Here is a 132,789-nt window from a genome sequence, read left to right as displayed (position 1 = left end):
TGGATTTTAAGTTTTAACAGTTCATCGAGAAAGGCAATTGTAAAGAAAGCAGGGGGAATTGGAAGGGCCACAGGGAATTCCTAGTCTCAGATGAGATGATGTGGTGGAGTCCTTGTTGTACTTGTTGATTTTTCTCAAGGTGGTTTTAGGTGATCATCTGGAAAGTTTCCCAGCAAAATTTTTTACTAAGAATCTTTGTTGTCAGGTGAGTTGTCTTCCTTACCTCGGACGCCCGAGAAGCAACCTGAGAAAAGATGACGAACCCCTTGAAAAATCTATCTTGAAGATATATTTATGCGGCCTAGAGGGTGATAGGGTTCCCATCTTCTTTGATTTTCCAAGAAAATTTGTCCTGTGAATTTGCTCTTTATTTTTTTGCCTTTTTCTGGGTCTCTTCTTTCTTGGTTAAATCATTGAAAATCAAACAGAATTCATCTCAACCATCTCAGATAAATAGAAAGAACCAGATATTAACAATCGAAACCAATCAAAGAATGGAAAATCATTTGAATCATCGTATTCTATAATATATCTATGATTCCAGTATACAAACAATAAATCAATCGACTTCTATATTTCCCCAAATCCATCGAATTGGGAGCAAAGAATTCCAAAGTAGGACGGTTATTGGTTAGAAAGAGACGAGGGTCTCGAAGCAGTGCAGTCCATCCAACTCTGGTGCGAACCGGGGCACCCTTTCCTTCCGAGGCTTCCCAACAGACGCCGGCGGCGATGGGTTCCCCAACTTTTCCGTGCTTTGCTGCGACTCCATCTTGTTACCAGACGGCAAAGACGACTTCAGCTTTTGGCTCAAGAATTCGAAACAAACCGCATCAAAAGAACTGAAGATGGAATTCATGCTGGGCTTGATAGCAAGAGAAGAGAAGATTGACTGAGTTGTTGTTTGAGCTGATGATGAGGAGGGAGGTGTGGAAGAAGGGTTTATATAGGAGGGAATTGAAAACACGGAAAGGTGGGAATGTTAATCCCCTTGGAGTAAGGATCAGATTGCGGACCAAGGCAGGAAGCATCGCGCCGACAGCGTGTTGGACTCCTTCGGTGGACCACCTCAGCAGTTGACAGCCAACCCCCACAACAAAGAATGGAAAAATCCCACGACTGAAACTCATACATGGCCATTGGTCAACTTTCAAGTCGTAACAGCTCGACCACGGAAGTTGCTGATGGGCTCCATCTCATTGCACGAGACGTGTTGGCTTCTTTAAATACAGCCCACATGCGCCAAGACTCCTCCATTGGGGAATTGGGACATGGACTAGGCAAAGGTGGAGGAACCTGCATGGTATATTGTCTTTGATTAATTGCAAGGATCCAGTCGTTCTTCCCATTCTTCCCATTTCTGATTAATCAAATTGGGAAAGGTCGAGTCAATTTCTGAGTTGAAATCACCTTGAAATTTTGTCTATGACATGGTGGGCAAGAGGGGCTGCACCCTCTAATGCTTTTCACGAGCTCATGTCATAACATCAACTTTATGTCAGTCAATCTTTATTTTTAAATCTACGAGGATCATTGTCTTTGCTTATGGAATTTTGGATCAAATTGACTTCTTTTACCAGGAGGGGCTGCACCCTCTAATTTTTTTCAATACAAGAAGAAGTTTCTCACTGATGAAAAACAATGGAGAAGAAGATAAATAATTAAATAATAATAAAAAAAACAAATTCAAGCCAATTGTTATAAATCATGAAGCCACAATTTGTTTTGTTTTATTTTAATTTCCCAAACTCTTTCGCAACGGTACAAAATAAATGGAAGGCATGTAACACTTTATTTATACCATATTGTATAATAATAAATATATATTATAAAGTTCTTGGACAGTGATGAAAATAAATTCAGTAGAAAACAAGCGTTTCAAAAGATTCCAATCCATCAAAGGCAGGCGCAGAGGCCCACTACATCTACAAGATCCTGCGATTTCACGCTGCCAATCTTCTTTTTACTTTCCAACTCATGAATGGGCATGGTCTTTGAGTCCAGTTGTTCCGCACCTTTCCAGGGGAGGCGGAGGCAACCCCAGCTCGTCTCCGAAATAGTCGGCACAGATGTCCCCACCAGAGGACCTGAAAAAGGACATTGTCGATCCTTGATCGCAGGAGAGACGGGGAGAGAGAGCTAAAGAGAGTGGGGACACGATGAGGAAGAGAATAATGACTATCGGAGCCCGTGTAAACTTTATATAAAGGAAGATCACAGTCTAATCCTATGAGGACTAGGATGTGAATGTGCAATCCTATGACGACTAGGTTCCATTTCATTCACTTATTCTCAGGCTAAATACATCTTATCTCAATAATTTTAAAATTTTATTAAATACCTTTATTATTTTGAGTAGGGGAAGTGTTCAATAAAAACAATAAAAAAAATATTTAATAAAATTTCAAAATTTTCATAACTCAAAATTTTTAACAATTTTTAAAATCATTATTTCTTTTTATTATTATTATTTAATTTTAAAAATAAAAAATATATTCAAATGGACACTAAAGTATTTGTTTTGAAATTGTTGGTTCCAATTTTCCACCTTACCCATTTTAGAAAATTTCCTTTAATTATCTATTTTGAGAATTTTTTATTTAAAGAATTAATTTATATTTATACTTATACAACGTTAGTAAAATTTTAATATAAAACAGAAAAATAATAGTCAATCACAAATTATCACACATTAAAGTGGTTCAATTTGTTAATGATTTGGATTATGTTTCCTTGGTTTATGATCAAATCCTATTTATCTTTTCAATTTGGAGGTGCGCATTATTCTTATAATTTATAAGTTTAAATTGACGACATCACTACTTATCTTTAAAAAAAGAATGAATTTACGGGCATACGTGGGACCGCATGTGTATACATCCATACATTTCCAACGTGAAGTTTTTCTTTATTCAATATGATTACACATGGGAATACTGTCCCTTTCCAACCTTTAGCATCAAAATGAGGACTCTAGACGAGACGTTACGGAATTGATCACGTTAAGGAAATTTTTCCGGTATTACATGGCACATCAAAAAGGACCAATTTGGAAATATTAAGATTCTCAGTCGTAAAATTTGAATTCTCAAATTGTTAAAAAAATAATAAATAAATAAAATAAGTAATAATCCAAGTCAGATGGCATCAATTCATTTACTTTTCTAGTAAAATATGCGGTAGATGACATCGACTAGACCCCTAGTCCCCTAGTCCCCTAGTTGAATGAGTGAAGGAGGCGGGGCAGATGCTACTCTTCTTTTAAAGCAGCGCACCAGAATCAAAGGCACGCCTGCCAAGATTGACTCGAAACGGCATCGAGTTTGAGCAAACGACCAAAAGCCCACCCACATTTCAAACCACCGCCCCACCACCCAGCTTCCCACCTCTTACTAGTCACTGACCATTCGCTTTCTCTTCAATCGAGGCATCACTGCATTTACTCCCTAAGGATTTTTATTTTTATTTTTATTTTTTATTTTATAAAATAAGATAATTTAAAACTTATTTTTAAATTTACAAAAAGAGAAATCAAATAAAAATAGGGAGAATTACATATTAAATCTGAATTTTAAAATTGTGTTTAGAATAAATTATTTTAAACGTTAGAATTTACACTAAAAATATTTAAAAAAAATTATTACAATGTCTTTAAAGAAAAAACCTTTTTTTATCGATACTTCATAAATTATATTTGAGTTTTGAGCAAAAATAATGAATTTAAAAAAAAATCACAAATCAAAACTTCTATTTATCATTTGATAAATAAGACTTTAAATTTAAGCCTAAAATCATATTATCAATTATGATTTTAAATTTAAATTTAAAATAAAATAAAATTATAATTATCAATTAATGCTAGACGTAATTAATAAAATTGTTTAAAAAAAATTATTTTTAACCAAAACTCTATCTGAATTTTATTTCTTTTTGGTCATATCTCTTTTAATTGTACTTGTAAGTCTCTTTTTTTCTCTTTTTTTATTTTTTATTTTTTTTATTTAAGAAGGAAATAGTCAAATTCCTTAACCAATTCTAATAGAAATAGCTATGATTGCCACGCTGGCATATGAAAATATTACGTTGTTACCTTTGTTAAACAGTTGGGTCGAGGTGCCGTAGAAGCCACGTGGGAGGGACGGTATCTAACAAAAGCCAGCCCCGGATCTTAAATTAGAATTAAATTCCATTTAATGATGAGCCGTGGAAAGGTACTCCTGGTATAAATACAGTTACAGGGTTTTACAGTGAACGCTGCGATGCGATAAACGAAGAGGAAGAAGGAACAGTTGCAGCGGTGGTCGGGATCCGGCGTCGTTCGTCGGATTTCGTCCATTTTCAACCGGAGATCTTTCCTCGCTAGCTGAAATCTTTGGATTGAGAGATGAAGGGGTCTTGCAGTCTCGTGGCCTCGGTTTTCGCTGCTTCAACCGTGGCTCTTACTTCCTCGTCCTCTTCGGGAGGCCGCGACGGTGCTTTCAATCCTTGCTGCAAAGAGGTGAGCCTTTCGAGTTTTTATTGTTTTTCCAGTGAATAATTGGTTTGTGACTCGGCCTTTAAATTAAGATCTATTTCCTAGATTTCGTGATATTTGTCGAGCATGTTGGTTTCTGATTCTGATTTTGGTGGATCTTGTTTGAAATAAATCTTTTGATTGGGCCTTTTCTGTGTTATTAAATCTGGTATCGATTCCCTGTTTTTCCTCGTTTGGTTTGTGTTTTTCCCTCAAATACTTCATCGCCTTTCTAGTTGTGATTTAGGTTTAGTCTTTGCATTTGTAAAGCCGTGTTATGTCTTGTTTATGTCGGATTATTATTTTATCACCTTTTTCTACTACTTATGATTGAGGTTAGGGCTTTGCATTTGTAAAACTTCTTTCTTTCCTATTTATTCAGAGTTTCACGATCTCTTACACTCGTGTCTTATTCTCTTTAGGGCTTGCCACTGTCTTTGGGGAAAAATAACACTGAGATTTCCCATACATCCTCATCAGCTGATAAGGAAAAATTCGCGCCCCGATTCGACGGCTTAAGGTTTATAGAAACCCTGGTGACAGCACACAGATGAAAGTTCCCTTGGGTTACGGAGCATCTTCTAATTAACGTGCCAGATTGGTTGTGAGACGTGAATGACACCTCTTTTAATATCCAATTAGGCGAGCAATGCTTCGCGTGATTGGGACAAGATTTTATTGTTTCGTTTTATATCTTTCGTATCTCAAACTTTACGGTCACGATTTAGTCCAATTGTAGAAATTCTTGGCGTGTTATTGTTTATTACCTACTTGTATGTAAAGAATTTGCATATGGTAGTGAGTCCATGGATGTATCCCGTGATTCAGTAAAATGCATTGATCTGACTTTAGATTATCTAAGGATCGTTGTCTTCTGGGAAAGAGACAGAGAATTTGTGCATGCGTCTCTGTTTCGAATTGTGGGGTTAAATTCTTTGTAAACAATCATTATATTAATTATTTCAACAGAAAGGAAGAATGTGCTGAAAGAATATGCCCTTCTTTGAATTGGACCATCGATGCCAGTTTCTTTTAAGTGAATGATACTCCAAGGCAAATTTTAAAAATATCTCCCAACTAATCTTCTCACCGTTTACATCTCTTACCTTCCTGAGCACTCTACCCAATTCCCATCTATTAGTCTTTATATCTAAATTCCCCTTTTTTGTTGGTTAATCATAATCAATGAGAATGTATGTATAAATGGTAAAGTGCATGCCCAAAACTCTATTCCCCCATTTCTTTCCCGTTTCAGAGCCTTAGTTTGTTTGTCTTGTCGTCCCTTCCGATTTTTAGGTACCAGTTGCAGTCCTTATTTTGCTTCTCTTCCGGTTTTTGAGTGCTCTATAAGTACTGATCAGCAATCTTTTTTCATCAGCACCGCTTTGGAATGATTATGCTTTGCTGGAAAGTTGTGGTAGGTTTTGGTTGGGGTAGAGAGACGCATTTTTTTTTTGTGTTTTTTGTGGGTAGGTTGTGGCATATGAAGAGAAAGGCATGAATGGCTTAGGTGGAAGTAGCAAAATACGCAATTCAAAATTTCTATCAAGAAGAAGATCACCTATCCCGCTTCCATGTTCTTGAAACCATGCGTCATGCTTAGGAGTATTGCTGGGAAGTGCCATTTTCTTTAACCTTTTGAGGGTGTCTCCCCACCTCGATAGGAGGTGCAGAAATTGTTGTAATCTTAATTTTAATTTTAATTTTGATTTTGATTTTGTGTGAAATACGCGTGTGGGTTGAATATTTTGAAGGAGATACATCGACATTCATCATATAGACTTGGACGAAGCGGCCCATGGTGATCCTTTTCATTCCCTTTTTGTGGGGTTTAAACTCAATTCTTTTAATTTCACGCCCTTCCCGTTGAACTTCAAAGTAAGAGGCATGCTACTTGCCCGAGCATACCCACCACTCAATCGTCTTCACTCTTTCACAGCTCAAATTGTGGTCCTGAATCCATATAGTGTTAAAATCTTCTTCAACTGGGATTCGATTCTCTTCACATTGGATGTAATTTTAAGCCTCACGTTCAGATTTTTGCAACGACAACGATATGACAAGAGGGCATTGAGGGTCCCTCATACAAAACTTGTGACAAGCATTGCGCCACAACATTCTCACTACAAGTAGTTCATGTGCTTCTCACCTTTCCTCCTAATTGAAGAGTCAGACTTGCAGTCATGTGAAGAGAGTTTAATTAAAGCCGTCTGGAATCCCACATCCCGTAGGTCTAGTTTTATTTGGTGGTGCTGGTTTTGACTTAATTTTGTTATATTTTCCTGACACACGAGGTTGGAAAAAAAAAGAAAAAAAAAAAAGGGAGAATTGTGTAGTTGGGCCAAAAATTGATTAAAGATTCATATATCATGCATATTTAATCCCAAGATTTAAATAAAATGTAAAAATTAAGTTGAAGGATATTATCCTTCGTTAATGCCTAAAATACCAATGTAAATTTTATTTTTTTATTCATAATTAAGTATTACTAATTTCTAACTTTTTGTTTTTTTTTTGTTTTTAAAGATATTGAATCTTTTTACTTTTATTATAAGTAAGGATAAAAATTTTTTATATAAAATTTAATGAATAATTAATTTCTTTATTTATAATTTAAAATAGAAAATAGTGCTGATTTTTAATTATTTATAAAAAAAAAGTTTTAAAAAACAATAAAAAATCCAAATAATTAAAATAAAATTATTATGGTTGTATAAATAGTGTACAATAAAGATAAAAAAAGTTTATGTGAAAGATCAATGAATATTTTAGATCAAAGGTTGCCCAAAACATAATCGTCCAAAAAAAAAAGAGGGCAAAAACAAAGACAAGGAGGAAAACGAAGGGCGGGTGAAAAACGCACGTGAATTATGGATTCATCGCATTGTCTTTTTCTAGGCCAGCGCCTGCTTCGTCGATTTGGTTTGTTGAATAGTGGGAAAGCAGGGTCCCTAATTTCCATCGCCACAGTCTCTGTCTCTGTAGCTTTGCATAATGGAGAATGGAGCATTCTGAAACCCTGAACCCATCTTATCTTTGACCACACAATACATTAAACATAACCATGTTTCAGCGATATTACATTATGTTGGGCTTTCTTTTTCAGAATTGTTCATTAATTTTATAAAAATAGCTTGTGACGAAAAACAGAGTTTAAGTATGAAAATTAAGAAAGTATTATTATTGTATAAGGTCTTTTTAGGTTCTCTTTTGGTTCTTGGATGCCAAGAGAAAATTAACAAGTGCTGAACAAGAACAAAATGCAAAAAAAAAATTTATCCTCATTTTTCTTCAAGAAAAAAAAAAAGGATTAAGAAAGTTATGAGAAAATCTAAAATTTTAATCATTTAAAATTTTTCTTCCGTTTTTTTTATATGCAATTAAAAATTATATCTTTTTTCCTTTTCTTTTGTTTTTCATCCTTTCTCAAACGATCTAAAATTAAACATAACATTAAAACCTATTATTTTGGTTCCATACTATACTACTTGCACCTAGAAAAATAAAATTAATTAAAAATGAATATTAATACAAAATAATGAAAATAAACAACAAGAAACAACACCAACACATGTATTTACGTGAAAAACCCTAGTAAAAAAATACTACAGACAAAAGAGAAGAATATCCATGTTAAAAATTAGTACAAGAGGCAAGATATATGACATAAATATAAACATCATAATTCTAAATTCTATATATGTCATCGCATATATATAGGGAGAGAAATTAACTTCATACAAAAATTCTCAAAAATTTAGTTTCATATCATATGTTGTACTACGAATTTTTCTTTTCGAATCAGATAAAATAAAATTCAGATTACCAAATTCTAACAAATATAATTGGAAGTTGTGAAATTTTTAGTTATTGTCCGTATCTATCTCCTTGTTAATTGAGTGATGGTTACAGGGAAATTTTTTGAATGATACCACTTCAATGCTGCACAATTTTCATAACTAATTGAAAATAGTTTGCTTTCCAATTTGACCTAGATTACGATTCCCGATTGCTTAGCAGATTGTGGGTCAGGCTTTAAAAGGCCCAATAATCATATTCATTAGGTATTTCACTATCGGGACAAGGGCAGCCCAGCCCAGCCCAGCCCACAATGTAAAAGGACAAAACATGAAATCTCCGTCTAACCGAAGGTGACGCCGCCGTTTTCCAAGAAAAATCTTCCACTTGAAGAGCTCCAGGTGTGCGGTGTTCGTCGGTTAGACGACAGAGATGTTACTTTCACCGCGGTCTATTCAGGAAATCAACTCAAAAATGTAATCAAAGATTGGCCCGAAACCCAAGTGGAAATTTCATCTGAATCAGGCCGTCCAAATAATTTATAAAATTGAAAAAATAAATAAATAATTCCAGCATGTCCCCAATTCTCACATGTACCGAGGACCCACTTCAACGATCCTGAGACGTCCAGCTGGAGAGAGAAACCTCAACCACTAACCTGAAGCCACGTGTCATTTACTGCTAACCTGGACTCACCTCCTACATATGACAGGTCCCCGGGACTCCCAGAGATCACCCCCACCACGTTTCCCTGTGGCCTCTCCACTCTTTCGACTACTTTCTTTCTTCCTTGTCTTCTAGCCCTAGCCCGCTTTTTCAGCATCACTGTAAGTACTAACTGGTAAGTGCTTTTCGGAATTTGAGATATATTTCCAGTCCGTTTTGAATTTCTCGGATTTGAGTTTGGTTTGTGGTAGCTGTAGAATTTGTGGGGTAATTTGAGAAGTTTTGGTTTCAGAAAAATGGCGACTCTGACTGCTTCTCACTTCGTATCAAGAACATCGCATGTCAACGGCACCCAGGAAAGCTCGGGCTCGGAGACGAAGTCGTTGGCGCAGATTGGGCTGAGGGGCCAGCGCGCCACGCACAATGGCTTGAGGCGGTTGAGTGCGAGGACAACTGTGGGGAGGAGCAAGGGGTATAAGTCTGAGAATGGCAAGGGTTTGCCTTCCGGAGCTATTGTATGTCGAAGTGGGATGAACTTGGTGTTTGTGGGATGCGAGGTTGGTCCCTGGAGCAAAACCGGTGGTCTTGGTGATGTTCTCGGTGGTCTGCCGCCGGCCATGGCGGTGAGTGTAGACGATTTCTTTTTTCTTATTTTTTTTTCACTTCAAGAGTGTGTTGCAGGGTTATGATTGTGTATGGTGGTTGTGTAGGCTCGTGGGCACAGGGTTATGTCTGTGAGTCCACGCTATGACCAGTACAAAGATGCATGGGATACCTGTGTGGTTGTTGAGGTAAAGTTTTCTTGCATGATTCCTCGTTTTCTTTGTGGATCAGTGAGGATTTTAAACTTAAAAATCATCATTTTTTTTATTTTTTTTCATGCAGATTCCAGTTGGGGACAGAATTGAAACTGTTCGCTTTTTCCACTGCTACAAAAGAGGAGTTGATCGTGTCTTCGTGGATCATCCCTGGTTCCTTGAGAAGGTATATATATATATGCTGCAGATTTGGTAATAGGCGTTTGGGTGGTCTGACTCTAATATTCTTATTCTGATGCTCAACTTTCTGAATTCCCAAGGTATGGGGAAAAACTGGATCCAAAATTTATGGCCCTAGCGCAGGAGTAGACTACATCGACAATCAAATGCGATTCAGCTTGTTTTGCCAGGTAAATTTTCTATAATCTGCTGATTTTTTTCAGCAAAATCCATGGAAAAGGAAAACAAACGGGAAACTTGGGTTGTCAAACACTATTGACATTCATTATACATTTCCTATGTATAATCATGAATGTCTGAAAACAGCAAAAATTAATATCCAAATCTTTCTTAGAGTGCGTTTGAAAGTGATTTTAGAAAGGTGCTTCCATGAATCGAATCACTACCAATCGGACTCTTAATCATGCCCTACCTTAAAGTAATGAGTTGGCTTTCTTTCTATTGCACAATGTAAAAGGAAATTGGCGGAATTTTCTGTTCTTCTTTTCTTACTTTCCTGAGACTAGCAGATTGGGATGGTCTGCTTTTCACATGTGGTACTGTTATAAGTTGTGGGAGCTTTTGCTTAACTTTGTTCCGCCTAGTTGCATGATCAAAAGTACATATATTTGGTGCTTGTAGCAAATAGTTAGTATTTCTTTCTTGTTTAGCAACTTAAGTGAGTAAACAGTGCACACCATCCACTTCTATTCTCACCTTATTGCTGGTTCAGGGTGTCACACTGTGCCAGAATAGCCAATTGCCCCACAAAATTCCCAGATGTTTTTATTTCTTTTATTTTATATAGCCGTCCCGTATAACTCATTCGATTTTGATGCTTTTAGGCTGTTCTGGAGGCACCACGGATTCTGAATCTAAACAGCAGCAAATATTTCTCAGGACCATATGGTGTGGACCCTTTTCCTCTGCATCATGTAACTTTGGCCATAGTTGCTAATTAAGATATAGCTTTTATTTAAGTGCATGTGCTTTTCTTACTGATGTAGGAGAGGATGTTGTCTTCATTGCTAATGACTGGCACACTGCTATTCTTCCATGCTACCTCAAATCAATGTACCAATCTAGTGGAATTTACAGAAATGCCAAGGTAAAAGGGTGTTTGATTTTACTTGAGAGTGTAGCATTTAGAATTCTAGCCAACTCAGAAGTCCCATTTCTTGAGGGCTGAGGTTTTGCTTGGTAAACTATGCCAGGTAGTGTTTTGCATCCACAACATTGCCTACCAAGGAAGATTTGCCTTTTCTGATTTCGGATTCCTCAATCTGCCAGATAGATTCAAGAGCTCTTTTGATTTTATGGATGGGTATGTGTTATCAAACATTCCATATTATATGAATTTCATGAACTTTTCTTTGCTCTTCCAAATTTATAGCATTTCAATTCTGCAGGTATAAAAAGCCTGTGAAAGGAAGGAAAATCAACTGGATGAAGGCTGGAATACTAGAAGCAGACAGAGTTGTAACTGTGAGCCCATACTACGCCGAGGAACTTGTTTCTGGTGAAGCCAAAGGTGTGGAATTGGACAACATCATTCGGAAGGCTACCATTACTGGAATTGTGAATGGTATGGATGTCCAGGAGTGGAATCCATCCACAGACAAACACATTGGCATTCATTACAATGCCACAACTGTAAGCTCCCTAAGATTTTTTTTTCTTTTTTTAATTCGCCAAATATTTATGGCTGTAGAAACCTGAACTTTGGGTCCCTTTTAGGTGATGGATGCAAAAGCTCTACTGAAGGAAGCTCTTCAGGCAGAAGTTGGGTTGCCCGTGGACAGGAATATCCCACTGATAGGCTTTATTGGTAGACTAGAAGAGCAGAAAGGTTCAGATATTCTAGCAGCAGCCATTCCAAAATTCATTGATGAGGATGTTCAGATTGTTGTCCTTGTAAATACCTGACTTGGAACTTTAAAATTCATTCAGTTTTGCTTCTGTTGTAACTAAAAACCAAACTGAATTTGATGTTCTTTGCATCAGGGAACTGGCAAAAAGGCCATGGAGAAACAGATCGAACAGCTGGAGATTAAATATCCTAACAAGGCCATAGGAGTAGCGAAATTTAATGTTTCATTGGCCCATATGATCACTGCTGGGGCTGATTTCATGTTGATCCCAAGTAGATTTGAACCATGTGGTCTCATTCAGTTGCATGCTATGAGATATGGAACGGTAAAGGAGTTGGACCTTTATTTTTCCCAATTTGTCCAAAATTTGATCTGCTACCTCACTCTCAAGGATTTGGATGAACTAACTCTGCAAAAACTGTCAACTTTGCCACAGGTGCCTATTTGTGCCGCAACTGGTGGGCTTGTCGACACTGTTAAAGAGGGTTTTACAGGATTCCATATGGGACCCTTCAATGTTGAAGTAAGTTTATGCTTCCCTTTTTTACTTCTCCTTAGAAATAAGGAATCATGTTCATAAATACTGAATCATGTCCATGGTATATTTTTAGTGTGATAGGATTGACCCAGCTGATGTAGATGCAGTAGCAATAACCGTAAAGAGAGCTCTTGCTACTTATGGCACTGCTGCTTTGGGAGAGATGATACAAAACTGCATGGCCCTAGATCTTTCCTGGAAGGTCAGTATAAATCCCAGACTAGTTTTTCTAGCTTCTTCCTGTTTGAACTTGAAATCCATAAGGGAACATCTTGTTTCTGGCTACTGGGACTGAATGATTGTGCCTTGGCTGTGGTTCAGGGACCATCCAAGAACTGGGAAGAGCTGCTACTCAGCCTGGGGCCTGCTGGTTGCCAACCTGGTATAGAAGGGGAGGAGATTGCGCCTCTCGCCAAGGAAAATGTTGCCACTCCTTGAGGGCAGGCCGCCCTTAATGCCGCTAATGCTATCCATTGACTACCTCATCCATGTACCAGCAAATAGCCCTTAGCTGTGTTGATAAGCTCCAGTTTCACACGAGCTACGGATCTGTTAAAAACTTGGTTTGCAGGAGTTAGGGTGTGTTGAAGGTGGATGATAGCGGGGGTGCAAGTAAATAATGCATTGAAAATAGTATGTGGCTACGCTATCTTTGTGTTGGAGTTGAGAAAGCTCTCACTTCAGAAGCAGAGTAAATAAAAATATGTAGTTCTTTCTTCCATTTGAAGCTCCTCTAGGTATGCTAACAGCCTAGCCCATGTATAATACTTCAGTTTGTAATGCGAGTTTTCAAAAATCTTTTGCCGCAATGTTTCTGCTGTTCGATGGCAAAAAGAATGGTTATTTTCATAGAAAAGAAATCTGTTTGGAGAAGAACGCCTCTCTGTAAGTTCTGCTTGAAGCAGAACTACCACTGAAATTTAATTGTGGCCCAAAATTTGGGTCCCCATATGATAAAATCTGTAAGCCTCTTCTGGCCAGCTTTCTTCAAATTTCTGCCTCGTTTCAAGAAATCACATTAATAACTTTAATGTAATTATTATCGAGACTACTTAAAAGATGGCTTTTAACTTCCCATACCATCTACCCTACTGAGATTTAGAAAGAAGTCTCTTTATTGAGAACAAGTAAATGGATGATGTCAGCATATTACAATAGAGTCTATTTTGTAATTGAAAAATTACAGTTGTATTGCTTTTTTGACTGAATAAAAAAAGTTAAAATATTTGATTTTTTTTATTCAATTAAAAATAACTTGTTGACATCGTCTAACATAATTAAAATGAATCTGTCATACAAACACCACCTAAATAAAACCTATGCAGAAGTAAATAAAACCTATGCAGAAGCAATTGAGACGTGAGTACCATTCCATCTACATTTAAAAAAAAAAGAACAAGCAAAAAATACAACAAAAGTCGATCACCCAGTGGATACTTTCTCTACCATACATTTGAGGTGAAATAAGGGGACTAAATTTGATGATTTTACTTTCTCGTTCCGCAAATTCCTTTTTTTTTTAGTTCATTAAATTCTCTTGAACATAGTATTTACCCTAATGAAACCTTCTAGCACTTTAAAATCGACATGCTGGTATTGTATCCCTTCTTATCTTATAAATGCTTTCAACATCCTTGTTCCCAGAAGGGCATAAAAGATCTCACCATTCACTGGTGCCTAGAATGTGGCCCATAAGACAGGAATGAGGTGAGTGGCCAAAAGCAAAGCTGCAAAAATGGTAGAAACTCTCGGAAATGAATGCAACTTCACACAGTACAGTATCCTAAAAGCAAATCTACGGTTCCACTATTGTTAGTGAGCAATAATGGAAATATAGATAGGAGACATAGCGCACATGGACATTGTAAGGCTTGGGCTGCTTTGATGGTAGTCTTTACACATATTTTCTATTTTCACCTGTGGTATGGGGAAGCAGTGGGGACTGTAGAGGTACTCGTGATTCAATTGAGGAATCAAACTCTACCATTTACCCCCATCAATTGACCAAACTCTACCATTTCCCTAAAAGCTCTTAGGGATTTATATATTGTATTTAATAATGATTTTTTTTTTTTTTTGGATAGGCAAAAGAGAAAATATATATTAAAAGCACCTAAGGGAGGCATAACATAGTACACACTAAGTACACAAAAATACCTCTCCTTATTTTAAGTTCAACCAATTTACAAAATCTAACATAGACATTGTGTAGCCCTCAATATAACCCCAACCCCAATCTACAAAAGTATACATAAAACTGGATTTGATTGCTTAGTTAAACTGCTCAACATCATTAAAAGCCTTCCTATATTCATTTCTTTCCAAAGAGTCCACAACAAGCATTCTGCACAAGGGATAGGCCCTCCACAATTTTTTTCCCACAAAAGAGTCATGCCAAACCCAATAGGTTTCTTCTAACAGCATAATCCATAACCCATTCCACCCCAAAAAGAGTTTGTCGATTCCTCCTTACCCTTGCATAAGCAACACCTATTTGGGAGAATCCAACCCCTCCTCCTTTTGAGCTGGTCAAGAGTTGGAATTCCACCCCAAGACACTTCCCCAACAAAAAAACCGACTTTCACCGGTGCCCAAGTCCACATTATAATAGGAACGAAGAGATCCAACTGAAAACTTCCAGCTCTTGTATTCAATAATGATATACCCAAAAGGCCGAAGGCCACCCAAAAACTCTATGTATGCATTATTGTGTTCATCAAACTAAACAATGACTCATCACCTGACCTTGTTGTGTCCCAGTAAAGTTACATTCCACTATGATGAGCACGAATCTAGAAAACATGACAAGCCTAAATATAAAAAAATCCCTAAACCCTAAGTGTAGCCCTAATATTATATGAAATTGACAAGCAACAAAAATGAATGAGCTAGACTGAAGATCATTGACTACCTCAGATGAACACAAATCTAACAAGCAAGAATTTCTGAGATATGGTATAGTATGTTCCACATATAAACCAAAAAAATAAGCACATGATATAAAGACCATTCATGAGTGGAATCACATTTAGGAAGCCATTATCTCAATGCTTGACAAGTTTCACCCATCCGCATATTTTGTTTGAAATACTAACATTAAGAAACAATCCAACCCAAACATCGAAAATTTTCCAGCTAGTGTCTGCTGTGCTGGTAACATCACATAAAAATACGACAGCTTCAAATTTACTGAGCAACTACAAATGAAGTCATAAAATTGCAAAATACTATTCATACTGAAAGGAGCTCCTAATCAAACAAACTGAATCCCATGTCCTCATCACTCTCTTCCTTTGGTTCCTCCTGTAGTATTTTGGCAACCCAGAACAAACCAAACACATTAGGCAAAAAAAAAAAAAAAAATGAAACCATAATCAAAACATGTATGTATTACTCAAATAAAATTAAAGGAATAGCTCCTACCTTCTTCTCCTCAGGTGGAGGTGCAGCTGCACCTGCAGCATCACCGCCTCCAGCCATGGTAGCAACAGCCATGGGTGCGCCACCACCACCAGAACCAACATTCATGATTAGATCATCTACACTCTTCTTCTCTACAAGCTTAGCAAACAGACCCGGCCAGTATGATTCTACTGACACATTGGCCGCTTTAAGCAAGGTGCTGATCTTCTCGGCCTAGCAAATATCAGTCAAAGAAAACCCCAATTCCCAAGATAGCATATATATATATATATAAACTTTTCTAACATTATAAAATCAATTACAGGACACCACCACATAAAACAAAAAAAAAATCCCAGTGAAAGTAAGAAAAAATGGGACAAAACATTATAGGCTGTGTTTGGTGGCACAGAATTGGAATTCCAAGCCCGCTGATGAACTGGGCAACCAAACACAGCCTTGGGGGACCCAATAAATCAAACATCTCCCCCCTAGCGCTCAAATTGGATTTAGTTAAGGTGAATTTCTCTAATTCCTTCCGTTTTCATAAAATTTCTGCGCAACCAAACTGGTGGATGCAGATAAAATAAATGGTAAGGATACAGTAACGGGAATCCCATCGTCGTGGAGAATCAATATAGCGAGAGTGCAAGCCTGCTCTCCAATAGACATTCTTCCTAGCAGAAAATTACTTGATCTACATGTATTTACAACAGATTGAAATCACTAGTAAATCCCATAGCATCAAATGGAGCAAGAATATACAAAATGAAACGAAAAAGAAAAGAATTCAGTAGAATCAGAGAGAAAAGGAGAAATATGAAAATGAACTTACGGATGTGGAGAGGAGAGAGGATCGTTTGTGCCTCGAAGCCGCTCCGGCGCTAGGGTTTCAGGGTTTCGATATGGATGATTTTTAAGGTATACGCTTGGAGGCTTCGCTAATCTACACCCACCTAAATATGGTGAGTTCCACAGCCCAATTATATCTCTCCACGTAAACAAAGAAAAATTTTCAAAACTAGGCTTCGTTTTTGTCAGTCACTTAAAGGTGGGACGGGCCGGGGATGATCGAGCTTTTGTTCCTCTTGATTGGGGCTCGGGGACAAGCTCAGACCAGGGGGAATTCAACTCTAAGCCCAAGACCCGACCTAAGCCCGGGCTTTAATATATAATTATCTTTCCAAATAAAAATAATACTAAGGTTAATTTGGTAATTAGGATGTCAACATTTTGATCTTTTACCCGTTCTACTTCTATGTATGCTATTGATAGATTTTTTTTAGCTTAAATCGTGTCACATGTATAATATTCATGGATTTTTTTGGGTTTAGATTATTGCTCGGACTAGGCGCACATTGGGCTTAAAAAATCAGCCCAAGCTCAACCTTACACAGATTGGGTTCGGCTCGAGCCAATATGGGCTTTGGCCTGACATGTCCAGACAACCTAATCCATATACCTAGTTCTACAGTAACTAGGATAGGCCTAAATATGGTTGAGTCGGGCTTCAAAAACCAGCCTAAGCCTGACCTTAGATGGATCGGGCTACACTTGGGCCAAGCTGGGCTTCAAACATTAGATATATATATTCACTGCATTCCTACTTGGTCACTTATTTCATATTTGAATTGCATTCTTCTTACTTCATGAGGTTACTATTTTACACGTATTGAAGTCACATTGGGAGTAGCTTTGGAGAAGGAGAAGAGGAGATTAAACATAGAAATTGAAAATGATGTAGAGTATAAAAATTTGTGTTGGGGGAAGAAGATGAATGGGGGGCGCGAGTCATGAGTTTGATGCAAACCATGGTTAGGAGGAATCACCCAACGTTGGCTTTGCATGTATCCTACGTCTCTTTACCTGTCTTCACTGTCGTTTCATTTCCCCTTTCTGAAAAATAGAAAATGGGGAATTAGAGGAGAAAGAAGAAATTAAAGGGATGCCCAGAAAAAAAGGTGGCCGGTTGGGAATGGTGTCCATGTGAAGAGTGTCGGACAAAGCTGCTGACGCTGGTCGTAGGCGGTTCCGGGGCCCCACAAATCATCGGCTTGAACGACCTCTGAACCAAGTATTGAAGCTTTCAATCAAATCACGGGCAAAGCATTTCTTTTTCTTGGTTCAGAATTAGACAAAAGGCATCTCCATGGCTTAATCTAATCTAAGCTGAAATTAAAGGAGAGCATCACTCACAGTCACTCGCCTATATATCCGGAACTCATTCCCCACTCTCCTCCTTTTCACCCTACTTACATTGATCCAGAGGAGGAAAATCAGACCTGGGATTTTCCTTCTTTTGTTTTTCTGGTTGAGGCGGTGGAGTGGGTTCAGGCTTGACGGCACATTCTTCCTCGTTTTGAGTCCCAGTTCCCAGTTCTAGCTGCGTACTACTGAGTACGGATTGGTTACTTCTCTAGTAAGGAATTCATGGAGTTGAGTAAATTCTGCTACTCTTCTTTAGTTTTTCTCATCTCAGGTATGCTCGGAATCTCTTTTAAGTTTTTTTGTGTACTTTTTGGTTTCATTGCGTTTGGGTCTCGCTGTTACTTTTTGAGTAGGGATTGTACTGCCGGCGGTGGTGGTTGCTGTCGGCATCAATTACGGCCAGATCGCGAACAATCTGCCTTCGCCGGACGATGTGGTTCCACTGGTACGGTCAATTGGTGCGAGCAGAGTGAAGCTCTACGACGCAGATCCGAAGGTGCTGCGCGCATTTGCCAACACTGGAGTTGAGTTCATTGTTGGGCTGGGAAACGAGTACTTGTCGAAGATGAGAGATCCGGACAAAGCGCTGGCCTGGGTGAAAGCGAACGTTCAGGCGCACTTGCCTGATACCAATATCACCTGCATCACCGTCGGGAACGAGATTTTGACATACAATGACACTTCTCTCAATGATAACCTGCTGCCGGCGATGCAGGGCGTACACGCAGTTCTGGTTAACCTAGGGTTAGACAAGCAAGTCAGTGTCACCACAGCGCACTCGCTCGCCATTCTCGAAACCTCCTATCCGCCATCGGCCGGAGCTTTCCGGCAAGATCTGATAGAGTGCATTACTCCGATTCTGAACTTCAATGTCAAAACCGGATCACCATTTCTCATCAACGCCTACCCATTCTTCGCGTACAAAGCTAATCCGAAGCAAGTCCCCATCGATTTCGTCCTCTTTCAGCCGAACCAAGGGGTTGTCGATCCTGACACGAATCTCCACTATGACAACATGCTGTTCGCACAGATCGACGCCGTTTACTCCGCCCTGGCTTCCCTCGGCTTCAAGAAGATTCCCGTTCAGATCTCCGAAACTGGTTGGCCTTCCAAGGGCGACGAGGATGAGACCGGGGCCACAATTGAGAACGCAAAGAAGTACAACGGAAACCTGATAAAGCTGATGTCTCAGAAGAGAGGAACGCCCATGAGGCCAAACTCTGATTTGAACATTTACGTTTTTGCTCTGTTCAACGAAAACATGAAGCCCGGGCCCACGTCGGAGAGGAACTATGGGCTGTTCAAACCCGATGGAACCCCAGCCTATCCGCTCGGATTCAGCGGAATCGAAGTCAGCAGCAACACAACCACCCCTGGGTACGGCGGAAACGTCAGTGTCACGCAGCCGGCTACTTCTTCCACCGGTTATCTTTCCATTTCATCTGCCACGGTAAAGTTTAGTTCAACCGTTATCTAATATACGCCTATTATGCCATGCGCATCTTAGCTATCTAATTCATCGTAGAAAAATAATATAGAAAAAAAAAAAAAAAAAAAGGCCACATCCTAAAAACTCTATTTTAAATTTATTACTTATTTTAAAATGCCATTCCAAACGAGTCCTTGTGTTATTATTTTGTATATGAATGATGGTTTTGGACTGAAATTTTAGCCAAACCAAAATGGAGAAATGGACGCATAAATGGTGGGGATAGGGGTTTTGCATGTCAAACCGAAATGGACAGGTGTTGAATTGTTGAATGTAAAAGGTATAGAAAGATCAAATAGCTTGAATAGATTGCTTTACTGGATAATTGGCATCTAGTTCTTTTTTTTAAGAAAGATATTGGGTGGTATAGATTCCTTTACTGTATGTTGAAAGCATCATGTTGACAATGATCTATTTTATTGACCATGACAACACGTAGCGTTGCATTTTGGGAATCAATAATTGAGGAAGTGGTTGTCTCTAACGGTGTTCTGATTTCAGGAAAGATTAGGTTCCCGTGGCATTCTATCCTGTGTGTGCTTGAGCTGGATTGCACTGGCCCTTAGGAGTTGAAATGTGATTGAGAATTTGAAGTCCTTTACAGCCTCATCGGCTAGCTGTAAAAAAAAGGGAACAGGAAGGGGAAAAGGAATCAGGGAGATTGGGGGTTGGGGAAAGGTAAAATTCTGTTCCTTTGCCTGTACGCGATTATGTGTTGTGGGAATCATCATCATCTTTATCTTTTGGACTAACGAAAGTTTGCATCTTCATGGAAATGGAATTCCCAATGAGCCATACACCCCTGTTATCCTAGTGGCCTTAAACAGTAAACAGTAAACGCAGAGATTAATGCTTTTGCTGGTGGAGCCACTTTTCCGGTAGAGGGTGTAGGGGCCACTGAGAATTGAAAATGATGAATGACCGTTGCTTTTTGCTTTTGAGTTGGCACTTGATGTTGAGTTGCTGCTTTTCCTATTTTTGGTTTTTTTTGTTGCTGTTTCATTCTTTTTCTTTCTTTTTGCAGGGGCTATGTATCAGATATTAATAACGGTACGCCTGAGGAGATTAGGGAGATAATTCTTAGTTTTAGTATTGATTTACGCATATAGGACAATTAGATGAGTGATATTTGATGGTGTCTTGTATCACATTTGTTTCAGCCCATAAAGAAATGTTCATCATTTTCTGTCTTTGATTTCATTGTGCAGTTCCGGAATTTTTTATTTTGTTTTTGGTAAGCTTCGTTGCACAGTTCTGAAATCAAGCAAACAATACTACATCAATTCTAATTAAAGATGAGAAGGAAACTGGAAGGAAAGAACCTGGATGAAGCCATTTCAAATTTGGAGAGGAAAAAGTAAAAAAGAAAAAATAAATAAATAAATTTTAAGTCAATAAATATTTCTGAACACTTAAATTTATTTCAATTATTTTTTTCCATTATGTAAAAATTGTATAATTTTAAAATATATAAATTTCTAACTAATATTAATTATATTTACTATTGTTCCGTCTCCTCCATGGTGATAACATTTTTTCTTTCCGTCCGGTGACCAATGTAAGCCTAAATGATGCTCCCAGAATTGGATTGTAAAATGTTTCTTTCACGTTGGATTCTGCGCTGAAAGCAATGACCTTCGGTGTAAAAAAGATCTTTTCCTTGATATCTCCGCCACCTTTTACAATCCCCCCTGCCTTTTTGCCTTCTGACCTAAATTAATAGACACCTCCAATGGTCAAAACCGGTAATCCAAGGCCCCATACATTTTTCGACCAAACCAGCAGTTGAGCCATAACCATATATGCCATATAAGACTCAAATAATTATTGGAAATCTGATTTAAGAAAGGAGTAGGGACACAACATGATAACAATTTCAACTCTTTTATCTGACTAGCAGAGGGGGAGGAAGTAAAGAACAAGATTTGGCAAGAAGGTCAAGGTAATGAGGAAAGTGCTCACTATTTCTCTCCATTTGAAAGCCTACAGATCACAGATTAACCGGAATCTATAATAAGCCTATCTGATTGGCAACCAAAATTTCCTTTTTAAAAAAGCGTCATCAACATAAGATAAGCTATAGCTACTTCCACCTACCATCCTAACCGAATACAGCCCCTCATATTTCCATTATACCCATATTCCAACCTTGGTGTTGCTTCTTAAACCCTTAGCCTGTGCAGATTGGTCTGAAAGGCGCATCATCATCCTGTGGACTCAATTTTTTTTGGACCAAATCAGCTTTTCAGGTAAAAGAGGGACCATTAGAGCCACAACACTTCGAAATGCAACTGCATGCTACATACACAGCCCTCAAGAACTTGTATGACCCAGAGAAGGCTCCCCTGTTCCAATCTTTGGAGCTGCTTTAACTCGTTGATAGAATAACACATATGCAGCTGATGTCTTGATCTCGCTCTCGCCAACGGGAGAAACATGGCTGTCATCGAAATGGTACCATCTGTTTTCATCAATCAACTGCACAGTGGTAAAGTAAGCCCCTTAGTTCCTCAAAAGAAACCAATGTCCTCTGGAAGGATCATATAAATTCAGTTAGGCAATTTTGAATTACAGTAGGCAAGAGTGTGGCAACTACTTCTACATGATTGACTAGATGTAATATACTTGATAACACGCTAAAGCCTAGTAATTATTAGCTGAGATATGTTTGGTCACACAGCAGAACCACTTCAATCCCTTGAGACCTGGCTCAAGTGGCAATGGTTGGATGGGGGAGTAGAAGATCCCAGGTTGGATTCCCAACATCAATAATAATAGTTCATCCAGCTGGTACTCCCATTGAAGAAGACGAGAAAAACTTGGGGATTGTGTAATTTAGAAGACAAAAGAAAGAAACCTGGATTATGTAATTTACCTTTGCATAGGCAGAGTAGTGCCCACCGCCTAGGCCACCATAATGGTTGCTGATGGCATATAGCTCATAAACATGAGATTGTGAAGATGCATCCTTGCATTTCACATATTGGCTCAAGTCAAGACTATGAATGGGAAAATTTACAAGGGTATCAAGTTTGTTCTTCAGGTATCGGCTGTATGAAAATCGTTTCAAGTGAAACACAAGAATATCTGGCAACCTCCACAAGTCCAATTTCTTGGTGGCTTGTCTATGTTCCTTGCAATTAGGGCAATACCTGCATTGAAAATTTGGAACAAAAAGTATTGCATTATAACAGATATGAAGTGCATTAGCTTGAAATTACACAACTATGCACTGAAAAGGGCTTAAGAATACTCTTACCACATGTCTTGAGGTCCTAGAGGTTCTTCTTTCAGGAATGCCTCCAAGCATGAAAACAGGGTGATAGCTTCTGGCCTGGTCTTCTTTGCGGTGAACCCATTCTTATGAACCTCAGGAAGATCCCTGAGGTAGCTGGCATCATATAATTCATGTTCTTTGTCAGTCCAGTCCAACATAACCCGTATAAATTGACCAGGTCTTATGAGAGAATCCTTTTCAATAGGCTTGCAGCTCAAACCCCTTTCATCAGTAATGGAAAGCTGGAAGGACAACTCCCATCTGGACATTTCTTCTAGTTCTGTGCCATCTGTCGACTGGTTCCCAGATCCAGATTGAGTATTGCAGCTGTTTGTAGGATTATCAGTAGCTTCTGAAACGGAGCCATTTTCCTTGCCACTATGAACATTAGACGAAGAGGGATATGTTTTCCTTCTCAATGGAGAGAGCAATCTAGAAACGGCAATGTCAATATCAGCTCCAGTTTGAGCATCCTCTCCTAAATAAGTAACTAGTGGTGCTCCCAAAAGCTTCCTCTCACCACCCTTCAGACTGTCTGGTGTACATCTGCAATACCGGGGTGCTTTGATTATTAAAATATCAATGGGGGAAGAATAGGCAATACCTAAGTAATTAGACCAGCCTAGGAAAGATGAATCCTGTCAAGCATGAACACATTTGCCGGCAAACAGAGACAACAAACCTACCTGTCCATCGCACCACATACATTTGTTGTAAAAGGTTGTATTTACAATTTGTGTAATAAATTGTTAGTCTTTCATGGCAATGAAAGCACAATACATTGAATAGGATTATGTGAAAATCGATACATGCATTCTCATGCAACATTAAATAGCCAGTATCATTATAACCATCGGAACACTGCCATGGCCCCTTTGTTTTCAAGCAATCTAAGAATTAAAAGCAAGCATCAGATAAAAATTGACAAGCATGTACAATTATGTCACTAGAAGCCTTTAGGCCACCTGCAATTGAAGAACCGAATAGATACATATTTAAAGAAGAAAACGTACTGTTGCTGACACCTATGAATTATCTCCAGTCTTGTTAATCCTGCTCGTTTCTTAGGAAGACGGTAAGCCACAATATGTTCCTCATCCTTTATATTAGTCAATAACTCCGAAGGATTCTCTATGTATCGATATATCCGATGTTCGTAGACCTGGAAATTGAAAATTGTGCTTCAGCACTGCAACTTAAAATAAATAAGCAAAACAGCTATAAATAATAATTGAAATCTGAATGTTAATATCTACCTCAGCAAGCAGTAGATTTTCATCACTCTTCAAGCAGCATGCAGCAGCCAATGCCTGGCTAAGATCTTTACAGTAACCATGTTTTAGCACTGTCACAGTGTAGGGCATTGGAAGGCCACTTCCATCACCATAGAACACAGTCACCGTCATTATCCGAGTGACCGTTGAAGGCAGCGGCAATGACAAATACATGAACGGATCAAATGTTATTGAAATTTTGCTGCAAACTGGGCAAACCAGAGTTGACTTATATTGACCCTGAGTGTTTGGTTATAGACTGTTAGTGACCATATTATTATGCCTAATTCCAAGTTTCTGTACTCCATATTTTAAGTAAAGAAAAGAAATACTTTAAAACTCTACATCATAAGCATCAAGATATTATAAAATTGGACATCTGAACTATATTCCCAGGATGAACCATAGGTATTGTGAATCCAGTGCAATTTTAGAAGAAATCCCAGTGTGCGATTCAAACTAAAATCTAACAAGGTTGTACATATGATGACATTCTCGAGGGTGCCAGTGATATTAAGAAATTGAGTTAATTGACAGTCATGTCAACAAAAGGTTTTCTAAGATGAGAAATGAAATTGAAAAATCATATAAGACACTATGTAAGTACTAGTTAGAAAGCAGGGAATTGATTCCAGTAGACAAAATAGGGAAACAGTAATGAGCATTTTGGAATACTGTTGCACAGCCCATGAAACTAATTCTAGAGACCCCTCACAGGTATGCCTCATCAAAGAACTTGGTTTCAAATACAGGACAGCATGCCTATCAGACATGCCAGTTATAGTCCACCCGAAGACACGATTCCAAATTTCTAACCAGAATTTAGGGAAAAAAAAATTATACAAATCAAGGCCTCAGACAAAGCACGATTTAGTTTTTGACTTGGCACTGCAGGTCATGATAGAAATTCAGCACATATACAATGTGCAGACTGTGTTTTCCTTGTAACTTGCCGCAACAAACTTTTAATGTTCTGGCACTAAATTTTCTAAAGGAAGAAAAATTGCGATTTCTGAAGCTAAAAGAGAAGTGAACAAACTGATAAACCTTTGAAAAGGTTAAAGGTTTGAATCACAGAAACTTGAGTAGATGCTCAAGGAAGCCACTAGAAACTTCCCATTGTGTAACTAGAACAAACTCCATATGATATGGTAGCACAGTTTGCTTGTCCTCATTTACATATAAATAGAGAAAGCATCTTCTGTCTTCATTGCATCCTTGGTCATCTATTGCATATAAAGTACCTGCTATATCAACTTTTTGACACTAGGCACAGCAAGGAGCTTTCCTTTTTTTCTTTATCGGGGGTCGGGGAATACATATAATAGAACCTGGAACCCATCCCACTCATGGCTTTCTTGCAGCATACTTTTACATACTTTTTTTTTTATGGGTAACAGCATACTTTTAGATACTATTGATCTACATGTTAAAATGAACCTGGTATAAAGTTCTAAACCATCATTGTAGATTATGATAAACGGCCCACATGATGAAATGCATACATAGGAATTAGAATCTTTGTGATATGATATCTTACATGGGCTGGAATTTGAGTCTCTGGGATATGATAAATTCGGTTAGGTTAACCATGTATATGTTTGATGCTCCCAAAACCAATCATTATAGATGAATTTTTTATTTTTTTATTTTTTTTTATTTTTTTATTTTATAGATAAGGAGAATAATATTAAATAGGAAGAGGAAACACCAAACTAGTGCCCTCTAGGTATATAGGGAATATACAAAAGCAGCCCACAGACTAATCATTATAGATGAAATTGGACAATTGTAGATGGACAGTTTAACATTATTGGTATCAATTTTAAGCAAACAAGCAGCAACCTCGTACTTGCAAAATTTAAAAATACAACACAACAGTGTAAAAGGAATAAATTAAATTAAACAAAATTGCTCACCTGGCAAACATCCACAATTAATGAATCATTCCGAGCTTTATGATTCCTCCAACACTCGTCAGCAACTTCCTCATCTGGGCGACCATTTGAATCCTTTGTTTCAATATATGGCTTTTGTTTTACACGATTCAAATCTTCATGCAGTCCATCCAGTAAGAAAGCAAGAAGTTCCTAGAGAGAAGAATTTGTTATTCAGGGGAAACAAATTGATTATGTAGACAAATGAAGTATACTAAAAGTATTTACAAGAAGAGACTGTAATTGGGTTTTCAACATTTGAAGCAAAGAGTAGTGAACAACCAAACAACAATTAACCACAGAGAGGGCATAAGGCAGTACTAACTTGAGAATCGTGCTGATTATACCCACTGAACTGAGGAGCAAATCGAGCAAGTTTTCCCTTAAATGCACGAGGTGCAACTGGTGTCCGGCCAGAGGACCATAATTTCCTCAACAATTCACCAAAAGCAAATGCAAGCTCACCCTGCACAGCTACAATGGATATTAGAAACTTTACGCGAAGGGATTAAGAAGTAAAGGATTCCCCTCTGGTCATACAAGAAAAAAAAAACCTGGACAGAATAGTAGAAAGGATGAAAAATAAGGATAGCCTCATACATTCATTCCTAATGGATTTTGTTTGTTGATCTCCTCGGTGTAGTCTTGCAAGAAATACTCAAATATGGGGGGTGTATGTACTAAACACTGAATAGCACTGTTCATAAAGCAAGTGTTTCCTAGATTCTGCAATCCTGCCAAACCTCCCCTATCTCCTTTTGCTACACTCCTCAAAACATCATATCCATCCTCCATATCTGTAAATGTTGAACCTAAAGGACTTCCCTGATACAAATTGGAGGTATGAACTTTGGAATAACCATTTGAGAGGGTTGGGCCTCCTGCAATTGATACAGAGGATCTTGGAGGTTCCATTGGTACCAAAGCCAGTTCATTTCCGGTTGAATCCATGCCAAATCCAGAGGGCCAATATCCATCAAGTTGCACCTCCAAAAGAATCTGCAGTGGCGAGATGCATAAATAGACAGACTACAGATAAATCAAAACAAAAAACCAAACAACAAATTTGATGATGTTTTTGAAACTTAAAGGAGAACTACCCAGCCAGGAAAACAGAGTATACTAACTAACATTTTAGAATTACACACAGCCTTTATGTTGAATCAGAATATACAATGAGAGCACAAATTTCATTTAGAAAATGTGAAAAAAATTTATAAGCTCTTTTATAATCTATGACATGAGATTATCACAATCATTAACGCCTAAAACAGCCTTTGCTGAGGCTGGAGCTAGTCTCCTATATAATTCAGATAGGAAAAAATTATCAATCATGAAAATGATAGTAAACAAGGCAAAGCAATTCTATGGAAAACCAAATCCTAGATAGATGGCTTTGGGTGAAAACCAAATTAGAATAAATAAACAATATATATATATATATATATATATATATATATTTGTGTGGCATACTGACATAAAAACATAACTGCCGCCACAATGTATTCATCTTTGGCAGGGCAAGGTTGTGATACAAATAAAAATCACCTTATTCTCAGAGCCTATTCCAGTTTTTCTTATCTTTTCTTTCTTTTTCTTTTTCTTTTTTTTTTGATAAGAATATTCCAGTTAACTCTCTGCTCAACTAATCTCTAACTCCATAAAAACCTTACCCAAGTAATGATGTGTGCTTACATATATGCATAACCACATTGAAGCAATTTTTCATTTAATTACTGTAGAAAATAGCATTCCATTGATGATGCCCAAGATAAACTAGGTAAATTATGTGCCATTTGGGGCTCCATGGGACAGATGTAATGTCTAATTGTAGGAAACACAACATTTTGGCATTGACAGAGTTAAAAGTAGCACCTTGCAACAAAAATAGAAAATTTAATAAGCTAAAGCACTTCCATATGCATAAAAATAAGGTAAAGACATGTCTTTTCATTCTAGAAATCAAAGAAACGAATATAATCATCTAAAGATGGTATAATCCATGCAATTTCTTTCTAATACCAATTATTCACAGATAGATGCATTTTCCAGAGTACTTACATCTTGGTCCATCTGCAAGTTAGATTCCTCAAGAGTTTGGTTTGAAGCAACTAATATTGCTTGTTTCCGCTTATTGAAATAGTCCCATATGCGGGCCTGTTGATATTTTAAACCAAAAAAGGAATTGAACTTCTTCTCAGTAAAAGAATATAAAGGTAAGGAAACCAAAAGAAAACCCATACTCAAGGCTAAGTCACACAACACACCTTTTCCTGCTCTACCACTTTAAGTGTACACACCCTCTCATAAAGCTCATGCACAGAAGCCTGGAACAAATTATACAAGTTAGAAAATGAATGTTCTACAATAAAATATTGATCTTCATCCACCAATAACAAACCTAACAGGTCATACATTCAAGGTCAAGAAACCCAAAACCTAAACAGTATCCATTTACAGGGGAAAGCCCCTCCAGTATAAGCATAGAAATTCAGGAAGACTCCATAAGAAGCATATTGAACAAAAGAAGGCTCCACAAGACAACTGTTCCTAAATTTCTTGATGCTACTATAAGAAACAGAACAGTTACAAGCCTGAGTTAAGAAAATGACTTGCGAATGAAAGTTTCATTTTTCTTCTTTTTTTTTTCCTTTCTTTTTTCTTTGTTTTGTTTTCCTTTTTTGGAGCACAAATAAGAAATTCATGAGGAGGATTTCCATGCATCACTTCTCTCAAAACCTCACATCATTCAACCCAACTAAGCTAGAGTTCCTTGGTTGAGTGAAAACATTCTAGGATACATTAAAAAGTTTTTTTCCAACCCATTTTTAATGGGCAAGGAGATGAAGAAGGAATTCAAACCCATGAGAAGTCTGCAGTACAGACTTAACCAACTAAGCCAGTCTTTAACATAAAATTAAACATCAAATGACATGGGAGAAAGAAAAAGAAACTTAAGGGTAAAACACACACACACACACTAGGAAACATGGTAATTTTCAGGCCCCAGAAGCTCCAAATATTGCTCAACATAAGATTAGCTATGATGAACAGTCTCCATGATGTGTGAAAAAATTGTAGTTGTACCAAGGTTAATATAGAGGTTAAATGTAATGTCTCTACAACTAATAAAATGGTAAAAATGAAAGTTCCAAGGAGCAACTTCAACCAAAATTTAACCGTAAAGGCAAAATTAACAGTTCATAGAAAGTAGCCATTTCCATACATCATTAACTCTTAAGGTGAGAGATAACCATATAGGTCTATTTTGAGAGAAGAAAAAGAGGCAAAAGAAAGGAGTACCTTTTTACTCAACCTTATAACTGATTGACTGTTGTCTCTGGAATCAGTTAACTTAAGGCATAGTCGGTAAATCTCCACCATGAATTTCTTGTGAGTAATACCTTGAGAAATCATCTTTCTGGGTAATGCCGGTCCTCCTTTATACCTAAGTCAATGTAATGAAAAGATACATAAACATATGCAGCATCCCAAACAATTATAAGGAATAAAGCTTGTGCCTCAAAATTCAAAAGGAAGAACCAAAAAAGATCTTCCAAATAATATTGGAGCATATCCCCATATAAAATCAGAAATACCAATCCATAAATCACCTTTCAAGAACTGAGCAACAGGAGTAAAAATGAATGTCTGCTTTCACTGCTTACGCATTTATTATGGTATATCAAGGAATGCACTCCTACAGGGAGTCACATCCCAGACAACCCACATAACCAACAAGCCAAAGTGATATTTGACATGATCATGAAGCACCTAAAAACCCCATTAGAGTGAATGGATGTTATGCCCATCACTGTTGATAATGCATTAGAAGCAGAATTGGAAAAATAGGTCATAACAGAAATAATAAGTTGCCTTACTTCATAGTCAACCAATCCAGATATTATCAAGCTTTTACCTAAGTGATGGCACCGACAAGTGAATCAAATACAAGGAGAGTTTGCAACTAAGAGAGATGATTTGTGATTCACCAAGTTGAACCAGTAACCTACTCAAGGCTACAAAGAAGTGATCACAATCTCATGCCACTAAGAAGTTGGCTTCCCAAAAGAACATTGATAGATGACCATAAAAGACATGCCTACCCAAATTTTATATTGAAATTGATGACTCTGCATTAACCAAAAGAATCCACTTCCTCACTCTCCAGGTGTAACAACAAATCTGAAAATCTTAAAGCTTTCAAAAGGGTTCATCCCTTGCTATCTGGTGCCTTGGAAACCAAATAGGATCAGGAAAAGAACAATAAATTCAGAGGGTCATCCACAAATTCTCTAAAAACATTTCACACAATGCACCTGTGCACATAGCCTGATCATCTCTAAGCGTTTATAATGCCTCCCCATGGTTATATCCTACAGGCTCATCTCTATACCTTCCCTTCTTAGTTTGATCATTAATTTACTTCAACATCAATTTACTGGAACTTTAGGCCCACACATTAATTGTCATTTGTCACTCTGCTCAATAAATAATGGCACAACCTTATGGTTTAAGTACCAGTATACATGTTTGTCACATAGAACAGTAATGCACATCTCAATGCCAGCCATTCAACCCTAATTCTATGGGAAACAATTAAACAATAAAGGAACTCAAAAGGAAAGAAACTACCAATCAAAAACTCCTTTATAAAGGAAAAGATGTCAAGTATCACATGGTAAAGCTGTCTCAGCTAGAAAGGAATTAGAATGAAAATTTCCTACCAGTCAAAAAGCTTCTCCCAAACTTCTTGAGGAACTAAAACATAATCACGTCCCTCCTCTAGCGTTCTAAGAATCTCCAGATCATCAAGTTCACATTCATTTCCATTTAAAACAATATCAGAATTATCAATAGGTCCAGGTCTCTCTGCTGTCTTTGATGGAACCGCATCCAAACGCTGTGAATCAGACAAATGCCCATTAATTGGATATTCACCATTGCCCTGTCCAATGTATCTCTGCCAACTTGTAAACCATCTGAATAAATGGAAGAAAAAAAACCTAGTTACAACCGTGTGAACAATGTAAAATTGAAACAACAATCAATAAAAGAACCAAATAAAAAAAAAAAAATATCAGAGAAAAGCCATCATAGGACAGGTTATTCCATCATAGGGCATGTTATTCCATCAAACAAGCCTGTTAAAGACATTTAAACCTTAATTTCAAAATAGGGCTTGACAATTACAGCAAGTAAAAATGATGGAAAACAATTCAGGAAATTACAGTACACCTTTAACATGGATGAAACATGTTTGCAAATTTTGGCCTTACCATGAAGGTTTGCAATTGGAACACATAATCAAGCAAAGTTGGGTAATCCAAAATCTCACAACAAAGCCTTAAAGGCTTAAACATATTTTCGTGTCCTCAAGGATAAACATAAGATTTTGCTTGTCCCCATTAACAAGAAATCCTATTTTCTTAAATTATATTCTATAATTGCTTTTATTGAGTATTAATGTACAATTGCTGAATCACAAGTCAATTCAGATCAGGAATGGAAAAAACATTGATTTTATATCAGAAATAGGATTTATTTATTCATTTATTCATTTATTTTGGCGAGCACGGAAAAAATTGAAGGATGTACAAAAGAGGTTGATGATTCAAATGATTTTTGTAGTGTGAGAACTGTAGAGCTCCTGAATCAACATTAATGTTCAAAAAAGGAACGAGCAAAAATGATGGCTGGATCTCCTTGAAAATACCAATCAAGCTAAAACAAAACAAGTAACCCAATCAAATCGATAAATTTTTCCATAAACGGTATAAAAACGCAGCATGCAAAGTGAATTCTAATAGCACAACAGAACCGAAAAAGGGCAAGTGAGATTGCCTATTGGAAACAACGTAGTACAAGTTGCCTTCTTTCAAACTGGACTCTGATTTATTCATCAAATCATCAACAATCTGTTTCTCTTGCTCCGGTGTGTAAGGTAAGCAACTTCCTCCATTTTCCATCATAAAACCCGAATCAGCAATAGTCATAATCGATTTCAACCTGAAAATTTTCTGAAAACAGATAAATTTCCGTCAAAAACCGATTAAGATCTCAAGTTCAGCGGTCAAATCTAAACATCAAACCAAAATTTCAGAAAAAAAAAGGGCGAAAATGCATGGATTTGCTCACACTGAATTTGAATTGGCGGAAGAGATCGGAGCACAGAGAGAAAACACAATTGCGAAGAATGTCTGCAGTGAATGATTGAGATTCGTTGAAAATTTTGCTAGAGGAATTGAAGAGATGGAACCCTAGATTGCAGGGGAAGAAAGGCTGTGATCCGTCTTTCTCAACGATCTGTGCTTTTTATTCACTCGAGTCACGGTCCTTATATAGCCCAAAGCCAAAAACGTGCAAAAGGCGAAAACCCATTTATTTATTCGTAGCCTTCATTTTTTTTTTCTTTCTAATTATAAAAAATATACTTTTTATAAGAAGTTGTGAGGACAAAGGTACTTCAATGTAAATCAATTTTCATCATCAACTACAGGTAATCTTATGTGACACTGGAATTTGAATCTAAAATAAATTTACCTTTTTAACCCTAAAAGGATTGTTTTAAAAAATATATATTAGAAATGATTATTAGAATATAAATATATTAATTTGACTTTATTATTATTAAAATTGTTGCACTTGCACACTATTATAGAAATGGTTGTCTTCTAAAACGATTTCATTGCTTCATACCTTACAAATATTCTTGTTACTTAATAAATAAATTTTATTATTTTACATTGGAGTCACATTTCTTTGTATCCACTCATCAATTAATGGATGTAACCATAGCCTTCTAAAAGCAGCCGGGTTGAATGGATGTCATCAAATCACACATTCTGCCCCATTATCCCATGAATTGACGAGGCTAAACTGATATTTGCCAAATCAAATGAAAAATAAAATTATTTTCCTCATACAGGAGATGTGTGATAATGAAGTCTGAAGTATGCCAATGGAGATGGCTACTCCTCCTTACAACTAGGCCGTTTAGGTTAAAAAGGAAAAGGTCTTTTCCTTGCATGCCACTCCGGGAAGAGGATCACGCTCTTCAGCTGTAAATTCTTAAGCAGATTCCTTGCTTTAAGGCAATCAGCATCTCCGCAGATTGGGGCAAGGAGTCAGCTTTTGAGGTCTTGGTCAAGACACATGCACAGAGCACAGGTGGATCTTGGCAGGTAACTGGCTTGGTAGGAGGAACGTAAACGCGGGGCTATGAAAACCCCCGTTTTAAGATGTACAGAAAATGCATTGAAACGGGTTCACATTATAAACAACCGTACTCATCCACTTACACCGCGTCTTTTATCTCATTGACTTGGCCATCTTCTAGAAACTCTTTGCTGTGTCCAATCAAGAAAGCATTTTTCTGGTCATATTTCAAATAGCACGTAGATTTAGGAACTCCCTCCACAAAGCAACCAACCAGCAGAACGAATAAATCATTCTCATGCTGCTTTCCTAAATATTACAATCTAAAAAGAAAAACAACAAAAAAAACAAAACAGAACGGAGTTATTGACATCTCATTCTCCAAAAAAATAAAATTTATATGTACACTAATGCTACATCTTTTTGGCCTTCAGAAGCTCCAGCAATTCAGAAGCAATATTGAATCCCCATGCCAATCATGCCCCAGATGAGGTTGGCAACAAAAAGATGGCCGAAAAATGGAAGTATGCACCAATCTGATGTGACCCCAATAACAAATCTAGGACGACTTAAAGGCATCTAGCCAACTTCCTTGCTAATTTTTTTTTTTTACGTTTAAGGAGCTGGCCATTTTCGCTGAAACATAAGTTGCAAACCATCCAAGAGGGACAACATTTAACCATAGAACCCAGCTGCCCCCCCAGAATTAGGATATTGAATCACAAACCAAAGAAATCAGCCATCATGAACTCCAAGTCTATAGCCTGGTTCCCACCTCATCTGAGCTAGCTGAAGCCTCACTTCCAACAGGACATGTTCCACCTCCCTGAATCTCATCCTCACTGAATATGCTCTCATCGCTAGAATTAGAAAATGGTTCAATGTCATCATCACTGATGATAGCTGCCTTTCGTCTTTTCCTGACATCTTTTATTCCTCGGCCTTGCAGAGCCAGTCGTCTGCGTCGTGCTTTCCGCTTGCCCTTTGGAAACTCTTCTCTGTGTGATTCAAGACTCTTGCTTTCTACCTCCTTTGCCATTTTGCCCTTGCCATATTCATTATCATCCAATTCAAAGCTTGATGGTTCAGCATCAAGCTTGCGTCTCTTCCTGCTCGCATTGGTCTGATACAGAATTATTCACACTTCAGATTTGGATAATGTTGTTATAGGGGACAGTTAAATCCAAAAAAAAAAAAAAAAAGTCAAAGACACTGCAGCCAAATCCAACACTTGAACAAATGAGAGCACAAGTTTTCTACTTAAAACTCTACTTCATGATAACAGGTAAAGCGAATGGAACTACTGATAGATGATGCCAATGGAGACTCCACCTCCAGGTTGTATGTGTGTCCCACAAAGATGAAACTTATTCAAAGACTGATCAAATGCAATCAGCCTTCAGTGGATAAAAGAACATTTGCACAGAAGGACTATGATAGCATTCGATGGCTACAATAAATAACATTCACTAATTTGTTAAAAAAAAATAAAAAAACCCAATGAAGACCAACTGTGAAGATGTTACATGGTGCATCTAGTGGTAGATAGGTAATTCAATCTAATAATCAGGGCTGTCAATCAAAATAGCAGTCTATCCACCAAGCTAATGGAGGTTTCAAGTCTCAACACATAATAATATCATGCATACAGAAGACAAATTTTTTTAATAATGATCATATGATGTACCTTGGGACCACGATCAATCAACCGTGCCCATTCATTCCGGTTCCTCAGGCAATCAAGAACAGCCTGCGAATGACTTGAATATGCATAACGCTCTCCATTATGCTTCCTCAAGTTATGCCAGTGCTGCAAAGGAACAAAAAGAGAAGAGAAGAAACAAGCGAGTTTATTCCCTTGTTTACAAAGAAGGCAACCAACTAATATACAGAAGATATCAAGCACTCTATCTAACAGAAGCAACCATACCGGCAAGACTGCATTACAGAGTTCTTCATATGTCATGCGCCTGCCTTTGCTCATAATATCATTGATCAAACCTATGAATTAAAAAGGTAAAGTCTTAGACAGTGAAGAGCTCAGTAATACTTCTTTCTATTCTAATTTGATCACATTTCAGGAAAAACATCTAGAATTTTATGAAACTATAATTTTTATGAAGCAACTACCTGGTAAAGTGCGATGTGCAGGAACCCGTACAGTGCCCGCATCATCATCAGACATATTCCTTGGTGAATTACGTACAGATGCTAAATTTTGATCATTAACCTCATTTGAGGAGGATGGACCACTATTTGCAGTTGTGTTGGAGGCAAGGGGAATATTCTTCTTGACAGAATGTTCTGCTTTCGGAAACCCATCGTCTGCTTCCCTCTTCGTAGAAGCATCTGCTGCATGCACTGGATCATGTCTCCTCTGATCAGGTGAAGGCACTCTGTCCATTTTCTTGGCTTCATCATCACGCTCCCGAAAACCTCGAGACCCATCTTTGGAAATATCCTTGCTTTTTCTTCTAGGAATCTATAAAACAGAACAATATTAGCGACCTATGTTGTTGAAGGCTGCAAATATTCAAAAGGGGACAGCGACTTAATCTACACAGCAAAGTAAGACATCTTACCAAACCATGATCCTTTCCTCCAGAAGATGATGTTCGCTTTATCAGCATGCTTGTAGGAGTTGGAGAAGTCAACTGAGGTAAGCTACCCGCATGGCGCACACGTGGTACCCGAGGCACTCTAGGAGAACTATTAAGTTCTTGATGCAAAAGTAAAGCAAGCTACCAAAAACCAAAATAGGAGACCATGTCAAAGATAAACTTTCAGAAAAGAAATTTAATAAAATAAATGGCAATTCTGCTCTCACCTCTTCATCGCTTAGTGTTGCAGGAGAATTTGAAGGTGCAGTAGGATGCATAGATGACATATTATTCACCTTAGATGATGACTGGGAATTTGAAGTGCTAAACTTTTCACCTCTTTGTGACAAACTTGGGGCTGGTACTTTATTTTGTACAAGCACAGCACTCTGAGTTTGCAGTGAACCAGCAGAGTCACCAGAACCTGAAGGAACAGCAGTATTCTGGGCTGAAGATGCCTTAGAGGACGAGTGCAACACAGGATCTTTTGAATCTTTTGAATCTGACAGGGGTCTCTTGGAAACAGAAGAATGGGAAATCCTGTTTGAGTGTGATGCTTTCAAAGCAGGATTGATGGATGATTTTGGACGCTCTTTAACTGTTTTCCTTGGCATTTCATGCCTGTCTTCATCCCTGACCACATCACTTGCAGCATGATCTTTCTTACTGTTAGTATTGCAGTTAGAAACTATTCGTTCTTTAGCAATAGGATTAGAGTTCTGAGTATTCATGGGTTTACAGTTATCAGAAACAGATGACTTGGAGATCACAACAGTAGATGAACTCGGAGAAGATTTTCCTACACATACTACCATTTTACGCTGACTAGATAGTGCTTGAGAGCTAAATACAGTTCCATCTAATTTTGGTGGCTCTTCAGCTAGTTTTGAACCATGTTTGGGTTCTGAAGTACTTTTCTGCACTATCATGGAACCATCTGAGACATCTAATTCCTGCTTATGCAGACGAGTGCCACCAGATAATTGATCAGCTTTATCTGCATGAGGGTCACTGGCTACTTCTGCACTTTTGTCAACATCTTGTGCCTTATGGTCACTGCATTGCGAAAAGCTTAGAGCCACTAAATCATTCAATTTAGAATTTTCGGACATCTGATCTGCAGATATCCCTGGAATTTGAGATAGGTGCTCAGTGCCAATGGGCTTTACATCAACAAGTGCAGAAGACTGAGAATCCAAGATCCTTCCAGAATTATCATCATCCACATCTGCTTTCACTTTTAAATCAGGCTTTACAGAATTTAGCAACATGTCACCATTTGAATCCAGAAGAACTTGACTTTCTTTCAAATTTGATGCTACACTAGGCACCTCTTCGAAAGGAGGGTTTGATTTCTGTACATCGATTTCCATATTTTTATAGGAACCTCCATTATCATCTAAATTAGCAGCAGCCATGTTAACCACCTAACATAATATTAGAAAATGTCATTCCAATACAACAAGTAAAATCTAAAGCATATAAGAAAAGCAATTCCTAAGATCACAAATAAGTCAGCAACAAGATAAATTAAACAATCCTTTGTTAAATAACATATGCATACACTGCATGTAAAACCACTTGGTTTCAAGAAGCAAACCGATAGCAAAAATATCCACCATAAATTTGCAACTCTTCCATGGAGGAAAGGCTTTTAACAGGATACTTCCACAGAACAATGCCAAGTAAACGACCTACAAGTTTCTAGTATGGGAAATCTTCAACAAATAGTTCTGAACTCCTAAACCACATCAATGCATCTAGTATAATTCTGGATGGGGTGCTGCAGTTGACTAACAACAGCCAATTTTCTCTGTTTCCAAACCTCCCCAATGCAGAGATGATTTTTGCTGCTACTTAAGAACAATTTAGGGTGGGGAATTCAACACGATATCTGGCTTCCACCAATGAGGCCTGTTTTGATCTGACCAATGGAATTATAAGTGTAAACTTTTACCTATCAAAAAGCGTTTATGGTTGTCTAATTCAAGTTGAATAGTCACAGTTGATGTTCCCCACCATGTTATTTTTTGGGAAACCCGGAAGAGGGGGGGAAGCGTGGCAGGGTGCAAGGATAGAAAATTGGCTTCAAAGCAATAAAAATGCAAAACTAAATATTATTGACCAAGCATCTTGTTTCAAAGAGATACCACTTTGAATTTGCGCTCTTTTCGTTTTTTCCTTCTTTTTATAGGCAAACAAGAATATTATTAGTAACAACTAAAAAAAAGGGTGCATCAGAGATCAAAGTACAAACAGGGTAAACGGAGGCACCAAATTGGCAAAGAAAAGGATAAAGAGAGAAAAAAACCCTCTGTCCCATCAAAGCGTCCAACCAATCAACAAAATCTAATATAGACATTGAGGCTCCATCTAAAAACTTCCTAGCCCAAAGCCAAAGCAAACTCAAGAATGCCTTCCTGCACTTCTTGCACACAAAGGTCCCTTGCCAAATTAAAAGAATCTAACAGACCATAGAAGACAACACCCACCCAGTCAACATTAAATAAAGAGAATAGAAAATGCCACAAGATCCTCATTTTAGCACAATAAAGAAGTATATGAATTGTATGATCAACCGATTCTTCTTCAACTTTGCAAAGATGACATCTATTTTCCAAAGTTCATCCTCTCTTTTAAATTTTCTCTAGTCAAAATTATCCCCTAAACTGCTTCTAAGCAAAGAATCCAACTTTTTTTCTTTTGATAGACAATAAGAGAATGAATGAAAAAAGTGCCACACAGATGGGGTACCCTATGTATATAGGTAGTCTACACAAAACATCATAAGCATGAATGACAAAAGACAAATACAACAACAGCCTACAAAAAAGCCAAGCTATCCACAAGGAAGAATATCTAAGAAATCTATAATGGAGAAGCTCTCCATTTCGAATGAAGCATGAGACCACTCCAATAGGGATTTAACGACAAACTCCTTCAACCTTTGATCTAAGAACTTCTCTTTATTGAAAGCCTCCGCTTACACTCTTTCCATATACACCAAAGCAAGCAAATTCATATGCCAACCAGTTCTTTTCTTCTTATCCAACTCCTTAAATTTCCACTCAATGAGTAGATTTCTCACAGAAGCTAGAAACACCCATTTCAGCTGAAGACTGCTAAGAGAAATGATCATAGCACTTTTGTCTTTCCACAATGAATTAAAATGTGATCAAATAATTCTTCATTGTATTTACAAAGGCTGCATCTATTGGCCATTGTCCATCCCCTCTTCATTAAAATATCTACAATTAAGATCTTCTCCCAAACCCATGCAAAAAAAGAACAGATCTCAGGGGAGCTTGGGATTCCCAAAGCTCTTCAACTGGGAATACTATATTACTCTAAGCACATTAAGATTTGTAGTACAACTTGATACTGAAACCACCCCTCCTATCCTTTTTCCAAAATAAAGTGATCTCTACTTCTTGCACTTTCAAAGGTTAGATAAGATCCAGAAATTAGGTCACCACCTCCATCTCCCAATCTTAGAAGGGCTTTCTAGATTGAACCACCCAATGGTCTCCACCTCTTCCCTCCCATAAATGTGCAATTGTAGCATTCTTGGAAGAATATTTTGAAAAGCATAGGGAATGCATCTTTTAACCTAATTTCCTTTACACATATGTCCCATTTTGTTCGTCTACCATTTTTTAATTGGATAGCTAGCCGAAGACTAAAGTCTTCCCATCCTTTTCTAATGTCTTTCCAGAAGCTCATACCAAAGAAGTCCTTCACCCCTCGAGCTCTGCCACCCCTCCAATCCCCTGAATTTTTCATGGATAATCTTCCTCCACAAGCTCACCCGATCAAAAGCAAACCTCCACGACCATTTGCCTAGCAAAGCCTAATTAAGGACCTCCAATCTTCTTATTCCCAACCCTTGATGCTTCTTATCCTTGCTCACATCTAACCAACTCACTAGATGAATCTTCTTTCCTAAATATCCCCCCACAAAAAGTCTCTAAATTTCCTTTAACCTGATCCTCACATTTTTAAGAATTGAAAAGAAGGGAATAAAATGAATTGGGAGATTCAATAGGATATTCTTTATAAGGACTAGTCTTCCTCCTTTGGATGAGTACTACTTTTTCCAAGAAGTCAATCTCCTTTTGAACCTCTCCTCAATTGTATCTCACCCAACACAAGACTTATAAGGGGCCCTAAGAGGTAAACCAAGATGAGAAGTAGGAAATCCCCTCACCTTGAAATCACAAAGAGAATCCAATCTGTCCAATCCTCCACCTCCTTGACTAGAATAATTTCACTCTTTTGCATATCTATTTTCAAACATGAGACAACCTCAAAACAAGTGACAATCCACTTCCAGTATCTCAATTTTCAACTGATCCATATTAACCTCAAAGAATAGAAGACTATTGTCACAAAATAAAACCGTTCCATCTGCAAATAATAGGTGCAAGATGTGTATTCCTTCTCCTCCTTTGCCCTCAACATTGAAGTCAATAATGAAACCTCCCTTCTTAGCCCTTTTAATTAGCCAACTAAGGACTTCCATGACTAGCACAAAAAGATAGAGAGAAAGAAAATCCCCTTACCTCAAGCCTTTGCAAGTTGGGAAAAAAATCTATAGGGGAACCATTCACCAAAACTGTCATTCTTGCAGAGGATATGCAGAAGTGGATCAGCTCTCTCCATCTATAATCAAAACCTATCTTGTCCGACACCAAAAGGACAAACTTCTAGTTCACATGGTCATAAGCTTCTTCCACATCCAATTTGCAAATTATGTCCACATTGGAACTTCTCTTCCTTGAATCAACACCCTCATTTGCAATTAGAACTACATCAAGAATTTATTTACCCTCCACAAAAAACATTTTGATTGTTTGAAATCACATTGATAACAACCCTTTTCAAACTGCCCACAAGACTGATTGGCCTAAAATCCTTAACATCTTCCATTCTTCCCTTTTTATAGATAAGAACCAGAAATCTCGCATTGAGGCTACAGAAAAAAGAATCCAAATTTTTATACACCCAATAGTTCCAAACTACATTTATCGGAGAAACCCAAACAAGAGCAAAAGACTTTAACTAAGAAATTTCTGCCTTTTGATACCCCCCTCAATCAATCTCTCTTCCCCATTCCTTTTCATTGAATGTTTTTACGACTTCAAGATAAAGGCCTCAAGACTTTCCAGCTTCCAATCATTGCACTATCTTGAGAAGCAGGAACTCCAATGCCTTATAATTTTGTTTATGAAATTAGGAAACGTCGAGACACTTTCCACCTAAACCAAAGTGACCCACTTGGCCCTACTTCTCCTAACCTAAAAAGAAAGAGGGGAAAAAAAAAAAAAACTCACTGCCATCTTACTTTTTTTTTACCACTTGTTCTGTCTTACTTTTTTTTTTTACCACTTGTTTATGGCATTAAGTGATGTCTGAGGATTACCTTTTCAAGCAAATTCTTACTTTAAATAGAGAATCTACTAGGAGTGAAGGACAAAAAGATCAAAGGGAACTCTAGAATCATGTGTGCAAATCCAAATGGGTACCCATCTTTGCCATCCAAGTGGGTGAAGATACACCTAGAGAATCACTAAAAGTAGTGGAGAAGATGACGAAACAAAATGAAAATATATGAATATAGCTTGGAAAATATGAACAATAAAATGGCTTATGCAAATCAAGCCACTCTAAACGCAAATATACTTAAATCAATCACAAAAATATGTAAATTAACCATGCAAAATCAGGTTTAAATCAGATTGGAATAATAATAAAATAAATAAATACCAAACAAGCATCATTCGATATATCCACAACCTATTCATGCATTCCCGTCCATTCAAGTCTGGCTTTAAGCCAATTACAACTCAAAAGCAAATCAAAATCTCATGACTTAGTATATATACATACAAAACAGGCATTAGGCAACCTTGAAAAAGCAAGAATCAAAGCTAAAAAAAATGAAAATGGAGAAACCTAGGTGAACCGGTTCATTGAATGATGTCAACTAATACAAAACAATTATTTACAGTAAGAAAATAGTATCACACAAATCAAAATAGCTTAAAAATGCATAACAAGGTTATGGGATGAGCTAGTCAAAGACAGACATGCCTACTAGTTGATACATGCCCAACAAGTATGTCCAAAAAAGGAGGAAAATGATTCTTAATTTGCTGAAGTTCCTCTAAAACAATTTCTTACTTCATTTGAAATCTTTAAAAAAAATAAAAAAAATGTCCCATGCCTTAAGATTACGTGCTTAGACAACACAAGTGTCCACCTAAGTGGGACCATGCAACATGGCGACTAATAACAAGTGGCATCTTAAAATGCAACGATGAATCTTTAACTGTAAGTTTAAAATTTTCACGCTTCCAGCCAGTCCAGTATTTGTTCATTATTGAGTTCCTATATGTTGATTAAACAGGTAAGTCCATACTAAGATGCCCATCAATTATTTGTGAATATAAATAAAAGAGTTGCTATAGGTCTTGAAACTAAATGCCTTGTATCTTAATTATGAATCTAACAACTCAACAGCATAACAACACTCCCTGCTGAAACCAACCCGAGACTGGAAAGGTAAAAATACAGAAACAAGACAAACACACACATAAAACTATAAAAATGGTGTTGTGGGGGGAGGGTGGGGGGGAGAGAGGAATAAAAGGCAGGGATTACTATTTCTGCACCTAATTGCAAAGGATAGCAGCCATATCAAAGCATACCTCTTCCTTCATAGGAACACTCTCAACTGTGTTGTTTTCTAATGTTGATGATACGATGTCAGTTTTAGGAGAACTTTCAGATCTTGCAGGAACTTGATGCTCGGTCTTATCTTCATCTAGACCAGCTCCAATGGGAAAATCGTGTCTAGATGCATCAGCAGGAAAAGATTCCGAATGGTGCTCAGCAGCCACTAAGCTGTCATTCGACTTGTCAACATTACTGTCCACTACATGAAAAACATCAGATGCAGGCTCTGTGGGCAGAGTGCCCCTCAAATTCCCTTTATTGTTACTCTGATTATTAGTCTTGGGAAGCTTGGAACTTCTGTCTTCGTGATATTCCAACTGTTTTGCATCACTAGAGGATGTAAACCCTGTAAATGAAAAACCAAAAAGACCAAAAAACAAAAAACATAACAACAAAAAAACTGGTGTCAATGAGCCAGTAATGAAAATTCCAACCATTTTGCATCACGAGTAAATGAAAGCCCTAGTAAAGAAAATTAATGACCAAATGATTGGAGCCAACATGTGCATATTACTTACTACAACAAATGCTCCACCATTTACATTCTTATTGAAACACAGCAGACAGTAAAAAATAAAAAGCAAGAGTCTATAGAAAAGATTAAATAGCCATAGTACCAGCATCATATGTATTGGAAACTCCATCAACTCACCTGTTTTGGAAGAATGTGAACCTCTTCTTTTAGTATCCTCTTTTTCAGCAGTCCTAATCCTCTTCTTTCCACTGCGATCCTTTGATGGGCCGAAATCTTCTTTCTTCCTCTTACTCGGATGAACCACAAATGGACGGAGTAAGCTTCTCTCCTTCTTCACGCCATTCTGAGCAGGCCTAACATCAGAATCCCCAGCCTCCCACGTCTTCAGCTCTTTTGTGGCTGGTTTTCTGTCAAACCCACCTTCCTCAGTTTGGCCTCTCATATTAACCAAAGCTGCTGGAGCAGCCAAAACAGCCTCCTTTGACAGTGAAAACAGAACCCCGGCTCCTTTGTCCACAGGATTTTCATTTTCTTCCTCAATTTTAGAATCAGCCTCTTCCTTCTCATCCCAACAGGGGAACTCTCTATACTGGAAATTGAACTTCTTGGGCACGTAACCAGTGCACTTCCACAACTCCGGCGTGAAAACGGAGGACAGACCTTCAAACAGGCCAGGTTCGCCTCCCGGAATGCCCTGAACATGTACCCTCTCCTCAATTGGTATATCCGTCCACAGCCTAAAAGGCCGTCTAGCAGGAATATTCGATCCATACGAACTCTCCATCCTCATTGTCTTAGTGGGCAGCTCAACCAGCAATTGAGCAACCTCCGTCTCCTCGCTATCATTCCTATTATTCTTGCTCTTGCATTTATCGCAAGCAAACAACTTCTCCCCCTTCACATAGCGCGAGCACCGCGTATGCACCCACACGCCACATTCATCGCAGTTCACCATCTCTTCCCCATCATCAAAATTCACACCACAGACGCAATCCACCGTCCAAGAACCATCCACCCAGTCCTCGGGAGGATCTGAGCTAGGAAGGCGGTGCGACCTTCCCTTCATAGCTCCCTACTCTGTGCCCTAATCACAACAACCCTACCGCTCCTCCAATTCCCCAACACCACAAACCCTAGCCCTAATCCTGATTCTCATACTCGTCCGTCGAATCGAATGGTTCAATAACCTACCCCCAAATGCTTCCCCTAAAATCCATCCCGCCCAAAATTACATAACAAAAACCTATTTCATAGATTACAGTACCTCGAAACCAGAATCTATGATCGATTTTGACCGAGTTCAGAGCTTGTTTTTGATGGACTCGCTCTCAGATTCTCCTATTTCTCTGGGCAAAGCTGTAGGCGATGTGTTGAAGAGCTTGAGATGCGAAGAACGCTGAGGAAAGCTGAAAATCTGAAAAGCTGAAAAGCAGAGTCTGGTTTCTCACGATCTCTATCCCGAATCCTCACAGAAATGGCTTCTCTCCAACGAAGAAGCGGAACCCAAGACAACGTCGAAATTGGCATTATCAACTGACTGGCGTCCGTATCTGTTGAGTTGCCTTGGGCCCTCGGCTTGCCTCCAAAATATCCAAGCCCAATGAAAGGGTTGGCCAATGGGCCCACAACCCATAAGGCTCCGTTTGGAAAACGCTAAACCGGAGACTAAGCCACCAAAAGAAAAATGAAAAAAAAAAAAAACTGCAAAAAATGAATTTTCTTATTTGATTTATCACAACAATAAAATAAAATAAAATCTTATATAATTAAAATATTTAAATATTTATATATTTTCAAATTCTTGAATTCTTTATACACCACACGAAAAGAGAGAGATATATTTTAAAAAATTTAAAGTTGTTGAAAAAAAGAAAAAAGAAAAAAGAAAAAAGAGATGAATTTTAAAATCTTTTATTATAATTGTTTTTAAGAACAATTTTATATTTTTCAAATAAAAGCACATTTGATAAAATAAAAAAACACTATTTTCTAAGTTTTGTTTTAAAAATAAAAAATATGATATTTTTATAAAATATCTTTTAAACGTTTATAATTATTTTCATTTGTTTACTAAATGTTTTTTTTCTAAATAATTATATAAATATATAAAATGATTGAAAATAAAATATTAAATATAAAAATTATTTTTAAAAATGTTAACAACATATTAAAAATATTTGGATTTCTAAACCATAGCATCTCAATGATTGCATTTCCAAAATTTTGAAGTGACATTATAGGGAATATTATTATAAACTTTAAAACCAAAGAGAAGACATGTAAAAATCAAACATATTTAACAAGAATCCAAATTTATTTTTATTTTTAAAAATTAAAATTAAAATTCTCATTAAAATTACTAATGAAAAGCTAAAAGTAATAGTTTAAATGATATTTAATTTTCCTTCTCCATATGAAATCAAATATCACAATTACATCACCTCATAAGGAAAATGGAATATTTTTATAAATTTTTTTTTCCTATTTTTAATATAAATTAAAATTGGATGATAATAAAAAAGAATTTATTAAATTTAATTTAATTTTTATTCATTTTATTTTTGTCAATTAATTAATTATTTTTTATTACAGTCAATGATTACGATATGATTAACACGAGACATTTGCGTAATTTCGTATTAACATCCCGGCTAATCAGACAGCACTCATTGAGAGTACAGCTTAGAACACAAAGATACTCGCTTCCGATACAAGCCACATGCCGATGCAAAACGCCATCCGATCTGGACACTGAGTCCGAGGACTCCAACGAAAACACGAAACTACCCTCACAGCGACTGGTCTTCGTTACCAGCGTCTCAGTGTGTGTTGGCTCTACTACGCCTCTACCCAGGTACGCAGTACGGTGAGGGAGTTGGTGAGCAGCATCATCGCGCATGCAGATTTGGATATATCCACCAATAATTACTCGCCACGTCATGTGTGGACACATGACATGCATGCCATATGGCACATAGAAGTCACACCCCAGGGCATACGCCCAACATATGGGTCGAACCCCGATCATCGCCATCATATGACGATGTGAAGCTGGTTTACACATTCGATCCGAAGAGCTTATTCGCTCTCTCGTCGAATCACTGAAAAATTTAAATAAAATCAAACAAAAATTAAAAGTAAGAAAGAAGAATGTTTTTTTTAATACTTGTTCTCCAGTTTTATTTGTTGGGTTGAGTTGTGATTAATTTTTTTTTTTCTTTTGTTTCGTATAGTTTTATCCGTAGCGATCTCGATGCGTTTTTGGAATCCATCAATGGAGACGATTTGGAGTGGTGGTAGAGGTACGGCTTGATTTAGGAATGCATTGTGTGGTGTTTTCTACTTGATTTTAGGGCATTTTGGTTTTGATCGATGAATCGTGGAGTCAGGTGTTAAGGAGTTGTCGAGATAAATATTTTTTTTTGTTTGGGGGATTCGATCATGGCCGTTGTTGAGAATGGTGGAGTGGATTTGGGGATCAGCGTTGGCTCGTCGAATAGGAACTTCGACGCGGCGGCACCGGAGCAGAATGTAAGCGGCGATCAAGAGCATCTGGTGAGGGCTCGGATGGTTGATCCGAGTTTACATCAGAACAACAACGGTAACGGTCCGATCCTGAGGCCGCACGATCAGGGCCTATACATGAAGGTACAACAGTTTCAGGAGAGGGGGGCTGCGCCCCCTGCCCACGTTAGCAGTCACAAGGCTCAGGTGGCGTCGGTTCAGCACAACCTTGACCGCTCGCAGAAGATCGGCGTTCAGAATATGCAGGTGGGGCCGGTAGCTGCGCAGCATCGCTCCAATGGTGGTCATTTGCAGAGGAATGGGGACTCTGGTGTGGATATGAGAGAGTTGCAGGAGCTATTCTCTAAGCTGAACCCCATGGCTGAAGAGTTTGTTCCTCCATCGCTTGCTAACAATGGATTGAACGGTGGTTTTTACTCTAACGGCTCTGAGACGCATAACAATACAAGAAATGGACAAGTTAATGGTCGACGGGTATAACCTACCTCTGATTCCTTATTTTCTGTAATTATGTGGTGAGGGAAAAAAATGGAATGCTTAAGAAACTAACCCATTTTTAGCATTTCCATCCATTTCTTCCTTTTCAACAAATGGAACCTGTTCATAATACCATCTTTAATCCTGGTGTGCTTTTGGTTTTGTCTAGAAGAAAAATAATTTCGGACAAGGCAAACGGAGGATGAATAGTCGAACAAGTATGGCACAACGGGAAGAAATCATCCGGAGGACTGTGTATGTGTCCGATATTGATCAGCAGGTATATAATTGTTCTGGGTTGCCGCTACTATTCTCTTTTACTGGTTTTAGCGTGCATCAAATGTTTGACCTAATTATTGGTAATTATGCCAATAGGTTACTGAAGAGAAGCTTGCAGCTCTATTTATAACTTGTGGGCAGGTATTGATGCTTTTTGCTGCTTTTGGGTGGAGATTATTTCATTACTTTAAACAGAATTAGGTTACTGAAAAAGGATTTACATATGAAGGTTGTTGACTGCCGTGTATGCGGTGACCCTAACTCAGTTCTGCGTTTTGCTTTTGTTGAGTTTACTGATGAAGGTAAGTAATTAACTTACCTAAATTCTATATGGTGCATAATTCACAGGTTTTTGGTTGTTTATTTGACTCTGGGTATTTTGGTTATGCAGAAGGTGCACGGGCTGCTTTGAGTCTGGCAGGGACAATGCTTGGATACTACCCTGTGAGGGTGCTGCCATCTAAAACAGCCATTGCACCAGTTAACCCTACATTTTTGCCTAGGGTGAGAAACTTTGCCATTATGATCGTTTTCATTTTCCAAAATTTGAAAATTGGAGTTTTGGTGAAGTTTCTCTCCTAATAACATGATGTTGGTACTTTGGACTTCAGAATGAAGATGAACGCGAGATGTGTGCAAGAACAATTTACTGTACAAATATTGATAAGAAGGTACTTTTTATGTTTCTTTATATTGAATGTGCTCCGGTGTAGGACTAGGAAACACTTTTTCTTTTCAAATCAATGTTGTATTTGTTTGTTTAATGCAGGTCTCTCAAGCTGATGTTAAACTCTTTTTTGAATCGGTCTGTGGAGAGGTTTGTAATCATGCCTGTCTTGAAAATGAAGTTATGTTTCTTAACATTGGGCTGTTTTGGTTGAGAAGCATAATTTAAGAAAACATTTTGTATGGTGCAGGTTTATCGTTTGAGGCTTCTTGGAGACTATCATCATTCTACTCGCATCGCATTTGTTGAGTTTATAATGGTAATTGGCTGTTTCTCTTTATCTATTTACTTTAAGATTGTTGTTGGATCATTAAGATGACATGCTGATAATTTTACTGGATGTATAGATTTCCATTTCTATGTTCAGTATTTTGCGGTAGGTTTAATAATCATTGTCCCTTAAGTTCTGTTATCCTTTTGTGTGCAATTGACATGTGATTGTTGCTAGCTTCAACCTGGTTGAATAAGAATTGAGGACAACTTGTTTTTTGGCAGTCATGATTCCTCTATCCTGGTAGTTTTTCAAAAAAGACCACTAATGGGTATGGCGATAGCTAGAATGTATATAGGAGAAAATATGGTGGTGAAAATGGGCTTTTAAGGACTGTAATTGTCATGATATGAATTGCTTGGAGTATTTGGCCATAACCATGGTCCAATTTTTGATGCAGAAATTAGATTGAAGTTATCTCCCCAGTTGGCTATGCTAGATTTGTTTATAGCATAATAAGGGTCTGTAAATGCTCTTGTGTGTATTTTTCAGGAGTTTCCATATACCCATCATTATCATAGTGTCCTTTGTAGAGCTGAAAGGGTATGGATATATAGGGACTTGGGTTGATGAGGCAAGTTTGAGCTTTCGCATTGCGGTTTGTGTGTGACTGTGACACCATTGTCTCCTCCTAGGCCAATGAATACTTTTCAAGCAATATCAAGGGGATTTTTTTGGGGTCTTTAAGAGTTGAGACAATGAAGATCAAGTTGATTAGGTTTTTTTTAGGGGAATAATGCTTATGCAAGTATATTGGAATTTATAGCTAGTAGGCTAAAGCCTTAACAAAGCTCTTTTTAGATTGTCATTTTTCTTCATATCTTTTTGTCATCTCTAGAAAGATTTGTTTATGGTTGGAAAATATTCGAAGAGATTTCCATTTTTGTTTTAGGGTGGGTGGGGGTGGTTAGGGTTGGGGGAGGAGACAAAGCTGCAGTTGGTGAATTGGTTTCAGTAAATGGTGTTGGAGATTTGGAGCATTTGCTAATGAGAGTGACTCCCTTTGGAAGTGGGTTGTTTTCCCTTGTTATTCTCAATAGCCATTGCCAAGGATGCATGGCTAATCAAGGGGTGGGAGTAGGAAGGGGAGGGTGGATGTTGGAACCCCATGGTCACAAGATAGATCCATGATCAGGAGCTAGAAGGGGTGGAAGCCTTTTCCAGAAGATTGCAAGGGTAGGCAATTTGTAGGGATATAGTAAATAAGATGATTTGGTTGAACTCAAAATGTGGCAATTTCTCAATTAAATCTCTTTGTTCCTTATCTAATGAAAGATTAAAGGCATCCCCTACAAGCATGATTTGGAATCCTTGGGTCTTGTTGAGGGCTGGCTTTTTTGCTTGGAAAGCTACATGGGAAAAGATTTTGATGTTGAGACAGGAAAGATTGGAGAATTCTGAATGGATACTATTTGTGTAAAGGAGAAGAAGAAATGGTTGATACATTTTTCTTCATATTTCGAAAGCAATCATGCCATGACAACTAATTTATGCACTATTTGGGATAGAAAAGGTGATGCACTCCTTAGTAAGAGATGTTTTTTTTTGAGTTGGTATGGATTTTTTGTCTGGAAGAAAATGGAGAAAGTTTAGAAAGTTGCTCCTTTGTGCTTATTTTTGGACCATTTGGAAGGAATGAAATATGAGAGTTTTTTATAACAATGAAAAAGCATATCAAACTAACAAATAATCCTTTATGTACAATTTTTCAAAGTGGATTAGAGTATACATAGTTGCTTCTTATTTGTAATGGATTTTATTGATTGACTAAACTCTAAGTAAGACACGAATTATTTTTTGTTTATCCTTTCACTTTGGTTGGCCTTTTGGCACTTTTCTATAAGCTCTAATAGGAGTTCCTTTAGTCAGGTTGGAAAGATTTTTACTAAATAATAGATACCTTGATCCTCTAAGCTACTACTACCAATGATCTCAATGGGATTTGTCTTATGGATGCTGTAAGGAATTGTCGTTGTATGTTTCCATACTCTATCTAGGCCATGGGTTGACCCTAAATTGATTCTTTCCATTCTTAGTGATGTGAAATTCGATTTATATATGTGCTTCCTTGGAAATTGGGGTAATTATTACAAGTATATCATGCTGATGTTGCCTTTTCATTGACCATAAGAGAATAACTTGTTTTTGTCAAACTTTTTGCCATTTGTCTTTTCATTTGATGTCAATTGGAGGTTATATATGGTCTTGGGTTCGAATCCTTCTATTAATGATACCCTAAATTTACAAAAAAGGCAATATTTGATGAAGGCAGTTCCTAGGGGTGGAAGAGTTCGGTTTGCTGTGGAGTCAAAATCTTTTGAGATTTTGATTGATGAGTCAGGTGATAAATTGAGAGGGTGCATTTGGGAGAGATGCAAAGGTATAACATCTTGGATCAGATTTGGGGACGTTAGTCTAAGTAGGAGTTACAGGCTGGTCCCATGCATGGGAGGAGGAGGGTAGGAGTTACAGGCTGGAGAAACGTTTAAATGAGGCGGGAAGATTTATCTTTTGCTCGGTCCGTGATGTAGAGGCAAAACGTTTTTGCTTAATCTTCCTAGAAGGGAAGGGGCTGTCAGGTGGGTGGAATATTTTGGCAGAGAAGCTGAGAGTGTTGGGAGTAGTCCCCATTGGAAGCTTAAAGACTCCTCTGTTTAGAGAGGTGCAGAAGAAGGAATTGGAACTAGAAACAAGGACCTATGCGGATGTAACAAAATCTAGAGCGGGTAAAATAGGAGATAAGGTCTGGTTGGAGGTGGGAAGGAGGGTGAAGCCAGAAAGAGTTGAGCTATTGGATCGATGTTTAGTGGGCAGGTGGGAAAATGGAGTGAATCCATCACTAGAGCTGGATTTTCTGAAGCATTGGGCTGGTCAAGCTTGGCTCCTAAAAGGTAATTTGAACATAGATGTTTTGGGAGGAGGGTTCTTGCTCTTTGAGTTTGAATGTTCAAGTGAGGCTGAGTGTGTCTTGTCGAGAGGGAAGAGAAGGGTGAAAGACAATGAATTAATTCTGGAAAAATGGCATCCGGAGGTGGGTTGCTTGGGTAATAAAGTCATGGTTAAAGAGGCTTGGGTGAGAGTGGTGGGCCTTCCCCTTCATCTATGGAGTTGAGAGATGTTTAAATTGATTGGGGATGGCTGTGGTGGTCTGATTAAAGTGGATGAAAAAACGGTTTCTATGGCCAATCTTCAATGGGCTAGATTGTTGGTGAGGGTGGAAGGAAGGGATTTCCCTTCCTCAGTTCAACTGGTGGAGGGATCGGGATGTTATTCAATCCAGTTGTGGTGGGAAGTTCAGCCCTGGTATTCTCAGGTGATGCCGGCGGGAAGCGGGTGCCGGAAAGGTGATACAGAGATTGAAGATGAGGAAGGGAGTGGTTTAGGTGACGTGTGCAGAGGAAACGTGTTGGAGAAGGAGGCGCAGCTTGTGGAGCAGATGGGAATTCAGAGTGAGCCGCCCTGTGGAAGCTCCTCGAAAGGAGCTACAATCTTCTCTATGGAGCCAGCTGCAAGGGGGCCTAGTGTGGAGGAGACTGATGGAGAGGATAGGCTAGAGAATAGGGGTCAAGGAGCAGGTAAAGTGGCCATAAGGGGTGGTGTTGGGTTGGGGCTTGCCGCCATTAAGGTTGGGCCTGATATTGGGGAGGCCCAGATTAGAAGCAGGCTTGGGGTAACGAAGAGCAGTCTAGATTGTGAGGAAGCCCAGTTGTTTGGGCCGGAGGAAGCAAAGCCCATTATATTAAAAGGATGGCAGATGGGCTGTGAGGAGAAGCCCTTTTATATCAAGGGCTCCTTAGTGGGCTGGGAAGGTTTGGCCGAGATGGGCTGTGGGCTCGTGGAAGAGGGTTTAAAAGGTATTAGGGCTTTCTCTCTCGTTGACGAAGTGGAAATGGGAGCTAGGGCTATTGAGGAGGATTCGCGGGCTGGTGTTAGAGATGACGAGGGAGTCGCCTGCTGTCACAGAGGGGATTAGAGGGCTTTTGAAGATTTTTCAATGGTGTTTAAGGTATGGTTAACCAACGACGCTCTAGCAGCCGAGGCATCCAGGTACGAGTCAAATTTTGTGGAGGTTGGGGGGGTTCGGGATTTCATCTCTTCTTCTTCTTCTTCTGGGTGTGAGAGGGCTTTGGTGGTGAGGGGCTCTTCGGGATTAGACGAGACTGTTGTTGGTGTTAGGTATCAAACTCCGTTGTGTGCAATGATGAAAGATGGCAGCCCGTGGATGATGGACTCGGTGAAAGAAAATTCTAAGGGCAATAATATGTCAGATGTTGTTGAGGTGATGCAAGAAAGGGTGGATCTTGGGAATAAGTGGGATGAATGTAGTTTGGTGAAATTCAGTAAGGCATTGGGGTTCTCGACTGAAGGTGTTGAGGGGGAAATCCTACAGTTATTGCTAAAACTAAAAACTAGAAGAGACCAAGGCAAGAAAAAGGGAACTTTAGGATTGACAAGGTTTGATCGGGAAGTAAAAAAGCTAGAATGTTCGATTAATTATGATGGTGAGAGCAGAAAAAAAGGGTCGGTTAGAAGAGGAGGGGACAGAGCTTTGTGTATTAAATGAAATTAAAAATTCTATCATGGAATGTCCGTGGGGTGAATGACAGAAATAAGAGGAAACTAATTAAAGCCTTAATTAGATCCCAAAATGTGGATTTAGTCTGCCTTCAGGAGACTAAAATGATTGAGATGTCATTAGGGGTAGTTCGGAGCCTAGGGGTGGGGAGATTTTTGGAGTGGGGAGATTTGGATGCTAGGGGAGCAGCTAGAGAGGTGGTAGTATTCTGGGATAACAGGGTGCTAGAGCTAATGGGATTGGAAGTGGGACTCTTTTCCATTTCCTGTCGTTTTAAGAATGTGGAAGATGGATTTAGATGGACTTTCTCAAGAGTGTATGGCCCTACGCTAAAAAGATACAGAGAAGCATTTTGGGAAGAATTAAGGGCCATCCGTGGGCTATGGACTGATCCATGGTGTATTGGAGGTGACTTTAATATGATCAGGTTTCCGAATGAGAGAATAAGAGGAGGTAGAGTGTCTTCTTCAATGAGAAGATTCTCGGAGGTGATTGATGAGCTGGAGTTGAGGGACCTCCCCCTTCAGGGGGGGCCATTTACCTGGAGTGGAGGTTTGAACAACCAAACTATGTCAAGAATTGATCGTTTTTTGGTGACGGAGGACTAGGAGAGCTACTTTAGCGGGGTGGTGCAGAGTACACTGTCCAGGCCAGTGTCGGATCATTTTCCCATCCTCTTGGACGGGGGAGGGGTGAGGAGGGGGCCTGTCCCCTTTAGGTTTGAAAATATGTGGCTTCAGGAGGAGGGTTTTAAAGATTTGCTTGGTGGGTGGTGGCAAGGTTTAAGATTCAGTGGTTCCTTTAGTTTCATCCTTGCTGAGAAATTGAAGGCACTGAAAGTCATCTTAAAATCTTGGAACAAAGAGGTTTTTGGGAAGGTGGGAGTGAATAAGAAGTTGGCTTTGGATAAAGTGGATTTCTGGGATAATCAGGAGAAGGGACGAGTTTTATCCATGGAGGAGTTGGAGGCTAGAAAGGAGGCAAAAGAGAATTTTGAAAAATGGGTTCTCATGGAGGAAATTTCTTGGAGGCAAAAATCAAGAGAGGTGTGGTTGAAGGAGGGAGACAAAAATACTGGTTTTTTTCATAAGATGGCCAACTCTCATAGAAGGAAAAATTGCTTGTCTAAATTAAGGTGAATGGAACTTGGTTAACAGAGGAGCAGGAAATTAAGGGAGGGGTGGTTGGAGCATTTAAGAATCTTTTGACTGATCCTGGTGAATGGCACCCATCTATGGATGGTTTGGCTTTTAATAGGATTGATGGTGAGGAGGCAGCCAGGTTGGAGGAGGCGTTCATAGAGGAAGAGGTCTTTTCTGCTTTATCAGATATGAATGGAGACAAGGCTCCTGGCCCAGATGGCTTCTCTCTCAGCTTTTGGCAATTTAATTGGGAGTTTGTGAAAGTAGAGGTTATGGGCTTCTTTAAGGAATTCCATGAGCGTGGCAGATTCGTAAGGAGCCTTAATTCAACTTTTCTGGTCCTTATCCCTAAAAAGGCGGGCGCGGAGGATCTTAGGGATTTTAGACAGATAAGTTTGGTAGGGGGGTTGTATAAACTGTTGGCAAAAGTGTTAGCTAACAGACTTAAAAAGGTCATGGGGAAGGTAGTGTCTTCAGCTCAAAATGCGTTCGTTGAAGGTAGACAAATTCTAGATGCAGCCCTAATTGCCAATGAGGCAATTGACTCAATGCTGAAAAGTAAGGAGAACGGGGTGTTATGTAAGCTGGATATAGAAAAGGCTTACGACCACCTAAACTGGAATTTCTTGTTGTCGGTTTTGCGAAGAATGGGATTTGGGGAGAGGTGGATTGGCTGGATATCTTGGTGTATTTCCACAGCAACTTTTTCGGTGTTAATCAATGGTACTCCAGAGGGCTTCTTCAACAAATCAAGGGGTTTGCGTCAGGGAGATCCTCTTTCTCCTTATCTTTTTGTGATTGGAATGGAGGCCTTTAGTAGGCTTATTCATAGGGCTATGAGAGGGGGTTTCCTTTCAGGATGCAAGATAAATGGTAGAAGAGGTGACGGGACGTTGGTTTCTCATTTGCTGTTCGCTGATGATACTCTAGTTTTCTGTGATTCATCCCAAGATCAGATGACTTATTTAAGCTGGCTGTTGATGTGGTTTGAAGCCTTATCAGGTTTGAGAATCAATTTGGATAAGAGCGAAATCTTGCCGGTTGGGAGAGTAGAGAATTTGGAGTTGTTGGCTCTTGAGATTGGTTGTAAAGTGGGTAGGCTGCCAACTTCTTACTTGGGGATCCCTTTGGGGGCGAATCATAAGTCCGTGGCCGTTTGGGATGGAGTGGAAGAAAGGTTTCGGAAAAGACTTGCCAAGTGGAAAAGGCAATTCATCTCTAAAGGCGGGAGAATGACCCTTATCCGGAGTACCTTATCAAGTATGCCTATATATTTGATGTCGTTACTTTGAATTCCTAGAGCGATTAGTTTAAGATTGGAAAAAATTCAAAGGGATTTTTTATGGGGAGGAGGAGCTTTGGAGAAAAAGCCTCATCTAGTAAAATGGGATACCGTGTGTTTGGATAAGAGTAAGGGTGGTTTGGGAGTTAGACGTTTGTCTATTCTCAATAGGGCCCTCCTTTGTAAATGGAATTGGTGCTTTGCGAATGAAAGGGATAATCTATGGAGGCGTGTCATTAGTAGGAAGTTCGGGGAGGAAGAAGGGGGGTGGTATTCTAAAGAGGTCAGGGAGGGCTTTGGAGTTGGTTTTTGGAAGGATATAAGGAAGGAAGGTGCTCTTTTGCAAAACAGGGTGGGCTTCTCTGTGGGGAATGGTAGAAGGGTGAAATTTTGGAAAGATAATTGGTGTGGGAACTCCACTCTCTGTAATTCATTTCCCTCTTTGTATGCCTTTGCATCTTATAAAGAGGCTTGGATAGATGAGATGTGGGATCATTCTGGAGGTGAAGAGGTTTGGAGTCCCAGATTCTCTAGGCCCTTTAATGACTGGGAGGTGGAGGAGGTGGAGAGATTACTTGTGATAATTCGGGGGAGGAGGCTTAATCCTCTTGCGGAAGATTGTTTGTTGTGGAAAGAGACAAAGGATGAGATTTTCTCAGTTAAATCTCTTTATAGCATTTTAGATTCAAGAAGAGGTGTTCTATTCCCTATCAACATTATATGGAATCCTTGTGTGCCTACTAAAGTGTGTTTCTTTGCTTGGGGGGGGTAAGGTGTTAACTTTGGATCAACTCAAAAAGAGGGGGCGGTGCTTAGCCAACAGATGCTTTCTTTGCTGTGAGGAAGAAGAATCTGTTGATCATATTCTTATTCAGTGCTCCAAGGCTAGAGTGTTATGGGAATTATTATTTGCTCTTTTTGGTGTTTCTTGGGTCCTTCCTTATTTGGTTAGAGATACCCTTAGTGGGTGGAGTGACTTTAATATGGGCAAGAAGCGTAGAAAGGTGTGGAAGGCAGCCCCTTTGTGTATCTTTTGGGTGGTGTGGAAGGAAAGAAATAGGATTGCCTTTGACAATGAGGAGCTCTCGATGAATAGGTTGAAAAATTCTCTTGTTTGTAATCTTTGGGTGTGGTCTAAACCAGTTGTAAATGAAGGTCCTCTCTCTTTACTCGGTTTTTTTGATTGGCTAGGTGCTAGGTGAGGGCTGGTATTGTATTTCTGCTTCTTTTTGTGCCCTAGGGCGTCTCTTGTATACTCCCTGTATGTTTTTGGGCCTGCTTTATGGGGCTCCTTGCTAATATATGCTTTTTGTGTGTTTGCCAATCAAAAAAAAAAAAATGAAACCCTAAATTTACTTTGTGCAAGTTGTTGCGGGGCGATTAGTACCCCAAGGTTTCGGTCCCCATGGAGAGTCCTAAGTGCTTGGCCATGAGAGGTTCTTTGGTTATCAAGAAAAGAAAAAAAAAAGAGAGAGAGAGAGATTGATCCGATATGGAGTTTTCATTTTTTTGATAGATAAAATAGAACATATATTAATAGTTCCTAAAAGGAGGTGGAGCATAGTACACATGAATATACAAAAAAAATCCCGTATAGGCGAGAAGGTTAAGAAACAAAAAAAAACTCTCTCCTTGCTTTAAGCTCAATCAGTCTACAAAATCTAACATAGAAGTTGTTGTGGTCCCCTATATACCACCCTAGCCCAATTCAAAAAAGTATACATATAATTGGATCTGACTGCTTAGTTGGATTGCTCTGTATCATTGAAAGCTCTTCTATTCCATTCCCTCCTATGAGTCCACATCAAGCACAAGTGAGCGACTCTCCACGCATTTTTCCCCCTTTTTCCCCATGAAAGATTCATGCTAACCCAATAGATTCCTTCTAACTGAAGAAAGCATCATTGACTCCACTCCAACAAGAGAATAAATTGGGTGCCATACCATTTTCACTTTTAAGCAATGCTTTTCCTGAATGTTTTTTTGTTGGTTTTTTTTGTTTTTTGGCTTTTGTATTTCGAGAATAGTTAACCGTTCTAAAACATTGAACCAAATACGCCCTGTGTTTCTCTTGAGAACTTTTATTCTACTCCTAAAATTCATCAGAAATAAAACATGGTTGGCACATTTTTGAGTGTTGTTTCAACGAGTTGGTTTAGAGGAGGTGACAATGTTTATGGTAAACTTTGTTGATTGGTTAAGCTGAGATCAAAATATAAACTAACATTAATTACAACTCAAGGAGGCAAAATTTCAGCAAAAGCTAAGATGGCTGCCACTTAATTAGCTAAGCTTGGAACCCACCGAATGGAGCATCCCAACTCAGTTGCAATATCAAATATTTGGCATGGCCGTCTGTCTAACCTCCATGAATCTCTTTTCTTTTTTGGCATCCATAAACTGACAATATCCTATCAAAAATAAATAAAAATAAAAAATAAAAATCTATAAACTGACAATAGCAGAATGTCCTTCCACTACAAGATTGGACAAGCCCAAAGCTTTAGCTCCATGAGGCCTTCAAGTAAAGTTAGACTCAATAGCAATGCCCAGACCCCCCCAGGCTTAGTGTAAGCTTTTGTTACTCTACCGAAACGATATCTTATCATTCCACCAATTCCAAGATGCCCTGGAGTGCCTAAAGAACATCCTTGAAAGTTCAAGTTAAAGGGTCTTTCATTCGGCATTGACGATACTTTGTTACCTTCTTTTGCTAGGGGCTATTAACATATTTCTTTGCTTGCCTATGAAAAAAGGGAAAAAAAAAAGGTGGATTGCAACGTGTAGTTAAAATAGTATATTTATATGCAGATTTATACACACAGGTATGGATGCTGATTAAAGAATGTGTTGATACAATATTAGAGTAGCATTGTACAATTTATTTGAAGTGGCTTGGGCTTTGGGTTGTTGGATCAGATAGGTGTTGTTCCCAACTTCCCAAAACAGTTGGGATAAGTTTAGATGAGTGACACTGACAGATTCTTCCCTTTGGGCTCCTGAAATACTTTTTTAAAGAATAATTTTAAAAAAAATTGTTTAGTATAAATTATTGGGTTAGATATTGAACTTGTGGGAAGATTTACAATGGTTGCTGTAAAAATGAGGAATTCACTGATGAGGCAAGGGACACTGCTGGTACATGGATTGCCATAATATATGATGATAGTCAAGATTTTGATGAGCGAGTCAATCATTTTGCAAGTCACCCCTATAAGGATATATGATAATAGATCTGCAATGTATGTTGTTACTCTTGCAGGCTGAAAGTGCAATTGCTGCTCTCAACTGCAGCGGTGTTGTGCTTGGTTCCTTGCCGATAAGGTCAGATTTCATTTTGTCTTCTCATTTCTGTTTTCAACTAGGAATTTCATAAGAAAATCTTTGTACCATGTTTGCTTGCTTTTAGTTTCTAAGCCAACCTTTGCTGTTATGTATAATCAGGGTAAGCCCGTCGAAGACGCCTGTTCGGCCACGTGCTCCTCGTCTTCCTATACATTAATCATCTTTGCAGGTCCAGAGACTGATATTAGTACCCAATTTATATATTTAAATACACACACCCTTGTAAAGATGTTTACCAATGCTTCTGGTCGATCTGTTTCATATATACTCTTTTATCTTTTGCTACTTGGCCTGGGATCTTTGTGATCCATACAGGTTACGTTTTGTTGCTCTAGCACGTGTAGAGTTGGATGGAACTTCGAGGTTTCGGAAGATCTTATGTATGATTGCGTCTTAACATGGACTATCGTGAATGTCCCCAAAATCAAACCCTTTAAGCTGTTCTCAACTATCTTCTTGTTGATTTATCATGTTCTTATCATGTTGTTTTTTCTTTTTGGAGTGTTGCCTGAAAAACATACACTGAACTCTGCCACGTGTTCTTATGTTTTGGAGCATCAAGCCGAGAAGTGGCTGACTTGCCATAGCTCATTTTCATGCCAGGTTTGGCCCGTTTCGGAGACTGGAAGGACGAGTCCATGATAGATTTATTATTTGTGTATAATCAACTTAAGCATATAAATCATCTCTCATGGACAACAAAAATTTGGGTTGTTTGAGATGGATTAATAACCATACTAGAGAAGGATGAAATCCAAGGAGAAATGAATAGTTTTCAAAAATGCTTCTTGAAAACAGTTTTTAATTATTTTCAAAATAAAATTATGCCTAAGATCTCAAATTCACAGTTTGTTTTTCATAAATGTACTATATATTTTATAATGTAAGGGTTTTTAAATACCAAAAAAAAGAAGTAAATTTGATGGGTGTGGAAAAAATTATAGTTTTTTATTTTTTTTCTTTTTTTTCTTTTGACATGTAAATGGAATGAGAATGAAAGTAGATAAGAATGAAATACAGTGAAAAAGAAGACGAATTAGAAGAAATTGAAATCTTTACAAAGGTAGCTTTTGGTTTTTATGAAAATAAATTTATGTAGGTTTTTTTCATTTTTATTTTCTATTATTTAATAATTAAAATTCATCCTAAAAGCAAATATATTAAAATATATTTATTTTGTAATATTTTATAAAATATAACAGAAAAAATTTAAAATCCTTCCATAAATTTTATTCTCCTTTTATGTCAAACATATATTAATATTATATAAACAAATAAAGGTTATAAAATTAAAATTAAAATTATATAAATTTTTTTTAGAGGAATTCACTAAGGGGGACAAGGTCCTGAGTTGAAGACATGAAGGTTTGTGTAGGTTTTGATGGGTATAACCGTATAAGACATTAAGGAGTAAACTTAACCAAATTAAGTCATTTTGTATTTATCTCCTTTTAAATTTAGTGAATTTATCAGATTTAAGAGAAACTATGGAAAATATAAGAAATTGTGATTTTTCTTTATTCCACGCAAGAGTAAGAGTCCAATATCACCACCCATTTTTTATTCCACGCCGTATATCAGTGTTTATTTGCATATGCAGTTGGGTACTGATCAATGCCCGCATGGTACAGCTCAAAGGTGTAGAACGCATCTCAAGGATTTCCCATCAGCAAGCAGCTGAAATGCTTCATTTATCTTCTCAAATGGAAGCTCATGAGTGATGAACTCGTCCAAATTCACCACCTGAATTTAACCATAAACATGACATCAGCTGTACATATAATATATATGTAGAAAGCATTAGCCATTAGCTGATGTATAAAAGGGTATGTGAAAGTGACTGACCCCGCGCATGCATTGTTGGGCAAAATGAGGAAGCTGGGTCTTCCCTTTGAAGTCTCCGAACACTGATCCTATAATCCTCCGACCATCAAACAATTCCATAGGATGGATAGGGAGCATCCTCGGAGTTGGATGAATTCCCAGAAGAACTGTCATACCCCATCCCTGCTATACAAAATTTATCATGTAACCCACCCAATTCATATTCTTTACAAACATACGCTTTTAATCTCATTCTAGCTGACAGTATCAAGGGCACTTGAATTATTAGGAAGATATGTATATATGTATAGATAGAAGAGTAGTTGCAATAAATGAAAGAAAGCAACATACCTCATGGGTGGACAAGAAGGCCTCCCTCAGAACGTCCAAATTGCCTGCACATTCAAAGCTGTAGTCTACTCCTCCTCCTGTCATTTCCTGGATTATCTGCTTCCACAATTATTTATGTGTGTTGATTAATTAATCTTCAATTTTTCAAGTTGTTTCGTAGGTCCAAGATTCATGGTCCTCCAATTCTAGATTATTCAAATGGTTGGTTCATTAATGGCTATGTATGTATAATACTAACCTCATGCACAGGGTTCTTTGAATCATTTGGGTTGATGAAATCAGTGAGCCCCATTGCTTTTCCTATTTGTAGACAGAGAAAGATCAGAAGAATTAGACCGAACCCATCAAACGTTGAATCACCACTTTTACATATGTTTGACGCTACTGAATCCACTGTTCAATGGTTCATCTTTTTCTATAAAAACACTAGGCACCTTTGATAAATTTGTTTGGGTTGATATCAACTCCTATTATTTTTGAAGCTCCTCTGGTCCTTGCTCCTTCAGCAGCCTGCACCATTGAAAACCGCCAAGGTTATCAGTCACAATCTCTGGAATATTTCTCAGTCATTTAGTATCTGGCATTGTTATTAATATATATGCCTAGGACTTTCGAACTTACAGCAAGACCAACTGAACCCAGCCCGAAAATCGCCACACTCGACCCTGCTTGCACCTTGGCAGTGTTCCATGCAGCTCCAAGCCCTTCATCGCCCATTTTATATGGCCATTGCCCAAACACAATACAAAGTTAATAAAATTTCACTGCAGTTTGCTAGTTTCCTCGTCAATTATAAGAGAACACAAGGAAAATGATACAGGTGGAGGGTACTAAATGAGATGATCTTAAACAAAATTTGAGGGAGGTTTTGGAATTATTAATGACGGTATGGGAGGATCTTCTAGTGACCCACAGGAAAGAGATGGAAAGTGATTAAAGAGGTGTAGTTCTTGTGATCATGACCTGTATCCATTGCTATCTATCCACATCTACCATTAATTCATTGTCGCATGGCCATGAACCAGAAGGGACAACATGAACATTTTTTTTAGTAATATTCATCATCGTCTTTAGTTGGAAAACCTTTGATTACCAGAAGAGACGCCACAGCTGAGCAAGATCATCTTCTTGAGAGGAGCCTTGGAGTCGATCTTGACGACGCAGGCGGAGTGAAGGACGGTGTACTCGGTGAAAGTTGAAGTGTTGAGAAAATGGAAGATGGGTTTCCCATCTTTGGTGGAAAACCTACAGTTGCCGTCGTTCACCATCACGCTCCTCAGCGGATGTACCCTAAACCTCTCACAGAGATTAGTTTTGTCGCACTTGCAGTAGACGCAGTCCCCACACTCCCCATTAAAGATTGGAATTACATGGTCACCTTTCCTCATGTCCACAACACCCTCTCCCACACTCTCAACAATTCTGCACCCCACCAACAGGCGACAGCTACATCACATAAAAGTACTGGAAACTTTTGTTGAATAGACAAGCAAATATATAGATGTCTTACCCGGCAGCTTCATGGCCTAAAATCCGAGGATACACTCGGTAAGCTTCGCTCTGTAGCAGCAAATACATGGAGGTGAGCAAGTTAGCCAGAGAATTATAACTGAGTTGTGAATTTTTATGGAGGCTTGGCATATATACCTCGCCCTTCCAATAGCTGAGATCAGTGTGGCAGATTGAAGTATAGAGGATCTTGACTCGAACCTCCATTTTCTGAGGGGGATCAACTTGAATTTCCTCTATGACAAAGGGCTGTCCCGGACCCAGCACAACAGCAGCTTCAGCCCCAGAAAAAAAAAAAAAAAAAAAGAATTATTTTCTTGAATTATTCATCAAATTAACCAATTTGATTCTGTGATATCCCTGCTTAGACACTCACCTTTGCAAGTGATGACCTTCCCAGTGGTCTCACTTTCAGTGTGGACGCCACTAACCGACTCACCCTGTGGCTTCTGCATCTCTCTATGATCTCTGCAGATATCAAAATTGACAGAGACAATAGCTTATTTGATGGGCGAAAGTGTACCCAATCTCCAATATCCATAAATATCCCTATACAAAATCTGGAAAGATATCTATCGATTAATATTTTCAAATATTTTATCAATATTTCATCCATTGTTTTAAATTTTTTTCACCAGTATTTTTGGATATTTTACCAATATTTCACCCATTTTTAGATTTTTTTTTTCCAAAATTTCAATTATTAAATAAATTAATTTTAATTATTTTATTTTTACATTTGATTTAATTTATTACCAAAAATATAAAATATAATTTCTTTAATAGATCCTTTTTATATAATATATATTTATTAAATATAAAATATAAATATTAAAAAATTATAAATATGTTATTATTTATTTGATATCATTCAATACATTTAAATTAAAATAGATCATAATTTTAGCATTAATTATATTTTAAAATTAGTCATGTTATCATAATATTATTATAAAATAATATATAATGCAACTTAATAATAAATTTATACTTTTTATGGATGTATATTATATTATTATTAAATATGACAAATTTATATATATCAATTTAAAAAAAAAACTTTAAAATATCTATTTTTACTTCTAATATAATTTTTAAAAGGCTTTTCTTAATATTTTCATTAATTTTTACATCAGTAATATTTTATGTCAAAATATTTGTATTCATATATTCGTGATTATTAATATTTTTTTGATAATAGTTACAAACCTACTCATAGTGGTCATTACTTGTGGGTTCAATGAATTTCTAATAATGGAATGGTGTTCTTAAAATTGGTTGCAAGGGCCTTTTGTTCAAGCAGAACAAGGAAATATGTACTAAATGGAAAATGGATCAATTAGATTAATTTAGATAAACTTTATCATATTTGGTTATACAATATAAGGCAAGAGAGGAGATGATAAATTATATCTTATTTCTGGTTGGTAATAAAATATGAGTTATAATGTTACTTATTTTATTTTGTACTCAATCGAATATGGAAGGAGACATATTAAGATATATTATTTTTACCTTTTTTTTTTTACATGAAATGTATTATATAGGATATACATATTTGAAGCAAAATATGCATATTTTATTTTATTTTATCCCGTCAATCAAATATGGTCTAAAGATAATCTATATGAAATAAGGTTATAAAAAAATAAATGAGACCCAAAAGAATAAAGATTTTATTTTCTTTTTTTGGTAATACGATGATATTTTTTAATATCATCGTTTTTCCTTGATATGGAAAAAATAATATTTTGGTACCATAAAGTGACCCATGCCCTATGCAAGATGTGACGAAGTGATGGAATTGTTTTGGGGCTAAGGGTTTTGTATCATCAACTCATTTAAACGTGTAAGATCTTGGATTTTTCTTAGCCACGATTCATGGCCAGTTTTATTAATTGGTTCTTGGCGGATAGTAAATTTATGAGCAACATTTATTGGATGGCCATGAGGCCGGTGACAACCCTTACAAAAATCTGATACGACCACCCACTGGCCATTTTAATTTTGTTTCACTTTGGCGTGAAGCATGAATAATTCAGCTGTTTATGAAACCCCACCCTCACCCCCACCCCCACCCCCACCCCTCCCTCTTTTCGCCTTTGCTGCTGGATATATCTCAGCTGATCATCAAATAAACTTCAAATTGTGAATACGGTTTTTTAACAAGAAAATAATGAAGATATTTTTGTCAAAATAAAACAAATCATTGACATTTTTAATCAAGTAGCCCTAATTATAAACGGTCCGACGAACTACTCTGTTTTATATGAACCAACATTTATTTGACAAGTTTTGAAAAACATTGCTTCCAAGCATAAAGAAATTTCCCAATATGAAGTAATACCTATTCTTTTCTTTGTTTTTGTTTTTTGGGTATTACTAAAAATCAAGAACTCCAAAATATATTTTTAAGTTGTATTATTTGTATCATATTTGATTATACCTTATACCTTGATTTCATTTATTATTTTGTTCGACGATCTAAATCTCATTATGCATATTCAATGATCCGGATTTAAAGTTGTATAGTTATAAACAATAACTTAAAATTTTCCTTGGTGGGAGGAGGTCACACTTACTCATCTTCTTTTGAAATTATCTTGGTTCAACCTGGAGGCTGCTCCTCAAGATGAGATTTATTAGGTCGGCGCCTAGCCGTGGGAATTCATATGTGATGTCTAGAAACCAATAACTGAAGAGCAAAAGCATTAATGTGAGGGAGAGGGTGGGTGGGGGAGTAGAACAGTGGCCACCAGCCTGTTTCATGGCATGAAATCAGGTTTTTCATTTATATCCTGTTGTCACACAGAATCTAAAATTAATGCGACTTTAGTTGGGTAGAGTCACAAGGCTGGCAAAAAGAATGACTGGAGGGTTAGTAGCCCAGCCCCAACCCAAACTCAGCTGAACTAATAAGAACAAAGACAGGTTGGGTTTGGCTTTTTCTAACGTGCCTTTCTTTTTGCATAATAGCTAAACTAAAAGACTGGGTTGGGCTTGGATTGTGGGCCTGGTGGCTGTTTGGTTAATGAGAAAAAAGACCTGTTCAGTCAAAAAGTGAACTTCCATTAGGAAGATGGCAGGATCTTTAGTATGTGATTTCATTCCCCTTTATATTTAATCAAATGGACAATGGCATTGTCTTGGTGAGGGCTCTAGAATATTATAAAAAGAAAGTTGTTATATGTCATTATAGCTAGGTTCATTTTCTTGTTCACCCCGATTTCTTTCATCCATGACAATGTTTCTCAAGTTTATATCAGTAAATAAATGAAGGGCTTTTGAGGTTTACATGGAGACAGCCCCTGCCCCTTTTTGTATGAACTTTTTGTTACTGTTCACCACTCTTTTTTCTGCAGCTCCTTGTAAAAAATGATGCTATGTAATGATCAGTGGATGTATATGGGTCCTAGAAACTGTGAGTTGTTCTTTTAATATTCATTAAAGTTGAATGATTGATATCTTGATTCATTTACCTGCATCTCTCTTTCAAAATGAGAAAAACAGAGCAAAACCAATTTGAAAACCTAAGCCTACCACATCCCACATAACCTAATGTGCCCAATTATGACAACTTTCCAAAGCCTTATCATATACCCCACTTGGGAGCACTGGCATATGAATATACCAGTTCAGGAGTTGTTCTAGACCTTTTACTTGATTCATAGGAAATTGGACTTTCTTGTACCATGGTTCTAAATGCTAACCTTCTTCATATGGACATGATTTTTAGCAGGCTAAATCTATGCAAACAGTTATGATTTTTCAATCTCATGTGAGTAAATGATCAGCACAAAGTTCTAAAAGTTTTAGTAGATCAATCAAGGACCGGGAAACCTGAATAATGGGTCAAAATAGCCTTCCGCTGAAACATAATGTTCAGAATGACATACTTTTCAAACAATTGTTCAAAATAGCCCTTTTGAGTCCATGTCAGTATACAAAGTAATTTTTTATTCTTTTTATTTTTTACTTTCCCAAACTTCAGTTGCATTTTTTCTTTCCCAATCCCAAACTTCCATCCGAGCTGCTCTCTTCCCCCGTGCTCTACGTGTGGTTTTTTCGTTAAAAACCCTAGCCCCACTTGTGGGCCACTGAGGGAGACGTTGGAGCTACAACTTCCATCCGAGCTGCTCTCTATTCCCAATCCGTGCTCATTTTTCCTTAAAAATCCTAGCCCCACTAGTGGGCCACTAATGGAGACGTTGGAGGTTGAGGTTAGTGTTAATTTTTTTCAGATCTGAGCTTTTTTTTATCATGTGTTGTTAGTATTTTCATTTTTCCCGTTGGATGCTAAGAAAAATGGGAAACGAGAATGAAAACAGAAAGAAAAAAATTCTTGATTTTTCTCGTTTCTCAGTTTTGATTTAGGGTTCTTGAAATTTAAATCCAATGGCACAACAGTAAAGAGACCCCTAAAACAGATCCAGAAAACACAAAGAGCAAAAAAAAAGCAATTTTTTTGGTTTTCCTTGGGGGTTTTGCATGGATTTTCTCGAAAATCAAACGAGGATGAACTTTCGCGGAAATCGAATGGGGCATGGATTTTCTCGGAAATCAAATGAGGATGAATTTTCCCGGAAATCAAATGGGGCATGGATTTTATTGGGAATCAAAGGGGGGTTGCAAAAAAAAAAAAAAAATATGATTAGATTAGTACCTGCGAGGATTGAGAATGGCAGAGTGAGAGAAGGGCTTTTTTAAGGATTCTCCCGGCTGGAGGTCAACTTCAGAAAAGGGGTTCTTCATGCCCGAGTGAGAGAAGTGGGTAGCCTTTTGATTTTTAGATTTAATAGAGTTAAAAAAAAAATCATGAGAACAATTTTATCTCATCTTAATAGAATATATTATAATTTTTAATAAAATTAAAGATTAAATAAAAAAGATATTAATAAAAATAATTTTATCATATTATTATTATGAAATTTTCCTGTGGAATTATTATTATGGGTTTGCTTTGGTATTGGTACATCAACTTATCACTTTTCCTATGAAATTAACTGAATTTACTAAATTTATATTAATATTACTAAATTTTCCTATTGATATTAAGTAAATTACTAAATTTATAAAATATTTATATATTTGAATATTTAAATGAATATAAGAATTAAAGTTTGAAGGTGTAGTAGAGTCATTTTTATAAATATATCATATTTAAATACTTCACTTTTAAATAAATTTTATAAAATATAGTGTTATTTATTTTTATTTTCATATTTTCAATTGCTAATTTACTTAATATCTTGTTTTTGTTAAAAAATATTATTTAATTTCATAACAAGTCAACATAATACCACAGTTATGCGTGATGTTCATTAATCAATTATCAAATTTCAATTAGAAAAATTTCTCTTTATTTATCAAAAAAAAAAAATTCAATTAGATAATTGCTGGCTTTTGAATAAGACAAGGGGAGGGGACCCACCCTAGTAATTGTTAATTATTCAAATCAAAAGGGTAGTTGGTTGGTTTGAAATTTGAAACTTTGGAATTGGAATAGTTGTTTTATTGTTTGTTTTTTATATTGATTGGAAAAGTCAAAGTAAATACTTAATAATGGATGATAATAATATAACTATTGAAACCTTGGAACATCTTGATTCACTTGAGGTAAGCTAAGTTGCTAACTAGTCATGATTTCACTTTTTATTTATTTTTCGTCCTGCTTAGAACTCTTTGACAGTGTTAAGTTCATCAAGAAACTTATTGTATCATCATGATCATTATGAGCCATTCAAAAGATGAAAATACGTACTTTCATTAACATTAAATTTCATTTGTGATTTGGTTGGTGATCTTTTGAATGTTGTGATTACATTTTGTGTGTAATTGATTGCTTGATATTTGACAACACTAGGATGGTTTTTAATAATCAAATAGGCGGACTACTCAGCTAGATTTACCACCAGTCATTCCGAGGGGTAGGCGGGGCTTACGTCGACCTAGATTGCTACCTCCACCACCACCTCTATTTCCAGCTCTAGCCCCATCACAGATAGATGTTCTTCATGTGTCACATGCAGTACCTGCTACAGTTAGAGAGGGGCGTCCAAAAAGGAAGAGAGTACCAGTTACACATAGGTTCTCTCCTTGTGGAGGCATGTGAGATTATATATGTTTTTTATTTCTTTTTGTAATTAATTTCATTAACTAATTTTGTAAAAAAATCTATATATGACAACTACGGCTTAAGAGTATGTTATTATTTTGTTAAAGATAAATTTGTCATAATACAAATAAATTAATATCTTAAAAATTAACAAATTAAATATCTTAAATTAATAAATTATACAATTTTATATATTATTTATATGTTATATAAATTTATTATTTTAAGATTATTAATTTATTAATAAATCAAATATTCATTTATAATATCTTTTATTTATCAATTTTTGTTTGTTGAAATAATACTAGATTTTTAAGTTTAAATATAAATAATTTTTTATTTAAGTATATTTTTAAAATTTCAATCATAAATTGTAATTTAATAGTTTTTAATTAAATTTGAAAGTAAAAAAAATATTATAATTGAAATCTTAGTTATTAACTACTATACTATTATTTCGATAAAGATAAATTTATCATAATATAAATAAATTAATATCTTAAAAATTAACAAATTAAATATCTTAAATTAATAAATTATACAATTTTATATATTATTTATATGTTATATAAATTTATTATTTTAAGATTATTAATTTATTAATAAATAAAACATTCATTTATAATATCTTCTATTTATCAATTTATGTTTGTTGAAGTAATACTAGAATTTTAAATTTAAATATAAATAATTTATTATTTAAGTATATTTTTAAATTTCATTCATAAATTGTAATTTAATAATTTTTTAATTAAATTTTAAATTTAAATAAAAATGAACTAAAGCCGCAGTTGCCAACTGCGGCTTTAGTTAAAAAATGAAGCCGCGTTTGGCAAATGCGGCTTTAGTTAAAAAATGAAGCCGCGTTTGCCAACTGCGGCTTTAGTGCAAAAATGAAGTCGCATTTCCCAACTGCGGCTTTAGTGCAAAAATGAAGCCTCGTTTCCCAACTGCAGCTTTAGTACAAAAATGAAGCCGCGTTTCCCAATTGCGGCTTTAGTGCAAAAATGAAGCCGTGTTTTTCAACTGCGGCTTTCACTATAATGACGAAAAAAATATATTTTTTTAATGATGTGGCACCTACGTGGCATCAAAGAGGCCATTTTGAACAATAGTTTCAAAATGTGCCCGTTTTCAATATTAAGTTTCAAAAATGGGTCATTTTGACCCAAAACTCGGGAAACCTCTTACGCTACCGCTTACGTCTCTATGACATCATAGGAAAAATGGGCATGGCCATTGACCTATATGCTGTAGTCTGTTATGGACCACTATAATGGTTTGTAAATGGAAGGCACCAACTAGATGTGGGAGGGGCCATAAACAGATCCACCACTATTGGGAAGAAGATATTTATGGCAATAGGCTCATACACAATATGAACGAATTTCCCATTAAGATTGGTACCAAATATAGCTTTTCTAAAAGAAGGATAACTTTTCTAGGCCTTTGATTTTTATTTTTTTTAAAGCAGCTGTGAAGGATGAGCTAGCAAATGAGCAAAGCCAATGCTGCAACTAACATGAACCGACTCTTCTTGGATGCGTGTTGAAATTTCCATCTCCCTTTGGCTTCTATATTATTTTGAACCCCGATTTTCTCGGATTCACTCTACCTTTTGTGATTCCCAAATTCCCAATCCATGATCCTTTTGTAACATAAAGGTAGCTGCCCACTTATAACCATCAACAATCAACTTCTCATCTATTAAATTGACAGTAAATGTTTGCTTCTCCCTCAATACTTCTCAACTGTATCCCAATTCATATCCTTTCTGCTTAATTCCTATCATTGCATCTCCTTCATCTCATTCTTTCAACAGCCATGGCCAATTGCTTTGTCCTGTATCGGCCCAGAAAAAGGCCTATTCCTCTAGCAGCTGCAGCTAGGCATAAAAAAGTGTTACAGGTTGTGAAGGAAGATGGCAAGATTTTAGAGTACAGGGCACCTATGCTTGTTAAAGATATGTTGATCAAGTTCCCTGGTTATGGTTTCGCCTTATCGCCTGAAGCTTTACAGCCCCTTCCACCAAGTTACCAGCTCAAGGCTGGACATGTATACCATCTTCTTCCGCTCTATGATCCGGTTCAGATTGCCTCCCCTGCACATAATTCTCCTTCAGTGGACCTGGACAGCGCGAATGGTACTAAGAGAATAAAAGTAATTATAACAAAGCATCAGCTTCAGGAATTGCTGTTACAGAAAGTATCAGTGGAGGAGATGCTCTCAGGACTTCAAAAAGATGCATGGGATGGAGTTCATTCGTCGGTGAAAAGGTGGAGGCCATTGCTTGAAACCATCCCTGAAGGTAGTGAATACTGAATAGCCTCTTGTCATGTAAGGAATAGGTGTTTGTTGTCTGTTAAAGGTTAAATCTACTTACTCTCAGTGTACTTGAAAGAAATACTGAATATTTAAATATATAAAAAGAGGACTAAGAACAGAGTCTATTCACTTCTGGAATCAAAATTGATGGACTAGATGTTTCTAGGAAACAATCTGTTGGCATGAATTTGAAAATTATTTGGTGTTGATTAGTGGGGAAGATGGATGCCAAACCACCAGGAAACCAGAAGAAAAAATTGATAATGTTTGTCAAGGAAAATTTTGGCTAGAACAATCTCTTCTTACAATGAAACTAGAGCAACTACCAAAGTTTTTTTCCAGACAGAACCCAACTCAGATATGCTTAGCTCCCTCAGTATCATTATGGCTAGTCTACCACACTGCATCATGCCTAGCCTCTGGCTTAGCCATCAGGTGGGTTGGCACGTCTCTCGACGGTTCAAATGGTTACAGATCATACCATCAAGTTTATGACACCAAGCAAAGGTGATTCTGTTCATTATCGATGCTAATAGATGGTATATGGCAGATACATTATCTTGAGAAGAAGAAAGGAAAGTTGCCCCGACAGAGTTATTGAAATGCCCTTTAGTCTGACCTGCCCCTTTGCCATCTTTGATAATTCTGAAAACAAAAAACTGGGTAAACCGGGGCTGGTCAGGCTTTCCTGTGCAATGGGAATGAATAAAGCCCCCTATCATGATTGGCCACTTTCAGGCCATGCCATGTGACATGTTTGCTTAAGAGAATAGGGGGGCATTCTATTCAAGGGGATTCGTAGATGCTATGCCAGAAATCACCGTAAGTCAAGGAGGGTGTGCACACTTCTCTTTAAAAATTCTCTCAAAAAGCTTTTGGATGATAAAAGAATAACAAAATAGTTAAACCCATCCAACCCTACTCTTTTCCCAAATTGATTTCTTAAATAGTACTGGAGTCTGAATAAAAGTTGCCGCACAAAATAAAGTGGAGGATTAAAAGTGGAACCAGATCTTAGCATGACAGGGGTTGATCCCTTAACAAGCCCACTAACTCATAATTAACCCTGCAAATCTTTCTTTTCTTTTTCTTCAGACTTTACTTGTCCTCTTGATCCCACCTATTATTGGGTGGTCACCAAAGGAGGCTGCCAATTTTTATGAATCCAACAGACTGATAAATTCTTTGTTTGTAACAAGGACTGTAGAGAGGTAGCCAAGTGCACATGCCCATGCCCGGGAAGGCCGGCTAATGGAAAAGCACTTTCAAAGAAGTGTGATGGAACGACCCTTGTCAGGATTTCCATGGTCTCCCACTAACATTTGTTGCCTTCCCATGATTTCCTTTTTCCATCTTCTGAAATGAAGAAATGAAATAATACAGCACCATTATTTGTAAGCACATGGAATTTGATAATTTGAAGAGGCTAGGGCCACTTTGACAAGCCCAGAATTTATTACAGAAGTGGCCACACAACCTGGTATCCACTGGGGCAGGAGCTTAATAGTTCTTTTATCTTCGTCATCTATGAATAGTTGTAAGTGCAGCCACAGTACCCCTGTTTCTTTCTGTCTCTGTTTCTTTTTCTTCAGTCCTTTACCAAATGCATATTGGTTTCACAAATCAGTTGAAGCTCAGGACCCACAAAAGTTAACGAATTGACTTTCACTTTAGGACAAAGGTGCAGGCTAGTGTGCTTATATCCATTCCTTTACATAGCCAATCAGAGCATGCCTCCACATGGTATGGAGGGAAATTTAAGCATTCAGCCAAAAAAGGGAAAACCTGAATCATCAAACTAACCCTATTATTTTTCTTTTGGGCTGCTAAACAGCCCTTCTGATGTCATTTGCAGAGATTTCTAAATGGTGGGATGGAAACTCTGTTCACTTTAAGGCAGAGCTGCTGAAATAAGGGACCAAGTTTGATAAAGCGAAAGTGAAAAGGATGCCCAATTGTCTGGTCTGTGTTCATTGACTAGGATTTTGCTTCTGATTGTTAGTTGACCCGGATCTCCTCTTACTAATCTGTTAATCAAATGGCTAAAATTCTTGGGCCGCTGCTCCAAGAGGATCAATAAGTTGTTAATAATGCGATTCCTCTTGAGATCTATGTGTTCATTCTATCACTTCAATACTGATACATGCTACACTTCCTAGTATTTCTTCTGGGTCCACCCACATCTCTATCCTCGATTTTCTCTTAAAAATAAGAACATCACATCAACTCCTTCATACTTTAAAGGCAGATAGTGAGCAAATGCACTTCCCTTGGTAAACATAGAAGAGCTCTCAGTGTGTGAATGGTTGGACCACTTTCCCTACAGAACACACATATTAATGCTTAGTTGTTGTGGTCTCATTTCTTTTCTCTTTTTTCCCTTTTTCTTTAGCTGGTTGAGTTAAGAAGCTCTAAAGAAGAATCCCACCGACGAATTGCTTCATTCTCTATAGCTTTCCCTCCCTTTTATCACTGTCAACAAGAGAATAAGAGAGGGCTTAGCGGTAAACATTTGATTGACTGGTCATAGATGGGGAACTGCCTGTTTGGAGGCTTGGGAGAGGCTGGTGCAGTAATCAAAGTAGTAACATCCAATGGTGGCATCATGGAGTTCTATGCACCAGTAACTGCAGAATGCATCACCAATGAATTTCCTGGCCATGGCATTTTTCGAAGCCATGACCTCTTCTGGAAGCCACTTTCCCACCATGAAGAGCTTCATCCAGGAGAATCATACTTTCTCCTCCCAATCAACAACACAGGTAGTAGTACTGGTGGCCATGTCGCCCAAGTAGGCCATGTTAGATCAAACAGTGTTCCTACATCTCTTGTTGCGCCGTATAGGATGTCTTTTGAGAATCAAGGGATGCTGAAGAGGTCATACACCGATGTGTTCTCTAGATACAACAACACTGGAGTATGGAAGGTGAAGCTGGTGATCTGCCCCGAACAGTTATTGGAGATATTGTCACAAGAAGCTCGAACCCAGGAGTTGATTGAGAGCGTGAGGACGGTTGCAAAATGTGGAAATGGGGTCTCACCTATGGGGTTTTCAGACCAGTGGAGCTTCTCAAGCAGCATGAATGCTTCCTCTAAGCAAGATGGCTTACTAGAAATTTAGTAGAGATGCAGATACATCTTCTATATTCATATATATATCTATGTTATATGGTAATTGCACTCTATGCACCTTAAAGTCTGATATTTTCTTAAGATGAATGCAGATTGTACTATTACTGTCTAGATTTGGGAAAATTATCTGTGATTCTCAACAAACACAAAGGTCTGCTATGTAATTAGAATATTTCTCTTCTGTGTCTATTCATGGAAACATTGCACTCAGACTGTTAGGAAAATTAACATTGCTCTTAGATTTGTTGCATGAAGGATGGATAATGACTCTCCTTCTACAATAGTTTCTGGATTACCATGGCAGTATGAACTTATATGGTCAGGGCCTGTGACAGTGAGGTCTGCAAATGGGTCTTGATAAGGTTTAATATGCTGGGCTTGGACCTCACCTGGCCTTGCCTTGCATTGGCCAGGTTTAAATTTTCAATGAATATGCCCAAAGCCCATTGTTGGCCATTGTTTGCTTTATCCTCATTGCCTGTGTTCCATGTTCTTCATATTTATGGCCATTGAAGAATGGATAATGACTCTCCTTTTACAGTAGTTTCTGGATTACTATGGCAGTATGAACTTATATGGTCAGGGCCTGTGACAGTGAGGTCTGCAAATGGGCCTTGATAAGGTTTAATAGGCTGGGCTTGGACCTCACCTGGCCTTGCCTTGTCCCGGCATAAATTTTCAATGCATATGCCCAAAGCCCATTGTGGGCCATTGTTTGCTTTGTCCTCATTGCCTGTGTTCCATGTTCTTCATATTTGTGGGCTTTAGACAGGAAAAGGGCTAACTTGAAATCTACCATCAGACAAAATTTTCAGCATTTTGGTAACATGTGCCTTTATTTTATGCAAAGAATCCAATGAAACAAGCCATGACTTCACGTCAAGCAAATTTTTTTTGTTGAACTTGTGATTAGAAAACAGGGTCTTAGATATATGATTGCCTGCAACCATAGCTACAGAGGAATTTATGGAATTTATCATCCATATAAGCCTGAATTCAGCGTGGAGGCTTGTGGAAGCTGTCACGCTGCCTTGTATAAGAAGCCTGTTGATTTGGAAGATACCACATTATTTAATGTGACTTCAACTTATTCATTTTCTCTGTTGGAAGATGTCATAGTATGCGACACACTTAAATGTCGTTATTCGTAGCCCTCCCCCAGGATGACCAGAAAAATGTACTCTCCACATCCTGAACCCCTCAATTAAATGAGCTTACGTAGCTACACAAATGATTGATTTCTATGTTTTCAAATCTCCCAAGAATGTTTTCAATTAATGTCGTGAACTAGCATCCAAAGCTTCCAACCGAAGTTAATCTCTCATTCGTCATCAATGAACATCCTGGGGTCTCCAAATTTGTACTTTAGTAATTCCCTGATGACAAGCAGCTAGCTAGGAAGCAAGCAATCCCCATCAATGGCCTTGAATAAATTAGCTAGCTACCGGACTAAGTGACCCACCAACCTGGCCCGCTACCCCTCAAATGGACATCCATGCAGGTCTTTAATGACCAAATCAGTTGCAGCTTTATTTTCAATGAGCTAAAGATTTTCAGAGTAGATCTCTGAGGCAGTTCACTGCTGATGAAGTGTTGAGACACTTAAATCAATACTACCCTATTCTATACTTGCATCCATGTTTACCATACACTCTATCACATAGAGATATTTCAAAATGCTCATTCCTTCAATTAACAGAACTCAGGAGTCCCCACTTGAATTCTAGAGTTGGGGATCGGGATGGTTTTCTTCCCTCTTCATATCCTACTTCCTGCTAAGTGACAAAGAGCTTTTGACACTGCTGAACACTGTCTCCAAGAGGATAAAAAGGAAGTTTAACAAACAAGAAAGCTCTAGTTGCCATCGATTTGGGAAATCAAGGATAGATGATCTCCAAACATGCCTTTTTTTCGTGAAAAACACTAAAAAGTTTTAGGTGGTACAGTGGCCAAAGATAGATCATATCCTACATTTTTTTTTGTTCCAATTACTATCACATGTATCTTATGCTTAGGTCTATTCTCATATGGTTTTTGCTGTTAGAGAGTTCATAAAAAATAATAATAATAAAAATAAAAATAAAAAGGCATCCGCTTGCATGTGTACAGTTCTCAACTTCTATTGTCTTTTATAGATCTATACTTGTTCTCAAAGGGGAATATGGTTATTCCAATAGAAACTGCAACCATAAACTCTCAATGTTTGCTCTACAATTCGACTCACCATCATCGCAGACAATCAAACCCATTTAGACTAGTTTGTTGAAGCATCACACATTTGCCTTTTTTTAGTTTGTCTTGGAGTAAAAAAGCTACATCTATTTTGAGCTACCTAGTCTCCAAGAGCTCTCTCAATAGCTCTTTAAACCACTGGGAAGACATTCATGGAATTCTAGTCAGCAGCCCCACATTTTTTCACCATCAAACTTTTCCAATGAATTGCCTTCAAAATACACGTTTGCTATGTCTTGTGGTTGGGGATGGATCTCTTCTTTTCAAGAAAATTTTCTCTCGGCTAGGAGCCCAGGCCAATGTCAAATGTACCCCATAAGGCAACCTTTGCGCCATTGCCTGGACTGTAAGATCATCTTAAAGTTCACAATCTCAAGCCCCTTCTTCATATCACCATCCTGCTTTCTTTTCTTTTCTTCATTGCTTGATTGGATTGTTTTGTAAAATGAATTGAATTCACTGAAAACATTTACTCTGTTAGTCAATTAAAAGACAGTAACGTAAAGGATTGCATAGAAAATGAGCCCACAGATGGGTCCAGCCATCTGGGGTCTAGAAGAGGCTGGTCTGTGGTACCTTGCACCTTTTTGGTAAAGGACCTTGTTTTCAAATATATATGCTCACCCAATTAAAGTTATATGCCACCTAAAAAAATGTGTGCTCAGTGATAGTTCTATAGACCGTACCCACCAGAAAACACCTACTAAATCCTTCAAAAACTGCCCCTCCTAGTCCTGAAAAACATGATGTTCATTGGCAGTGAAATAGGAAAGCAACCATTACAGATCAACAGAATTACACCAGGGTAGGTTCACAAAACTCAGATTATTCCCAGTAGGTAGAAAGGAATGTACTTTGGAAAATTTACTCCTGGAAATGACAGCATTCTCTCAAAGATGAAGCATCAAAGGCATATGTCAGCCAGAATCATTCATGACGAAGTAAGGTGGCTTTAAATATTTAATAGATCCATGAATGATCTTTGATGGTGACTGAAATGACACAGATATGGCTTTTGATATTAATTAATATTTTCTTAAAAAGCTTCGACCGATGGCCATGACCTTACGAAAAAGGGAAAAGAGAAAACAATGGCATCACTCAGAATTTCCAAGGTGTAGTGGGAATTCGAAGCAACCCCATGGCTAAGTGTAATTCAGCCATGTGAATTTTGCCAAAATTTGAGGGGAAGGCCTTCTTTGCTGGGGAAATTAAAGAGTCCGTGTTTACAGTGGTAGAGATCAGCACCCCACACAAAAGACATCTGCCTTCATTTCATCTTTATGAATGGTCCCTAGAGATATATTCGATCTTCAGCAGTGAATTAAATCATTCACTAATAATTGCCTTTATCATGTCTGCTTTTTTGGTTTAAAGCTGCTTTATCAAGATTCTTCTTAGGGAAATCTTTATGGTTGAGCCAGAAAAACCTCCAAGCAAGTTGATAATTGTTGTATCAGCATGGGGTCAGACCCCTGATCACTTGATTTTCTGCTTCTTTTATTGCAGTTAGGAGGATGACGACTTACAATATTGATTGACAAGTACTGCTTGTCTAATTGTTTGAATTCTCATCCTCCTAATTGCAATTTGCAATACAAGAAATAGAAATTGAGGTTGAATTGTGGATTCAGATTTTCTTAGTTCAGTGCCCTCCTTCTCAAAGGCTTCTTCCCTTAGGTTTCCCTTCACACCAATTTCTGCTTTTTATTTTTTTTGGATTTTCTAAATTTTTTCTATTTACTTCAAGGATTGCCAATGCTGAAATTGATTAAAAATAAAGAAAAATAAACAAACCACTTGTGTAAAAAAAAAAAAAGAAATAAACCAAAGATGACTTTATTAATTAAGAGGCTAATTTTATTGGTATCTCGATTAGTGTAAATACACAAAGCATTATTGATTTCAAATTTTCTCGGTTAATAACTCTATATATCTATTTCATTAATCAAATTTATTTTCTAAAAAATTATTAGACATACTTACCTAAAATCCATTTTTCTACTCAACTAAAATTAAATTTTATAAACTAAATAAATCTATAAAAATTTTGATTGACAAAATTTAAAATTAATGATGATAAGATGTATTCATATAAGGAGTGTAAGTGAAATTAACCTTTAATAAAAAAAAAAGTGAAAAAACGATGAGATAATAAAAGATGAAAAACAATTCATAATATTATGATAAGATAATAAAATGAAATAAAAAATTTAAGATGTTTAGACAATATAAAACCATAAGAGGATTTTGTCAACCCGTGTGGTTGAGAGGGCGAGTTTCCACCGTCTCGAACTCTTCTGATTCCAAAACTTATGATTCTTCCTTGAGTTGGACTTCTACCAAGGACCTTGCATGGTGGAGCTAGAATTGGCTACCAGGAGTTCCCTCCTCTCCTCTCCTCTCCTCTCCTCTCCTCTCTTAATGGAACAAATTGTTGATTTCAAATTGAACTATCCCTTTTGTTCCCTTGTAACCTTAGTAAAATGGGCTAGTTCCAGTACTAAAACCTCTCCTGATGGAATTATTGAGTAGAATAAACAATATTTTAAGTCATATTGGTACATTATATTATTATTAAATTGGTTAAAATTTTCTAATCTTGATGATATTTTTTTGGACTATAATCATATTCGTATGTTATCTTTGGAATAAAACTAGATGAGGGTGTTTTCCATAGTAAGGAAAAGTGGTATAAAATATTAATAACCCCAAGTTCTTTGATAAATGGTTTGACAAGGGACACTATATATTACGTCACATAGCGCCTTGGTTTGACACCAGCACGGCCTCCTCACCTAAGCTTGCTTCTCATGCAAATAATCTTCAAAATTAATCCCTCAAATATATGACCCAAAACCATATTATATAATAATAATAATGAACCATTAAAAGAAAAAGAAAGAGAAGTCATTGGTCTCTTGTGGTGGCACCACTACTATTTCTCTCCTTGGGTGAGTATGTCGGCACATTCTACATCATTTAACAACCATAACAACATGGGCAACAATCAAACATTAATTTCAATGGTAGATTATGAATACCCAAGTAAATAAAAAAACGAAAAAAAAAAGATTTCAACTACAACCCAACAACATCAACAACAACTGCAAGTGATGTGGAGATGAGATACTGAGTGCAGGTTAGTAAGAGGTGGTTGCTCCATCAATTGTCGGCCAAAACCCATGATTATGAGTAGAACTTGGAGGAGTAACGATCATGATTAAGGTTAAGACACAAAAAGAAAAAAGATGGACTACCTCATAACGGAACATATATTAATGTGTTGTAGTGGTAGTACCGTTATGTGTATGAGAATTGAGAGGGATCCCATTTGGGATTTTTTATCATTAGGAATTTTCCTAATAATGTGTCAGCAAGTGGGTAAAGTTTGTGGATAAAAAGTCAAGGCTGGTGTACTCAAAGCCATCATCAGCGTTGTTAATATGGGGGAGTCTCGACTGTAGTGAGGTAGTTAAAAGGGAGTTGTCTTTCCCCAGAGCTCTGCCACTATGCCTCATTTGAGTCATTTCTTAGGTAATTATCATGCCATCTTATTAGGAAGATGAGGCTTCACAATCCACTCTTTCTCAGCAATTGATCACAATGACAATGCAACACATTCTTTGCATTTTGTCAAGGTTAAATTAGTGTTTGAAAATGTCAAAAATGTTAAACATTTCATTAATTCATTTATTAATTTTTAGATGATGCTTCCATAATTACGACGGTGTGAATATCCCAAATTTCCAATGACCCATGCTGCCACTAATCAGATGGCTTTGGAGAGGTGTAATTGGGATCAGGGTAGGTTTGGGATTAGTCTCTTTGTGCCCCACTTTCTATTAGATAATGATGAGAACATAGTAAGATAATGGGGCGTGTTGTGTTTGGAACTCATCCTAGTCACCTCTTTGGCTGTAACTCATATATATAAAATACATTTTCATATGAGATGTTTTAACAACCCATTATCTATTCCTCCTCAACATGTGGCCTGATAGACTAGAACATGTTACAATTTTAAGAATGTCTAAATTATAAAAAATTGAATTAGAAAACAAAATAGAGTATCTGCATATCCTCCACACATGGTTGTAACTTAGACTTTTCCCCAGCCAAGTTCTGGCATTTCCCTCAGAGATGACCATGGTATGATACATGGATGAAAGGTTTTAAACATTAGTGCTTCCAATCAGGTTCTAAAGTCATCAGAAAAACCCAGGAACTATACAATATTAATATATTCTAAGATCAATCTCAACAGTCATACCAGACAAGTGAAGAAAAAATTCTAGCTAGAAAGAATAAACTAGATGTTAAACGTGTTTCACTTTCATTCAATTAGATTAATGGAAACAATGATGCCACTGGAGTGACGACCTAACTAAAAGTAAAGCCTTATATTTTGGTTTTTGTGGCCTGCCGCCAGCTTTAAGAACAAAATAAGATAAAATAATCTAAGTAATTTATTTTATTTTTTCTCACCTTGTCTCCAAGGGTTCTACTGCAAGGGTAGATAATATCTTGTATGTATGCATTGACGCATTCTTCTCTATTCACACTTGATGGCAATAAGTAATGTGTCATTCCAAGGGTTCTACTGCAAGGGTAGATAATCTCTTGTATGTATGCATTGACGCATTCTTCTCTATTCACACTTGATGGCAATAAGTAATGTGTCATTCCAAGGGTTCTACTGCAAGGGTAGATAATCTCTTGTATGTATGCATTGACGCATTCTTCTCTACTCACACTTGATGGCAATAAGTAATGTGTCATTGCTGGGTTTTTACAAGGTGAATGAAGCTAGCTTAGCTAGCAATGTTATATCTTTCTTATTCAGAGAAAAATTCAAGTAGCCCCACAAAAATTGAAGGACAAAGTGAAAAGGTAAAGGTTATGTTACTCCTTAATAATGCCCTTTTTCAATCCAAAAGGTTGGAAGAGTACGTCAAATATAAAGGTATATAGCTCTACTTTTGGTGATCATGCCTTTTGAATGGAAGAGTTGTGTGGCTCAAATGGGTGCTTCTGTGCATGTTACTGTGTAGATGGTAAAGATAATGGGACTTTGCAGAAAGAGTACTTGGTTCTTGTAGTAATGGTTGGAGTGGTGAAATGGGGGCTGAAATTGGAAGAAACTTTTGTGTAGAAGGAGTCATGATGTGGTGGCTTGCAGTTGGTGAGTGCAATGATAGTAGAAAAAAGTGGGAGCTGGAGCTGTAGAAGATACAAACACCTTCCACAAGCCTGTTGCGCCCATCATCATGTGTTTCTCCTCCAACGGGGCCATGAAAGCGCAATCCCTCCCGACCCCATCATCTCTCTCTTGCGTTGTTGTCGTTGGGGGTGGTTGCACAAGGTAAACGAGTGATGTGAGTGTGAAGAGAGAGAGAGAGAGAGAGAGCTTCTCTGAGGATAGTGGTGGTTTCACAGGTGCTTTTCTACAAGATTTTAAGGTCGAGGGTCACACTTGAGATGGAGGGGTTAGCCCAAACGCAGTTGGGGGGTGACCCACATGGCTACCTATTGAGGGCCCCTTCTGCCCTATCCTATCTCTCGATCTAGGCTTGGGTGGTTGGCTCTTCTCCAAGGGGGTATGGGGTATACCCCACATAAAGTACACTCATGGCCATGATGCCAAAACTTTTTATGCATCGTTGGACCTTCATGTCCTACAACCTATATAAATTATCATGCCCGCAGTACTCCTTACGCACCACACCCATACCTGGTGATTGTCTAATTCTTTTCTCTTTCTCCGCCCCTCTGACTCTTCTTCCTCTTTATTCTGTCCATCAGTTTTGTTGGATTTCAGAAGATTTTTAAGGCAGCAAAATCTCAGAAGCAGGCCCTGTTGGGTTTCCTTATTTGAAGTACTAATGTCAGAGGATATGAATCTATCAGTGAATGGTCAGTCTCAGGTCCCTCCAGGGTTCCGATTCCATCCTACAGAAGAGGAGCTTCTGCACTACTATTTGAGGAAGAAGGTGGCCTATGAGAAGATAGACCTGGATGTGATTCGTGATGTTGATCTTAATAAGCTTGAGCCCTGGGATATTCAAGGTAAAGCCTTCTCTAGATTCACTACCCTGTAATGCTTCATGATTTGCTTTCTTTGTGCTCATGTTTGCTCTCGAAATTTTGCAGAGAAATGCAAAATAGGATCCACTCCACAGAATGATTGGTACTTCTTCAGTCACAAAGATAAGAAGTACCCCACAGGGACAAGAACAAATCGCGCCACCGCAGCAGGGTTCTGGAAAGCCACTGGGCGCGATAAGGTTATCTACAGTAGCTTTAGAAGAATTGGAATGAGGAAGACACTGGTTTTCTACAAGGGTCGAGCCCCACACGGACAAAAGTCCGATTGGATCATGCATGAGTACAGGCTTGAGGAGAACACCCCAGTTCATGACACCATGGTAAGGCCTCCCCTTTATGCCTTTTAACTTTCACGCTCTGAGGCACAGACTTATCGTCCATTGGGGTCTTGCTTATTTGACAATTTTGGTTCTGAATTCAGGCATCCAATTCACTGGGAGAGTCCATGCCAGAAGATGGTTGGGTGGTCTGCCGCGTTTTCAGAAAGAAAAACTACCAGAAGACCTTGGAGAGCCCTAAAAGCACATCAAACTCTATGGATTCAAGGACCCAGATGCTCAATTCAAGCAACGATGGGGTTCTAGATCAGATACTTTCCTACATGGGAAGGACTTGCAAGCAGGAAAATGAAGCAATCAGCAACGTGAACTTCTCTGACAGCAACAACACCATGAGGTTTCTCAACCAAAACAACACAGGCATCAGCGAGGGTCTCCAAGAAAGGTTTATGCATCTTCCAAGGCTGGAGAGCCCAACTCTTCCTTCTCTGCCCAACAACAGCTCACACTTTGATCAGGAACGGTGTTTTAATATTGCTTGCTTGCAATCAATTGATGAGATGCTCAGAGGAAGTGAGCCTTCCTCTGAGAACCAAGGCAGTGGGTGTAACACCACCCCAGTTCATGACCCCAAAGCTGGGCTCAATGACTGGGTTGCCTTTGACAGGCTGGTGGCTTCTCAGCTCAATGGTCAAGTGGACACCAAGCAACTCTCCTGTTTCAGTACAGACCCCAACATGGGTTTCTGCCTTTCTCCTGACCATGATGTAGAATTATCACACCTACGTTCGAGTAGACCGAATCCAAACCCCCAGAACTATAACAGCGAGATGGATCTGTGGAACTTCACTCGATCATCCTCCTCCTCCTCATCAGACCCATTAGGCCATTTGTCGGTATAACAGATCAACCTCTTGAGATATCATATGTTTTAGCTAGCTAGATAATACTGTGTATTGCATAAATAACCGTGGTGATTTCTGAGATGTAGCAGCATTGCCAACCATTATCCCTACTTAATTAATAACATCTTCCATTTCACCATTGTTGATGAAGAATTTACTGTGTTTTGGGTCCTTTCATATCTTCTTTCTCCCCGCAATCATGTCCAAATTCGTTATTATGGTGAAAAGCTTGAGAACGAGGGTATCATTCTCTTCTGACCCTAAGGGAGCACAGGGTCAAGAACTAATGATACCCACTTGCTTAATTGGCTGCATAGGTGGGAGATCACGATCCTGGTCCAGGCCGTGGCTGAATCTGTTATTCTTCTGTGGAGTGAAGGATCAGAACATGGGGCTCTCACCTAACATACGTACTGATAATGACATACAGCATATAGGAAAGGTGACCACCTTTTTAGAACTAAGATCAACAAAATAAATACACACATACTGTAGAATCTTTGTCTGGTTGGGCATCAAGCTAAGAAGATAATTAGCTTGCACCTTGGAGACACTAATGCTCAACTCTCAGATATCTTTGAAGCGACCTATAGTATGCACACACACAGAGTCAAAGACTCTATATATGTTTTTTTTAGGCAGCATCATTGAAAGAATCATATCATATCCTTGATATGAAACCATCACCAATCGTTGGATGTACCTTACTGAGTTGGCCCTCTCACCAACAAAAAGTAAGGTAAGCACTCGATTGGTTTCCTTAATTTCGTCATCACTGACCACATCCTCACCTCCTCTCCACAACCCTCCTAATTTTGATTCAAAAATCAAATGAATTAATATTTAGCATGATGATCATAATTCTATAAAAAGTACTGTGAGATGGATAATGTTCATTTGAAAGAGCAAAGTGAGGTGGGAGCATAAAATTACGTAGAGATATATCCATGAGCGGTAGCAGCAGCAGCTGAATTCAACATGTCCATTAATGGATCCTGGTAGAAAGGTGAGAAGAGAGGAAGAGTTAGGGGGTGGGTCACATCAAGTGCCGGCATTTTAGACCTCTTGATCAGTCACTGTTTGGGCAACTAATTTTAAAAGAATTCCAATAGACTAAGACCCTTTACGTAGAATTTTTCTTAGCTTTGACTGCTAACGTAGGATTACGGTGAGCATGACATAATTAATCTCTTACATGGAAAGTTTTACCAATGACTTGATCTATGTTATAAAATATATTTAATAAAAATTAATATTATGATTTAAAATTAAAAGTAATGTAATAACTTAATGTAACTTAATAATTTAAATATAATTTAATTTAAAATCACTTTAAATTATTAAGCTTTAAGTATAAAATTTATCAAAATTTAAAAAAAAAAAAGCATTATACGAGAATCAAAACTTGTTTAACTCTCCACCTTGTAAGCTTATAACATCTTAAAATTTGAAGAGTTTTCTATCACTTTGGGACGACTAACTCGTTCGATTCATATAAACAACTTTAAAGTTTTGTTTTAACCGTAAATGGTGTTATAATACTCACATGACATATGTAGTTTTATTTCAAAAGTCAAATAATATTTGTACGATTATTAGAGAGTATAGGTCATAACACTTATATAGACATTAGACATTAGATTCAAAGTAATTAATATTTACAGGATAATGATTTTTTTTTTAAAATTTGAATTATTAAGAAAATGATTTTCTTTTCAGGTTTGGCTTATTCCTTCTAGAATGATGATGCCCTTTCTAAAACTACTTAGAGCAATATAGCCCAAAAAAAAAGAAGGGAAGAAAAGAAAAACTAAATGATTGGATTTTGATTCCTTCTGGTAGCAAAATCATGAGGAATTCAGAAAACTGGGCTCCAAGTCAAGAATTTATCCACATTCATGGAGACCAAGAACTACCAGAAAGAAGCAACGAATGATTGCAAATATAAGCAATGCAAGTTGAACTTACATTCATTTATCAGCTACTAAAGATTTCCGCTGCACTGTTTTCTCTCCATCATCATATGGTTATGGAACTCTTCAACAGTCACTTTTTCCGTTATCTAGGGAAAAGATAACGGAATCTACAAGTCACAGGGGCTTCAAACGAGGAAGGACTGTAAATAGTTGATAAATGATGGGTTTTTATCAAATGTGATCAATATTTTCTCGAGAAAAACATTGTCACCAAAAGGTCTATAATCTATAAGGCCTATTTATCTCTAGCCCTCCCACAAGTCAAGTCTTAAGATTAAATTCGAAAGTAGTGTCATCTGCATCATCATTTTTATCCAATCAATTAGTTGGATGGTGATAATGTCATGCTACCTAAAATGATCATTTTAGAAATACATTTTAGATATGGTATTGAATGTCATAAACATCGAGTTCGATCTCTAGTAGAAGTGATTATTAGTGCAACCCCTTGAAATTTTATGATTAGAAATTATATTTTTAAAATATTTTTATTAAAAATAAAGATAATCATGATATTATCTTTTAGTTGGTCCGGTCTTGGATTTGCTCTCAATGATCACTAGTTCGAGTCTTCTGATCCAACCATCTACGATTATAAAAAAAATAAAAAATAATCATGATATTAGAACTTTTAATTCAATAGTATGAGCTATAAATGAAGTGGGATTGAATTATGGAACCTAAAGTATGGTAGAGGACACTAGGTTAGTGTCCCTTGCTAGACATGAATTAATTTTTAGATGAAATCAGTACATAGGGCGTAGGGAATGAAATTTTTGGGCACAAAAGTGATGGTGAAGGAAAGTAAATTAGAAACTCAAAATCAAGTCATTTGAACTGCATTATATTGATACTTGGTCCACAGAATATTGCTTTAGTATAGTCAAAGCATATATTCTTTAGGTTGTGGTGTCTCCTTGGTATAATTGGTGTCCTGTTCTAAAGGTCACTCAAATACAATGTTTTTTCATGATCAATTATTTTGTCGTTGAACCCTAAAAATGATGGTCTGCAATTTCAAAGAATTTTTGCTTCTATACATGCTTTTTCCTTTTTTAAAATTATGTTTTTAGGGATTATGACAATAAATAAAAGCAAAGTAATATCACTTCCAACCTTTTAATGGGCCAGCTAGTGGACTATGGAAGCCATACACCCAGATGACAAAAGCCTCAAGGCCAGATACACAGATTGGACAAATTTAAGGTAGGCCCAACCACCATCTGGGGTATTACCGGCAGACCCCACAAGGCGACACCTTAGACATGTCCATCCCAGCTTCTAGGCCCAATTTCTGTGCACTACCTAATTTCCCTACGCCATTAATCATAGTAATTTGGACATGTGTGGAGATTAGATACTGGCATGATTTGGTTCCTAATAACACTACTTAGTACGATACCAAATGCCCTTGTCTAATGTCAATTGGTTACCGGTAAGGTAATGATTCGATCAATGGTATCAGGAATGTGACAAGATACAAACAATATGTGATTAAATACGAAAAAGAGAAATAATAATAATAAGGAAAGGTACGAAATAATATGATGAGGTGTGAAACTTTGATATGCCATATCCGAGGCAGTATAGAAATTTTCCAAGTGTATGGAGGAGGACTGATCAAGTATATCCTTCTTTGTGAATCTTTCTAGGATTTTTTTTCCCCCTGAACAAGAGGCTAGATTCTAAGCTAGAGCTCAAACGTCCTTAATAATTGGTGAAATGAAGTGTGGAGCTCATACAGGTTAGGCCAACTTTGAAAGTAATTCCACATTGTGAGCTCTGCTCTATTGCTCCCCTACGCATGGCCAGAGCCGGATTCATGGCTACACTGTGAATTCATACTGGGATTTTCTCCATCATCAATAATATAATTGCACCATTGCCAGACCATTACTAATCACAGCCATTATCTGTGTAACCCATGTGCTCGTTACTAAATTAATCACTAGCAATGAGAATAAAAGAGTGGGTCTCCACCCAAGGAAATTTCTAGCAGCTCAAGCCCACCATCACATTCTGAGTGCCGGTGTGGGTCAAGGTCTGGTTCATCCAAGCAGGTGGGTGCCCTGCCTGTATTGCAAACATTAAATGCTGCAGGCATCAGTAGTAAGATAGGGTGCTTTGTATTTGTCCTCTGGGATATGTTCAAACTCAGCTACAGGATTTTGTGAGAATGGACATGGCATGGGGAGGACCCTTTTCATGGATCATTGAGGAAGAATGCTGTGAGCTTAGTGGGGCAAGAGGCAATGTCCAGGTTATTGAAATGAAATTATGAAGGCATCTTAATCTAGTCATGAAAACTGGCTGGTTGATTGTAAGTCTAAGTCAAGAGGCTAAATCATGGTTTGACAAAGGAAAAAGAATCAATTCTGTAATTGATATTTGATGTGATTAAGGGCCAGACCTACGTTTGCTCCTCTACTTTTTCCTTTACTTTTCCCCATCTCTATTTTTGGGGTGAGGGATATCGAAAAGAGTTCAACATTGTGACCCTACCTTGACACTACAATTGGGGTGAAACACCTTCAAGAGGAAATGCTTTTCCTACGATATTTTTACAAACAGATCATGGAAATGACAGTCATGTAATTAATGGGCCTCTGATCATATAAAGCATAAGTTCTGAACTGAGCCTGCCAGCCTGGTTACATAATTTGGTTGTAGATGCTGTCTGTATGAAGAAAACTGTTACTGCCAAAAACCCTAATCTTATCAGCAGGCAGAGAGGTGGGGAAGATATGGATGAAATTCATCTGAATACAACTTAACTACATTCTGTATCATGGAATATACTAGGTGGAGTGTTGGCAACAGCAGCTGAATGGGCTGATACAAGAAAATGGTTTCAGCAATCTTCTTGCCTCATTGAGAATATACACCAAAATCAGTTTTAGGCTGCCTGAGGACTAAGTTGATATGGGATTTTACTCCAAATAAGATGTTTTCAGTAAGAAGCATGTATTACATTATTATTCCGAAGACTCAGAAGGATGTGGGGATCTAACAGAACTACTCCCTTAATTTCATCATCAAAATATTTCAGAAAGATCTTGAGGATTGATATTTACAATGGTGTAAATATGCTTGTACCAAGAGCAAGCATGGTACTCCTAATCAAGAGAAATCTAATAAGAAGAGATTTGCAATAGCAGAGTATAACTTGCATGGTAACCCAAATCATATGGTGACCTATACATTGAATAACGAGCTGAGAAAATGGCTTTTGCCTTCCCATTGCTGCCCACTTCAATAATGTTTGGCTGAGAATATTTTTCCTATGAAGTATGGACATCAGTGATCTAGTTAACTTCATGACAGCTTGGACAATATAGAACACTAGCAATATCATTTTGCATTTAGGTCACAAAAAAGGAAAAAAAACAAGAGAGATTTTTGAGAACTTGCTAAAGGGGTTAGTGTGCTTTTTTGAGCTTGTCATGGACCAACTTTCTGAGATGGATCTTGGAATTACAGTGGAGATCATGTGGAAGCCTCATCCCTGTGAACTCCTAACATCAAGGTCGGCTGTGTTCTATTTCTTGATTTGTCTCATGTTTGAGGATTCTAGACAATATAAAGTGGTTATTACATCAATGGCAATATCAAAGAGGAAATCCTGTAGCTATTGGGATCCAGACAGCAAGAGACCTGGGTATTCAATACATAGTAGCTTGAGGGGGACTTGATGAAGACTCTGAAGGCTAACAACAGATGGGAGGTTGACATGTCTCCTTTTGCCTTGCCAGCTCATCGCCTGGCAAGGCATTCTCAGCTTCGAATGATTTTCATGCTCAATAGTCATCAGCCTAGATTCCACCTTCCTAAAATTTCAAACCAACAATAAAAACATGTGGCAGAGACTTCCTCATCCTTAGACAGACAAATTCTCCCAATAAATTGAGCAATCAACTCAAGTTCATTCTCCTCTCATACCAAATTTGCAAAATTATTCGATGAAGCGTTTTTTGAAAGCCACCGCACACCAATTAGAAAGATCAGTCATTTGAATGCGTTCGAGCAACTTCTACAACTCTTTTTACATCTATGCCATCTTTTGAAAGAGACTCACTCTCAAAATCTGATTTACATGGTGTTGCAAGGAAACACTTTCCTTTTGCAGAAGTTTAAATCTTGTCACTGAGGTTCCCTCATAACTCAAATCTTGTCACTTAGGATGGTGAAAAGCAAGACCCTTTCCCCATCCTCCACTCCTATATCTAGTTCTGGTTTCCCCTACTGTTTAGATTAAAGCAAAGCAAACAATCACAATATAACATTGAACAGAAAGGGCTATATATGTATATAGATCAAAAGGAAGGCAAAGATGATTTTCATTCAGGCCAAAATTCAAACTGGTTATTGAAAATATCTTACAAAGATAGAGGCAACCAGATGAAATGAGTAGGTGAAGGATCAGCTACAGATGGGGCAGAGCACCAAACCATTCTCATTACAATCCGGGCACCTCACCACAACACTCCTCCCTTGCTTTTGCTCCATCTCCTCCTTCACCATCATCACCATCTTACAGCTGCCATTACATTGAAAACAAGGCAAAAACCTCACTCCCCCACAGCCCTCGCAGACCTCACCAGCTCTGATCTTAGGCAACCCTTGAAGCAGCTCACCCAAACACCCCTCTTCCACTATCTTCAGCACCTCCTCAGCCCCACCCACATACCTCCCCTTCACAAACACCCTCGGCGGCACCATCTGGCAACTGTCTTTCCCCTTCATCAGCTCCCTCAACTCCTCCTTGAACCCTCGATCCATCGAAATGTCTCGCTCGCACAGCGACACCCCAAGGCCTTCAATCGCCGCCCTCACGGCGTTGCAGTCCTCAAACGTCTTCCGCACTCCTCTCAACGTCGTCGTGTAGACCACCACTCTGTTCTCTCCATTCGGTGGGCACAGCCTCTCGAACCCATCCAGCAACGCCAAACATTGTCGCAAAACGCTGTCGTTCAATGGCTTCAGAACCCTCAATTCATCACCGCAATTGGGACGATTGGGGTTAGAGTTCTCTTTATTGATGTTGGTCTCTTTGATGGCCAATGCCTTCGGTTTGGAGGGGGCTAGCGGGAGAGGAGGGAAGCGGAAGCTGTCGGCGTCGAGACCCGCCATGAGCTCCCAGGAGTTGATCACCTCTGGCTCTGACCTTATGCCCCTCGGTTCGGAGAGCGGGCTGGGGAACACCGAGCCGAGGGTAAACCGAGGAGTTAAGGTTGGTGGGTGGGTGGGTTGAGGAGGTGGATCGAGGTTGAGCAGGCCATAGGTGGTGGACGTGAGCGACACAATATGGTGACCCAGCGTTGAGCCACTCAATTGACCCAACTCCTCCTCATGGTTCAGCAGAGTTGAAGAAACACACCCCATTTTGGACTTGCAATAGATTCAAGAACGGACAAACCACAATCAAAAGAGACTCAGAAATAAGGATCTTGAAGACAACCCTTTACTTTTGTGAGGAAAATCCGAGAAAATGCATCAGCTCAACTCACTCGGTGGCGAAAACTGTGGAGCAGAGCATTCAATTTCAAAATGCTGAGTAACTGTTGGCGCACGGGACTTGAGCGCTAAAATTTAAGTTTTGCTTTGGTTTTTTTAATCACACAGTACATTGAAGCATTAAAGAGGAGCCTTTTTTCCTTTGAATTCAATTTTCTTTCCCATTACTTTATTTTTCTTTTCCCAATCTGCTGACCACATTCAATAAATTTTTTTCTAAAATATGACCATTTCAAATGCAATTTAGAGTCCTAGCTCTACCCACATTTACCCCAAATGCATATCATCTTATACACTAATGATGGCCACCTCCTTTTGCCAAAACCAAGTCTGAAAAGTGATGGAGGTGAGGGAAAGTGGGGTGGGGTTTTTCCCGGGAAATGGATTCAAAAATGGCAGAGGAACACAGTAATAATTGCTGGGTAATGGCCTAAAAAAATGGTAGGAAAGTACTGGGGACTGGGGGCTCACAGAGGGTGTAGACCCATCTTTAAGAGAGGGCCCAATTATTATTATTATGACTTATGAGGGAATTGGAGAATGGAGGGTACCAAAAGAAATTTTGGAAAAGGGCAAAAATTGGGAGGGGATGTATTAGATGGTGCTGAGAGCATTGAAGATGAGGTGGTCTTCACAACTGAGAGGTCAGTGATAGTGTAGCAGGAGTATATAGTCTCTGTTTTGCAAATAAATGTTCAAAATGAAAAACATTTACATGGATGTTGCTTTCAGAACATCAATTCAAAAAGCTTTTCTTGTGGTGGTTATTAATGAATCTGTTCAGAATGGTTTTCAATTTCTATTTCTAGCAATAAAATAAAGTATAAATATTAGTAGATGTGACTAGCTATATTGAAGTAAGGTTAATTTCATATTTGAATTGAGACTCAAATATTTCAAACATCCTTTCAAGTTACATTTTGACCTTCAAAGGCAATCAAATGGAGAATTAGGAACCAAGGCCTTGCAATGGAGCCCAAGAAATATTGGGCTCATTGGGCTCTCGTTATGTGTGTGATCAGATGTTCTCCCTGTTAGACAAGACAGCTAGGCCATACGAGAACAGCATAAACAGCTAGCAGAACCCAAATACAAAATCATTATACATGTAGATTGAAAGAGGTTCCATGGAATCTTCATTATCCTCACATTCAAATTTTAACTTATCATGGTTGGGAAATGATAACCACTCTCATTCAAAAGGTTCCATTTGTTAGTTTCCACTGGTTTGAGTACATGCATTGGACAAAAACATGGATAGACAAAAAAATAAAATAGGGGGAAAAAGGGGAAAGGGGGGGGAGAGAGAGAGAGAGTTTAAGCTCATGCCAATATGCTATTTTATAGAATCTAGAATGTAATTTAGTTAATAATATGCATTTGGTTTCTTAGGGAATGTTACCAATGGTATCTCTATCAGGAGGAGTAGCTGCAAATAGCAGGCAGAGATGCCATCCTCCAAATTACAACTAAAACAAAGTGGGTTTTTATTTGTGTATTTACTTAATAAAAAATATAAAATGGGTCTATGAAAAGGGGGAAAAGAAAAAGGTCTGACAATGTAAAATTTTTGGTACAACAGAAACCATTTACTCATCGCCTGTGATCTTGAGAATGTGGCATTAGATCTTTATATTTCCCACCTAGTAGATTGAAAAGAGTGTCACAAGTGATAAATGCAGCAAATGAAGAGAAGGGCTTCCCTCGTCCGCTGCTGATGATGAAGCTAGCTGAAAGAGAACTGCATCACTCAGATGAGGCTCATGAATGCTATTTGTTTATTTACTCTTGATTTCATAGTTGGGAGAAGAGAATCTAAACAGTTTGACCAGTCCACCGGGAAATAAAGCCAAACGTCCCTTTACCCAAAACTGGATTCCCTTTTCAACTGGCTATGCTGGTTACTTGGTGGTCTTCGAGGGAGGACTTAACCAATATATATATATACACACACACACACATACCCCCTTCACCACTTCTCTCTCCTTTCTTATGTCCTTTAGCTGCTGATAACACGTGAAGCCATTAGAGTTGATCAGCTGTTATTTAAGAGAAAAATATAAAAGCACATACACTACTGATACAATGAAAAGGTCCCCTAGTGTTTAAGCAACTTTGGATTCTTGTGTACTATCAACTCTCTCTCACAAGTCATATGTCTTGTAAGTTGTTATCTCAATTATATTTGCAAAGTTCTTGACAATCTCTGACACTTTTCTTTAGCTAGTTTTTGACATGCCACTAGAAAACACCTAAACTTTAGCAGATATATTGGAGGTCGTACTCTGAAGTCATCTCAGTCTCTCATTCATTTCTCCCCCTTAACAGTTATGGAGGTGAAGGAATCAGAGATACTTAACATGCTGCACCTCTCCTCTATCTCCTTACGCCCTTTACTTTTGATGTAAATGCAGCTAAGTTTTCTTTCACTTGCCTATGGGAAAGAAGGGAGGGTCCTCCTGGTTGACAGTGGTGAAAAGGGCCTTCAGGTCTCCAATCAAGGACAATGAGAAAAAGAGTAGCAGAAGGAGAGAAGAGCATGAGCTAGAAGAAGAAGAAGAGGAAAAGGTAAATATTTCTTCATTCCTTCTTTTGGGTTTTTTTGTGATTTGAGTTTTTTTGTAAATGATAATATGGTTTTGCATTTGGGCAGAAGAGAGAGAAGCGAAGATGGATCTTCCGGAAACCTACTACTACTACCACTACTACTAATCATGTTCAAGTTCAAGAATGTGAAACAAAGATGATATCAAGTGTACCCACAAATCCCATTTTGGTTGCTGAGCAGAGGCATGCAATTGCAGTGGCAGCAGCCACAGCAGCGGCAGCTGAAGCTGCTGTGGCAACAGCCCAAGCAGCTGTGGAGATTGTCCGTCTCACTAGGCCATCCAGCTTCTTCAGAGAACACTACGCTGCTGTAGTCATTCAGACAGCTTTCAGAGGCTACTTGGTAAGTAATAAGTTATGGGAGTTTTTTTTTCTTGTTTAATGCTTGCTGTTCTAAGAAGAGAATGATTGTGTAAAGGCAAGGACAGCGCTTCGTGCACTTAAGGGTCTTGTAAAACTTCAAGCTTTGGTAAGAGGACACAATGTTCGAAAGCAGGCGAAGATGACACTGAAATGTATGCAAGCTCTGGTCCGAGTGCAGTCTCGGGTGCGTGATCAGCGTGCGAGGCTTTCGCATGAAGGGAGCAGGAGGTCAATGTTTGCTGAAACCAACAGCCTATGGGAGTCTCGATATCTTCAGGAAATTAGACACAGAAAGTCCATGGTGAGTGAATGTCTTCATCATTTTAAGGGCATAAGCATGCCTTTCTTCTGTGTTTTCATGGCTTGTTATTACAGTCGAGGGATAGAAGCAGCATAGCAGATGAGTGTTGCGGCCGCCCCCATGAGATTGAGGAGATTGAAGCCATGTTCAGAAGTAGGAAGGAAGGTGCATTAAAACGTGAAAAAGCCCTGGCTTACGCTTTCTCTCATCAGGTTCCTCTCTCTCTCTCTCTCTCTCTCTCTCTCTCTCTCTCTCTCTCTCTCTCTCTCTCTCTCTCTCTCTGTGTTCTTTTCTACGGAATTAGAACTCATCTCTTTAGTATCTTGATGTCCATATCAAGGTATGGAGATCAGGAAGGAACCCATTTGCAGGAGATGAAGAAGATCTAGAGGAAAGAACAAAATGGCTTCAAAGGTGGATGGCAACAAAGCGATGGGAAAGCAGCAGCAGAGCTTCTACTGATAAAAGAGATGCTATAAAGACGGTTGAAATTGACACTTCTAGGCCTTATTCTTACTCTGCTAGTAATGTTCGAAGGTCCTCAGTTTATCAAAATCAACACCTCAGACCACCCACCCCACATTCCACTGCCTCTCCCTTCCACAAAGCGCACCACAACCTCTCTCTCCACCTCTCACCTGTCACTCCCTCTCCTTCCAAAACAAGACCCCTGCAAGTCCGTTCAGCAAGCCCTAGATGCCTAAAAGAAGAAGAAAGCCATTCCACAGCCCACACCCCGAACCTAGCCTCCATTCATTGTTTCAATGGCAGTATGTGCCGCCAAGGAGCAAGCACAAATGGGGATGTTGCTAGTGCTGTATTGCCCAACTACATGGCTGCCACTGAGTCTGCCAAGGCTCGGGTTCGTTCAGAAAGTGCACCAAGACAGAAGCCCTCAACGCCAGAGAGAGAGCGAGGAGGTGGGTCGGCAAGGAAGCGGCTCTCTTACCCAGTCCCTGAGGCGCCATTGAGTAGCACCAGCACTACTTGTAGTAGTATGCTCAGCAAGAGCCTGAGAAGCCCCAGCTTCAAAAGTGTTCATGCCAACCTCTCTTCCTGCTACACTGACAGCCTTGGTGGAGAGATTTCTCCAACTACAACCAGTACCGAGCAAAGAGGGTGGCTAAGATGAATGGGGTGACTCATGCTGATGATAGATGATATTGTCCACTGCAATGATGAATTTAGTTGTTATGTATTGTCTAATTTGAATAGGAGATGTAGAAGTAGTTGATAGGAATGGATTAATTAGTACTGAATTTATTTTTCCCAGCCTAAAACAGACATCAACTTTCTGCATTAGCCCTAGGCAGATCTTTTCAAACGGAACCATAACTCATCTCTTCATTCCTTGTTCTAATCTAAGTCCTTTCTGCACCATTTTATTATTATTATTATTATTATTATTATTATTATTATTATTACTATTATCATCTTCTTCTTTGTTCCATTCACAGATTCTACATCTTCAAATTCGATAAAAGTGGTGAGTAGAATTACAGCACCACAAAACTTAAAATCCTGAGTTGATGATGAATAGTAATCTTGCTATCTCGCAGGCAAGCAAAGTGAGGACTAAATATACATATATATATATATATATATATATATATCTATCAAAGGAGCATCTTTCAGTTACAATGAGAGTGAGGAATGAATGAATGATGTTGACAGAGAATGAGGAAAGATGAAGACAATTCAACCCACTTGAAAATGCAATGACCACACACATTAATGCCCACTGTACAAAAACCTAAAGTGAGAAGGAAAGAAGGAAAATGATTGTCGCCTAACCTAGCTGATTGCATTAATGCAATACTAAAAGACCACTTTTGAACTTCCAAGCAAAAAACCAACACCCCCTTGAACACCATCACCTTCATCAGCTGAGAGGGAAAATAGAAAAATGAAAAATCTACCCAACCACCATCTCAGAGACTGGTCTATTCTCAAAATGCACACTAACCTATGTATCCCCCAAGCGACTCTTATCATGATATTTTTACAGCAGATATCCACAACTCTTATCATGTTCAACCATATACACTGATACATATTCTGCCTCCTGTTGTACAATATGTCAACAAACACATCCAAACATGCAGAGCCAACCAGAGAAAAAACAGGCGACAAAGGCTGAGTAAATATATAGTTTTTAAGTCATATCACCGTATTTGCTACTGAGACTTGAAGGAAATCCATCACTGTTCTTTTTTCAGAGATAATAACAGATTGGAAGATAAAACAAAGCAGATTAGTTGGATACTTTGATGGATACACATAGTACATGGGATTCTGTGTATTAATCCATTGCAAAACCAATTCCCAATGGTTTGAAGCACTTTTCTTATGGAACGAGGTTTTTGATAAAATTGTAAGTTTTATTTTTAAAATTTTGAAAATCACTTGAAGTAATTTTTGGACTAACAATTGATAGGTGTTTATTACAAAAAAATCACTTTTTTTTTTTTTGTTGGTGTGGGGGTGGGGGGTGGGGGGGGGGGGGGGGGGGGGGGGGGGGGGGTGGTGTGGGTTGAGGAGAACCGTTACTAACAGAAAATTACATGCTTAATCACTCCTGAATGGATTTTGAACTTGCTTTACCACGAAAATGGTGGCCTCAACTATTCAGATCCTTACAATGAAGTTGGGCTGGGCTATTGGGTTTTTGGACGTCTGACCCTTTTCTTGGGTGGGCATAGGTCTGCCAGGTAGTAGGTTATCAAGGCCACATAAGACTGGGCTTGAGCACATGTGTATGGAGCCCAAATGGAGGTTGGCAATGGTGGTTCCTTACTTGGCAAGTGAACTATCATTGTTTTATCACAAAGTGGTCCCATCCATGAAATGCAGAACAAGTACTATTATTATTATAATTATTTTTTTATCAAATGTCCTTCCAATTAGAATGAAATGAAAGCCATCAAAGTCTTCTGCCTTCCACCTTGGGTTGACTTGGTTTTTTTTTTTTTTTTTTATAATATTTTTGTTCTTTATTGGGCACCAGTCAACTACGGATGTCAATAATATTAAAAAATGAAGACAGGTCTGTACCTTTGGAACATTGAGCTTTCATCCAAGAAAACTACATGATGTGAAATATAGAGTTCTTCTGTGAATGACTGTTTAAAAGAAAAGCGATTGAGAAGAGAAGTTTGTAAAATTTTCATTCTTCCTTGAAGAAAACATTTGCTTTAAGGGGTTGGTGCACAAATAAAAGGGTGAGAAAGGGTGAAAACAAAAGCAAAAGAAAGGTTTCTTTTAAGAGAAGGAACAAAGAAACAAAGCCAAAAAGAAAAAGGGTTCCTAAAATTGTCGCTTGTCGTGGCACTGGTCCAACCAAACAGTAGAGAGGCCTAAACCCCCTCCTTCAATTAATCAAATTAAGCCCTTGGTTGCCATCTCCACAGGAGCTCCTGCTACTGCTGCTAGTGGTGGTGGTACTGCTGCTGCCACCATGAACTGATGCTGAGTTGGAAGGTGGTTTCACTGTACTTGCCATGCCCAGGCACAGGGCTTCAGCCAGTGGTCCACCAGGTGGGGAAGCCATCCATGGAACAGGGTTCATCCAGTTGAGAGGCTGAGACTTGAAGCACCCACCATTCTCTCTTTCTAAGTCCATCACTCCAGGGCTCAATTCACCATGGAGGCTGCTCTTTTCATTGCTTCCATCTCCACCACACATTGAGAGGGTCAGGGAGGAAAGTGGAAGCTTCCCTCTTGAAGAAACAGGGCACTTGCTGTTGCATATTTCATTTATGTCACTATCTCCACCCCTCTCAGCAGTGGACCATGCGTCAATGAAGTCCCTTGCCGTCTGTGTCTCACCTTGGTTCAGATTAGTATCCTGGAAGGAAGCCAATTTGGGGCTAAGCAACAAGCCACACTGGTGGTTGAGCCGCTGGGTCTGTACGCCATGGGCAGCACTCAACTCAGAAAAGGAGCTCGAGTACAGCGGCTCCCCGTCATAACGCTGCTTGAAAACACTTACATTTTTGTCGCAGCTGGGGCTGTTCCTCTTCACTCCATGCTTGGACTGCAGCATGAGTTGCTGCCATTGTTGGTGGACTGTGTCTCCTTTTGTGAACCACTCCGGGCACCTTCAGGGAACACCCATGAATCACATCACCCACATTTATTTATGCAAAAACAAAAGACAGGAGGAGACCCACATTGTAGACACCTCGAATACGAACAAAGAATAAAAGAAAGTATATCATAAGCTAAAAACATTAATGAGGTTTGGGTCCTAAGAGTCAGAGACGCCATGTGAGACACTCTAAACTCTAACCCACCTGACTTGGCCGTATGGTGGAGCAGACGCCAAGGTTGTGAAGGCAGATGTGTGGTGGCCCTCCGTTTGGTTCAGAAGATGAGACCTGTCTTGAAAGGATTTGGTGGTGTCAGCTGGAAGGTTAAGTGGCTGCTTGTTGTTGCTACTGGTGGTGGTGGCGGTGGTGGTGGCGGAGTTGTTGATTAACTCGGAATGCAATTCCACAGGCTTTCTTGAACGGGGTCGGCCTTTATGAGTGTGTCGCTCGCAGTACTTCTGGTCAGGTGCCACATCTCTCGAGCACCGCCATTTCTTCCCATCTGTTCTCCGGCACCTCCACGGCTCAGGATCCGAGCTGTTCGGGAACCGCAAATCCAGAGAACCTTTAACCCACCAAACAACATAAATAAACAACAGCTAAAAGAGAGAAATCATATGAGGAAAAATTGGCAACAAATTGAAATTTAAGACCAAGAATATGAAGTTCAAAAGCAAGAGATTACGATTAGAGTGGGAAGCAGTCACATCTGAGAGGCTTCTGCTAATGGGTATGAGGAGTTCAGGTGGAATAGGGACAGAAGCCATCATGTACTTGTAGATTATAGTCTGCCGCTCAAGCTCTTGCCACTGAGCTGCTGTAAAAGGAACTCTCAGAGAAGCCGCCATTCCTCCTGCACCCACATAAAAAATCACATCTTTAGCCTTTTTTTTTTTCTTCCCTCTTCATGAGCAACTTTTTTCCTTTATGCTCCATTTTGTTGATGAGAAAATGTTAAAGAAAAGGAATCCAACAGTGAAAAACGCAAGACAACCAGAAGTTATGTTTCCTCATTCTATATATTTCCTCCGTTTTCTCTCCAACCAAACAGAAGGTAAAGACTAGCAAAGTGAAGCAAGTGTCGTTGACAGGGAAGAAGAACAAGGAAGAAGCTAACCAGTGGATTTGAAGATGGAAGTATCAGTGGTAAAAGGGTGCAGAGTCCTTGGTACTGCAGCACCAGCACCAGCACCAGCGCCGACAACATCGTATATATCACTCATAGACGCCACCAGGTTACTTGTGTTACAAAATATGGGCCCACCATCTCCACCACCACCACCTCCACCGCCATCACCACCACCTCCACCGCCATCACCACCACCACCACCGCTGCCATCACATTGATAATGACAAGAATATTGGTGAGGCATCAACATCATCCTCTTACAATCACTACTCTGCATCTTCAAACCCAAACTAACATCACACCGTTCCAAAAACCCACCCTTGTCTCCACTTCCCATTTCCAAAATCACTTCAATTTTCCCATCAAACAAACACCCAAAAACAAAACCCACCAAAAGAAAAGCCCCCAAAACTCTTGATTAAGCCTCTCCTTGGTGATTTTATACAAAGTGATCACGTGGGTGCAACAACGGTGCCGCCATTCTCAGCCCACTACCCCCTTTGCCCTTTGGCCCCCTGGACGACTCCTTTGCTTCCCAAGCCTCCAACATTCGCTCCTCTTACGGAATACGGACAAATAAATCGCTAGTCTTACCCTCTCATATAACTTTTTCATCCCTCGATACTAACGCTGTTAGATTTGTTAGAAGAAATATTTGGGTGGCCACCTCCTCCATGTCCTCAACCCATTGGCGCAGCACTTTGACTTTGCTTTTTGCTCTGGCTACGGAGGCAAAGTGATTGGGCAAGAGGGCCCTGCGCGTGAGGTGGTGGGTTTGAAGGAGGTTCGGTCCGTTGGAATGGAGTCGCTTTCCGTGAGTGACGACGTTAGCCATTTTGGGCATTGGGAGTCGTAATCTGGGGGCCCACTATCGGTTTCGTGTGAGGCTGTAGGGGACCAGAGCCCACGACGTGATGCATTAACTAATTTTTCATGGGCCCCCATTTTGCTCGGGGATTTATTATTATTATTATTATTCATATTTATTTATTTATTATTTTATCTCTTCTACTTCCACGGTTAGGTTCCCGATAAATCTATCCTTCACTTTGGTCTTTGCACTATTTGTTTCTTTTCTTTTTCTTTGTTTTTTTTCCCTCTTTGGTTGGAACTTGCACACTTTTTTTTAAAAAAAAAAATAATAAATAGAAGAAATTATAAAAATTATATTTATATTTTCAATAATGTTGATTCTACCCAATATCCAAAAGTCAAATATACCCTTTTGTTATTCCTTGTAAAAATTAAAAAACCTTATATAAAAGGCACAAGAAATTTATCATATTAAACCATGTGCTGAGATTTCATTAATTTATGATCTTGATAAATAAAAATTATAGTTGAACGTTTTTTCTTATGACATGAAAAAAGGTTGTTTACACACTAGAGGTGTGGAAGTACAAACTTCAACATTAAGTCAGCTACATGCTCGAATCAAATTTCATGATTCCATACAAAGCATATAGAGTGCGTGAGTCTTGGAAGTCAATTATGGAGACATGATTCCATGGACCACCAGACAGATGGAAGTAATGGGTGGCTAGAGATGGTGATTCAGGTGAGTGAAAAAAATACCCATCTCTGTTTCTGATGATATTCGTTTTGGGCTTCTCAGATTTTTTATTTTTTATTTTTTTGGTGGAATTTGGTAAATGGTAATATGCTTTTGGGAAAGGGCTCTTCTTCCCTCTCTTGTTGTTGCTGAGAAATCCACAACTGGACCACAGCAGAGAGGGCAGAACAAACCAACAAACCAGGCCAATTAGCTGGTCTGGAAGGCCAAACATCAGCAAAACCAAAAGAATTGGAAAGATGGAATTTGTGTCAATTGCCCTTTTAGTACTATGATGAAGGGTTTTGTCAAAGGGTATGATATACATTGTAGTATGATATACTTTGTATTATTAAATCATAACGGTTTAAGTTCTTAGAAAAATTTGTTGTCCATCATGATATCAGAGTCTCGAATCTCCCCACATGTTTATTTCTTTGATTTATTGAATCCATGTGCAGGCCCCAAGCAAATGTTTAAACTTCTAGGCAAAACCTATCCTCTGATGCTCTTGTTTAGGGCATTCTTTATTACCATGCAATTTTCCTTGCATGAAAGGAAATAAGGCCATGGATCATCAGCAGCACACCCTTGGGAGCTGTGAGCTATGTGCAGGGTCAAGTAAATAGGAAGGCCTGTCATACTAGTGATGGTGAGGTTGGAGCAAGTAGGAAGACCCACCACCACGGCAGGCATAGAAAGCAAGTAGATTGAGGTGGGATGATCATAATCTAGAATTGGGTAACACCATAAGAAGGAAAAGACTCAAATCCCTTCCACCATCTGATATGGTGGTGCATTGGATATAGAGTAAGAATTGATTAGTATATAAAGGACTTCACATGAAATTTGAGGTCTCATAGGTTGGATATGAATGAAGATTGAGGCCTCCAACAAACACTTGGTGGCTTGGGAGTTGGGAGCCAGAATAGTTGTAAAGAGAGAAACTGGGAGGATGAAGCAAAAAGTAGGGCTACTTTGGTACAAAGTTGCCAGGGTGTATCAGCATCAAAGCTTTGATTACGGGGCTGGGAACATTGTGTCCTGAATTATGGTAAGTTCATGGCATTTAATCATATGCTTACTTGCTTTTCTACTTTCAAACAAGTTTTTAAATTAGAGATCAGCCTTAAAGGAGTAACTTTAATCATGGTAGGTTGGAGTTTCTTAAAGTAATCCTCAAGCAATACCCCAGATTGTACACAATATAAATGGAAGATATTTAGGGTAAGGGCCATTGCCTCACATGATTTGGCTTCTTCCAGAGAATGTAAAATAGATTTCATCTCTTTGTTGCTCCTTTCCAGGATCTCAGAGTCAGATTTTTCCCACATGTTAATGTCTACTTTTCGGGTAAAATGTATCGGTTACTTTCAAATTTAGGGGGTTTTTACATCGAACTTTTTGGGGTAATATCCTATGAGATTAAATGGTTAATTATTAATTATCTTTTTCCACTTCAGGCCTGAAGTTGGTCTACTTCCATCCACAAGTACTTGTAATAAAGTCGAGCATGTGCACATGTCTTCAATATTCAAGAGGAGCTGATCATAGAAACAAGTCTTATAACACAAGTTGAGATCTAAATTCTCTTATTTCCATGACTAAATGAACTATTCACAAACACAAACTCATATATTCATCATAACATGCTTTCAACAATTACAAACTCAAAAACAGTATTTACTCCATTCTTCCAAAAACAGAAGTTCAGGGTACTTGGTAAATGGCCAGGAAAATCAGAATACCAAGGAAGAAAAGATTATGCCTTACCAAAGAACAGAGTTAATCAAGAAACAGAGATGTGAGAACAAGAAAACTGGTTTCTTTAACTCATGATAAGACTATTGGAACGGATAGGATTCTTTTGTTTCAGTAGAATTCGTAGCTGAGCCTTTTGGCACTCCAGTTTGGTGCCCAGATGCCTACTTCTAGATCCAATTGCTCGAACAACTCTTGGGAACTCGACAAACCCTTTGATCCCTCGCTTAATATGTGGATTTTCGGTTTCCGGTGAGGCTCTTCGCTGAATTGCCATTGATGGAACCACAGCATTACTGTCATTACAAGTGGGCTTCTCACCTGGAATAAACCTTGCTGATTCCCCACAAGAGATAGCAGCAGGAGCAGAAGCTGTTGTAATTCCACGCCCATTATCTTCTTGGTTTTTGTGTTCCATCTTGGATGATGGCCTCTCAACTTGTGTCTGTTTGGTAACCTCCAATTCTAACAGCTTTTCTTCCAATAGAAACTTTGCGTCGGCCAGCTTCATTTGAACTCTCTCTTCCCTTAACACCTCTGCCATCCTCAGCATCTTCCTCTCCTCTTCTATCTCTCTTTTCATCCAGCTGATCTCCGCTTTATCTGATGATATCTCCTTGGCAAGCACTTCACACACCCTCTCCATGGCTTCTCTCCCCCTTCTCTCTTCATTCAGATCTTTGGCCAGCCTTTTATTCATGGACTCCACCTTCTTACGAGCCTTGCGTTCGAATTCAAGCTCAGCCTTCAACTCGATGATCTGGGCTCGAGCTATATCAAGCTCTGAATCCATGATAGGCCTGAAAAAGGTCAGATCCCAGAATGAAGCTGCAATCTTACGAGCGGAGAGAGGGAGCTGTAGCCGATGATGATGCTTGTTTCTAGTTTGCTTCTGCTGCTGGTGTTGATGATGACGATGATGATAATGATGATGCTGCTGTTGTTGTTGTTGTTGTTGTTGATGCTGAGAATAATAAAATGGGTTCTCGTAAAGCTTCCAGCTCGGGCAAGTGGTGGCTGTGATGGGCTCTTCGGAGATGGTTTCATTTGAAGGATTTTCTGGGCTTCTGATCATCATCATCATCATCTTCTCCATATCTTTCTCCTTTTCCTATATGCCTTTTCTTGGTACCTTCTCTTTTCTTTCTCCCTTTGCCGCTTTCCTTTCCCTTTTTTTTTTCTAATGGGATTTTCCCAGCTACAAAAGTAACTGGGGTAGGACCAGTCTATTCTGTAAGCTGCTTTGAATTGAAGGTGGATTGAAAAGGAGAAGAGATGTCACATGCCCCCCATCCTAATTAAAACAGTAGGAGAAGGTGGAGTGGCTGATGTTCTTGGTCCTCTAATTATCTGTCCCCATCTCTCTCCCTTTCTTTATGATTTCTCCTGTTTTGTTTATATCTCTCAACCAGTCATTCTGCTAGATTGCTCAACCTTAATGCCTCATTATGATGGACCTTGCCCCATCAACTCCCGAACTAAAAGTTCCAATTTTGGACAAAAAAAAATTGTTACCATTTAAAAAGACTCGCATTTGACCCTTCTGCACTTGAACTATATCCTAATGCTGGATTTCATGTGGTAAACACTATAATCAGTGGAATGCTAAGGACCCAAAAGTTAAAACTTGGAACAAACTCAGCCTCAATTATGCCCCCAACAATCTCATCCGGAGCAAGTCATCTTCGTTAGTGTGTCTAGTTCTTGAATTCAGTCCCCACTTGGACGGTGAAGCATTTCTTCAAATCAATCATTCATCAACCCCAGCCCCCACATGGATGTTTAATGTTTGCTAAAGCAACAAAAACCACCTCTTCACCTAATATGAGGATTTTTTTCTCCCCTGCTTCTCAAAGCAAACTATAGAAATAAGAGGTTTTGGAGCCCCAAAAGCAGAAGAGGTAATGAGTCAAATGACTGGTTCCGTGCCATATGTTGATGGATTCAACAAGACAAACACGTGAGAAGAAACCCCATTCTTAATCAACTTGCCTATCTAACTCCAGGGTCCCTCTTCAAGGTGTTTCTAAAGTTTTCTTATGATTACTAGAAAGTACCACGTTTTATGCATCACCCCAGCCAAAATCTCTGATTACCCAAGTTCTTGGGTTCAGGATTTATAGCAACAGCTAGATCCCTGGCATGGTCTGTACTATGGCACATGACTAAGATAAGTTTGATAAACCAATGACACAGGCTGGACCACTGAACTGGACCACACCCCATATGGAACTGGCTAATGTGTGTGGAAAAACACAAATCTTCAAAGATTAGTCTCAAGGAACTACTTAATAACTAGAGCAGTTAGAAATAATTTGGGAATGATTCATATTTTTGGTCCAAACCCATTTGATTATAGTTCCGAATAACTGCACGGAGGGACATGTGCTTACACATGCCCAAGGAAAGAATCCTAAGAAGCGTTCAATAGGGGTATGTTCTCAAGTCAAAGAACAGGGAGCCATATTCCATTTCGTGATCATAACGTCTGTCTTCTTTGGAACTCAAAACTTGTCCCCTTCCATCGAGTATAGATCTGGATCCTAGAATGACAGCTTCCTAAAACTCCAGATTACCCGACAAAAGGAAGCAAGGCTAGATATGTTTGATTAACCTGCTATGTTCGAGGTTCAAGGAAAACAGAACTAAAAAAGTCTTGCAGGTTTTCATCCTCCATTGGAAATCAAGACTGCTCCTTCAGGGACAGATTGATATGAAATCTGCCTTCAGTAACCCAGCTTACTGATTCCAACAGTCTGATGGACCCAAAATGACCAACCCAACAACTGAACAGAACTTGAATAGTTAAATTCCAACTTTGAATGTTGGTGAGTGCCTACAAAGAAGTTACTTTTTCTGGCAAAAAATGTCATGAATCATATAAGATATCAATGTTGGGGTGGGCTCCTATTCATTAATCTCAACCAGTAGATGTAGATGGGTGGACCACCATAAATGTAAAATTGTATAGACGTAGCACTTTTCAGGAACAACACAGTCATGGTGGTTTTGGTTTATGCACAGTGCCAACATAATATGCGTATGTAATCTTCAATTTGTCTTTCCAAAAGGGGCATGAAAATGATGAAAAGCATCCGAGATCATAGGAAGGTTTTGGGGCCTTAAATAGTGTTACCACAAACCTCTGTCCCTGTGTTGAGTTACTACTACAGATGTGAGAACTGTGTTAAGTGATGAGAGCAACAAGCTAAGCTTCAGGAAAGATATAATGAACATCAAATTTTCAGTTCTGTTTTGGGCAAGATGCCCCTATTCCTAGAGGAAAATCTTTATGAGCAAATCATTTCCCAAGTCTTGAAACTGGGAACCACAGGATGCAGCAGTATAGGCTATAGGAATAGAATTTCCAGCATGCAAAGGGATCTCTGGATATCAAGGATCTTGGTTGATTGTTGGGTTTCCACTTGTTGACGCCATTGCAAAGCTTCCTCAGCCATCAGCTCTATAAAAGCTAGATTATCATGAGAATGGAAAGAGACACAAATTCAGAAGGACATGCACAATGGAAATGCAAAAGTGATGCTAAAAACATAAATCTCTCAGGAAGCCGACCCCTAAATAGAACCATGAAACACAACCTTGACCAAATGAACACATGGAACACAACCTATAAGCCAAAAGAATTTCTCACGCATAAACTCAAAATCAATATCAGCATTTTAACTATAATGCAAACATAAAAAATGACTGTCTAAGAAGCATACCCTTGACCAACCAAAATAACTAGTTTGATCAATGGAAATCAGTTCTTATACTCGAGATGTTGAAGTAACTCAACAAGAAGGAAACAGGGAATTTCCTTGACAATTATGCAGTAACCCAAGTGACGTTACAGGCCAAGTTCTTTTTTTGTTTGGTGGTTGTTTTTTTTTTTTTTTTTTACGGGTAACAATACAGGCCAAGTTCTTAAAACAGTCACAATCCCAAACTGAAATTCTTAAGAATATTTCCAACTTATGCAGTGGCCTAAGTGACAACATCGGCCCACTGCTAGTTCTAGCCTAGAAATGAAAATTGAGAAGACATGCACCCTCTATATAGCTCAGTTAGCTGCTAGGTGTTATTGGGCAGGAAGACATAGTACCTCAACAATCACCATAGCCCAGAAGCCCAGCTGAGCTACAGGCAGCTTCACTTCCCAAAAAATCTTTAAAACTACTAGGGAACTTGGCTCAACTAAACCTGTTTCTTAATTGCCAAAAATAAACACCTAAGCTCCTAAAAAGATATCAGATACACGCATTTCATTCTCCAATAATACCTTTACAGATTTTTTTTCTGCTCACAATTACTAGCCTACAAATAATACCCTCCCAACCTACACCAACTATCAGAAAGTTATGTCCCAAATGAGAACAAGTAGAATTGTAATGGATCGTCTGCACGACACAATAGATACTGATAAATTTAGAACAGCAACCCACTTCACATGAATCTGGATGAACATACAAGAATGCTAGGAGGACAAGCTAGCAGGTTCACTTGCTGATTGTTTGAATAGCAGGAAACTATACTTGGCATTTAATAGATGCACTATATTGATTATAAGGTCTTATGGTAAGATAAATTTCAATGCACCAGGACTCATCCTCAAAATCATGTAAGCTAAACTCAAAATCATCCTACCACGAAACACATGGATCTTAAAAGAAGCAATAGTAAGAGAGAGAACAACTTACAAGAGGCAACCTTGATTACCCGAGTGCCAAAAAAAAGGAAGATATCTTAATGAATTAAAATTGTGGGGGTATTGATTTCACAACCTCCTTTAAGAACCTATAGAGGATTTCCTAAACCAACATGTAAACATTGTACAAAGCTATAAAATTAAAAGAGAAAGAAAGTATTTTCACATGTATTCCTTGAAGGTTCAAATCTTAAATTGATGGAATGTCCTTTTGCAGACACACTTGTTTATGGCTACGAGCACACTAATAAGCAGAAAATTATTCACATTAGTTTGATGAATGATCATCAATCTGAGAATTGCAGCAGAAGCAGCATTCTATAAAGGATGAGAATTGCAGGTATAAGTGCAAGTTGAGACATTGAGGCTAATGTGTGATTTATGACTCAAATGGTCGTATAAAAAAAAAAAAGAATAAAAACACAACAGTTCACCGAAAGTATTGCAAAAGTTTCAGTATTGGTACTTACACATACTGTTTAATTCACAAACATGTACCATAATCTATGAAATTATCCTGCTAACTCAAGAACAACTGACAAAGAACATCAGCATAAAAAGAGAAAAATAGCACATTTTAAATTCCCCATGCCTGCAACAGTCAAGTCCAACTGGGAAACCCAGCGGAATGCCCCAGGTTTCTACCTCAACCTTCACAATTGGTCACTGCACCATATTCTGCAATTACTATTGCCATTCATACAACACTCAGAAATATATCACAATTCAAACTCATCTTCAAGCTTCAGTTGCTCCGCTGCTGCTTCTTCCTCATCATCATCAATCACAAAATACGGATTGTGAGCCTCAGGCTTGAACTTATAACCGGTGTACACATAGAAAGCCAGCGTTGCCAACTCCCCAGCAACTGTACTAGTCCAGAGATACCGATAAGAGGTAATGGTCTCCAATGCATACACCACAACCCGGGTAAAATATATGTAGCAAATAAACACAACATAATAATGTCTGAACAGAGTCAACTTCATCAAATTAACAGCTGCCTTCCCATCAGTCCTAGCTGCCTCACGCAAATTCTTAATCGACCACACAATTGGGAACAAGACGGCACAGCAGCAAAGTATATCAACAAGCAAAAATACCTGCTTCCATGTGAACCAGTCATGCCCGTACGGCCCCGATTCATCAATCACAATTTGTGCAATATTCGCAACCACTTGAAGCGGAATCACAATCATCAAAACCGTCTTCTCCTTATCTTGCAAGTAGGGTTTCAAGAACGACCAACCCGTCCCGATCAAAACAATCAAAGTGAAAAGCGAAATCCCCTTCAGAAAACTGAATATATAAAACAAAACATCCCAACCGTGTGCACTACCAGTTCTCTTAATGTACGATTTATCCTCCGCCTCACAGAGTAAATTCAGCGCCTTCAATATCACCACCGCAAGCATAAAGAAATGAATACGAAACACCGTCAAGCGCTTCTTGTGAAGAACCCTAATCCAAATAGCGGCCATACCGAAATAAATCAAAGAAAAGAGAAAATAAACCCTAGGCAGCACCGCTTTTCCGGCCGACAAGTAATCCCGACGACCGTTCTTGTCTTCAAGATTATACATCACGGATCGAACGTTCATCGAGATCTGCACCTGCTGAAGGCAGTTGGCGAAGACAAGAGTAAACTGATCCGCGTCGTTCATCTGATACACCGTACCAAAGCTCGTAGCCCCCTTGAGCCGATCGAAGGAATACACAGTCTTGACGACGTCAGACTTGAGAGCGCAGGTGATATCCGACTCTTCCAGCTGCTGAAGAACATGTAGCCATGAGTCACGCGTGCAGAGGAAGAATCCGATTTTGGAGAGATCGAGATCGGGGTTAGAGTTAGAGAACGAGATTTGCGAGACGTTGAGCTCCAGGCGGCCGGTGTGGGTAAATCCGAACACATCGAGAGGGATGATCGGTTGACCATCGGATCGGATCTCGGAGGTGTGGATCTCCGCGAAGCAACCAGAGAACGACAGAGTGGTGAGGAGGATGAGAGCCAAGCAGCGAGATGAAGCGGAGCAGATCGCCATTGGGAGATCTGAGGGCGGGGAGCTCAGATCAGATCTGTGATCGAGTAGTTGGAGAGCAGACCTGAAGGAGACGAGCGATTATATATGCATTAAAACCTCACCGACTATGTTAGTTTTGACGGGTTTTACAAGCTACGAAAGTCTTCCCGATGACCAAGACTAGTAAACGCTTTCCGTTTGATGGTTTTTTTTTTTTTTTTTTTTTTTAACAATCGTGAAATTTTAATTTTATAATTTGTATTTAATTTTAGGCAACTTTTTTATTTTTATTTTTAAACTGAAATTTTAAAAATAATTTTAAATTTATGTTTACAAGTTGTTTTTAAATTTTCTAATCTGATAATACAAATTTTGAAAAATAAATTTTAAAATAAAATATTAATATTCATAATTATAAAAGAAAAAATTTACTTTTAAGATTATTATTTTTAAAAAATAAACAAATATATAGTAAAAAATAAAATAATATTTTTAATGATTTTCAATCATCCTTTTGTTAAACACGTAGGACAATATAAAAAAAGTCTAATAAAAAATTAGTTTATAAATTTATTATTTCAAGACTTATATAAAAATCAAGTTTCAAAATCAAATAATTGAATTAAACATGAAACCAAATTAAAAAAAAAAATTGGGAATAGATATAAATAAGATCATACTTTTTGGCACCAATTTTTATGTTAATAAAATTGTTTTTTAATCAATTTTTTTATATTAAAAAATAAATGTCACTTTGGTCCTTGACCATAACATTTACCAATCTTAATTTAAACACATCATTTATTTCTTTTATATTAAATTTGTAAATTTTTTTGAGTTAATTATTTTATATATAATTTAATTTTTTTTCTTTTATATCAAAGCTTTTTAATAAAAATTAGAACAAAAATGACTTAATTTGAGCAAAAAATTTGTGGATTAAAAAAATCTAAAAAAAAAACGGATAACATACCCTAAAAAGTTGAAGAGAAAATTTTGAAAAGAATAGAGAATGACAAAAGAAGAGAAAATTTTTCAAACTTTAAAGATGGAAAATAAAATGATCACAAGAAATTTGAAAAGTTTTCAAACTTTTAATGATAAATTTGTGTAACATTAAATGTATTAATAATGTGGTTTTAAAGAGAACGAAATTTATAACTTTTAAGACATTTTTAGAATGAAAAAAAGTGAAAAGTAAATAAAAAAATTAATTATGGTTTTCGATACACTTTCTTTTAAAGAAAATAAAATAAAAAATTTATGTTGAATTTAAAATTTCTTATGAAAAAATCATGGGAGAATTATCTTTTGGGGGTAGATGGGCCCCCAAATTAACAAAAGGTCCATATAACTCTTCAAATTGAGTTGAAGGATATGAAATAGTAACGGACAAATATACCCTTTAAGAACACATATAAAATATTTTATAAAATTAAGTTAAATAATTTTTTTTCAATAATTTTTTTTTCAAAAATACGAAATTAAATAAAAGTAGTTTTCAAAAATATTAAATTAAATAATTTTTTTTTCAAAAATATTAAATTAAATTTTTTTTTCAAAAATATTAAATTAAATTAAAGTATTTAAAAAAATATTAAATTAAATATTTTTTAAAATATTAAATTAAATAAATTTATTTTTAAAAAATATTAAATTAAATAAAAGTATTTTAAAAAATATTAAATTACATAAAATTATTTTTTTTAAATATTAAATTAAATAAAAGGATTTTTCAAAAATATTAATTTTTTTTCTCAAAATCAACAAAGGGCATTTTTGGAAATACTAAAGAATGATATCCTTCAACTCAATTTCCATACTTTCATTAGGTTTTGGGCTCAATTTGAAGAGTTACATGGACCTTTTGTTAATTTGGGGGTCCATCTACCCCTAAAACATAATTCTCCCAAAAATCATTGACTTATATTATATTGTTAAAAATTATGCTTTAATTCATTTTTAAAAACCATTATATATTTTGTAAAACTTATTATTATTTTTGTTTGTAAAAATAGAAAATAGAACCAGATTCAATTAAATAATTTCATATCTGAGGACAAATATATCATATAACAAATTATTCAATCAAACGAAAAGTATACAAAAGAAAAATAAGTTTTGTTATAAAAATATTTTAAAAAATCAAAAGAATTAAAATCTCAATAGAAGATTTTGGTAAATTCAATAATTATCTATAATTTAATAAGTGTTGTTATTAATTTACTATTATTTAATTAAATATAAAAGTTTAAAAGATTTAAATATCTCAAAATGAATGGAAATAACTATTATAATTATAAAAAGTAAAAAGTTTCCTCTAATATTTTTAAGAAAATTAATTTATTTCATTGAAAAAATGAAAGATATGTTAGGATAAGAAGAAAAAATTAATAATAATATAAATATTAAATATATTTTATTTATTTTCTCAAAACACACTTCAATATGATTTAAAATACTACAAACATATTATTAAAAAAAAACATGATTTATGGGAGAGTTTCAAACAAACCTTAAATGTCTTTCATCTTAATTTTAAATCCAAAATAAAAAAACACTCTATGATGATCTTCTACTATAACCAGACTTCTCTACATATATATTATAAATAAACCAGAATTAATTGTTGAAACTAATAAACATCGTATTGGTGATTATGTGGTGTTTTATCAAATAGAATGAAGGATGAACTAACTATGTTGGAAGGAACGTTGAAAATTAATGTATAGTTTGAGAGATTTCCCATAAATATCAACCTTTTCTTTTATAATTTTTTTAAAGCAGTTTTAGAATTGAATTTGAATATAAAATTAAAATGAGACTATAAACATACAGATTTCTATTGTGTCAAGCAATTAAAACCTTAAATAAAATTCATATTAAGACCGTTAATGAAATAAAAATTAGAGGCAAATGAAAAGATTAAATTTTTCGTTACCTTTTAGATTTGTGATTAAATTTTTCGTTACCTTTTAGGTTTGTGATGTAAGGAATGATTTCTTTAACCTCAGGAAAATGAAAATATTAAATTCCCAAATTTTCCATTGCCTTTTAGGTTTTGTTATGTCAATTTAAGGAATGACTTATGTTAGCCCTAAGAAAATGAAAAGATTAAATTCTCCAAGTTGATTATGAGTATGGAAAATATTAAATTTTGAATTACATTTTAGGTTTGTGATGATAATTTTAAGAATGGTTTGTGTTATGTTAAACAATTAAAACCGTAACAAAAATTAAAATATAAAACTATTATTTAAGTTGATTATTAGTTTTGGTAAAGATATTTCAAAAAAAAAAAAAAAAGCTCATACTTTTATAAGTAATATAGATAAATAAAAATAAAATTCAAAATAATTAATTCAATTGATAAAAAAAATATACAAATAATAAAACCTAGGCTATGGGTAGTTGGTACCATACCACATAATTTTGCTAATAATTTAGAATTATGCTTTAGGGAGTTTATTGGCTGTGGGCCAAAAGTCTTTATAACTTGTATAAGAAGGATATAAAATAAGGAGAGACCAAAATGCCCTTTAGAATAATCATCTCACCTAGAACATATAAAATGGAAAGTTATTGTAGGGAGAATTTATGGTCCGTACATGACCTACAAAAATTAGAATTTTTACCATTGGATTTATATATTTAATTATGGTCATTGATTTGAATTCGAAAACACTTGCTACTAGTTTCTTAATGGAGGATTGAATTGGAAAGGATACAAATTTAGTAATAATTAAGTAATGTTATTTTATATTATTAAAATATATAATTTATAATAAATAAAAATAATGTATTATCTAATTTTATCTTCATTTTTATTTTTACATCAATATTATTTAATATATATATATATATATATATTTTGGTTCTTTATCAACCATTTAATAAAAAATTAATTGAATTAAGGAAGTTAAGTTTATTTTGAATTCTAATTTTATTATATTAAAGAACTAAAATTGAAGAAAATTCAATTTCGATATCCATCAATTAAAATGCATTTTGATTTAATGTAATTCTCATAAATAAATTGAAATAGATTTTTTTTATTTAAAATATTTGTTTATTACATGAAATAAATAAGGATAAAAAAATTAATTTGAAAAGATAAATTTTACAATAAAATTATTTAAATTTAATTTAAAAGGATAAATTTCATAATAAAATTATTTAATAACAATAATTTTTTTTATAAACCAAATAAATATAAAATAAAAAAAAGTTATAAATTTTTTTAAAAATATGTGAGAGAAGGGTAAGGTGAATAAAGAGAGAGAAAGAGAGAATGAGAGAGGTAAAAGTCACTGATTAATTTTTTAATTTAACCATCAAGGATATTTTTAAAAATAATATCCTTTAACTCAATTTTTATTCTATCATTAGGTATTGAGTTTGGTTGATAGAAGGACATTGAGTGGTGCACAATTCTCCCACTAAATAATCATTATTTTGAAAATGTTTTTTTAATGTAATAGGTAACTTACTAAATAAGATAAGGAAAGACAAAAAAATTCTAGAAGATCATCTATCTAGCACTATCAAAGTTTAATATATGCTATAACTTCACAATTGCACATGTTAGGATGATTTTCATTTTTTTTCTATGTTGATATAATATTTATTTATTTATTCATATGAATATAAATATGTGACTGAAAATATCATGTTACATAATATTATTTTCTTTTACTTATCTTGTACATATTATTTATAAGTTTAATATTGGTCACATTTTTCATACCCTAATTAGAATATTCATATTTTGATCACATTCTATGTACCTTAACTTCAAACCTAGGTCACAATTTTCATATCTACTATGATTAAAATTTTCATACATTGGTATCATTTGGATGCCTTGGTCATTTCCTTCACATCCTATTTACATTTTTTATACCTAAATCGCAAAATTTTATATTTTATTACTTTGGTTACATTTGATTTAGTAATGTTCTACATATGCCACACGTATGTTTTAAATAGTAACATTTTTCATACTCTGATTATATTTTTATATCGATGTTACAATTTTCGTATTTTAGTACATTAATCATGACTTTTGTACTTTAGCCACGTTATTCATACCCTAATCACATTTTCATACTTTAATACATTTATAATATTTTTCATATATTAGATGCATTTTTTGTATTAAAAATGGAGGAGCCATTCTTCCATTCACAAGTTTTTTTGACTATCACAAATTTATTAAAAAAAAAAAAAAGAAGAATAAATGAAGTGGAGTTTGAACTTTTCCTTCACCAGGAAGTTTGACCAAATATCCCATTGAAATGTGCCTAAACCACTCTATTATAGAAGAGAGATCAATTTGGATTTTTCTTCCTAGTGTGAATGTGAATGGTATGAGGCTCTTACCCACTAAAACCATACCTAATATGATTGTAATATTAAAAATAATAATAATAATTTATTTATTTATTTATTTAATATGTGAAATAAGTTAAACCAAGTAGTCATATTCAAAATCTCAAATTAGAAACTTGTGGAGAAGCCCAATAGATTTAATAATAATAATTGGTTGAATCATATTAAACCCCAGAAGACTGTGTGTGGTCTTCTTTTATGTGTAGATTATTGTAGTAACCCCTGTAATTGAAGCTTGGTTGAGACAAGACAATGAAACTAATATTATCTAGTGATGAAATTTCCTGTCAGTTGGTGATTTTGTTTTAGCAATCAAGTGTGTGTGTTGCAGTATCTCAGAAGGGTCTAATTTAAAGTACTAAGCTTTAACATTAATTTCGAGTCTTTTACACCTTCCATGGGGAGACACAACCATATCTCTATCCAAATCCACTTTTTTTTTTTGTTTGTGGGTATGGAACGGCTAGCCATCCTCCAAAGAAAAGACACTATGGATTTATTTGTTTTCTAGTTAATTTGCTGAGAAGAATGCAAGGGCACCAACAAATGGTGCATTGATATATGTTGCTGGCTCAGATTGCTGGTAGTTATTCCGATCGTCAGCGAAGCTGTCTCTGTTATTGGGACCACCCAGTATGGCTCCAACAAGGACGTTTGGATTAGGTGATGCAGAGTAGAGGTATTGGAAGCCATTGCTGCAGGCGATGTGATCTGGGTGTGTACGCACGGACGGTAGAGATGAACCCCTGTGGTGGACATGCTGTGGGTACTTGTCCCCGAACCCCACCATGTAGGACATCTTTGCTGGATTATCACCTAAAATGTAGTCAACCTGCTTCTTAGCCAGTGAGATGAGCCGTTCTGCTGTGACAGTTGAAGTCCCACATGAGGCGGATCCTCCATTTGAGCTTAGATACTTGGCGTATGTTAAGAGGAGGAATGCTGTGGAAGTCACATATTGCAGATTGCTCTCGCTCCCTTTGTAGAAAAGCCCACCTGAAAAATATTAATTTAAGACGATTAATAGTTCTTGGAGCCTGTTCAAGAAGAGAGGAAGAACATGGGATTGTTTTGGCTGACCTGGAGTGTATTGGGCCTGAAAGCTGGATGTTCCTGGAATCAGAGAGCATATATAGTTGTCTGAATGTCGTTTATACAGCTGAAATTCCTCGGTGTTTTTCTCCAAGAAGTCCTGTGGAAAAGTATAGCAAAGATGAAGCTCTGATATGCAGATTTTGCCGGAGCAGGAGTTAGAGAAGGAGCTTAACCTTGGAAAGAAGGACCTTTGTTCCAGCTCGCTTGTCGTCCCAACTGAAGGAGTAGTCATCATCGTCCGCGCCCATTGTTTGGCCATTTGACTGGATGTAAGCCAGATATGAGGCGTTATTTGACGCCCTGTGAATCCATGATGCCCCCCAGAGAAGCTCATCCTGATTAAAAGAATGGGATCAAGAACTATGATTGACTAGTAATGAAGAAAGAAGCAAAAGCATATGACTTTATCTTACATGATATCCAGAGTAGGAGCAGTAGAATGGGCAGACCACCGAGCTGAGAGAGTCGCTGTAAGACCCTCTGTAGCTATCTGCGAAATCAAACACCTGCATCATTACAATCAACTCAGTTTTCAATCAAAATTTACAGACATAGGAAGAAATTGAAAGGAGATTAATGTGGGAGTGTTTACTTTCATGGCGGTTTGCAGCAGCTTTGTGGAGTAAGAAGGGTCAGAGTCCTTAAAAACAATTGAAGCTGCAGCCAATGCCGCTGCTGTCTCAGCTGCTACGTCTGATCCTGGGTTTTGTTTAGACACCTTGTAGACATTGCGCGGTGTGTCCATGTCTTCAGGCCTCTCCCAGCACTTATGGTCCATGTTTGGATCTCCCACCTGAACCATCATTAAATACCTTGTTATTTTCAATTCTGTTGAATCCATGATACTAACTATGATAATGCTTTGTTGCTCACTTGGACATATAACGTGCCAGGAGTGGCGGTGGCTGCTTTCAGAAGATAATCCGTGCTCCACCGAATGGCAGCTCTGGCATTCCCAATCTGGCTCGGCATTGAGTTTCCAAACTCAATAACACTCCATGCCAACAGTGTAGTGGTGAAAGCCATCGGCAGGCCAAACTTCACATTATCTCCAGCATCATAGTATCCTCCAACCAGGTCCACCTGAAATCCAGACACAAGTAAAACCTCAGTCATTTCGCACAAACTCTTCGTAAAACCAGGAGTAATAAAGCATAATAAGGTTCATACATGATAAGATGATCCATCCGACAACCCAGAATCGCCTCTCCATGTGAGGCGCTGGCTCGATGGCAACTTCCCCGACCGCTGTCCCTCATAAAACAGAATGGACTTTGCAAGGGCATCAGCATAGTCTTTAGAAGTGAAGGCTGAGCAAGACAAGGTAAGTAAACAAAGGATTAAGCTCAGAATCTGCATCACCATAGAATACTTAGTAGCAGAAGCCATTTTCAACCCCATTCAACCCAATGCAAGTAGTCTTACAACTTGGGGCCTGAGGGGGAGGTGGGGTTGAAATCTATCGAGGCGGGGTGTTCCATTTATAGAAAATATGAAGAGAGAGAGAGTTCGTTGGTCGTTGATGAGGCTGAGACACAAAGGGAATCGTGAAGGTCACGGGATCAACTGCGCAAAACCGGACACTTTGTTGTAATGTCAACAAACAAACTTATCCATACCCGCAAAAGGGAAGGAAATTTCAGGGTATGATCCTATCAGAAAAGGACACATAAATTACAGAATTCTAACTGTTACATCCCATGTTTAAATTCTAAAATCTGCGTGATTTATGTGAGAAAATAATGGATTAAGGCATTCTCTGTTATGGCGTAATTGAAGGCGGTATATTTTGTCCATGTCAGGTCACGGATGGATGCGGACCTGACCTGAATCACGTGTCTTGCCAATACAAAAGACTACTAGTGAGGGCATGACCAGAAACTAGAAAAAAAGAGAGAAAAGCAAGCCTCAGCAGTTTTATTAGTTAAAGGCTTAAAAGAAGCCCTTTCGGTCCAACCGCATGCCATGTGACTTGGACCTAGAGGTTACTAGCTCTGTAAGAGTTTCACATGAATCATCAAGCATTTTGGAATGTTTTGGGTGGGAAACCATCAAACCATGTCTTTTTCTAGACGATTCCTCCTTACCCATTAGCGTAGGATTCTAATATGGCTAATACCACATTCTCTTCATAGTGAAAATCAGAGGCTTTCATAGACTGTTGAACCATTGAGAAGTCACTGATAATGTTGGGCAAATTTAGGTTTTGGTTGACGAAAGTCAGGGAAAGTTAGGCTTGCCTCAGTGCATTGTCTGCAAGTCCCCAGATTTGAGAGGAACATGGATCTGTTTGCAACTATTGTAGTACTTCAATTTTCTTGTTTGTTAGGTAAATAATTCATTCACTTGCTGATATGAATCTCTCCCCCTATCAGCTGGCAAAGGGTGGAACTGCAGTTCCTTGTATGGCTTTCATTTCTTGTTAGTCCCAAACTTCAAGAAATTCATGAACCTGGTAGATGAGCACTGTAATTGAATCAAAGCCTTGTTTGTGATGAACACGGTGCCTCCTGACTACTGTTCCCATTGACTTATGCTTCTCCTTCATCTGAATTCTAGGCATTGTTTGATAAATGACCCAATTCTGGGGGTCAGTTCTAACTTCAACTCGAGGGTTTTTGACAGGGTATGCTGATGAATGGATAGTTTGATATTGTCTTCAACCATCAATTGCCTTTTCATTTTAGCCAAGAAACCATAATTATTCATCTACTTGAAAACATCAAGCATTCCCACCAGTCATTTGAAAATTGAGATACTAGTGATCCACTATGTTTTAACACTTTTTTCAGAATGATTCAGAACTTTTCATGAGATTGATAAGGGCAAAATTTCAGTATCCTGTGAAATTTACATAAGATTTGGTACATTCTTGCTTACATCACATAGGTGTGCTGCAGCTGAAAAAATCAATACATATAGAATAATTGTTTATCTCAGAGACCTGACCGAGGAACTACGAGAAACAGGCAACTGCCAGGATTGCCTATTTTTCCTGTTCTCAAGAGTAGTGAATAGTTAACATGTTGAGGCCATGGCAGATGGACTTAAAATTGAGTATATGAAGCACTTGTTGCTGTGAATGGGAATTTAGTGAAGTAGAAAATTCTTCTCAGGCTTGTAGTTTATGACAGATGCTGGAGTTGGGATTTGCCATGGAACCTGTAAACAACCCAGAGGTAAGACAACTGAGAAGTTTCCATTGATTCACACAAGTGAAGTTTCAGTCATGAACTTACAGATATCCGAAAAACATGGCTGTTTGGACACTGGATCCTCTTCAAATGGAGGTGGGACTTGCCCATAGACCATTTCACAACTCATATCTTCAAAATCTGCATGAAGAAAAGAAAAGAAGAAACATCAAGGACAAACTGAATATGATATGGTAATCACAGGTTGCCATTAGCATTGTTGCAGCCAGAAATCACACTGTTGTTGGCAGTAAAGACATGTGAATGGAAGAAGATGTATACTTGGGGTCATAGTTAAAGGAAGCCCGAATTCGTTGGTGAAGAAATCTTGAGTAGGAATTTTGCACATATTCACGCACATTCCCACACACCCACTGTTCTCCAGGTACCTTGATAGGAGAATTTGTCAGAAAAAGAAAAAAAAGAAAGATTAGTAGTTGGACATTATTTTATTTCTAATATATTGAAATTTGGTTACTGTGACATATGGAAACAAAGAAAAGAATGTTCAGAGCCTAAAATTTCTTATGCCTGGTCCATATGTATACACAAAAGACGGGATGTGAAATTCGGTTTTTCAGGATCTTGCATTACTCACTAAGTGGATTATATGCATATCAAAACAAACCATAAGCTATAGATTTTCCCAAGAAAATGAAAAAGGAACCAGAATGATGCAAGATGAATTCAGATACAACAGATCATTTCAGTTCCAAAGCATATGTAAAGAAGTAAGACATCTACCTGCACTTTTTTATAAGGACTCCACTTCTTTGCTTGACTCCATTTACCTCCACTTCCACAACCTACTAAATTCTCATCAGTTAAATACACCAAATCCCTAGATTTGTAACCAAAGACTCCTCAAAGAAGCTATATAACCATACAAGATCACAGGTCAGTGACGTTCGTAGCATATTTACCTCAGAAGGCCCAACCAACCAGGCGAAGAAAGGCACTGTGAACGCAGCATTGAACTCTGCAGCCCACCTCGTCGGTGGAAAGAGTTTCCTGAACTGCAGCAACAACAATCAGATATGTATAGACCTTATGGTTAGAGCTCATCGACCCATCTAAAAAATGGTGGGTGATCGAACAAATTGGAAGGTAAAGATGGACGACAGGTAAGAAGCCAAGACACCCAGTACAGGGGAAGTGAGAAAATCCCACCTGATCAGGGGCGCCAGGAGGGAGCATGGACAAGAGGACCTCTCTAACCACTTCCTGCTGCTGCATCCGAGACCTTCCTTGCATTACCCTTTTCGAGACATCCACAAATCTCTCATAATCACAATCCCACCAACTTCTCTTCTTCTCAGCTTCTATCCCAGATTTTGCAGGAGCCGCAAACCTCCCCATCTTGCGAGCAAAGAGAGTCATGAAGACCTTCTCAAAGAACCCATCATTGTACCTTGTCTTCTGTCCGAAAGGAGCTGGCTCTCCCGATGGCTCTGCGATTCCGCAGCGAACTATATTAATATATCCAGTACTGCTACGCCTTCTTGGCAAGGAACGATGATCCAGAGCTGGGAACTGGACAGCTTGGAAGCTTAGAACCGACATGAATGAATTCAGTGTATTTGTTTGTCTCAAAAGAGTCGCCAGCAACAACTCCTTTAGAGTACCAGAACTACAGCTTCATACTTCAAGAACTTAAAATTGCTGAGAATGGTGGGATTTGTTTGTTTCCATAGAAAAAATTATGGCCATACAGATATACAATTTCTGGGATGAGATTAATTTTTCCTCTTTATTAAATGGCCACTTCTAACCCAGTTCCTTTTCAACATTTTAGAACCTTCACATGTAAAGATGAACTGTAGAATCTACTCCCATTGTGTGATGGTGAGGATGGTTCAAGAATTTTGTGGCGGGGGTTGATGATAACTGTTGGGATAGGGCCATGTAGCTGAGGTTCTGACATACAGCATGCCACATCAGCATGGTTTTGAGGCAAAAACTGATGCCACGCAAGTTCACTAGATTACAGGAGATGACAAGGAGATCCTCAGGCGATTTTACATTTTTGGGGTTTATTCTCCCAAGTCCACTAAATTTTACATCTTTACAATTTTACATGTAAAGGATGAACAGTTTAAAAAAAAAAAATTAAAAGAAAATAAAAACTTTTTTAAAGAACAATTTCTAAAATAACCCTAAGGCTATGTTTGGTTTCCAAAAAATACAAGAGAAAAAAAATACAAAGGAAAAGTAGAAAAAAAAATTGAAGGAAAATAAATAAATAAAAAAATATTAAAAGTCGATAAATAATTTTTTTTTTTTGTTACTTCAAACTCATTTTATTTATTTTAACCCATCAATATAAAGATTAAATAATTTAAAAATACATAAGTTTTTAATTAATTTTAATTATATTTTATTTTATTTTATATTTTTCATAATACAACCAAACATGAAAAAATCATTTTCATTTTCATTTTTTTTATTTTCTTGGTATTTTTCGGAACCAAACATAACCTAAGTATTTTGAAACATGAGTATTTACAATCTACCAAAACCATTTCGGTATTGGTAGAAATTGCATTGGCCCATCAAACTGAACAAACCTTTGCAGATGGGCAAAAGCAGGGCCCTGAGCATCGAGGCCCAATGATCAGACTGAATGCTTGGACGAGCATGGGATTGAATTGGATCGGGTGAGGTTGAGGGTTTGGAACTGAAGCCCATGTCAGGGTCATGTTGGGCCCAGATAGGACTTGCCTGAACTGGTTTGGAGCTTGGACCCTGAAACCCAAATTAAACCCTCACCCAAACCAAGATTATTTTCTTGAGTTTGCAACATTTACTCAATTCCTTGAATAAGTCCTTGTTGTAGTAACTGTTCAGTGGTAGAAAAAATAGAAGTAGAAGCCATATTATTTGAATTAATTGATCAAAAGGATGAAAAGATCATGGGTCGGCATATTATAGAAGTGCATTTATGTAAGCTATTCTGCATGCAGTTCAGCACAGCAGTGTTGACTCTTAAGACTTTGGCTCCCACAGAAGCAGAAACCATGGGCCATGGCCAACCACCTTTGAAATTTTTCTGAAGGACATCAACCAAATAAATAAAACGCGGCTGCTTTTATAAATGTATCAGAAACTCAGAAATGCCAGAGAAACATACTAAATATACATAGACGTTACATATGCTTAGTTCTAAGTGTCACAGAGGCAGTCGTTGCATTTCAGCTCATGCATGACTGCTTGATCATTAATTTACAAATACTGAAATCCTACTCTTTACTTTCTACTGAAGTCAACGTTTTACCCATAGAAAGAAGAAAAAAAAAAAGTGTTGTTCATGATATATGGAGCTTTGGGAAGGCAAACACCATGACACCCATGAAAGGGATTGGACAGAAGACTCTGGTTTTGTGGGTTAGGATTCCTATTTCTGGACCTGTGAATTGGGATTTGTGATGGCTTTCATCACTTGGGTCGTTGAGATAACTCAATGTTGCAGGTCAACGGACCCTGCAATTTACAATTGCCTATTTGCCTGTCCATGAATCCATGAACCCATTCCTTGTATGTATTGGTAGTTAACAAACTGATCAGACAGCAATATTGGTCAACCCCAGCTGGTCTAGGGAAGCCGCGTATGAGATTGGATTCATTGATGGTGGATGGGCTTAGAGGATTCGAACGAACCAGAAGAAGAGAGAGAGAGAGAGAGGATTGACTTCTCTAGTGAGTTAATATTAGTATCAGAGACAGTTGCAGAGTTGACCTTGGTGGTTCTAAAAGACTGAAACTGTAGTTTGGTATGGTAAATTCTAGGCTGATGCTCACATCATCAATCTTCTTCCTTGGATAATATCTTCTCTAGAGATTGACTTTGGCTTTCCACATAGTTCTATCCTTCTTGGGAAGTCAAAAACATTTTTGGAAAAATGCACTACAAACAAGACATTACTGCACATAGCGAAACTTGAAATGTAGGGCTAGCTCTATTAACTATGGTCTCTTGGTTCTTATATCCATAGAGATCCATACATATCTGAATTTGCCTTGATTTCATTGCTTTTGGGAAGGAATATTTAACTAATTGAAGTTGTTCTTGGAAGCTGCAGAAATGTTTAACTAAAGAATGATGGCAAATACGGTGGAAGATACTTAACAAATCATAATCCATCAAGGGAAGTTTCTTTGTCAAGTTTGCTTTCAAATGCTGTTATACAATTAATCCAAAAGCACTTTATTACTGTTTAAACAACCATCATACCAGCTCATTAATATGGAAAAGACCATACAACCATTCAAACCTAAAATGTGGTTGAGATTCCTGGTACTTTTCAATTAATTAACAAAATTGCATAAGGTCATTAATTTCGACTTTAATACTCCCTTTTTTGGTTGTGAACCTTTTTTATGTTACTACTTACTAGCATTAAGTTCTGAGTCTCCTGGGATGATCATTACAAAGCAGATGACCTTGTCAAGATATAATAATTTGCTAGGTTTCCTTAACAGAAAGAAATAGAATTACAGAAATACACTGCTCAAATATCTATATATACCAAATGATATCTTGGGAACAGGTTGATACACAACTATTAATTTTTTTGACTCTTCTGCTGAATACTTTCTGCCTGTTCTAGGGTTTGTAGTTGTAAAGGTTGCCGATGTTGATTGGGTAGCTAATGCTTTCATCACCATTGAGTAATTTTCTCGCCATGATTCTATTTGCAGCTTCTGTGGGGTGGTATGCATCCCAAAACACATACTTGGATCGATCATCGCACAAAACCGAACTTGTGTTTGCATTAGGCCCCTTGAAGCAAATAAATGGAGGCAAATATCCGCCACAACATGGATCCCCTGCATTGACAAATCCTAGAAATGTCCCTATACAATCAGCACAAAAAAAAAAAATTTAGGGGTTCCATAAACTCAAAGAAGATCAAGGTTCTAAGCTAACCATATTCATGATGATTTTGTATAATCCCCATGACTATGTCATAGGAATTTGCATATACAAAGATGGTTTCTGGCTCCATCTCTTGGTTCAAATGATCCAGCACCCGGTTCAGTTTCTTATTGTAGCCTCGGACCATCTCATTCACCTCGACCGCACATTCTCCACTTGGTAACAAGTTGATGGCGCGTACAAATGGTATGCATCCAAGTGGTCCAACCCCAACTACAATGAATTTTCTAGCCCCCAACTTGTGCAGTCGCTTCACAAGAGAATTTAAATTAGAAAATTCCACCATAGATATCTATAGATATCGCGAATTAGTAATGTAGTACCTTAAGCTGTATAGTCAAGTTGGACACCATGAAATCTTGAAGCATTGTAGCGGAAATCTTGTCATCTCCGAAAAATGGTATTAAAGGTTGGATATAGTTGAGCATATCATTTGATCCAGTTGTTATTGAGAACATTGCCTTCTTTAACAATTCCATTGTAGCTTTCTCTCCTATCATATTCACCATATGACTCCTGCTTTGCTCAAAAGAGTCTACCTGCTCCCTTAGTGGAATTCTCCCTATCTGCAAATACAAAATTAAACAGAATGGTTGAAGGGTTAAAGGCAATTAGAATTTCCATTCCAAAGCTCCATCAAACATCTTATAACCAGAAATGGACATATATAAGGTTTACATACAAACAAGCTCCCTGTTTTATCCAATATTCCTGAAGCCCCAGACGCATAATTTAGTCCTCGGAGAAATGCCTCAGGTTTAGTGGTAGGTGCGAGATAAGGCAGAGGAAATGACTTGGCTCCAAGAGCCTCGTCTGAATGAATCACAACACAAAAATTTAGCAACTTCAAGAAAGAATTATTTTAGCTAAGACATCAATTACCATCCATTGCTGTAGCATATAATTTCATATTTAAACATTTCTAACATTACCTAGAATATCAGATATGGTTCTTCCATTGGTGAATCTGCCAGTGGGTTGTCCACCAGAAGGCGTGAAGTCGATGCCATAAGGAGGAGAATCAGCCTTTGAGAGGCTAAAGAGATAGTCATTGTTTCCCGCATCAACCAAGGAGTCTCCAAACACAAATGAAGTGTAACAAAGAGAGGGCAATACTTGCAAGGAAAGAACGAGAACAAACATTATCAACAGACAAGACTTAAGCATCATCCCAAACGTCTCCATTGCCATGGAAGCCTGTTGTAGCACTGACATTATTTATTAACTATAAAAGCAATACAGTTGGGTACTGAGCGATGATGACAGTGCCAAGAGTAGCACAGTTTGCATGTTGTAGAGAGCAGGTGAGATTCTTGACAAAGTCTCCTATGAATTGGTCCATTTCATATCTTCATATTCTGAAATCCTACATCATGTCTGTTTTGATGATGAAAGCCTCCTAGGCAATGAAAAAATCTAATAGAAATCCTCTTGTTTTTCACTGATTATATATCTTTAAAATGAATTTTATGACTGATAGTATCATTCAGCTAAACTGGAAACTAAGTCGGGGTTATCGTCATTTTTCCCGTTCTGTTTCCTAATTTTAAGTATTATATATATATATTTGTTTGGATCTTACATAAACTAGAGATAAATTTGTTATCCACAACGTGACTACCAACAAAATTAGAGCAACATTGCAACGACTGATCCCATCATACATCTACAAGTAGCCCGTCCACAAGATTTGATTTGTACTAGAAGATATAAATATGGAATACAATGAAGAAATTAATTCAATTTCATGGACAATTGTCATAATCTACCCCTAAAAAATGGTCAAATACCATGGAAACAACTCTTGTAACTAACTCTTCAGTTTCTCCCCCAAACCTCCGGTGTGAATACCCATAATTCTCGGAGCATACAAATGCAAAACTAAATAATGGTCCAAAATCAATCAAGTAATGAATTAATTTGTTGCCTTTTATTGAATTTATAGAATCTAATCGAGGCTCTTTGTGTGCTGCTGCTCTCTCCGTAGCTCTGATTCGTACTGTTTTGAGTACATTTGTACCGGGGGACAATCAAAACCATACCACATGAATTCCTAAATAAGAGGTCGATCCGTTAATTCTTCAACATTGAGTGAGATCATCCATCCTTTTGAATTTGTCACAGTAATTAATTATCTTTCTTAGTCACCACTAGTTTATACGGCCACCCACTTGGCCAAATTCCCGGGACATGGACTGTTCAGTCTTAGATATTGTCATATTGATGACCATTAACAGAAGAGGGACCCATAAAAAGAAAGCAGAACAAATTTTGAGACTTTTTAGTAGACTGCTTAAAGAGAGTCATGCGTGGAACCAAGTGATTCGTTTATTGCTAGCAATTCAATATTACTCAATGGTGATCTTTGTTAGAACTGGTGAGAGTTTGCCTCTAAAGTTTGAAAAAGTCTTAGTTAGACTTAGTCTTTGTTATTGTTTCATATCAAATTCTTACTCCATAATTTTCTTAGTAGTAGTGTCAAGAAAATCTTAAAGTAGTTGAGATTTTTTTGCAATTTCCGTTTGATTGTAAGTCTATAAATAGACATTCTCATTTGTGAAATAGATGTGTGTCTTCCTTCAATTCGTAACTCTCAAATTATTTATTTTTTCTCAGCAAGTTCTAGTTTTTTTTTTACAGTGGTATTAGAGCTGCTGTTCCTACGAGCTGTGAGGCAAAGTTTCTTTGAGTGTTTTGAATGTTAAACACAGTGAGGTTGAGTGATTTATTTTTTCAGGCAGCCGTGGTGCAAACATGTCTACTTCCAGCAGTACTTCCTCTATAATTCCAGTGTTTAATGGTGAACACTATCACATTGGGGCTGTCAAGATGAGGTTTTACTTAAGGTCTCAAGGTTTGTGGAATGTTGTGATGTCTGAAGCTGATCCACAACCATTGGGAGCAAATCCTACAATTGCTTAGATGAAAGCATACGAGGAGGGAAAACTCAAGAAAGACAAAGCCATCACCTGCCTACATTTAGGACTTGTAAACCACATTCACCAAAATCATGGACTTGGAAACACCTAAACAGGTATGGGACAAGCTCCAAGGTGAATTTGAGGGCAGTGACAAAGTCAAAACTGTCAGGCTCCTCACATTGAAGAGAGAGTTTGAATTGATGAAGATGAAAGACAACGAATCTGTGAAAGATTATTCTAGCAAGTTAATGGATGTTGTAAACCAAATGAGGTTTCTTGGTGAGGCATTTACAGATCAAAAGGTGGTAGAAAAGATCATGGTTTCAGTGCCTCAAAAGTTTGAAGCCAAGATCTCTGCAATTGAAGAGTCTTGTGACTTGCAAAGTCTCACAATTGCAGAGTTAACCAACAAGCTTCATGCACAGGAGCAAAGGGTCTTAATGTGAGGTGATGAAGCTACTGAAGGTGCTTTTCAAGCAAATCATAAGGGAAAGAGTTCTGAAAACCTGCAAGGAAAGAAGTTTTTCAAGAACAACAAAGGGAAAACTAAAGGATCTTCAAGAAAATGAAACTTTTCACCTTGCTCTCATTGCAGCAAAACCAACCATGCTGAGAAAGATTGTTGGTACAAAGGTAAACCTCTTTTTAATTGTAATTTTTGCAATAAACTTGGCCACAGTGAGAAGTATTACAGAGCCAAGAAAAAACAATCTCAACAGCAAACACAACAACATGCAAATGTGATTGAAGAAGACAAAAAAGATAATGAGCATTTATTTATGGCATCACAAGCACTCAATTCTCATGAGTTGAATACTTGGCTCATTGATAGTGGCCACACCAATCACATGACCAAACATCTATCAATTTTTACCTCCATTGACAAATCAGTTCAACCAAAGGTCAAGTTAGGAAATGGTGAAGCTGTGCAGGCCAAAGGAAAAGAGACAATTGCTATCAGCACCAAGAGAGGTACAAAAATTGTCACTAATGTTCTTTACATTTCAAAACTAGATCAAAATCTTCTTAGTGTTACACAAATGCCAAGAAATGGATATGCAGTCTCTTTTAAAGGAAATTTTTGTTTTATCATTGATGTACATGGAACAGAGATAACAAAAATTAAAATGAATGGAAATAACTTTTATTTGAAGCTTGATTTAGTTTAAGGTCATGTCTTTAGTGCCAAGATTGATGAGAGTGTTGTTTGACACAAAAGATATGGTCATTTCAACTTGAAGTCATTGAAGTTAATGTAAGAAGCTAGTATGGTTGAAGACATGCCTGAAATCACAGTTAATGCTCAAACTTGTGAAAGTTGTGAGCTAGGGAAGCAACATTGCAAATCATTCCCTCAAAATATGTCCAAGAGAGCTACTCACAAAATGGAATTAGTTCATTCAGATATTTGTGGACCAATGAGCATAGCCTCATTGAGCAACAATGTATATTTTGCACTATTTATTGATGATTTCAGTAGAATGACTTAGGTTTATTTTCTAAAAACCAAATCACAAGTGCTCTACGTGTTCAAAAGCTTCAAGAAAATGGTTGAAACTCAAAGTGGCCAGAAGGTTAAGGTGCTCAGAATTGATAATGGGGGTGAATATACCTCAAAATAGTTCAATGTTTTTTGTCAAGAAGCTTGAATTATACACTAGTTGACAACTCCATACTCACCACAGCAGAATGGAGTCTATGAGAGAAAGAACAGAACGGTAATGGAGATGGTGAATTGCATGCTATTCGAGAAGAAGCTACCAAAGCTTCTATGGGCTGAAGCAGTTAGCACCTCAGTATATTTGCTTAACAGACTACCGATTAAGTATGTTTAGAGCAAAACACCAATAGAGGCATGGTCTGTTGTAAAACCATCTATCAAGCACCTGAAAGTTTTTAGTTCATTGTGTTACCTTCATGTGCCATCTATCAAGAAAGGTAAGCTTGATGAAAGAGCAGAGAAAGGTGTTTTTGTTGGGTATGCAGCAGAATCAAAAGGTTACATAATTTATAGCTTGAGTAGAATGAAAATTGTGATAAGTAGAGATATGTACTTTGATGAAAATTCCTACTGGAATTGGGACTTGAAGAAAGTCCATAAATGTGATCAAACCACTCCATCTATTCTTGAACCAGCAATAGAAAGTACAAGTATTGAAGATCCACTTGATGTTGAAGCAACTTCAGACACACCAGTGCTTAAGGTAAGGCCATTATTTGATGTGTATGAGAGGTGCAATCTTGCACATGCTAAGCCTACATGTTACACAGAAGCTGCAAGATTTCCATAATGGATTGAGGCTATAAAAGTTGAAATTGATGTTATTGAAAGAAATGGAACTTGGAAGTTGATAGAATTATCTGAAACTAAGAAGGCAATTGGTGTAAAATGGGTTTTCAGAACCAAATTCAATTCATATGGTTTAATCTTCAAGCACAAGGCTAGATTGGTTGTGAAGGGTTTTGCTCAAGTTTCTGGAGTGGACTATGATGATACATTTGCACCAGTAGCCAGACATGACACTATAAGGTTGCTGCTTGCACTTGTTGGTCAAATGGGACGGAAAGTGTACCATTTAGATGTCAAGTCAGCTTTTCTAAATGGTATACTTCTTGAAGAAATTTATGTTTAACAACTAGAAGGCTTTGAGGTTACTGGGCATGAACACAAAGTGTACAAGCTGCACAAGGCTCTCTATGGTTTGAAGCAAGCACCAAGGGCCTGGTATAGCAGAATTGACTCTCACCTTATCCAACTTGGATTTAGGAGGAGTGAAAATGAAGCTACTTTGTATTTGAAACAAAATGAGGATGGTTTGCAATTGGTAGTGTCACTTTATGTTGATGACATGCTAGTGGCTGGAAGCAATGTACGATTGCTGGCTAAGTTCAAAATGGAAATGCAAGATGTATTTGAGATGTCTGACCTTAGCATCATGAACTACTTCCTGGAATGGAAATATACCAATGCAACTCGAGTATCTTCATTTCACAGAGAAAATATGTTGTTGATATTCTCAAGAAATTCAAGCTAGAATCATGCAAAGAAGTAGCAACTCCACTGACACAAAATGAGAAAATTTCAAAGAATGATGGTGAGAAACTTAAGAAACCCTCTGCATATAGAAGCTTGGTAGGCAGCCTACTATACTTGACAGCAACCAGACCTAACTTGATGTTTCCAACTGGTTTGCTTTCAAGATTCATGAGTTCACCTAACAATGTTCACATGGGAGTTGCAAAAAGGGTGTTGAAGTATGTTAGAGGTACAACAAATCTTGGCATCTGGTATTTAAAGACAGGAGGAGTTAAGCTAGATGGCTATGTTGATAGTGATTGGGCAGGAAGTGTTGATGACATGAAGAGCACTTCAGGTTATGTATTTTCAATCGGTTCAAGTGTCGTTTGCTGGAATTCAAGAAAGCAAGAAGTAGTGGCACAATCAACTACAGAGCTGAGTATATCTCCTTAGCAACTGCTGCAAATCAAGGAATATGGTTAAAGAAATTGCTTGTTAATCTAGGCCAGAAACAAAGCTCACTAATAAAGCTTTACTATGACAACAAGTTAGTCATTGCCATTGCTCAAAATCCCATCCAACATGGCAAGACCACACACATAAATGTAAAATTTCATTCTATAAGGGAAACTGAAAAGAATTCACTTGTCAAGTTGCATTATTGCTCAACTGATGTGCAACTCGTTGACATAATGACTAAGGCACTTCCTAAATCAAGGCTGGAGCTCCTAAGGTTGAAGCTTGGCATGTCCAAGGCAAATCTCAAGGAGGAGTGTTAGAACTCATGAGAGTTTGCCTCTGAAGTTTGAAAAGTCTTAGTTAGACTTAGTCTTTGTTATTGTTTCATATCAAATTCTTGCTCCATAATTTTCTGTTTTCAATTAGTAGAAGTAGTGCCAATAAAATCTGAAAGTGGTTGAGATTTTTTTGCAATTTCCATTTGGTTGTAAGCCTATAAATAGGCATTCTCATTTGTAAAATAGATGTGTGTCTTCCTTCAATTCTTAACTCTCAAATTATTTATTTTTTCTCTGCAAGTTCTAGTTTTTTTTACAGATTCTGACAATCTTCTTGTAGGGTAATGAAGAACAAAATGTGAAAAAGAAAAATTCATTAGGCCTTATGGTCATTGGACAACAGGTTCGTGGTTGTAAGTTGACAAATAAATACATGTAGGACGAAAGAATCTGATTGGTTTTGTACCCATGATAATTAATTTATGGAGGTCCCATGGTTAGCCCAGGACTTCTTCCTATTCAAACTTTTGTGGGTCAATTGAACTTATTGTGAATACATGAATAACAAACATAAAATGAATTTTTTTAATTTGTTACTACTGAAATTGAGAAAACCACAACTGTTTACTACTGTTTGTGTTATAAATTGCATTTGTATAACCATAAATATAGCCTGTGGGCGCTACTACTTGGAAAGAGCTCCATTCCAAGTGTTTGTAGGCTGTGCTTGTAGGCTTACTGGAGTCTATGCAAGTAAGGGGATCCTCCTTTGGCCTGAAGAAAGTTGTTCTAATAAGTTTGGTGGATTCAAATATTTTTTTAACATATTGAATTTGGGGAGATGTGGACACTGCCTATAAGCGGAGAACAAACAAATTTCATATGAGATGGTATTTAACTCATCTAGTACGTGAATAAACCGCAATCAATATGTATTCTAATGATGATGTGATTTACAGCAGCATGTAATGCCTGTTTTTGGAATTGCGATTGATGTCCATATAGGGCTTCACACATTTATATTTTGACCTACCATTTGAGGGGAAAAAGGGAAGATAATTGAAGGCACAATTGGAACTTAGCATGAAACTTGAATGCCTTCATTGTGTCTCGGCTTACCATTTCACAGAAAATCCACTGTCCTCCACGGGACTATTAGGCTACTGAGGGACAGTGTAAATGATAAGATGGCAAGTATGCATACATTCATTGCTGATGAGTTAGGGTGGGTTGTCCCCTTTGTTCACTCCGGCAATTAACCGTTTCTAAGGTGTGTCCTAACTCATCAATTGCGTATCATGTATAAATACAGGCTCTACCTTATCCTCTCTCCTCTAATTAATACTGTTATCGTCATACTTTCTGATATTTTCGCTTTGTCGCACCTCTTGAGTAGCCTCTCTTTGCAATCAAGCCTTTTTCATCACTAATATTATGATAAAGAACAAAGATGGACTCTATAAACTAATTCACGTGATGATAGATCAATTCATGCCCTTTCCAGGCAAACCAAGTTGAGGGGTGGCTTGGCCATTTCATCAACAATTAAGTATTTCATTTCTAGTGATAGCCTGACTCATAATGACGATTTCTCTCTCTGAAATATGTCACATGATTAAAGAATATATAGTAGGGTTTTTCGTGGGACCATGTGAATGGAAAAGAAAAATGAATTGATCCAGTTTCGGGTGATGATCGATGTTGGTGTTATCTTAGAAACTTGTTTTGGGTTTGTCCAAATTTCTGTGGCTTGTAAAGAGTGGTCCTTTATATCACTACTTTTGCAGATCTATCTCGAAGAAAGAATCAAAAAGTCTAGGCCATGTAAAATCTTACCATGAGAATTGCCATTAGTAGTTACTCATGAAACTGATGATATTATTGAGAAATCATGTTGGCGAAACAATGATAGATCACCAAAGACTGCAAGCTAACTTCATTACTCATTATTTTTGATGTCTTGATGTGATCGGAAGTGCTAGGACCATAGGTATTATAAGTTAAAATTGGCTTAGTGGTAGTGTCATGACCATAAAGTCCCCGGCAAACACCTACATCTGGATCCTCATATCAATGTCAAGTTTAATAAGGTTAGATGAATGCATTACAGGGTCCTAAACAAATAAATGAATATTATTGATTTGACGCT

General features: G+C 37.6%; 18 protein-coding genes and 1 long non-coding RNA gene across 23 annotated transcripts; 8 read left to right on the top strand and 11 right to left on the bottom strand.

Annotated features, from left to right (window-relative positions):
- The first annotated feature begins 4,059 nt into the window (after nt 1-4,059).
- Nucleotides 4,060-5,374, top strand: LOC100242684 (uncharacterized). The gene is made up of 2 exons (XR_787525.3): nt 4,060-4,498; nt 4,936-5,374. It is a non-coding gene; the product is annotated as an uncharacterized LOC100242684 (long non-coding RNA).
- Nucleotides 5,375-9,015: 3,641 nt separating this feature from the next.
- LOC100264969 (granule-bound starch synthase 1, chloroplastic/amyloplastic) lies at nt 9,016-13,172 on the top strand. 2 transcript variants are annotated; one of them, XM_010661958.3, is made up of 14 exons: nt 9,016-9,138; nt 9,270-9,600; nt 9,688-9,768; nt 9,863-9,961; nt 10,056-10,145; nt 10,800-10,863; nt 10,962-11,062; nt 11,169-11,278; nt 11,364-11,607; nt 11,692-11,868; nt 11,959-12,150; nt 12,262-12,348; nt 12,437-12,565; nt 12,685-13,172. In XM_010661958.3, exons 2-14 carry the CDS (start codon nt 9,274-9,276, stop codon nt 12,799-12,801), a joined length of 1,818 nt encoding a protein of 605 aa, XP_010660260.1. In that variant the 5' UTR covers nt 9,016-9,138; nt 9,270-9,273; the 3' UTR covers nt 12,802-13,172. The 2 variants fall into 2 exon arrangements, with proteins under 2 accessions (XP_010660260.1, XP_010660257.1); XM_010661955.3 differs by having other exon boundaries at nt 9,019-9,152.
- A 2,165-nt stretch (nt 13,173-15,337) lies between these two features.
- On the bottom strand, nt 15,338-17,048 carry LOC100249556 (large ribosomal subunit protein P1). The gene is made up of 4 exons (XM_002279046.5): nt 16,601-17,048; nt 16,369-16,462; nt 15,787-15,999; nt 15,338-15,666 (listed from the first exon to the last, which is right to left on the bottom strand). Exons 2-4 carry the CDS (start codon nt 16,435-16,437, stop codon nt 15,613-15,615), a joined length of 336 nt encoding a protein of 111 aa, XP_002279082.1. The 5' UTR covers nt 16,438-16,462; nt 16,601-17,048; the 3' UTR covers nt 15,338-15,612.
- Nucleotides 17,049-18,128: 1,080 nt separating this feature from the next.
- LOC100254667 (glucan endo-1,3-beta-glucosidase 11) lies at nt 18,129-20,662 on the top strand. Of its 2 annotated transcripts, XR_002028992.2 has the most exons (4): nt 18,129-18,244; nt 18,327-19,423; nt 19,964-20,140; nt 20,487-20,662. XR_002028992.2 is itself a non-coding variant. In XM_019216823.2 (3 exons), exons 1-3 carry the CDS (start codon nt 18,196-18,198, stop codon nt 20,033-20,035), a joined length of 1,218 nt encoding a protein of 405 aa, XP_019072368.1. In that variant the 5' UTR covers nt 18,129-18,195; the 3' UTR covers nt 20,036-20,662. The 2 variants fall into 2 exon arrangements, 1 of the variants encoding a protein (XP_019072368.1); XM_019216823.2 differs by having other exon boundaries at nt 19,964-20,662.
- Nucleotides 20,663-21,265: 603 nt separating this feature from the next.
- LOC100259769 (ubiquitin carboxyl-terminal hydrolase 9) lies at nt 21,266-32,304 on the bottom strand. Its single transcript, XM_010661937.3, has 14 exons — nt 32,089-32,304; nt 31,795-31,970; nt 30,678-30,932; nt 29,254-29,398; nt 28,218-28,277; nt 28,012-28,107; nt 26,551-26,949; nt 26,276-26,416; nt 25,933-26,103; nt 23,996-24,253; nt 23,753-23,901; nt 22,722-23,285; nt 22,338-22,614; nt 21,266-21,940 (listed from the first exon to the last, which is right to left on the bottom strand). Exons 2-14 carry the CDS (start codon nt 31,944-31,946, stop codon nt 21,776-21,778), a joined length of 2,832 nt encoding a protein of 943 aa, XP_010660239.1. The 5' UTR covers nt 31,947-31,970; nt 32,089-32,304; the 3' UTR covers nt 21,266-21,775.
- Nucleotides 32,305-32,835: 531 nt separating this feature from the next.
- LOC100244469 (uncharacterized) lies at nt 32,836-44,487 on the bottom strand. The gene is made up of 8 exons (XM_002272194.4): nt 43,099-44,487; nt 42,419-42,792; nt 35,936-37,135; nt 35,691-35,849; nt 35,239-35,590; nt 35,039-35,109; nt 34,796-34,918; nt 32,836-34,231 (listed from the first exon to the last, which is right to left on the bottom strand). The coding sequence occupies exons 1-8, from the start codon at nt 43,985-43,987 to the stop codon at nt 33,866-33,868; spliced, it is 3,534 nt and encodes a 1,177-aa protein (XP_002272230.1). The 5' UTR covers nt 43,988-44,487; the 3' UTR covers nt 32,836-33,865.
- Nucleotides 44,488-45,733: 1,246 nt separating this feature from the next.
- LOC100261591 (polyadenylate-binding protein-interacting protein 11) lies at nt 45,734-58,993 on the top strand. Of its 3 annotated transcripts, none has more exons than XM_010661916.3 (12): nt 45,734-46,058; nt 46,155-46,223; nt 46,311-46,920; nt 47,093-47,203; nt 47,299-47,343; nt 47,432-47,504; nt 47,594-47,706; nt 47,814-47,873; nt 47,972-48,019; nt 48,120-48,188; nt 58,463-58,524; nt 58,645-58,993. In XM_010661916.3, exons 3-12 carry the CDS (start codon nt 46,363-46,365, stop codon nt 58,700-58,702), a joined length of 1,197 nt encoding a protein of 398 aa, XP_010660218.1. In that variant the 5' UTR covers nt 45,734-46,058; nt 46,155-46,223; nt 46,311-46,362; the 3' UTR covers nt 58,703-58,993. The 3 variants fall into 3 exon arrangements, with proteins under 3 accessions (XP_010660218.1, XP_059598767.1, XP_002272303.2); XM_059742784.1 differs by having other exon boundaries at nt 45,737-46,058; nt 47,096-47,203; XM_002272267.5 differs by having other exon boundaries at nt 45,737-46,058; nt 46,155-46,920.
- Nucleotides 58,994-60,042: 1,049 nt separating this feature from the next.
- LOC100256495 (alcohol dehydrogenase-like 3) lies at nt 60,043-62,722 on the bottom strand. The gene is made up of 10 exons (XM_002272312.4): nt 62,606-62,722; nt 62,368-62,504; nt 62,231-62,280; nt 61,814-62,142; nt 61,342-61,424; nt 61,155-61,230; nt 60,959-61,020; nt 60,721-60,816; nt 60,391-60,552; nt 60,043-60,288 (listed from the first exon to the last, which is right to left on the bottom strand). The coding sequence occupies exons 1-10, from the start codon at nt 62,682-62,684 to the stop codon at nt 60,178-60,180; spliced, it is 1,185 nt and encodes a 394-aa protein (XP_002272348.1). The 5' UTR covers nt 62,685-62,722; the 3' UTR covers nt 60,043-60,177.
- A 7,034-nt stretch (nt 62,723-69,756) lies between these two features.
- LOC104881495 (uncharacterized) lies at nt 69,757-70,813 on the top strand. Its single transcript, XM_010661901.2, has one exon. The coding sequence runs from the start codon at nt 70,169-70,171 to the stop codon at nt 70,664-70,666; it is 498 nt and encodes a 165-aa protein (XP_010660203.1). The 5' UTR covers nt 69,757-70,168; the 3' UTR covers nt 70,667-70,813.
- Nucleotides 70,814-72,953: 2,140 nt separating this feature from the next.
- On the top strand, nt 72,954-74,040 carry LOC100246209 (uncharacterized). Its single transcript, XM_002272387.4, has one exon. The coding sequence runs from the start codon at nt 73,200-73,202 to the stop codon at nt 73,788-73,790; it is 591 nt and encodes a 196-aa protein (XP_002272423.1). The 5' UTR covers nt 72,954-73,199; the 3' UTR covers nt 73,791-74,040.
- A 7,482-nt stretch (nt 74,041-81,522) lies between these two features.
- LOC100244394 (NAC domain-containing protein 43) lies at nt 81,523-83,477 on the top strand. Its single transcript, XM_002279509.5, has 3 exons — nt 81,523-82,102; nt 82,187-82,461; nt 82,563-83,477. The coding sequence occupies exons 1-3, from the start codon at nt 81,919-81,921 to the stop codon at nt 83,319-83,321; spliced, it is 1,218 nt and encodes a 405-aa protein (XP_002279545.1). The 5' UTR covers nt 81,523-81,918; the 3' UTR covers nt 83,322-83,477.
- Nucleotides 83,478-89,609: 6,132 nt separating this feature from the next.
- On the bottom strand, nt 89,610-91,123 carry LOC100241093 (uncharacterized protein At5g39865). Its single transcript, XM_002272420.4, has one exon. It carries the CDS (start codon nt 90,680-90,682, stop codon nt 89,720-89,722), a length of 963 nt encoding a protein of 320 aa, XP_002272456.1. The 5' UTR covers nt 90,683-91,123; the 3' UTR covers nt 89,610-89,719.
- A 1,841-nt stretch (nt 91,124-92,964) lies between these two features.
- Nucleotides 92,965-95,465, top strand: LOC100263362 (protein IQ-DOMAIN 17). The gene is made up of 5 exons (XM_010661863.3): nt 92,965-93,382; nt 93,468-93,764; nt 93,840-94,085; nt 94,160-94,297; nt 94,426-95,465. Exons 1-5 carry the CDS (start codon nt 93,251-93,253, stop codon nt 95,215-95,217), a joined length of 1,605 nt encoding a protein of 534 aa, XP_010660165.1. The 5' UTR covers nt 92,965-93,250; the 3' UTR covers nt 95,218-95,465.
- Nucleotides 95,466-97,226: 1,761 nt separating this feature from the next.
- On the bottom strand, nt 97,227-100,004 carry LOC100258227 (growth-regulating factor 8). The gene is made up of 4 exons (XM_002272499.5): nt 99,294-100,004; nt 98,862-99,029; nt 98,381-98,741; nt 97,227-98,185 (listed from the first exon to the last, which is right to left on the bottom strand). The coding sequence occupies exons 1-4, from the start codon at nt 99,640-99,642 to the stop codon at nt 97,456-97,458; spliced, it is 1,608 nt and encodes a 535-aa protein (XP_002272535.3). The 5' UTR covers nt 99,643-100,004; the 3' UTR covers nt 97,227-97,455.
- Nucleotides 100,005-102,471: 2,467 nt separating this feature from the next.
- Nucleotides 102,472-104,503, bottom strand: LOC100253094 (protein BRANCHLESS TRICHOME). Its single transcript, XM_002272534.4, has one exon. The coding sequence runs from the start codon at nt 103,712-103,714 to the stop codon at nt 102,686-102,688; it is 1,029 nt and encodes a 342-aa protein (XP_002272570.1). The 5' UTR covers nt 103,715-104,503; the 3' UTR covers nt 102,472-102,685.
- A 3,252-nt stretch (nt 104,504-107,755) lies between these two features.
- LOC100266719 (protein CANDIDATE G-PROTEIN COUPLED RECEPTOR 7) lies at nt 107,756-109,524 on the bottom strand. Its single transcript, XM_002279606.5, has one exon. It carries the CDS (start codon nt 109,366-109,368, stop codon nt 108,046-108,048), a length of 1,323 nt encoding a protein of 440 aa, XP_002279642.1. The 5' UTR covers nt 109,369-109,524; the 3' UTR covers nt 107,756-108,045.
- Nucleotides 109,525-115,084: 5,560 nt separating this feature from the next.
- On the bottom strand, nt 115,085-117,298 carry LOC100232903 (endoglucanase 1). Its single transcript, XM_010661836.2, has 7 exons — nt 117,004-117,298; nt 116,707-116,916; nt 116,426-116,626; nt 116,247-116,339; nt 116,007-116,168; nt 115,819-115,930; nt 115,085-115,734 (listed from the first exon to the last, which is right to left on the bottom strand). Exons 1-7 carry the CDS (start codon nt 117,232-117,234, stop codon nt 115,250-115,252), a joined length of 1,494 nt encoding a protein of 497 aa, XP_010660138.1. The 5' UTR covers nt 117,235-117,298; the 3' UTR covers nt 115,085-115,249.
- Nucleotides 117,299-118,627: 1,329 nt separating this feature from the next.
- On the bottom strand, nt 118,628-120,891 carry LOC100256431 (beta-carotene isomerase D27, chloroplastic). The gene is made up of 6 exons (XM_002279779.4): nt 120,198-120,891; nt 119,951-120,043; nt 119,772-119,833; nt 119,310-119,416; nt 119,073-119,168; nt 118,628-118,995 (listed from the first exon to the last, which is right to left on the bottom strand). Exons 1-6 carry the CDS (start codon nt 120,588-120,590, stop codon nt 118,946-118,948), a joined length of 801 nt encoding a protein of 266 aa, XP_002279815.1. The 5' UTR covers nt 120,591-120,891; the 3' UTR covers nt 118,628-118,945.
- Nucleotides 120,892-123,477: 2,586 nt separating this feature from the next.
- On the bottom strand, nt 123,478-125,177 carry LOC100247970 (GDSL esterase/lipase At5g41890). Its single transcript, XM_002272571.4, has 5 exons — nt 124,896-125,177; nt 124,646-124,776; nt 124,287-124,529; nt 123,955-124,213; nt 123,478-123,869 (listed from the first exon to the last, which is right to left on the bottom strand). Exons 1-5 carry the CDS (start codon nt 125,152-125,154, stop codon nt 123,631-123,633), a joined length of 1,131 nt encoding a protein of 376 aa, XP_002272607.2. The 5' UTR covers nt 125,155-125,177; the 3' UTR covers nt 123,478-123,630.
- Between the last annotated feature and the right edge of the window lie 7,612 nt (nt 125,178-132,789).

The sequence above is a fragment of the Vitis vinifera genome, chromosome 2 (genome assembly GCF_030704535.1).
Source record: "Vitis vinifera cultivar Pinot Noir 40024 chromosome 2, ASM3070453v1".
Classification (NCBI taxonomy): domain Eukaryota; kingdom Viridiplantae; phylum Streptophyta; class Magnoliopsida; order Vitales; family Vitaceae; genus Vitis; species Vitis vinifera.
Note: the sequence above shows the minus strand (reverse complement) of the source record. Positions and strands in the feature narration are given on the sequence as shown.

Coding starts and splice junctions, on each gene's coding strand:
- LOC100244394 (XM_002279509.5), top strand. CDS start 81,919: ATGTCAGAGGATATGAATCTATCAGTGAATGGTCAGTCTCAGGTCCCT. Junction 82,103..82,186: donor TGAGCCCTGGGATATTCAAG/GTAAAGCCTTCT, acceptor GAAATTTTGCAG/AGAAATGCAAAATAGGATCC. Junction 82,462..82,562: donor CCCCAGTTCATGACACCATG/GTAAGGCCTCCC, acceptor TTCTGAATTCAG/GCATCCAATTCACTGGGAGA.
- LOC100259769 (XM_010661937.3), bottom strand. CDS start 31,946: ATGACTATTGCTGATTCGGGTTTTATGATGGAAAATGGAGGAAGTTGC. Junction 26,950..28,011: donor ACTTGCAGATGGACCAAGAT/GTAAGTACTCTG, acceptor TCGCCACTGCAG/ATTCTTTTGGAGGTGCAACT. Junction 24,254..25,932: donor TAATTGTGGATGTTTGCCAG/GTGAGCAATTTT, acceptor CCAAACACTCAG/GGTCAATATAAGTCAACTCT.
- LOC100256431 (XM_002279779.4), bottom strand. CDS start 120,590: ATGTCGGTTCTAAGCTTCCAAGCTGTCCAGTTCCCAGCTCTGGATCAT. Junction 119,417..119,771: donor GTCCTTATAAAAAAGTGCAG/GTAGATGTCTTA, acceptor TCTCCTATCAAG/GTACCTGGAGAACAGTGGGT. Junction 119,169..119,309: donor TCCTTTAACTATGACCCCAA/GTATACATCTTC, acceptor TTCTTCATGCAG/ATTTTGAAGATATGAGTTGT.
- LOC100264969 (XM_010661958.3), top strand. CDS start 9,274: ATGGCGACTCTGACTGCTTCTCACTTCGTATCAAGAACATCGCATGTC. Junction 9,769..9,862: donor ATACCTGTGTGGTTGTTGAG/GTAAAGTTTTCT, acceptor TTTTTCATGCAG/ATTCCAGTTGGGGACAGAAT. Junction 12,151..12,261: donor ATGCTATGAGATATGGAACG/GTAAAGGAGTTG, acceptor ACTTTGCCACAG/GTGCCTATTTGTGCCGCAAC.
- LOC100263362 (XM_010661863.3), top strand. CDS start 93,251: ATGGGAAAGAAGGGAGGGTCCTCCTGGTTGACAGTGGTGAAAAGGGCC. Junction 93,383..93,467: donor AAGAAGAAGAAGAGGAAAAG/GTAAATATTTCT, acceptor GCATTTGGGCAG/AAGAGAGAGAAGCGAAGATG. Junction 94,086..94,159: donor TTAGACACAGAAAGTCCATG/GTGAGTGAATGT, acceptor TTGTTATTACAG/TCGAGGGATAGAAGCAGCAT.
- LOC100254667 (XM_019216823.2), top strand. CDS start 18,196: ATGGAGTTGAGTAAATTCTGCTACTCTTCTTTAGTTTTTCTCATCTCA. Junction 18,245..18,326: donor TTTAGTTTTTCTCATCTCAG/GTATGCTCGGAA, acceptor CTTTTTGAGTAG/GGATTGTACTGCCGGCGGTG. Junction 19,424..19,963: donor TTTCCATTTCATCTGCCACG/GTAAAGTTTAGT, acceptor TTCTGATTTCAG/GAAAGATTAGGTTCCCGTGG.
- LOC100266719 (XM_002279606.5), bottom strand. CDS start 109,368: ATGGCGATCTGCTCCGCTTCATCTCGCTGCTTGGCTCTCATCCTCCTC.
- LOC100244469 (XM_002272194.4), bottom strand. CDS start 43,987: ATGAAGGGAAGGTCGCACCGCCTTCCTAGCTCAGATCCTCCCGAGGAC. Junction 42,793..43,098: donor TTCACATTCTTCCAAAACAG/GTGAGTTGATGG, acceptor TTTCATTTACAG/GGTTTACATCCTCTAGTGAT. Junction 34,919..35,038: donor TCTGTAATGCAGTCTTGCCG/GTATGGTTGCTT, acceptor GTTCCTTTGCAG/CACTGGCATAACTTGAGGAA.
- LOC100261591 (XM_010661916.3), top strand. CDS start 46,363: ATGGCCGTTGTTGAGAATGGTGGAGTGGATTTGGGGATCAGCGTTGGC. Junction 47,204..47,298: donor TGTCCGATATTGATCAGCAG/GTATATAATTGT, acceptor TTATGCCAATAG/GTTACTGAAGAGAAGCTTGC. Junction 58,525..58,644: donor CTTGGTTCCTTGCCGATAAG/GTCAGATTTCAT, acceptor ATGTATAATCAG/GGTAAGCCCGTCGAAGACGC.
- LOC100258227 (XM_002272499.5), bottom strand. CDS start 99,642: ATGGGAAGTGGAGACAAGGGTGGGTTTTTGGAACGGTGTGATGTTAGT. Junction 99,030..99,293: donor TTCCATCTTCAAATCCACTG/GTTAGCTTCTTC, acceptor ATGTGGGTGCAG/GAGGAATGGCGGCTTCTCTG. Junction 98,742..98,861: donor GACTGCTTCCCACTCTAATC/GTAATCTCTTGC, acceptor GGTGGGTTAAAG/GTTCTCTGGATTTGCGGTTC.
- LOC100256495 (XM_002272312.4), bottom strand. CDS start 62,684: ATGCAGAAGCCACAGGGTGAGTCGGTTAGTGGCGTCCACACTGAAAGT. Junction 62,143..62,230: donor TTAGGCCATGAAGCTGCCGG/GTAAGACATCTA, acceptor GGTGGGGTGCAG/AATTGTTGAGAGTGTGGGAG. Junction 61,021..61,154: donor CCCAAACAAATTTATCAAAG/GTGCCTAGTGTT, acceptor GTCTACAAATAG/GAAAAGCAATGGGGCTCACT.
- LOC100246209 (XM_002272387.4), top strand. CDS start 73,200: ATGGGGAACTGCCTGTTTGGAGGCTTGGGAGAGGCTGGTGCAGTAATC.
- LOC100232903 (XM_010661836.2), bottom strand. CDS start 117,234: ATGGGGTTGAAAATGGCTTCTGCTACTAAGTATTCTATGGTGATGCAG. Junction 116,917..117,003: donor CGGATGGATCATCTTATCAT/GTATGAACCTTA, acceptor TCTGGATTTCAG/GTGGACCTGGTTGGAGGATA. Junction 115,735..115,818: donor TCAGGCCCAATACACTCCAG/GTCAGCCAAAAC, acceptor AATATTTTTCAG/GTGGGCTTTTCTACAAAGGG.
- LOC100253094 (XM_002272534.4), bottom strand. CDS start 103,714: ATGGAGAAGATGATGATGATGATGATCAGAAGCCCAGAAAATCCTTCA.
- LOC100247970 (XM_002272571.4), bottom strand. CDS start 125,154: ATGGCAATGGAGACGTTTGGGATGATGCTTAAGTCTTGTCTGTTGATA. Junction 124,530..124,645: donor ATAAAACAGGGAGCTTGTTT/GTATGTAAACCT, acceptor TTGTATTTGCAG/ATAGGGAGAATTCCACTAAG. Junction 123,870..123,954: donor ACAAAATCATCATGAATATG/GTTAGCTTAGAA, acceptor GGACATTTCTAG/GATTTGTCAATGCAGGGGAT.
- LOC100249556 (XM_002279046.5), bottom strand. CDS start 16,437: ATGTCTATTGGAGAGCAGGCTTGCACTCTCGCTATATTGATTCTCCAC. Junction 16,000..16,368: donor ACGATGGGATTCCCGTTACT/GTATCCTTACCA, acceptor GATATTTGCTAG/GCCGAGAAGATCAGCACCTT. Junction 15,667..15,786: donor CTCCACCTGAGGAGAAGAAG/GTAGGAGCTATT, acceptor AAAATACTACAG/GAGGAACCAAAGGAAGAGAG.
- LOC104881495 (XM_010661901.2), top strand. CDS start 70,169: ATGGCCAATTGCTTTGTCCTGTATCGGCCCAGAAAAAGGCCTATTCCT.
- LOC100241093 (XM_002272420.4), bottom strand. CDS start 90,682: ATGGGGTGTGTTTCTTCAACTCTGCTGAACCATGAGGAGGAGTTGGGT.